This window comes from Stegostoma tigrinum, chromosome 47 (genome assembly GCF_030684315.1).
Source record: "Stegostoma tigrinum isolate sSteTig4 chromosome 47, sSteTig4.hap1, whole genome shotgun sequence".
Lineage (NCBI taxonomy): Eukaryota > Metazoa > Chordata > Chondrichthyes > Orectolobiformes > Stegostomatidae > Stegostoma > Stegostoma tigrinum.
In genome coordinates this window covers 3858417-3991446 of record NC_081400.1, presented here as the reverse complement: position 1 = coordinate 3991446, position 133030 = coordinate 3858417, and the positions used below count along the sequence as shown (strand labels likewise).

General features: G+C 47.4%; 2 protein-coding genes, 1 non-coding gene and 1 pseudogene across 5 annotated transcripts; all 4 read left to right on the top strand.

The window, feature by feature from the left end:
• Positions 1 to 16781: 16781 nt before the first annotated feature.
• On the top strand, positions 16782 to 29342 carry mllt11 (MLLT11 transcription factor 7 cofactor). The gene is made up of 2 exons (XM_048525656.2): positions 16782 to 16960; positions 28991 to 29342. The coding sequence occupies exon 2, from the start codon at positions 28998 to 29000 to the stop codon at positions 29256 to 29258; it is 261 nt and encodes an 86-aa protein (XP_048381613.1). The 5' UTR covers positions 16782 to 16960; positions 28991 to 28997; the 3' UTR covers positions 29259 to 29342.
• A 20537-nt stretch (positions 29343 to 49879) lies between these two features.
• Positions 49880 to 103394, top strand: LOC125449798 (GA-binding protein subunit beta-1). 3 transcript variants are annotated; one of them, XM_059642955.1, is made up of 9 exons: positions 49880 to 49988; positions 69319 to 69426; positions 74228 to 74395; positions 77114 to 77308; positions 80360 to 80501; positions 83199 to 83312; positions 86081 to 86260; positions 87581 to 87693; positions 96543 to 103394. In XM_059642955.1, exons 2-9 carry the CDS (start codon positions 69319 to 69321, stop codon positions 96843 to 96845), a joined length of 1323 nt encoding a protein of 440 aa, XP_059498938.1. In that variant the 5' UTR covers positions 49880 to 49988; the 3' UTR covers positions 96846 to 103394. The 3 variants fall into 3 exon arrangements, with proteins under 3 accessions (XP_059498938.1, XP_059498939.1, XP_059498937.1); XM_059642954.1 differs by lacking the exon at positions 49880 to 49988 and adding an exon at positions 50285 to 50374; XM_059642956.1 differs by lacking the exons at positions 49880 to 49988; positions 83199 to 83312 and adding an exon at positions 50055 to 50244.
• On the top strand, positions 52189 to 53033 carry LOC132207443 (uncharacterized; annotated as a pseudogene).
• A 24512-nt stretch (positions 103395 to 127906) lies between the features above and the next one.
• Positions 127907 to 127978, top strand: trnag-ucc (transfer RNA glycine (anticodon UCC)). The gene has a single exon. It is a non-coding gene; the product is annotated as a tRNA-Gly (tRNA).
• Positions 127979 to 133030: the final 5052 nt, after the last annotated feature.

The following is a 133030-nucleotide window of genomic DNA, read 5'->3' as shown; positions in this document are numbered from 1 at the left end:
AAGCTGCAGTATCTTTGGGCCTGTTCCAGGTTCCAGACACATTATTCAACTAAATAAAATGTCTGTGGCAAAAGATCGAACAATCGTGTCCAAAAAACATCAAAGTTTATTACCAGGAAAACCCAAGAGCTTGTCGTTCAATCGGACAAAACAGGGCCGTGCCAACATCGCCTATTTCGGTCCGTCTGTGCCCTGTCACCTTGGCACTGAGTACCCCCCCCCCCCCCCCCCCCATCGTTGACCAGGAAGCAGGGAATGGGGGGGGGGGGGGGTTCCTACCCCACAACAAAAAAAAATTGCCCCAGTAACCCAGATTTTGTTTTTAATTCATTCATCCCATCAGGGCATCGCTGGCCAGGCCAATATTTATTGCCCATCCCTGATTACCCAGAGGGCAGTTAACAGTCAACTACACTGCTGTGGGTCTGGAGTCACGTGTAGGCCAGCGAAGGACGGCAGATTTCCTTCTCTCAAGGGCGTTCGCGAACCAAATGGGTTTTTCCCCTAATGGATTCAAGTCATAATTCAGGATTTTTTAAAACTGAATTCAATTTCCACCATGTGCCGTGGTGGGATTCGAACAATGTTATCTAGATTAACAGATTAGCGAAAATATCACAAGGCCATCGTGTCGCATCGCATTAAGGGGTGTAGATGGAGTTAAGATTCACATCTACCATCTCTCTCCCTCCCACCCTCCCCTCACAGACACACAAAAAACCAATTGCTTTTATATGACACTGAAGTCCATGCACCTCACCCCCCGTACCAAGGGACCAGAACCCACCTCTCGGGTAGCAAGAACTCCAGATGCCGGAGTTAGAGTCAACACAGTGTGGAGCTGGAGAAACACAGCAGGCCAGGCAGCATCAGAGGGGCAGGAAATTCAATGTTTTGGGTTCATCAGGTCCAGGTAAGGATGGCAGATTTCCTTCCCTGAGGGACACTAGTGAACCAGATGGATTTTTCCAACAATGGGTTCAAGGTCATCATTAGACTCATTATTCGGGAGTTTTTGTTTTATTGAATTCACTTTCCACTGTCTGCCGTAGCGGGATTTGAACCCAGGTCCCCGAACGTTATCTGCATTAACCAACCAGGGTTTAAGCCTGCAAAGTCTTGCTCTTCTGATGCTGCCTGACCTGCTGTGTCCCTCCAGCTCTGCACGGTCTTGACCAGAACCTGCCTCACTCACTCACTGGAAAGTCGAATCTTAATGAGGGGAGGGGAACCACAACAACAGGAACCTGTATTCATATAGCACCTGCAGTGTTGACAAAACACCCTGAGATGCTTTGCAGGAACGTTACACAAAACAGTGCATGACACCAAGCCACATCAATATATATGAAGGCAGATTGGGCCAACAGCTTAGACCTGAAGACAAAAGGAGTCCAGTAAGGCCATTCAGCCCATCAAATGTGCTCCACCGCTTCACTTTCCTACCTTTTCTCCCCTTCCTGATTAAAACAACATCTGTCTTCAATGACTCAACCTCGACAGCCCTCTGTGATAAAAAATTCCACGGATTCACTCCCCTCAGACTGGAAATTTCTCATCTGCGTCTTTACTGGGCGACCCCTTATTCTGAAATGTTGCTCTTCTGGTCTCTGGACTCTCCCACACAAGGGAGAAACAACCTCTCCTCATCTCCCCTGTCAATTCCGCACCCTCCCCCCCCCACAAGAATCTTATATGTTTCAATAAAGCCACCTCTCATTCCATTGAGTCCAGGCCCAACCTACTCAACATCTCCTCATAAGACAGGCCCTCTGTATTTGACACTGCCCCAGTGAACCTTCTCTGGACTGTCTTCAGTGCAGGTATATCCTCCCTTTCATTTTTTTTTTTGAGGTGCACCTTAAAAGGAGGAGAGCGAGGCAGAGAGAGAATTAGGGAGGGAATGATGCCAGCTGAGAGGCAGCTATATAAGTGAGGAATTAGCACAAAATTCAGGGAGGGCACAGAGATGGGGTCACAGAAGTAGACCCTCTGGTCCAACCTGTCCATGCTGAACATAATCCCAAGCTAAACAAGTCCCACCTGCCCTCCCCCTGGCCCGTATGCCTCTGAAACTTTCCTATCTATGTACTGATCCTAATGTCTTTTATACGTTGTAACTGTACCCACATCCACCACTTCCTCAGGAAGCTCATTCCACACGCGAACCACCCTCCGCAAGATTTTTTTTTAAAATTACCCCTCGTGTCTTTTTTTAAATCTTTCCCCTCTCACCTGAAAAACTTAAGTCTTGAAATACCCCACTCTAGGGAAAATGCAACTACCCCTCATTATTTTATAGAAACTTCCAAAAGGTCCATATCCCTCCAAAAGTTCCCCTACTCATGTCCTTCTCCAAAATGTCCATTCTAAACGTTATAACTGTACCTACATCTACCACCACATTTGGCAATTCATTGCACACACGAACCACACTGTGTGGAAAGAAAAGCGGTTGGAGGTCATGGTGACAGGGAGGCATCAGGAGGGAGGAATTGGAAAGCACAGATGGGAATCTTAACAGTGATAATGGGAACTGCAGATGCTGGAGAATCCAAGATAATAAAATGTGAGGCTGGATGAACACAGCAGGCCCAGCAGCATCTCAGGGGCACGTTTCGGGCCTAGACCCTTCATCAGAGATGAGATTATTATCTGGGAATCTTAACACCTAGATTGTGAAACTCACCACCCCAAGAGAGTGCAAAATCGAATCAACAATCAAGAAAGAAAGAGATATGGTTCTGTGACGAAAGGTGGGATAACGGGCTATGGGGAAGCAGGCAGACGAGTGGTGTTGAGACCAGGATAAGATCAGATCATGTTAAATGGGGCAGGATCAAAACTGCCCATTCCCGCTCCCAATTTCTACGAGATGATGGCAAATTGGGAGCTGGTGCAGGTCAGCAATTGCGTGGGACTCTCTGCAAGTTTGGACGAGCCCAAATTTGTGGACCCAGCCAGTAGGCAACGCTCCTGTGATCGAGAGGCTTTAAATCAAGGCCCGATCCACACTTTGTCCCAGTGCATTTACAAAAGACACAGCCGGTATTGGAAAAGCAAATGTGGCTGGGTAAGGGAGGGGTGGGGGGGGGGGGGGGTGGTGGTGGTGGTGGGTGTCTCCCTGGTCCATTATTGCCCCTTGCCCAAATTTCACAAGAAACAAACATCGGTTCACCAGCTGGACTGACTGGCTGCCACCAGTCCGCGATTATAATGCTAAACGCCTTATTCGCCCTAAAGCGCACAGAGGTGCTGAGGTTGCAAAAGGCGATACGGAATTTTAATTTCCACCTTTCCAAGGAGAGGTAATGTTTAACAGTGCAGGTGTCTAGGCTGACACTGACAGAGAGAAAAAAAATCTGCCAGCTTGCAGTTTCGTAGGGCGAAGAAAGTGACCCACCCCAGGTCACATTTCCCTCAAATGGTTAGAAACCTCATTGGTAACAGAAACAAGTGCATTCAGAGAAGAGCGAGGACATTGGTCAGAAATCCAGGTTTCTTAGCACCGGAGGCTGGCATAAATATAAAAGCAGGGGAGGGGAGATTGGAATGTCACCTTAAATCAGGGAAAAACAACACGCATTTGTATAACACCCTTCAGGTTTAGGAGGGCGCAGGCCAAAAGCTGGAACACAGCATTGCTTTGCTTTTGATGGGCCGAAGAGGCTCTCCCAGTTCTCAAGACACCCCAAATGTACTTTATAGCCAAACTTTGTTTTAAAAGAAAATAAATTCCGTAAAAATAGTAGGTTATGGAAGGAGGAACAGGCAGTAGGGAGACTGTCGGTGGGGGTGGCGGTGAGATTTTAATGATTTGATGGAAGGTCAAAGGGCAGCCAACCTTCGTTTTCCCCCAGTCGCTGTAATTGACCTTGAGGCTTTGGGGCCTTGCTAGGCCCAACTGGGAGAGGAAGCGAGGGGTCAAAGTTGTCATGTGGCAGGCCAGAGCTGGGAAGGAAAGCAAAATGCCCTCCCTAAGAGATAAATACGTGGGTATTAATGAAGTTGGTGGTATTTTTCCACAAGTGACAATAGGTACTATGGTTCCCCTTGCTTACACTGACTTCCTATTGCTTTTTCCTCCCCTTTTAAAAAAATGAACCAAAATAAGTTGGTGATTAAAACTCAGGTCACTAAATAAACTTGGGGCTACCTCTCGGTTCCCTTCACCATACCCTCCTAGGACTAGGCCGAGTTGGTTCAACGAACAGGAAGAAAGATTCAAAATGAGAAGGGTTTTGCAAAGGGAGAAAAACGAGAGAGAGAGGAAGGAAGTTCTGTAATGAAGTCAGAAGGTCTCACAAAAGGCAGGCCTTATGATATCCAACCAAGCTGATTTGGAGTCTTGGGGTCAAGTTAGCTCATGCAATCTGCAAAAACTAAAAAACAGCCACAGCAAGAAAAGAGGGATACCTAACTCCCCAACACTTGCAAAAAAAAAATTCTGCTTTTCTTTGAAAGAAAGACACTGCAGACTGTGAGCACTCGACGGTCAGTCATGTTAAAGGAGTTTTCTTTCCTCTGCAAAAGTTTTCTAATAAATAAAACCAAACCAAATTTTAAAAAAAAGAGGGTTGCAGCACATTCATGCAAGTGAACAAATACTCAAAAGTTCCCATTCTGTCATGAAATAAAATTCCAAACCCCTCCTTTGAAACTCAACGGGGTAACATGCAACTCAGACTGGGGGCAGCAACTGCTCTCAAACGCTCAAAACAAAAGCCAAATCTATTTTAGTGATTATATCAACATTATCGATTCAATTTATTTAATGCCCCGTTTCTTCACCCCACCCCCATTCTTATTGAAAAAAAGTCCCAGCAAAAACTTTGTCTGTGCTTCAGACCAGTAACTGCAAGCCACAGAGTGACAGAAAGAAAACTAAAAGTTCTGGGATGTTTTTTTCCAGAGCTCTTTCTCCTACAGCCTCCAAAAACTTGGGAGGAATTTCAACATCTGCGAACACACAGCACTGCTTACCTTTTGTCAGGCTCTCTCTCTCTCTCTCTAAGTCAGTCAGGAAGTCGAGATTTCAAAAGTATTTGATCCACCTTTTTTTTAAAGAAAAGACAAAAAGATCTGAACTTTTATCGACAGTCCTTGTGTGCGTGTGTGTATTTTTTTAAATTAGCTAGTCCGAAATGTTGCTTCCTTGTTGGTTTGGCTCTCCCTGTAAGGTGGGGCTCTAACTTTCATTCGCTCACTGAGTCACTAGCCTCGCTTTTTTTTATATAAACTCAAGGGGAACACACTTCTCAATTTCCCATGGCCAGACAGGGGGAGGGTTCTGTTCTTTTCAAAAACACACTCGGAGAACGCCACCTCTGGGTATAACCATTCTGGGCAGCTATATACATTTCAGATCATCTTGTTTTTTGCAAAGTGCCAAGATTCAGGGTGTCTGCCTTATTCATTTTTTTATATCAAAATTGCTCACAGCCCCCTCACAAACTTTGGGGTTGTCTCCCTAAATCTCTCCACTTTAAAGGCGCTCATTAAAAGCCACCAAGCTAATGTCGAGATTCCCTACAGGGTGGGGGCAAGTCATTCGACCCATCGAGTCCACGCCGACCCCCAGTCGCCCCACCCCAAGCATCCAAATAAGATCCGATCCCTGTAACTCTGTATTTCCTATAGCTAACTCACAGAACCTGCACATGCCTGGACACCAAGAGGCAATTTAGCATGGTCAGTTAGCCCTAAGCTGCACATCCCTGGCCACTACGGGGCAATTTAGCATGGCCAACCCACCCTAACCCGCACATTCCTGGGCACTACAGGACAATTTAGCACGGCCAACCCACCGTAACCCGCACATCCCTGGGCACTACAGGACAATTTAGCACGGCCAATCCACCCTAACCCGCACATCCCTGGGCACTACAGGACAATTTCCCACGGCCAATCCACCCTAACCCGCACATCCCTGGACACTACAGGGCCTTTTAGCACGGCCAATCCACCCTAACATGTACATCCCTGGGCACTACGGGACAACTTAGCACGGCCAACCCACCCTAACCCGCACATAGAGACTCACAACATGGAAACAGACCCTTCGGTCCAACCAGTCCATGCCGACCATAGTCCCGATCTAAACTAGTCCCACCTCCCTGCTCCTGGCCCATATCCCTCCAAACCTTTCCCACCCAGGTACTTATCCAAATGTCTTTTAAACATTGTAGCTGCACCCACACTCACCCTTTGCTCTGGATATTCATCCCACACACGAACCATCCTCTGTGGTGGAAAATTGTCCCCCATGTATTTTTTAAAATCTCTCTCTCCTTAAAAATGTGCCCCCTAGTTTTGAAACCCCCCATCCTGGGGGAAAAAGGCAACGAGCATAGACTGTCAAAGGAAAGCAGAGGAAACTCACACATAGGACAGCAAGTGCAAACTGCACACAGAGGCCAGAATGGAACCCAGATCCCTGGCACTTTGAGACAGAGGTGCTAACCACTGAGCCACAGTGCCATCCTCCTTATTCGACTGTTGGGGAATTTCTGTTTCGGAATTGCTGCCTTAAAGTACAGTTTCTTTGCTTGAGAAAGGATGTATTGGCACTGGACAGGGTGAGAGGAGGTTCCCCAAAATAATTCTGAGTTGGGGGGGGGAGGTTTGGCTTACAATGAGAGATTGAGTAGACTGGGGCCTCTACTCAGTGGAATTTAGAAGAATGAGGGGAAATCTTGCAGAAACATATAAAATTATGAAGGGAATAGATAAGACAGAAGTAGGGAGCTTGTTTATGCTGGCAGATGGAACTAGAATTATGGGGTATAGAGATACCAAGGTTTAGAGCTGGATGAACACGGCAGGCCAAGCAGCATCAGAGGAGCAGGAAGGCTGACGTTTCGGGCCGAGATTCTTCATTTTCCTGATGAAGGGTCTAGGCCCGAAACATCAGCCTTCCTGCTCCTCTGAAGCGGCTTGGCCTGCTGAGTTCATCCAGATCTATTTTGGAACAGCAAGGGGATGAAGTGTTTTGGCGAGCAGGCAAATAAGTGGAGCTGAGTCCACGAAAAAATTATCAGCCATGATCTTATTGAATGGCAGAGCAGGCTTGTGGGGGCCAGAGGGCCGACACATGCTCTTCATGTTCTTTATCATGTGATATCAATGCAAGTTGCTCCTGTACAACAGGCACTGACAGCCATTTCACACAAACACACACACTCTAGAAGCTTCCCCTCACCACTGACCCTCTGACAGCGCAGCACTCCCGCACTCATGGAAGATGATAGAATCCTTACAGTGAGGAAGCAGGTCATTCAGCTTCTTGAGTCCTCACTGCCCTTCCAAACACATCCTACCCTGTCCCTGCACACCCTGCATTTCCCATGGCTAACCCACACAACCCTACACAATCAGTCCACCATAAAGTCCACCCTGCACATTCCTGGAAACTCTAGCATGGCCAATCCCACCCTAACCTGCACATCCCTGGGCACTACGGGACAATTTGGCACGATCAACCCACCCTAACCCGCACATCCCTGGGCAGTACGAGACAATTTAGCACGGCCAATCCACCCTAACCCGCACATCCCTGGGCACTACGGGACAATTTAGCACGGTCAACCCACCCTAACCCGCACATCCCTGGGCACTACGGGACAATTTAGCACAGCCAATCCACCCTAACTCGCGCATCCCTGGGCACTACAGGACAATTTATCACGGCCAATCCACCCTAACTGGCACATCCCTGGGCACTACGGGACAATTTAGCACGGCCAATCCACCATAACCCGCACATCCCTGGGCACTATGGGTCAATTTGGCATGATCAACCCACCCTAACCTGCACATCCCTGGGCACTACGGGACAATTTAGCACGGCCAATCCACCATAACCCGCACATCCCTGGGCACTATGGGTCAATTTGGCATGATCAACCCACCCTAACCCGCACATCCCTGGGCACTACGGGGCAATTTAGCACGGCCAATCCACCCTAACCCACACATCCCTGGGCACTACGGGGCAATTTAGCACGGCCAATCCACCCTAACCCACACATCCCTGGGCACTACGGGACAATTTAGCACGGCCAACCCACCCTAACCCGCACATCCCTGGGCACTACGGGACAATTTAGCACGGCCAACCCACCCTAACCCACACATCCCTGGGCACTACGGGACAATTTAGCACGGCCAATCCACCCTAACCTGCACATCCCTGGGCACTACGGGACAATTTAGCACGGCCAATCCACCCTTACCCACACATCCCTGGACGCGAAGTGGCAGTTTAGCACGGCCAATCCACCCTAACCCGCACATATTTGGACTGTGGGAGGAGTCTGGAGCACCCAGAGGAAACCCACGCAGACGCAAAGAATAACATGCAAACTGAACACAGTCTCCCAAAGCTGGGATTGAACTCACAATCCCTGTCACTATGAAGCAACAGTGTTACCCACTGAACCACCGGGCCACTCAGCTTGGTGAAGGCTTCTTTTTGTCTTCTCAACCTGGAGATTTGAGGTCAACTTGAGATCAGAGGAAACACCAAGGCAGGGAACTGGAACAGGGCTGAGTCACGACCAGCCTCACCGAGCTCATCAGGTTAGATGGGAATTTCTAGAAACAGGCCTTTCAGCCCCTCTGCTCCGTCCTAGGATTTCTGCTGCACATTTGGCATGCTTGTCTTCATTGTTCAGAGCACTGAATACAGAAATTGGGATGTTATATTGCATCGGTGGTGCTACTTTTGCAGTATATGTACAGTTCCGGTCACCCTGCTACAGGAAAGACATTATTAAATTGGAAAGGGTGCAGAAAAGATTTACAAAGATGATACCTGGACTGAATGCTTTGAGTTCTAAGGAGACGCCGGGACTTTTATCCTGTGGTGTGTCGGAGGTTGAGGTCTTACAGAGGTTTATAAAGTCATGAGGGGCATAGATGGTGAACAGCCAAGGACTTTCCCTTAGATAGGAGAGTCCAAAACTAGAGGGGCATAGGCTTAAGGTAAGAGGGGAAAGATTTAAAAGAGACCTAAGGGGCAGCATTTTCACACAGAGCGTTGAGCATGTATGGAACAAGCTGCCTGAGGAATTGGTACATGTGGTTACTGTTACAATATTTAAAAGACATTTGGACAGGTACATGAATAGTCGTAGTCATAGAGCTATAGTCATAGAGTTGTACAACACAGAATTAGACCCTTTGGTCCATGCCAGCTACGTATCCTAAATTAATCTGGTGCCACATGCCAGCATTTGGCCCAATCCCTCTAAACCCCTCCTATTCATGGGCCCATCCCGATGCCTCTTAAATGTTGTAGTTATACCTACCTCGACGACTTCCTCTGGCAGCTCATTCCATACACACACACAGCTTGGTGTGAAAACATTGCCCCCTTAGGTCCCTTTTAAATCTTTCCTCCTCACCATTTTTTCTGAAGGAGGGAGAGGACCCTCTGAAGCTGCCTGGCCTGTTGCATCACTCCAGCCCCGCACTGTGTTATGTCAGACTCTAGCATCGGCAGTTCCTACTATCTCCGCAGAGAAATGGGACTAGTTTACATGGTTGGCCTGGACGAGTTGGACCGAAGGCTCCATTTCTGTGCTGCACGATTCTATGACTCCAAGACATGGAAGAGTTGGACTTAAAGGTCTGTGATCTATGATTCAATAGAAACCACCTCTCACACACCCCGTCACCCCACCTACTCCTCGATCCTTCTATTCCTTTCTCCCTCATGAGTTTATCCAGGTTCCATCCCTTCACTGAATCGCTCCTGTTCAACTCACCCAAGGGGACAGGAAACAATGGCAATGCTTAATTCGATAGCTACACCGAGGGGGGCTAGCTCTGTCAAAGTAGGCTGAATGACTTCATTCCGCACTGTTTGCCTCAATTGTACACCCTCCCTGTCAGAGTCAACAGAGGGAAAGCAGGCAGTTGGAGGGAGAAAAGCCAATCACAGGGTTTTGTTTTTAAAATAATATACTAGTTGTTATTACCTGTAAGCTTGCAGCTATATTATTTTGGGTGTGGCGATAAAGGAGGACTGATTATGCGAGATAATGTTTGTTTCTGCAGTGAGATCTGGGACCCAAGAAGCATTCATTGCCTTCCCAGTTTGCTCTATAAGAAATAGTAACAATAGGCCATTCAGCCCCTCAGGCATTCAATAGGATCGTGGCTGATCTGACAGTCCTCAAGCCCACTTTCCTGTCCTTTCCGTGGGTCACGGCCTGATCAAAAATCTATCTATCTCAGCCTTAAATGTACACAAGGACTCTGCTCCCACAACTCTCTGTGGCAATGATCCATAACCCTCTGATGGAAGAAATCCCTCCCGTCTCAGTGTTAAATTGGCACCCCTTTATCCCGAGTCTGTGCCCTCTGGTCCTAGACTTTCCCACGAGAGGATATCCGCTCATCGTTAACCTTGTCAAGCCCCCTAAGAATGTCTCAATGAGGTTGCCTCTCGTTCTTCTAAAGTCAGGACAGCTCAGGAAAGGCCATTTGGCCCATCGAGTCTACACTGACGTAGCTACCACCAAAGATGTGCCAATCCCAATTGCCTTCACTTGTCCGATATCTTTGAATGTTGTCCTCCTACTCACATCACATCAAGCTTTGGCCTTGTGGACTCTCATCCAAGCTCTGAATTGAAAGTTTGTAGGTGCGAGGTCTGCTCCCTGATCCGGACCAACACTCCCTGTGCCAATGCTGAGGGAGCGGGCTATGTCAGAGGGTAAAACGCTGAGGGAGCAGGCACTGTCGGAGGGTCAGTGCTGAGGGAGCAAATAAGGTCAGCGCATCAGAGTTGAAGGAGCAAGCAAGGTTGGAGGGTCAGTGCAGCAGGAATGCCGCAATGTCAGAGGGTCAGCACTGAAGGAGTGCACGCTGTTGGAATGTCAAAGTTGAAGGAGAGAGCAGGGCAGAGTGTCAGTGCTGAGAGACCGCTGCACTGTTGGTGGGTCAGTGCTGAGGAAGTGGGCACTGTTGGAGGGTCAGTACTGAGGGAGCAGGCGCCATCAGAGAGTCAGTGCTGAGGGAGCAGGCGCTGTCAGACAGTCAGTGCTGATGGAGCGGGCACTGTTGGAGGGTCAGTGCTGAGGGAGGGGGCACTGTTGGAGGGTCAGTGCTGAGGGAGCGGGCACTGTTGGAGGGTCAGTGCTGAGGGAGGGGGCACTGTCGGAGGGTCAGTGCTGAGGGAGCAGGCACTGTCGGAGGGTCAGTGCTGAGGGAGCAGGCACTGTCGGAGAGTCAGTGCTGAGGGAGTGGGTGCTGTTGGAGGGTCAGTGCTGAGAGAGTGCACACTGTCGGAGAGTCAGTGCTGAGGGAGCAGGCACTGTTGGAGGGTCAGTGCTGAGGGAGCAGGCGCTGTCAGAGAGTCAGTGCTGAGGGAGCAGGCACTGTCGGAGGGTCAGTGCTGAGGGAGCGGGCACTGTTGGAGGATCAGTGCTGAGGGAGCGGGTACTGTCGGAGGGTCAGTGCTGAGGGAGCGCCGCACTGTTGGAGAGTCAGCGCTGAGGGAGCGGGCACTGTCGGAGGGTCAGTGCTGAGGGAGCAGGCGCTGTCAGAGAGTCAGTGCTGAGGGAGTGGGCGCTGTTGGAGGGTCAGTGCTGAGGGAGTGGGCGCTGTTAGAGGGTCAGTGCTGTGGGAGTGGGTGCTGTTGGAGGGTCAGTGTTGAGGGAGTGGGCACTGTTTCAGAATCAAGGCTGAGGGAGACCTGCACCGTCAGTGGTGCCATCTTTCAGTTGAGTTGTTAAATTGAGGCCTCATCAGTCCTTCTCAGGGTGGATGTGAAAGAAAATACTATTCTCATAAAGAGAGTTGGATTATCCTTCTTGATGGCTTTAACCCAGCAGTATTAATTGGAAAAATCTCTCATTGCTGTTTGTGGAAGCTTGCTGTGTACACACTGGCTGCTATATTATGATGTGGCTTGTTGAATGTGACTCCAAAGGGACACACAAGTCATGACAGGCTGTATAAAAATGTAAGTCTTTCATGTTTCCTACAATGGTTCAGTTAGTCTACTTTCTGAGTCTCAGCCAACCATAACAGGAGCTCCCTTCATAATTTTCGAAAAGCTGGTCCATTCCTATTTGAATATTCACATCCAATGCAGCATGAGATGGTTCTGCAAAGACTCAAGCCAGCCGAGGCTGGGGAAGACAGATATTCTCACATTATACTGGAGCAGCACTTTAGGGAAAAGCAGAATTGGGAGGTCATGGTGACTTGCTCTGCCTGCAAACTGAAGAGGAACTGGGACTGCGGTTCACCTCTGAGCATATGCTGTGTGTATTAGGAGCCTGAACGCTCACATTCCCCATTCGTCATCACAAGTTCAATCATGGTCACGTGATGCAAGTATCATGCGTTCTGTCACTATCACGTGATGCTGACATGATCATCATCAGCATGACGTGAAATGACATCATGCATGTTGCCCTTGTAATTGGTGATGACATCATCGGTGCTGCCACCATTGTGTGATGACATCAGTGTTACCATCAATACGCGCAATGGCATCATCAACATCACCATCATTACGTACAATGACATCATCGACGTTGCCATTGTTACATGCAATGGCATCATAGGTGTCACTTTGTCATCACTACAGCCAATGACGTCATCAGTGTTACCATCGTTACGTGCAATGACATTGTCGATGTTGTCATTGCGATGTACAATGACATCATTTATTCTGTTATCACAGAATGCTGACATCATTGCAACTGACAGTCATCTCGGAAACCTCAAGAGTAAGTCATTTTTGAACGTCAACATTTAAGTACGAGGCAAGTTATATTTATACTTTATGTTGATGGGCCATTAATATTGGATTGTGCAAGGAGCAGGAGTAGGCCATTCAGGCCCTTGAGCCTGTTCCACCAGCAAGTATGTTCACATCAGACTGATCAGGCTATGGTCTCCAAACCAGTTTCTGCTTGCCTCCACTCCCCCCTGTCCTCCCATAACCCACAACTCCCTTGTGGATCTAAACTCTGTCTAACTCAGCCTTGAATATGTTCCCTGAGCTAGCCTGCTTTATTCCCTGAGGGAGAGAATTCCACACAATAATGAAATTTCTCCTCATCTCCAACTTACAGGGAAGAGTATGCTTCTCCCCAATTCTAACTTACCCCACTCAACCCCAGGAGGGGGAAACATCCTCTTAGCATCTACCCTGTCAGAACTCCTCCCCCCACCACCTCCTCCCACCCTCTTAGGGCCTTGCATGTTTCGATGCCATCCAACTGAGTACTTGGGCCAAGTGATGACTGACTATACCTATATCGGGCAATACAGGGCAGTGTGACCATTGGCATTGCATTGTAGTATGATAGAATGAGGAGTAGGGCTGCTATTGACACCTTTCTTTGGAGTAGAAAAGAGATAGATGCCTCATCAGATGACTTTAGATATTTACAAAGCGATTTCCCTCTCTTTGTGCCTGTGATCTACAAATGAATGGAGGTCAACCGCTGTGATGGTTCAACAATTCCACTGTTGGTGGATCTTGAGATGATTGGGATGGCAATTTCTCGCCCAGCCTTACTTACCTCTTCAGGGATGCCTGATCTCAGTGGAAACCAATTCCCTGGGGCCGCCCAAAGGAGCAGCTCTTTCTCATATCAGAGCTGCCCTGATCACCATCTCAAATTGATCTGGGACGTTCTCTAAGCACACTGGACCTCAGTGTGCTTTTTCTCTGAGAGACAAATCATGTCTTACAAACTTGCATGAGTTTTTTGACAAAATAACCAAGGAGATTGACGTGGGCAGAGTGGTAGACATTGTTTATGTGGACCTTAGTAAAGCTTTTGGCAATGTTCCCCATGGTACACTAATTAATAAATTTTTAGACCACATGGGCTTCAGAGCGAGCTTGCCAATTGGATACAAAATTGGTTTAATGGCAGGAGACAGAGGGTGATGGTGGAAGGCTGGTTTTCAGACAAGAGGCCTGTGACCAGTGGTGTTCCTCAGGAATCAGTACTGGGTCCACTTTTGTTTGCTACTTATGTTCATATTTGATGATAATATAGAAGGTGTAGTTAATAAATTTGAAATGACATCAAAATTGGTGGTATAATGGACAGTGAGGAAGGTTTGTCTAAGATTTACAAAGTGACCTTTATTAATTGGGTCAATGAGCTGAGGACTAACAGTTGGAGTTTGCTTTGGATAAATGTGAGCTATTGTATTTTGATAAAACAAACCAGTGCAGGAATGTACAGTTAATGATGGGGCCTTAGGTAGAACAGAGAGACCTAGAGGTTCAGGTACATGATTCTTTGAAGTTTGCCTCACAGACAGGGTGGTTAAGAAGGCGTTTAGCACGCTTGCCTTCATTGCTCAGAGCTCTTGAATATAGGAGTTGGGATGTCATGTTGAGGTTGTACAAGATGTTGGTGAGACCTCTTCTGCATTACTGTGTCCAGTTTTGGATGCTCTGTTACAGGAAGGGTATTATTAAGCTGGAGAGGGCTCAGAAAAGATCTCCTAGAATATTGCTGGGAATGGACAGTTTGAGTTATAAGGAGAGGCTGGAGAGGTTGGGACTTTCTCACTGGAATGTAGGAGGTTTATAAGATCATGAGAGGTATAGAGAAGGTGAATGGCAGGTGTCTTTTCCCTAGATTGGGGGGCTTCAAGACTCGGAAGCATAGTGTTAAGGTGAGAGAAGAAAGATGTATAAAAGACATGAGGGGGCAGCTTAACTACACATTGTTCATGTATGGAACAAACTTCCAGGATATACGAATACAGTTATAACATTTAAAAGATGTTGGGATAAGTACATGAGTGGGAAAGGTTTGGAGAGATATGGGTCAGGAGTGGGCAGGTGGGACTAGTTTAGTTTGGAATTAGGGTTAGCATGGACTGGTTGGACAGAAGGGTCTGTTTCCATGCTGTATGGCTCTGGTAACGTGCCAGGTCCGGTCCCTCAGGTTTCCCTGGCACAGCCAATAGCAAGATGTTCTTGGTCAGCAACCTCCCCCCATTGGCTTTGGACTGAAGCAAGAATCAAAACTGACAGTACCGTATGGGATGGGATCATTTGGCCTTCAGCACTGGGAGGCCGTTGGCATCTGGAAGAATCGGACAATAGAAAGATTTGCATTTGTGCCAGACCTAAGCGCCTCACAGTCAATGAAATGCTTTGTGAGATGTACCATTGTGGTCATGTAAGGCTTTTAAACAGGAAGATCCAAAAGCAGCAGCAAATTCATACTCATGCTGTTCATTTCAATTCAGGGTGAATAGCCATGGCCTTTCCCCCAGGTTAGGGGAGACCAAAACTAGAGGGGCATAGGTTTAGGGTGAGAGGGGAAAGGGACCTGAGGGGCACCTTTTACACACAGAGGGTGGTGCGTGTATGGAAGGAACTGCCAGAGGAAGTGGTGGAGGCTGGTACAGTTACAACATTTAATAGGTATCTGGATGGGGACATGGATGGGAAGGGTTTAGAGGGATAGGGGCCAAATACTGGCAAGTGGGACTAAATTATTGTAAGATACCTGGTTGGCATGGATGAGTTGGATCAAAGGGTCCGTTTCCATGCTGTACAAATTTATGCCCCTATGTGGGTGTCACTGGCCAGGCAGCATTTATTGCTCATCCCTAATTGCCCAGAGGGCAGTTAAGAATCAACCACATTGCTGTGGGTCTGGAGTCACGTGTAGGCCAGACCGGGTAAGGATGGCAGTTTCGTTCTCATTAGTGAACCAGATAGGATTTTCCAACAATCAACAATGGTTTAATGGTCATCATTAGGGTCTTAATCTCAGATTTGTATTGAATTCCAACCCACCATCTGCAGTGGCAGGATTCAGGTCCCCAGAATTTTACCTGAGAATCTGGACTAACAGAATACTACCAGGGGTTAGGATCTGGAATGCACTCCTGGAGATGTAGAGTCAGTCAAGAGAGGCATCAGATGATCATCTGGAGAGAAATAATGTGACGAAAATATGGGGAAGAGGCAGGAGACTAGCATGGAGGTCACAATGCTTGCTTGAAGAGGCAGGGCAAACATGATGGACCAAACGGCCTTCTGCTATACCATAAGAATTTAGTGACACTGCTTTGGCATCTCATCTAGAGGATGGGATAACGATTGAGATGACTGCATCATTTTACTGCTTGGGTCAAATTTGATTTGTTACAAAGACAGAAAAAAAGAACCTTTCCATGCAGTAGCAGATACATTCTATGCCCCTACAGACCAGCAAGAACTGCAGGTGCTGGAGTCTGAGATAACACTGTGTGGAGCTGCAGGAACACAGCATGCCAGGCAGCATCAGGGGAGCAGGAAAGTGGTCATTTCTGAAAAAGGGTCCCCACCCGAATGGTCAACTTTTCTGCTCCTCCAATGCTGCCTGGCCTACTGTGTTCCTCCAGCTCCACACACCGCTATCTCTGCACGCTAATCCTGCTGTGTATTCACCTTGGCCCAAAATTCTGCTCCTCGTACTGGAATCCATCTCCCAGCATCGAAAAGACACTTTCTGCCTCATCTCCCTGTGCAGCTTCTGCATCACATCAAAGTGTGGGGCTGGATGAACACAGCAGGCAAAGCAGCATCTTGTGCTCCACAGTTATCTCGGATTCTCCAGCATCTGCAGTTCCCATTATCTCTGCATCACATCAGTCGGCTGCAATATTCCACTGTCTTCTGGGGCCATCTGAGAGATGTAATGGAAAGGGAGGGAAGGCAGCTGGGACAGAGGTAGACCCGCTGGGAGCTGCTGCTGATCGAAGAGATCATGCGTGACAGTTCCAGCCAATCTCTGCTGCATTGCAGTGGAGAAAGAGAGAGAGACACAGAGCGATAGCTGCCTGAGGGGGTGGGGACAGCATCTCAAAGCTGTCTCTCTGTCTTACACAGACACACCGCTCCTTGCAGGGACATACAAAGAGCTCCGTTCAGCAGTCCAAGGCAGAGCGGAACATTTTCCGGAAAAAGGTCAGTATCTGTCTCATTTTCCGCCCAGGTCATTTATTTCCTCCCCCACCACCACCTCAAATATTTAATATTTACCCGAGCTGTCATTCACACTCAGTTTGCTTCTGTTATAATATCTGGAGATTTGCTTTCATCTCAGAGACGTAAGATGGCATTTTTAAGACATTTTCTTCACGTTTTAAAACCATGTCGATTTATTAGCTGCAGGGGACATTAATCGGAAAATGCTTATTTTGTAAATGCGGTGAAGGCAAATTTTTTTTTGAGCATCGCCTTCAAATTTTCCTGATCTATTTTTGGTTATGTCTATTTCTGGGCCAAGTGGCCTTCAGAGACAGATTAAGGATTTCTCTGTGTATGGGTAATACCAAAATCGGGCATCTCTGGAGGAAGATGCCAGTGGTACAGAGGTCCCAGACACACAGGAGACATACTGCAGAATGGTTCCAGCTGCTTCTCTAGGGTGGGGCACACCTTTCATCATTAAATCAGCAAGACAATGCAAATTCAGTCTCTGGGAGACTGCTGAAGGGCGCAGGGAGGGATAGGGGAGTCACAGGCTGGAGCAAGAAGTGGTGGCCAGGGGTGGGGATTTGCCAAATTATTTTCAACGCTGTCTATTGTTTAATCAGAGAACTGGAAGTGTCCACAACCAAGGGTCAGCTGAGAAGGTAGTGGTCATTTCTGCTGGTCACTGGGTTATTCCAGATTCTGGGCAAATGCTTTGTTCAAATCCTACCAAATGCACAATCCGGCCACCTCAGAGATGAATTCAGGATTTGTGTCGGGATCTAAACTGAGCATCCCTCATGGAGAGTATGCAGCTCAGAGGATGAATTAAATGCAATCTGTTAATTAATCGACTTGGAAGAATCATAGAGATGTACAGCACGAAAACAGACCTTTTTGGTCCCACTCGTCCATGCCGACCTGATATCCTAAATTAATCCCATCTTATTTGCCAGCATTTGGTCCATATCCTTCTAAACCCTTCCTATTCATGTACCCCTCCAGATGCCTTTTAAATGCTGTAACTGCCACTTCCTCTGGCAGCTCGTTCCATCCACCCTCTGCGTGAAAAAGTTCCCCTGTAGGTCCCTTTTAGATCTTTCCCCTCTCACCTTAAACCTATGCCCTCTTGGTTTCGATTCCCCAACCCTGGGGGCAAAGATCTTGGCCTATCCATGTCCCTCATAATTTTATAAACCTCTATAAGGTCACCCCCCCGCCCCCAGCCTCCGATGCTCCAGGGAAAATAGCTCCAGCCTCTCCCTGTAGCTCAAACCCAATGTTGGCACACACGTTTGTAAATCTTTTCTGACCCCTTTAAAGTTTCACAACATCTTTCCTATAGCAAGGTATTCCAATCGTCATGAAGGGTAATTGAATACCCAAAAAATTTGCATGTGAATGGATAGATTTTATTAGCAGATGGGTGCACGTCTGCTGACAATTTGAAACTCAATTATCTCATGCAGCTAGAACCAGATTTGATTTCTTTTCTTTGCTGTAGTCGTATGCACGTCCTGTTTAGAATCTTCCCGTTGTGCGTTCGGTCGCACGCTCCTGATCTTTGGGCATCTAGTTCGGAGTGCTGAGGGCAAATGAGAGAAGGTCTGGCCAGACTGGCGACAAACAGCTGGCTGCTGACCATCTGCCCCTACCCCATGACTATATTCATGCCCGGGTGTCCCTGGGAGAAGGTACATCAGTCCAGTCAAGACCACTAGAGAGAAAGGGTGACAGACTGCTTTATTTCACCCTCCAGCTCCATTTTGACATAGTCCTTTCCTGCTCTCCCTAACCACCATCCACCCCCCTCCCCCCCCCCGCCTCCTGAGTCACGGTGGGAAGGTCACTCACTTCTGGATGGAAGAGGCAAAAAAAAGCTAATCTTTGACTGCAGTGACGCACTGGCAGTGTTCGTACCTCTGACCCAAGAGGCCTCAGTTCAAGTCCCCTCTGTTCTAGATGTGTGTCTGCACAGGCTGATTAGAGAAAATAAAACATAAAGCTAAGCTTTAGGCCTCCTGTGGCGCTGTGGTAGTGACCCTACCTCTGGTCCAAGAGACCCAGGTTCAAATCCTGCTTTGCTCCAGAAAGTAATAATTGGAAAATATCTATGAAACTAGCCTTGGTAATGACAATCATCAGCGATTGTGGTAAAAATTCCATCAGGTGCGCTAACTGGGGAAGGAAATCTGTGGTCCTTACCCTTGTCAGAGCCTACACGTGACTCCAGACCCCACACAGCGATGGGGGGAGGGGGGGGTCATCTCTTAACTGCCGTTCAGACTTGGCCAACCATTCGGTTCGTGGTCAATTAAAACGAGGCCTTGCCCGCAGCCCATCCGAGGATTGGAGAATAAAAAAGATGGCGGGAGGCTCCTTGTTGGTCATGGCTAGGCCCAGGCTGCCTGTGTCAAGCTGCCGTTCTGGCAGAGGCTGTTGGTGGGAGTTCCTGTGATGTGGATCCTCTGCGATCACATCCAACTGGACTGTGCAGCCTCTCAAGGGCAGCCATGTTGAATGTTCCTCCTTTCCAGTTCCCATCGATCAATAGCGCAGCACATCATAATCGTACCACCATTACTATTGGCGACAACGCTCTGTGGGATGTTTGCCCAACCCCCATGCCTCGCCATCTACATCCACCATCTTGGGGAAAGAAATGGAAAGATCTCCATCATCTAGTTTAGCAGCCCATCGTTCCTGGCCAGTCGGAAGTCCTCTCACTTGGGCAACATCAAGGGGAGCTCACACCAGGATCAGGGATAGTGAGTGGACCACAAATTCTCTATCTCTGTGTTAAGGGCTTAACATGATACCCAAAAGATGGCTCCTCTGACAGTATGGCGCTCCCTGAGCACTGACTTCCTGACAGTGCCCACTTCCCCAGCACCGATCCTCCGACATTGCCCTGTCCCTCGGCGCTGACCCTCCGACAGTGCTCGCTCCCTCAGCACTGACCCTCCGACAGTGCCCACTTCCCCAGCACTGACCCTCTGACAGTGCCCGCTCCCTCAGCACTGACCCTCCGACAGTGCCTACTCCCTCAGCACTGACCCTCCGACAGTGCCCGCTACCACAGTACTGATCCTCCGATAACACACGCTCCCTGACGCTGACACTCCAACAGTGCCCACTCCCCTGGCACTGGCCCTCCAACAGCGCCCACTTCCCCAACACTGACCCTCCGACAGTGCCCACTCCCCCAGTGCTGACCCTCTGACAGTGCTTGCTCCCTCAGCACTGGTCCACTGACAGTGCCCACTCCCTCAGTGCTGAATCACCGACAATGCCTGCTCCCTCAGCCCTGACCCTCCAACAGTGCCCTGTCCCTCGGTGCTGACCCTCTGATTGTGCCCGCTCCCTCAACAGTGACCCTCCAGCAGTACCCGCTCCCTCAGTGCTGACTTTCTGACAGTGCCCACTTCCTCGGTACTGACCCTCCAACGGCACTCGCTCCCTCAGCACAGGTGTGGAGGACGATATAAATTAAATCTAGTCTGCAAGAAAGTGAGTGATTAATCTTTAGAACATTCATCCTGGGGCATGATTCCATCCTAATTGAAAATGAGATTTGGGGAATAATTTTGGGAATGACAGCTGGTTAGATCGATCGCACCCTAGAGACATTTGGGCCTTCTGTTTACCAATCTCCCGCTTACCGCAACGGCCTTCCCTCACTTCCCGACCTTGTACTGTTGGCGCAAAGTCATTATGGCATGGGTGGAGGCCATTCTGCCTATTGAGGCCATGCTAGCTCTCTGTCATGCAGTCCGTTTGGCCCCACCCCTGCGTTGTCTCCCTGAGTCTCCATTTCTTTTTTAACTCATTCATTGTCTCCATTTCTTCCCCTGCAACCCTTCAATGGCAAGGAGGACCAGTTTAGTACTGCTCACTGCTCGACCATTAGTTTTCTCTCATATTCCCCTGACCTGTAACTCTCGCCCCAAGCTTCGAACCTGTGCCTCCAGCCTGACTGGCAGAGACTAATTGCTACAATCAATTTATCAACTGCGAGTATGGCTGAGTATGTGGCCCGAGCGATAGAGCTGCATTCCTGAAACGACTTGCGCACAAAACACAGAAAGCTAGCACACAGGTAAAGCAGGTAAGCAGGAATGGCTAATGGAGTGTTGGCCCTGATTTCAGAGGGTTTGGAGTCGTAGGGAGGCATGACTCCAGCTGTACCACATCTGGAGAACTGTGGGCAGTCATGTGTCCCCTTATTTAAGGAAAGGTATCCTTTCATTGGAGGCAGTTCAGAGAAGTCTCATTAGGATGATCCCCAGTGGAGGAACAGTCTTATGAGCAAAGACTAATGGACTGGAAGAATGAGAGGCGATTCTGTCAGACACAGAGTCATAGAGCACAGAAACAGACCCTTCGGTCCAACTCGTCCATGCCAACCAGATATCCCAATCTGACCTAGTCCCATTTTCCTGCTTTTGGCCCATATTCCCTATTCATGCACATGTCCAAATGCCCTTTAAATGCTGTAACTGTACCAGCCTCCACCACTTCCTCTGGCAGCTCATTCCATACACACACCACCCTCTGAGCTAAAAAGTTACCTCTCAGGTCCTTTTTAAATCTTTCCTCTCTCACCTTAAACCTATGGAGTTCTGAGGAAAGGTCGCTTGACTTGAAAAGTTAACTGTGATTTCTCTGCACAGATGCTACTAGACCTGCTGAGCTTTTCCAGCAATTTCTGGTTTTTCTTCCTGATTTCCAGCATCTGCAGTTGATTTTGTTTTTATTAAACGCGTGCCCTCGAGTTTTGGACTCCCAGACTCTAGGAAAAAGACCCTATCCATATCCCTCATGATTTCATAAACTTCTATAAAGTTACCTATCTGACTCTGAAGGAAAAATAACCCCAGACTATTCGGTTCTCCCGACAGTTCAAACCCTCCAGTCCTGGCAACATTATTGTAAATCTTTTCTGCACCTTTTCAAGTTTAACAACATCTTTCCTATAGCAGAGAGATCAGAATAGTACGCAGTATTCCAGAAGTGGCCTCACCAAATGTCCTGTACAGCTGCAACGTGACCTCCCAACTCCCACAGTTAATGCACTGACCAATAAAGGCAAATCATTGTCAAATAGATGCTTTGGTCCAACCATCCCATGCTGACCCAGTTTCCCAAACTGAACCAGTCCCACCTGCTTGTGTTTGGCCTATATCCCTCCCAATGTTTCCTATTTAAGTTCCTATCCAAATTTCTTCTTAAATAATGGAGAGGTGCCTTGTAATTTTCCAATCCATTTACACAGTTCTTGAATCTAGGCTGTTTTGGAAAGAGATGATTACTCCTGGATAGGCCATAATGTGGATAAGAATACAAATGCATTTCGGAAATACCTCCCCCCCCGCCTCCACAACTACACCATAAGGCACAATTTGTGTTCCACAATTTTATTCATTGCAACTTACAACTGAAACAAATTTTGGAGTTAGCTGGCCAGGCAAACTTGTGACTATTAACTTTTGAACAGGCAATAGTTGCTTTGGTTTAAATCAATATTTTGTAATTTCACAGAAGCGATCAGAATGCCCTTTATCAGAGGGACATATTGGATTCTGAAGGGGCTTGACAGGGTCAGTGCTGACAGGGTGTTTCCCTTCATGGCAAACAGAGGGCACAGAATAAACAGACATCAATTTAAGACTGAGATGAGGAGGAATTTCTTCCCTCAGTCTTTGGAACTCCTTCCCACAGAGAGCTCGTGGTGGGGGGCGGGCGGGAGCAGCGTCCTTGTGTATATTTAATGCTGATTCAGAAGGATTCTTAATCAGTCGGGGAACCGGGCATAGAGGGCAGGAAGGGACACAATCATATTAAATGTTGGAACAGGCTCGAGGGGCCGAATGGCCTTGTCCAGTTCCTATTTCTCATGGTCCTATTTGCACCTTGTAAAACTCAGACCCTTGGGAGACAGATGCTGCTTCCCCGAATGTAATGAGGGCACCGTCTGGTGCTGCCTCAGCAGAGATGCCAAATCCAGGCCTGAGCAGTGACTGAGTCATGAATGTATTCCTGGGGCTGACAACTGCTGGCTGCAAATACAGATGGCTGACCATCCACATTTTTATCTTCTTTCATCAGAATATCTCCTCCCAGTACAGATCTGCAACCATATATAAAGCACTCTGCCTCATTTTCACCATCGGAGTATATTCGAAGGAGGAGGAGGAAGGAAGATCAAACCTGCTCAGCCATTTAATGAGATCAAAGCAAACTTACTCCTATTTATCTGCACCATCCCTTCATACTTCTCGTGCCTAGCGATCCATCCATCACTGTCTTGAATGTATTCAGTGGGGGAGAATGGGGGCTCATTCCCATGAGAAATGGGGGTGAAACAATACAATTTGCTTCCTGGGGAGTGTGGGAGAATGAGGAAGTAGGGAAGAACGGGGGCCTTGCTGCCACAGCTGGCAGGTTTACTTGAAGTGGAAAAGCTGGATAAACACACAGAGGGGAAGGGGACAGAAGGATTGTGTGACAGGGAGCTAATGATGATGGTGTTGGGAGGCAGGCTGGTGCACAGGAGAGGGGCCGAATAGCCTGTTTCTGCCTGGTATGCTGCTAGATAAGCAGGGGTAACAATGGTGAAGCAGGATTGTCCGTGCTGCCCCGTTCCAGAACTGACCCCTGGACTGTGGCCAGTTCATACAATGTGCATTGTTTCTGCTTTACATACGAAATAAATAATTCCTTACCAAAGGAATTGCGCTCAACTGCCATTCTTCCTGAACAATCCCCAAGGTAGGAGCTGTGCAGAGGAAAATGATTTAAAAACAGAGAAAAAAAACGCAATGACTGAAAAATATGCAAAGATCTGCAGGGAACAAAGGCAATAAGTATTCAATTGGAATGAGTGAGTCATGGTTATTTGTCATTCCTGCTTGTTGCTAGGTCTCAGAGGTTGATCCTGGTGATAGAAAAATAGTCAACAAGAGTAGGGCGGATACTATCATAGCCAATCAGCCAACTCAAATCCCTGTTCCCGCTTTCTCCCCCACAGGGTTACTCCAGAAGAACTTAGCTGTTGGGGAACCGGGGTTTCAAGGCAACATAACTGGTGTACGAATCCAAAGAGCTCAGGGCAGGGCGAGACATAGTACCGAATCCCACACCGACCCTTCGAGCAGCATCCCACCCAGCTCAATTCACTGTTCCTGTCACCCTGCACTTCCCACGGCCAATCCACCCTAACCCGCACATCCCTGGGCACTACGGGACAATTTAGCACGGCCAATCCACCCTAACCTGCACATCCCTGGGCACTAGGGGACAATTTAGCATGGCCACTCCACCATAACCTGCACATCCCTGGGCACTACGGGACAATTTAGCACAGCCAACCCACCCTAACCTGCACATCCCTGGGAACTACGGGACAATTTAGCATGGCCAATCCACCCTAACCCGCACATCCCTGGGCACTACGGGACAATTTAGCATGGCCAATCCACCATAACCTGCACATCCCTGGGCATTATGGGACAATTTAGCACAGCCAACCCACCCTAACCTGCACATCCCTGGACATTACTGGACAATTTAGCACGGCCAATCCACCCTAACCTGCACATCCCTGGGTACTACGGGACAATTTAGCATGGCCAATCCACCCTAACCCGCACATCCCTGGGCACTACGGGACAATTTAGCACAGCCAACCCACCCTAACCTGCACATCCCTGGACATTACTGGACAATTTAGCACGGCCAATCCACCCTAACCTGCACATCCCTGGGTACTACGGGACAATTTAGCATGGCCAATCCACCCTAACCCGCACATCCCTGGGCACTACGGGACAATTTAGCATGGCCAATCCACCATAACCTGCACATCCCTGGGCATTATGGGACAATTTAGCACAGCCAACCCACCCTAACCTGCACATCCCTGGACATTACTGGACAATTTAGCACGGCCAATCCACCCTAACCTGCACATCCCTGGGTACTACGGGACAATTTAGCACGGCCAACCCACCCTAACCCGCACACCCCTGGGCACTACGGGACAATTTAGCATGGCCAATCCACCCTAACCTGCACATCCCTGCGCACTACGGGGCAATTTAGCACGGCCAATCCACCCTAACCCACACATCCCTTGGCACCATGGGACAATTTAGCATGGCCAATCCACCCTAACCCGCACATCCCTGGGCACCATGGGACAGTTTAGCACGGCCAATCCACCCTAACCTGCACATCCCTGGGCAATACGGGACAATTTAGCATGGCCAATCCACCCTAACCCGCACATCCCTGGGCACCATGGGACAATTTAGCACGGCCAATCCACCCTAACCTGCACATCCCTGGGTACTACAGGACAATTTGGCACGGCCAATCCACCCTAACCCACACACCCTTGGGCACTACGGGACAATTTAGCACGGCCAATCCACCCTAACCCGCACATCCCTGGGCACCATGGGACAATTTAGCATGGCCAATCCACCCTAACCCGCACATCCCTGGGTACTACGGGACAATTTAGCACGGCCAACCCACCCTAACCTGCACATCCCTGGACACTACGGGACAATTTAGCATGGCCAATCCACCCTAACCCGCACATCCCTGGGTACTACGGGACAATTTGGCACGGCCAATCCACCCTAACTCGCACACCCTTGGGCACTACGGGACAACTTAGCATGGCCAATCCACCCTAACCCGCACATCCCTGGGTACTACGGGACAATTTGGCATGGCCAATCCCACCCTAACCTGCACATCTTCAGAATGTTGGAGGATACCCACACAGACACAGGGAAAATGTGCAAGCTTCTCACAGATCAAGAGTGGGATTGAACCCAGGCCCCTGGCATTGTGAGGCAGCAGTGCTAACTCTGGCTAGCCAGAGACTTTTCCCTAGGGGGAAGTAGCTATTACGCGGGGTCATAGTTTTAAAGCGAGCGGAGGTAGACACAGGGGAGACGTCAGAGGTAGGTTCTTTACTCAGACAGTGGCAGGGGCATGGAATGCATTGTCGGAGAGGATAGTGGAGTTGGCCTCAATAGGGGCATTTAAGTGGCTATTAGATAGGCATATGAATGATAGTATAAGGTAGAGGGTGGAGATTTGATAGACCTTAGGTTTAGGGTAAAAGTTCGGCACTACATTGTGGGCCGAAGGGCCTGTATTATGCCGCACTGTTCTCTGTCCTAACTACTGAGCCACTGTGCTCTTTACCAGCCTTACCTGACTTAGAATCATAGAGCCATACGGAATGGAAATAGAATCTTTAGAGGCAGACAGGTGAACTGATAGAAGTTTGTAAAATCATGTAGATAGGGTTAATGATAGTTAAGTTTTTCCTAGAACGGGGAGTTTCAAGATCAGGGGCACATATTTAAGGTGAGAGGAGAGAGACTTTAAAAAGACATGGGGGCAATTTGTTTGCACAGATAGCAGTTCGTGTGTGGAATGAACTTCCTGAGGAAGTGGTGGGATGTGGGCACAATTACAACATTGAACAGACACTTAGATAAGTACATGAATGAGAAAGGTTTGGAGGGATATGGGCCAGGAGCAGGCAGCTGGGACTAGCTTAGCTTGGCATGGCCTGGCTGGACTCAAGGGTCTGTTTCTGTGCTGTTTCACTCCATGACCTGGGCCTACACATGACTCCAGACCCACTGAAAGGGCTCAAGCAAGACGCTTGGTTCAGGGGGCAATTATAAAACCGCACATGCCAGCTTCACCAGCAGCGCCCACTTCCATGAAGGAAATTGAGGCCGAAGTCCTAGTTGGTGCCCCAGGAGTGGGTGGAGGGTGTTACGTTGTCCTCGGTATCACCTTTACAGTGAGACACTTCATTCCAAACCTCCTACACCACACCCCCACAATTCAAAGATCCCCCTCACACCCACCAACAGCCCTGTGAGACTCGCCTCGCGTGTTCCCTGGGTTTGGAAAACCCCCTGACCAGAAGGGGAGGGGGGGGGGTGCGCAAAGCAGGTTTCCCTGCCATCACTGCTCCCGCAACAGGTTGATCTTCTCTGCTCCTTGATAGGATCTTGCTGGACTGCATAAGCTTCGGCCTAAGAGTCCTAAGAATCCTAAGAGCTTCAGGATAGTCCTTTGGATTACTAAAGAAGAATGTTGGAATTTTGGTTGCACCTTTTGCTGCCTCACAGCCAAAAAAATCCTTCTGAAGTGTGGTCAATGCTGTAACAGAGGAAATTTGCACATAGCAAGCTCCCATTGTACAGCACCTCGTAACTGAGCTTCAGGGAGAGGCTGAATAGGCCGGCGCTATTTCCCTGGAGCGTCAGAGGCTGAGGGGTTGACCTTATAGAGGTTTATAAAACCATGAGGGACTTGGTTAGGGTGAACAGTCCCCCCAGGGTAGGGGAGTCTAAAACTAGAGGTGCATAGATTTATGGTGAGACAACATTTAAAAGACACTTTGATAGAGGGGAAAGATTTAAAAGGGACCTGAGGGGCAACACTTTCACGCAGACAGTGGTGTGGGTAAGGAACGAGCTGCCAGAGGAAGTGGTGGAGGCTGGTTTAGTTACAACATTTAAAATGGTACCTGGATGGGGACATGAATAGAAAGGGTTTGGGGAATGGGCCAAATGGGACTGGATTATTTTAGGATATCTGGTCAGCATGGATGAGTTGGAGCGAAGGGTCTGTTTCTGTGGTGTACGTCTGTATGATCCTGTTTGTGCCTTTGCTTTAGAGATGTCGGGTGAGGGATAACTATAAGCTCCAGGACCTACGGGGTGAGCTAGTCATCTCCTCACACACACACACACACACACACACTTCAATAGTCGTAATTTCTTTTGCATCCAGCCAAGAGGGCAAATAGGCCATTCAGCCCATCAGTGTCCTCCACCATTCAATGAGACCGTGGCTGACTTGATCATCCTTAATTCCATTTACCCGCCTTTTCCCAATAACCCTCATAACAGCATCTCTGGCGTTACAGGACCACCTCAGCGCTGTATTGCATGCGCTAGCCTCACTTATCCACAGAATGAGCCCACGGGTCTCTGGCATGTAAGCGAAGTTGTTATCATGATACAAAAACAGAAGTCTCTGGAATAGCTCAGCAGGTCTGGCAGCATCTGTGAAGAAAAATCCTACTTAACGTTTCAGGTCCTTCTTCAGAACTGTCGCCAGGATAGATCGAGTGCTTTATATATATCTATATAAATGCAAGTCTTTTCTTGAGAATTTAATACTCCCTTAGTGCCTGTTTGCATCTCCCCAACCATTCTGGTGCCCTGATCTAAGGGAGGATAGATTGGCATTGGGCACAGTCCAGAGATGTTTCACTTGGTCATTTGAGGTTTGGTTGTGTAGGTTAGAGCAGGTGCTCATTGAAGTTTAGAAAAATGAGAGGTGACCCACAAGATTCATATGAGGAAATTGACAGAGGTGATGTAGACATCTCGCAATGGAATCTCGCCAAAAATTGAAGGTATTGTACTAGGCCAGTGTTCCGTCCTCCTCCTCCTCCATGTCCTGTGAATTGCGAGGTGCGCCCACAGAGGTCTGTAGCCCAGTGCCAGATGTAGACAGGTTATTTCGCCTTGTGTGGGAGAGTCTCGGGCCAGGGGGCACCATCTCAGAATAAGGGGTCGCCCATTGAGGACAGAGATGAAGAGGTCATTTCTTCTCCCTCCGAGGGGAACGAATCAGTGGAATTCCTTACCACACAGGGTCTGAGGCATTGAGTATATTCAAGGCTGAGATTTTTAATCAGGAATGGGAATTTAGGGTTATTGGGAAAAGGCGGGTAAATGGAATTGAGGATGATCAGGTCAGCCACAGTCTCATTGAATGGTGGAGGACACTGATGGGCTGAATGGCCTACTTCTGCTCCTACATCCTAGGGTCTAGGAGCACTGCTTCTGTAAGGTTGTCATTTGGTCTGAATGCATTGACTGAACCCATCGACTGTGACCGAATTCCACCCCTCTCCCCTCAATTCCCTGCTCTCCCCTCAACTTTCTGTGTTTTTTTTTCCAGTTCAAAGATGCTGGACCTCCTGAACAGCCAGTTTGACTCCTTTCTTTTCTGGAGGACCCCCATCCCCATGGTGGACATCTCGGAGATTGAGGTGCTGGGTCTCGATGTGCCCAAGTCTGGCGCTGGGCTACAGACCTCTGTGGGCACACCTCGCAATTCACAGGACACGGAGGAGGAGGACGACGGAACGCTGGCCCAGTACAATACCTTCAATTTCTGGCGAGATCCCATTGCGAGTTTCAGCGGCCTCGACTTGGAACTGCTCTGAGTTGGTTCTCCCACAAGCGTCGCATTGAATGAGCTGTTAATGTATTGTTCATAACCCATAAAGTTTTACCATTTATGTGTGAAAGACTTGCTTGCTTTGCTGCCAGCTTGTCCCTGTCGTCTACAATTGCCCCTTCAAAATGTGTGTAATGTCCTCCGTAGCTCATTTCTTTAGCTTCCTGTCAAGATGATGCAACGCAGGAGGCGGCCGTTCGGCCCTCTGTCCGTGTGCTGACTCTTTTCAAGGACCATGCCGTTGCACCTGCCCAATGCCAGGGGCAGGCATGGTGGCTCAGCAGGTTAGCAATGCTTGCCTCACGGTGCCAGGGATCCAGGTTTGATTCCACCCTTGGGTGACTGTCTGTGTGGAGTTTGCACATTCTCGCCCGTGTCTATGTGGATTTCCTCCCATGGTCTGAAGATGTGCAGGTTACGGTGGACTGGCTGTGTTAAATTGCGCCAAAGCTTATAGGTTAGGTGGATTTGTAAAGGGAAATGCAATGTCATAGGATAGGGGGTGTAAGTCTGAATGGGATGCTCTTTAGAAGATTGTGCGGACTTGATGGACTGAACAGCCTACTCCCACACTGGAGGGATTCTGTGCTTCTACGCACTGCATCATGACCCCGTTGCTAATATAGGGGCCCATTTCCCTGCCTCATGTCACACTGACAATGTCACCAGTCTCTGAAGAGATCATTTGGCTGATTGCAATGGATCCATTTCCAAATTCCCATCGACGAGTCTTCGTGCCCTCCCAATCGCCTCTTCATCTCCATTAAAGACCTATCTATCTCAGTTCCTGCACTCCGCCCCTGACATACCCCAAAATTTTGCAGAGGGGAGGTTGGTGACAGGGAATCATTTCCCCTGAATGGCTTGGTTTAGATGTTCCAGGTTCCACCCCCTGGTTCCGGACTGCCTCCACTCTCCTTCGCCCCATGTGGATATTGTTACTTTCCATCCACCTTTAACACACAGACACACACACACACGGTTCAAATCCCACCATGTCAGGTTGTGAAATTTGAGTTCAATAAAGCTCTAAAGGTTTTTAAAAAAACTAGTCTAACGACAACCCTGATCTGGTTCGCTAATGTCCTTCAGGGAAGGAAATCCACTTTTCTTACCTGGTTTGGGCCTACATGTGGCTCCAGACCCACAGCAATTCGGTTGACTCTAATCTGCCCTCTGGGCGAATTACAGACAGGCACTAAATGCTGTCTTAGCACATCTAGCAAACAGAATGTTTTTAAAAAAATCTTAATTAGACCACCCCTTTAGTGATTTGGAAGAAAAGGAAGAGGGAAAAAGGGACAATTGAGGCATTAACCTCTCAGAGAGAATAACCTTCTAATTTATTCACAGGATGTGGGCATTGCTAGATAGAGGCCCAGCATTTCTTGTCCATCACTAAGTGCCGACTACTTTGCTGTGGGTCTGGAGTCATGTGTAGACCCAACCAAGTGAGGATAACCGTTCCCTAAAGGATATGAGTGAACCAGAATGGGATACCCCCCCACCGACATCATTAGTTCCGGATTCTTCTTCATTGAATTCAAATTTCCAACCATCTGCCACAGCAGGATGCAAACCCACATCCCCTGAACATTATTGGGGCTTCTGGAATAACAGTCTAGGGATAATACCTCTAGGCCCAACAGATATTGTTCATGGACTGGTGGTTACACAGTAGCTCGCCGAGCTGCCTCCTCTGTGCAGCTTAATTGGCCAACAGGAGGTTGAGGGTGCAACCAGCCCCTCCATACCCCGCATGTTGTGCAAAATGGCCGACAGCAACTGATCCGCCCTCTCCAGCAGGCACTGTCGTGGCCCCCGGCTTGACCAGTTATGCTAGCCACAGCATGAATGTCTCAGTTTGAGTCCATTTGAGTACGTGTGACAATAAAGCTAATTCAAGTCAACTCAATTCTCGCTTGACGCTAGCATTCCTTCCCATCTGATTCTTGGGATGATGGGAAGGTTGGACAGGAGGGGCCCACGAGTTAGGGAAAATGAGAGGTGATCTCACTGGGCACTGAAAGGATGGTTCCTCTGCTAGTGGTGGGTATCTAAAAACCAGGAGAGGGAGCACAGTTTTGGAATGAGGCGTCTCCCATTTGAAAATGTGGAGGGAAATTCTTCCATCAGGGGATTGGCAGCATGTGAAATTCTCTCCCTGAGAGAGCTCTGGAGGTTGATTCACTGAATACATTCGAGGTGAAGATGGACAGGGCTTTGAGGCCTAAATCAGATCAGCCGCCACCAAACGATGAGGTAGGGTTGAGGGGTTGATTGGCCTTCCCCATCTCCTAATTCCCATGTCCTGCTGCTTTAAGATGATGTTTTGCAGTGAAAATCCCCATCTCACAGGCTAGAATTAACTACATATGGAATAATGCATGCAATTCTGGTTGCCCTGCTAGAGGAAGGATGTTACTAAAGTGGAAAAGATGCAATAAAATAGATTTACAAGGATGCTACTGAGACTGGAAGGTTTGAGTTATAAGAAGAGGCTGGGGCTATTTTCCCTAGAGCGTTGGAGGCTGAGGATGACCTTATAGCTGTTTATAAAATCATGTGGGGCATGGACAGAGTGATAGCCTTTTCCCCAGGATAGGCGAGTCCAAAACTAGAGGGGCATAGGTTTTAGGTGGGAGGGGAAAGATATAAAAGGGACCTGAGGGGCAACTTTTTCATGCAGAGGGTGGCGTGTGTATGGAATGAGCTGCCAGAGGAAGTAGTGGAGGCTGGTACAGTTACAGCATTTAAAAGGTATTTGGACAGCTACATGGATAGGAAATGTCTAGAGGAATGTGGGTCAAATGCAAGCAGATGGGACCAGATTAATTTTGGAAATCTGGTCAGCATGGATGAGTTGGACAGAAAGGTCTGTTTCCATGCTATATGAGTCTGGAAAAAGGCAGTCACCCTATCTCGCCCTTAAATAAACGAGCTCTTATATTTTAAACAGCAAGCCATTTACCGTTAAGGCAAAAGGCCTGTTGCCGCACTATGTGACTCTGTGTGCTGAAGTGAAAATAAAGCTGTTCTCAACACTGTCCCCATCTGTTTGGGAAACCTGGTCAGCAGGGATGAGTTGGGCTGAAGGGCCTGTTTCTGTGCTGGATGATTCTTAATGCCAGGGTGGGGACTGGGGGAGTTTCTGTGACAAGGTGGCCTGGTCACTGTGTATCAGAGGACAAGGCTAACAAAGGAGGCTTGGCGCTTTATTCTGCTTTTAAATTAAAGCGGTGCTGTGTTAGCCTTTGCATTATCACCCTGTTGCGTTCTTTTGTAGAAGTATTTTGCTTCGAAAACACTGTGATTGGCAAGTGGGTGCCCTGTATCACCGCCAAGCTTAGATGACCACCTTCCCCTCCCCTCCTCCAAGTGAGACGCAAAGCAGATGTACAGATACAATGCTCCACTCCACAATTTCTGTTCTTAATTTATCGCACTCAACCACATGGTATGTACAACCCAAAACTGACAAAAGGGGGCCACACCTCCTTGAAGAGAAGGGAGCCAACTTGGCACCTTGCCGAGGAATGTGCTTGGGAACAAAATTAAGTCACGTTTAGCATGTCAGAAATGATCGTTTGCGTCTCTTGTTCGTGAGAATTATTTGTTAGATGCCTTTGGTGCCTTAAATGTATTAGACACCGGGTTCGTTTGTCCCAGGGAGGACCTTGTGGCGAGTACCCAGGGGCTGGCAAGTCTCCCATTCTCTCCCACTGCCCATGGGACCAAACTCCCCCATTCGTCCACACTCATTGTGGGAGCGAGTCATTCATTCTCCCCTCTGGGAGCGAGTTCCCCATTCTCCCCCACTCCCTTTGGGAGTCAGTCCCATCAATACCCCCTACTTCCAACAGGGAGCGAGTCCCCCATTCTCTCCCACTCCCTCTGGGAGCGAGTCGCCCATTCTCCCTGACTCCCTCTGGGAGCGGGTTTCCCCATTCTCCCCGACTCCCCAGGGGAGCAAGTATCCCGTTCTCCCCCAGTCCCTCTGGGAGTCAGTCCCATCAATAATCCCTACTTCCAACTGGGAGCGAGTCCCCCATTCTCTCCCACTCCCTCTGGGAGTGAGTCCCCCATTCTCCCCCACTCCCCATGGGAGCAAGTATCCCGTTCTCCCCCAATGCTAACAGAGAGACAGGTGGGGGTGGGGCTAGGGAAGGTAGACAGGATGGTGATAGATGAGTGCAGATAGGCTATAGTGGGGATTGGTCTTCTCTCCCACCTATCAGCTCCTCCCACCTCACTGATCAACCTGACCACTGCCTCTCTGATGAAGGGTCTAGGCCCGAAACGTCAGCTTTTGTACTCCTGAGATGCTGCTTGGCCTGCTGTGTTCATCCAGCTCCACACTTTGTTATCTTGGATTCTCCAGCATCTGCAGTTCCCATTATCACTGGCTACCTGCCCTCACCTATAACCAGCTACCTACCTTCTCCAGCCACCACCCCTCCTTTCTATTTATTTCAGAGCTCCCGTCCCTGTCCTCCATTTCTGAAGAAAGGTCCTGATGTTAACTTTCCTGTTCCTCTGATGCTGCCTGGCCTGCTGTGTTCCTTCAGCTCCACACTGTGTTGTCTCTGTTTTCTGAGTAGATTTGCTATTGTCATATGTACCAAGATACAGTGAAAAGTATTGTTTTGTGAGCTAACCCAGACATATCATATGTAAGTACATTGGGGTAATAGAATGGAATGCAGAAAATAGTGTTCGAGCTACAGAGAAGGTGTAGAGAAAGGTCGATGTTAATATGAGAGGTCTATTCTTAACAGTGGGGAAGAAATTGTCTTAAATCTGTTGGTATGTGTTTTCAAACTTTTGTATCTTCTGCTCAAGTGGGAGAGTATAACTGTAGTGGGAGAGGTCTTTGATTATGTTGGCTACTTTCCTGAGGCAGTAGGATGTGTAGCTAGAGTCAACGAATGGAAGGCTGCATCCAAAGCTCTCCATAATTTCTTGTAGTCTTGGACAGAGCAGTTGCCATCCAAGCTGTGAAGCATCTGGATAAGGTTGCTTTCTATGGCGCATCTATAAAAATTGGTAAGAGTTGTTGCGGACCTGTTGAATTTCCTTAGCCTGCTGAGGAAGTAGAGGTGTCGGCTTGCTTGCTTGACTATAGCATCGATGTGGATGACCCAGGACGGACTGTTGGTGATATTTACTCCTAGGAAGTTGCAACTCCCAATTATCTCTGGATTTAATCCTGCTCCTAACAGCTTCCACCATTAGCTGGCTACCAAACTCTAATCTATAAGCTGTGATCAAACTAATATCCCTCAACTTCTCTGTTCCTTCGAGTCTTCCCCCAATCCCACATTCGGGTTTCTGAAATTCTTACCTACCCCTCTTTCTGTCTGTCCTGGGGTTTTCCCCGGAGCATTGGGGGCTGAGGGGTGACCTTTATGCAGGTCTGTAAAATCATGAGGGGCCTGGATAGGGTGAATGTTCAAGGTCTTTTCTCAGGGTTGGGAAGCCCAAAGCTAGAGGGGCATAGGTTTAAAGTGAGAAGGGGAAAGATTTAAAAGGGACCTGAGGGGCAACTCTTTCTTACAGGGGGACAATTATAACACTTAAAAAGCATCTGGAGGAGTATGTGAATAGGAAAGGTTTAGAGGGATATGAGCCTAATGAAGGTCAATTTGGCTGGGTGAGCTGCTCTTGGGAGGGTCAGTGTGGACTCGATGGGCTGAATGGCCTGCTTCCACATTGTAGGAAATCTATGATCAGGTCAGTTTTAGGGTATCCGGTCAGCATTGACACGTTGGACTGAAGGGTCTGTTTCCGTGCTGTACGACTCTATTGTAGGGCCATCTTTCCAAACTGCTTTTCAGGGACTTCAGGGATTATTTACAGGCACGCAGCTACACAATTGATGATCTCAGTGCTTTCAAAGAAGAGTTTGTGGCTCATGTGGTACAGTGGCAGTGTTCCTGCCTCTGAACCAGGAGGCCTGGGGTCAAGTCCCACCTGTTCCAGAGGAGTGCATCATACCATCTCTGTCCAAGTTGATTGGAAACCATCTCCCAGAGCTGTTAATCTCCCCATTTCCCTTCATCACCACTGAGCATGGAATCATTGCTAGTGAATCACATGCACAGGTTCCTGTATGTAAATTGTGTTTTGGAGGTGAAAGTACTGGAGAGTAATCAGCCAGAGGCCTGGGCTAATGCTTTTGAAGATGCACATTGAAATCCCTTGCAATTCGAATTTGATTGATAAATCCACCATAGATAAAGCTGGTCTGTGTGTGGCTGTGAAATAGCTGTTGGTTATTGTAAAAAATCCATCGGCGAGGAGTTCACTGACTGGGAGGGAAATCTGCCACACTTGCTTCCAAACGACTGTGGGCCCAGAGCGATGGGGTTAACTCTTAAATGCCCTTCAAAACAGCCCCCCAACTCAGGTCAAGGGTGACGCAGAAAGGCTAAGAGATATTGGTTTAGCATTCCTGGTTGGCAGAGACGTGCTGTATTACTCAATAACAAATGCCAGCCACATCCCATGAAAGACATACTTGGGGGGGTGGGGGGGAGGAATGAGAGGAAAAGTAAGTGGACCTGCCACTCAAATAAAATTGGCAAATGGTGACTGGGGAATTAATTTAGGTATAAGATTGCGTATCCATCCCCAAAGGTGGGTGGGTGAGAGACCACACTTTTCTTTCGGGGCTAAGTCAACGCCACGCAAGTGGGGTGTACGTTTGTAACGTCCAGATCGTGTCCATACAGTCGTAGGCTCTCGTGTTGTCTTTGACGCCATCTCTCTGCTCTCGCTTGGCAGACCTCACTCCCAAGTGGCGTGAGTTGGCATCGACCTCCAGTTGTAGAGGGTTGGGTGAAGTCTCACACGAGCAAGGAATTGTGGCAATGGTACAGCAGGAAGGCTGCAAGGAGTCCTTAAAAACATTTAACACCCACAGTGTGCACTGTAAGACGTAGAGGCATTTAGGCCCGACCTGTGGTTTGAAGGTAATCTGTGAAGACTCGAAGCCCTTGTGTTTGTTTGGTTGATGCTCCATGGTGGTCATTTCTGCTTTGGACCACGTGACCCCAAGATGGCGGCTTGTGACCACAACATAACTCCCTGCCCTCACCAATCACAAGGTGGTGCTTATGATCTCTTCCTGTTTTAATAAATTTCTGAAACATGGCACCCAGGAATAGCAGGGGAAAAATAATTTCACAGAATAGCATATGTACGCTTCAGCCATTGTGTGTTTTTTATTTGAACTGACTGATAAAATTGAACACTTTCAATAAAAGAAAGATGAGTTGCTGATATTTCGTGTGCTGTTCTGTAGTAACTGCACTGCTAGTCACTGTGCCACCCCTTGGAAAATCTTAATGTGGTCTTAACTCCATATTCCTGACTAATCAATGCCCCTTGATTCCCTTGTTGGTCAAGAATCTGCCCAATTTAGGCTTAATTCAATCTCCAGCCTCCACTACTCACTGGGAAGAAGGAACTACGCAGACTCTTGAGACAAAAAAAAATCTTGAGCATTGCTGCCAGAAAAAACGATTAATACATTAAATGGGACACCCCATAACTTTAAACCATGTCTCCTAGTTCTAATCTCTCAAGGGGACACATTCTGTCTGCAGTCACCATGTCCAAGTTCCCCCTTATGATTTCACTTGGTCACAACAGCACGGAAACAGACTCTTCCGCCCAGCTTGTTGATGCTGACCAGGTTTCCCGAACTAAACTAGTCCTACTTACCTATGTTTGGCCCATATCCCACAACTTTTCCTATTTGTGTATCTATCAAATGTCTTCTAAATGTTGCAATTGTATCTTCATCTATCACTTTCTCTGGCAGTTTACTTCAACATAAGAGCCGTCCTCTAGGTGGGGAAAAAGTTGCCCCTTGGGTCCGTTTTAAATCTTTCTCCTCTCACCTTAAAATGATGCCCCATTGTTTTGAACTCCCTTACTCTAGGGAAAAGACCTTTGCAATTTACGTTATCCATGCCCTTCAGAATTTTATAAACCTTTACAAGGTCAACCCCTCAACCTTTGATGCTCCAGGGAAATATGTCCCAGCCTCTTCACATAACTCCGACCGTCCGGTCCTGATAACATCCTTGTAAAACTTTTCTGCGCCCTCTCCAATTTAATATTATCCTTCCTATAGCAGGGTGACCAAAAGTGTCTCAATAATCCTATTTCACATAAAGAGACCAAAACTGTATGCAGCAGTGTGGTTCTGGGCACATCTATCACTTGTAAGGCTGCCTTCGGGAGAGACCACTCTCTTGCCCCCACACCTCCCCCCTCACCCCCATCCCAGGCCCCAAGATGACTTTCCACATCAAGCAGATGTTCACCTGCACATCTGCCAGTGTGGTATACTGTATCCATTGTACCCGGTGTGGCTTCCTCTACATTGGGGAAACCAAGCGGAGACTTGGGGAACGCTTTGCAGAACATCTACACTCGGTTTGCAATAAACAACTGCACCTCCCAGTCGCGAACCATTTCCACACCCCCTCCCATTCTTTAGATGACATGTCCATCAAGGGCCTCCTGCAGTGCCACAATGATGCCACCCGAACGTTGCAGGAACAGCAACTCATATTCCGCATGGGAATCCTGCAGCCCAATGGTATCAATGTGGATTTCACAAGCTTCAAAATCTCCCCTCCCCCTACTGCATCCCAAAACCAGCCCAGCTCGTCCCCGCCTCCCTAACCTGTTCTTTCTCTTACCTATTCCCTCCTCCCACCTCAAGCCGCACCTCCATTTCCTCATAACCTCAGCCGCCCCCTTGACCTGTCCATCCTCCCTAGACAGACCTATTCCCTCCCTCCTCCCCACCTATCTTCTCCTCTATCCATCTTTGGTCCACCTCCCCCTCTCTCCCTATTTATTTCAGAACCCTCTCCCCATCCCCCTCTCTGATGAAGGGTCTAGGCCCGAAACGTCAGCTTTTGTGCTCCTAAGATGCTGCTTGGCCTGCTGCGTTCATCCAGCTCCACACTTTGTTATCTCGGATTCTCCCGCATCTGCAGTTCCCATTATCTCTAAATAGAAAACACATTCCTACATTTATATTCCAGTCCCTTTGTAATGAATTATAACTTTGCATGTGACTTTTCTTAATTAGAAATGCTTTCTGAGTCTCTGCTGCCTGCACCCTATACATTGCAGCAGTTCAAAAAGGCTGCTCATCACTAGGGGAAATTAGGGATGGGCAATAAACGCTGGACCCAGACAGAAACTGATAACCACTTCCCATTAAAGAATAAAGATAAATGTTCTAACCCACAACCCTTTATTAACTCAAGAACTGATACAGACTATAAGAAGTAGGCCATTCAGCCCATCGCGTCTGTTCTGCTATTCAGTGAGATCATGGCTGATTTAATCATTCTCAACACTTATCTTTCTCCTTCTTTACCCGTGATCTAACTCTAACTATAAATTTGCTGACAACATCGCCATAGTGGGCCAGATCTCAAACAATGACAAGACAGAGTACAGGAAAGAGACAGACAGCTTAGTGGCATGGAAGAGTATAACCAGGGTGGGAGGGGTCTTTGATTATGTTGGCTGCTTTCCCGAGGAAGTGGGAAGTGTAAAGACAACAGCCTCTCCTTCAACATCAGCAAAAAGAAGGAGCTGCTCATCAACTTCAGGAAGTGGCGTGGAAAGGATGCTCCTGTCTGTATTGATGGTGCTGAGGTGGAGATTGTCAAGAGCTTCAAGCTCCTAAGAGTAAATATCACCATTGATCTATCCCAGTCCATCCATGTTGACACTACAGTCAAGAAAGCATACCACCACCTCTGCTTCGTCAGGAGGCTAAGGAAATTAGGCATGTCCACAATGACTCTCACCAATTTTTATCGATGCACCATAGAAAGCATCCTATCTGGATGCATCACAGCTTGGTACAGCAACTGCTCTATTCAAGAATGCAAGAAATTACAGAGAGTTGTGAGCGTTGCCAGTCTATCGCACTAACCAGCTTTGCTTCCATTGACTCCATCTACACTTGCCGCTGCCTTGGGAAAGCAGCCAACATCAAAGATCCCTCTCACTCTGGCTATACTCTCCTCCACCCTCTTCCATTGAGCAGATAATACAAAAGTTTTAAAATACGTACAATTTAAGAACAGTTTCTTCCCAGCTGTTATCAGTCTCATGAACAGTCCTCTCATACATTAGAGTTGATCTTTATCCACACCTTCTCCATAGCTGTAACAGCCTGTTATGGACCAGACCAAACCCCCTTAAGATATATTAAGAAGATTGTCTACACCCTCACTTTTCCTTATTTTTGAGGTAAGTATAAGGTATTGCATTCCAGATGCAATTTAATTGGTCAAACTACTTGGCATTAGGCAAAACACACTTTATTTTTACACTATAATTAAAATATAGACCAAATAAAAATAAAAAGAATTTGCTTAATTGCAACTCTATCAAAATGCTTAACAAAATAATAGATATATTAGCTACTACTAATTAACTAGCCCAATATTGGAACATCCCATAAACACACCCTTGGCAGAGGCAAATTCAGTAAAATAGGTAGTCTCACGTGCAATTCTGGCAGTCGGAAGAGAATCTCAGCTTTTAGTTATAACAGAGAGGAATAAGAAATTCCATATCGAGCTTCAAGATCCCAGCAGCAACTGCTATTGAAGGCTAAAACTATTTTTAAAAATCCTGGCTCTGTGAGAACTTGACCCCATCCATTCAGGCTGCTTCTATTGTTCCAAATTTTAAAAAACCAAGGCCAAACAAGCTGTTAACTTTATTCGATTTGGAGTGGACTGCTCATCACCTCTGTCTCAACCTCTCCTCATAAAAAGAAAAACCAGGACAAAATACACCTCCCAAAGCCATAGCATTGTCAAACGTTCCCACTTAAAAAAAAACTCAACAATATACAAAGATTGCTTCATTTTTAAAAACTTTCAGTCTTATGCTATTAGTGCAGTACAATATACATACACATTACATTGACTGTAAGCATGCAAATGTTCACAACGATAGTCCATGTTAGATAATAAGGTGCAGAGCTGGATGAAAGCCGCAGGCTAAGAAATTTCTGAAGAAGGGTCTAGGCCCGAAACGTCAGCCTTCCTGCTCCTCTGATGCTGCTTGGCCTGCTGTGTTCATCCAGCTCTGCACCTTGTTATCTTAGATTCTCCAGCATCTGCAGTTCCTGCTATTGTCCATTTTCGTCTGTTTTCCCCACCAATGAACACCCCTCTCTTTCTTCATCAATGTTGCGACAATACATTGGTTAATTATGTTCTCTCGTCTTGCCACATGTATTATTTTCAAATTGAATGGCTGCAGTAATAAGCTCTGTCTAAACAGTCTGGAAGTTTTTATTCTTAATACATTCCAAAAATGTTTAAGGGTTACAATCAGTATATACAATTGTCTGAAACACATGACTGGCAATATAAATTTCAAAATGTTACGCCAACACTAAGCTCAAGATCCCCTTCTCAACTGTGGAATATTTTCACTGATGATTATTCAATTTTCTGGAAAAATACCTACTTGGTCTTTCTATCTTCTTGTTGTCTTCTTTTAAGAGCACAGCGCCAACGCCCACCTTACTCGCATTGATAGCCACCTCGAATGGTTTTGTGTAATTAGGTGGGGTTAACACTGGGGCAGTGGTTAACAAAGCTTTTAGGTGTTCAAATGTCTTCTGCAGCCCACTGAAATTTTCTGCACTTCTGCAACAAGTCAGTCAGTGGAGCAACCACACGGCTAAAATTCAGTAGAAACTTGCAATGAAAAAACACTCACTCCCAGGAACTTGTCATATTTCCCTCCTTTTGGTATGGGAAACTCCCCAGTAACCTCAGTTTTCACATCCCAAGGGCCCATCTGTCCATGTCTGATAACATGGCCCAGGAACGTGACTTGGACTTTTGCAACTCACCCTTAGCCGGACTTATCACCAAGCCTGCTTCCAAATCAAACAATTCCCATAGATGTTCCAAATGTTCCTTCCATACGTGACTAAAAACCACCAGATGGTTGATGTACACCACGCAATTGGGGAATTCTGAAACGACTTTATTGAATAATCTTTAAAATGTGGCTGGCACATTTTTCATACCAAATGGCGTGACTTTAAATTGGTATAGTGCATTTGTCATCACAAACGTCGAGGTTTCCTACACTCTTTCAAATAAAGGTATTGGCCAGTATCCTTTGAGTAAGGCCAACTTAGAATTATAAATTGCTTGTTGTCCCATTTTCTCAATACAGTCTTCCAAATGAGGAATAGGATATGGATCAGATTTCATAGCATCATCGAATTTGTAATAGACTATGTATCCACATAGCTGTTGGGTACCATTTGGTTTTGGCACCATTACTGTGGGTGAGTTTCATTTGCTGCAACTAACTTTGATTACATTGTATTTGAGCATGCATTCAATCTCTTTCTAAACCTGTACAAACTTTAGAGGGTTAAGTCTGTAAGGATGGTGCTTAATTGGAACAGCATTTCCTATATCTACATCATGCATAATCACATTGGCACTTGCCAGCTTATTCCCATGTCATTTTAATTTTCCTCTGCAAGGTAACTCCATAATCTGTCCGAATTTTTGAGAAATGCTCTCATCATCCAATTTGATTTGAGGAATGTCCAATTCAGTATCCTCTGAACTTGGTTCTTCACTCTGCGTTGTAATCAGTAACACGTTCTCCTTTTGCTTTTCTTCCTTACCAAAATATGTTTTGAGCATATTCACTTGACACATTCTGTGAGATTTCTTCCTGTCTGGAGTTCTTACTAAATAATTCATCTCATTTAATTTCTTTTTGATTTGACCTTTTTCTTTTGATTTGGCCCACTAAACCTTTCCATTAAAGGTTCTCTTATCACTGGAAGTAACCCTAACACTTTACCTCCATTAGCAAAATTGCAAATTTTTGATATTTTTTGTCTGTTTCCTGTTTTACCACACACTGTGCTACTTTCATAGACTTTCAAGCCAACTCACCCAACTTTATTTGATCTTTCCCTAAATTTGATACATTGTCCAAATATGTAGTCCCTGAACTGTAACTTTGCAAATTCTCCTTAATTAATTTCAAGGGTTCACTCACCTCATGTCCAAAAACTAATTCAAATGGACTGAATTTAGTTGATTCATTTGGTGCATCCCTAATTGCAAAAATTACAAATGGGATTCCTTTATCCCAATCCTCTGGGTAGTCTTGACTAAAACCCTCAAACTTGTCTTTAAAGTTTGATGCCACGTTACTAATGTTCCCTGTGATTCTGGATGGTATACAATGAATTTGAATTGTTTTATTCCCAAATTATCCACAACTTCTTTTAATGACTGTAATGTAACATTTGATCCTTGGCCCAATTGTATTTTTGTGAGTAGTCTGTATCAAATCAAAAATTTGGGACCTCTTCCACAATCCTTTTAGCAGTGACACTGCGTAATGGAATGGCCTCTGGAAATCTGGTAGACGCATCCATTATGGTCAAGAAATACCGATTTCCATTTTGAGTCTTAGTATTGTCACACACTATATTCTGTATTCTGTTCTATTGGCCTGTTGTACTTATGTAAAGTATGACTTGACTGGTTAGCAAGCAAAACAATACTTTTCATTGCATCTTGGTATATGTGACAACAATAAATGAAATAAAATCAAGATTTCTCTGAGATACAATGCTATTTCACAGCTCAGTGAGAATTGCAAGATGGGAGCTTTCATCTATACATGTGCTCAATGGAGCTTCATGCCCATAGTGTAGAGTCATAGGGCTTTACAGCAGGGGAACCTTTTGGTCCAACTTGTCCATGCCAATCAGATATCCTAAATTAATCTAGACCTATTTGCCAGCATTTGGCCCATATCCCTCCAAACCCTTCCGATTCATATACCCATTGAGATGTCTTTTAAATGTTGTAATTGTACCAGCCTCCACCAACTCCTTTAGCAGCACATTCCATACATGCACCATGAAAATGTTGCCTCTTAGGTCCCTATTAAATATTTCCCCTGTCACCTTAAACCTATACTGTCTAGTTAAGGACTTCCCACCCCAGGAAAAGACCATAGCTCTTCACCATATCCATGCCCCTCATGATTTTACAAACCTCTATAAGGTCACTCCTCAGCCTCTGACACACCAGGAAAAATAGCCCCAGCCTATTCAGCCTTTCCCTATAGCTCCAACCCCAGCAACATCTTTGTAAATCTTTTCTGAATTGTTTCAAGTTTCACAACATCTTTCCTGGAGCAGGAAAACTAGAATTGAACACAGTTTTCCAAAGGTGGCCTAACCAATGTCCTGTTATAGGCTCAACATGGCCATCCCAACTCCTATTCTCAATGCACTGACCAATAAAGGCAAGCATACCAAACGCCTTCTTCACTATCCTGTCTACCTGTGACTCCACTCTCAAGGAACTATGAACCTGCACTCCAAGGGCTCTTTGTTCTGCAACTCTCTAAAACCTTACCATTAAGTGTATAAGTCCGGCCCTGATTTTCCATTCCAAAATGCAGCAGCTCACATTTATCTAAATTAAACTCCATCTGCCACTCCTAAGCACATTTGCCCATCTGACCAAGATCCCATTGTACTCTGAGGCAACCTTCTTTGCTGTCCGCCCCACTACCAATGTTGGTGTCATCTGCAAACTTACTAACCATGCCTTCTAAATTCATAACCAAATCATTTATATAAATTCTGAAAAGCAGTGGGCCCCCAATAACTATCCTTGTGGTACAGGATTCCAGTGTGAAAAGCAACCCATCACCATCACCCGCGGTCTCCTACCTTCAAGCCAATTTTGTAGTTTTAAAAGGCTTAAATCTCTCCATGGCTACACGTCATCCAATTAACATTTTAAAAATCCATTTTCAGACATTTCAACAAACCCATCAAGGAAAGGGGTATCACTCGCTCCATTTTAAGGGTAAATCTGAATGCAGGTTAGAGATTATTCAGCTATGTAAAGAAATTCTATGAAATATTGCAAATGTGTTCCATAATGTGCACATGCCAGATCTGTCAGCATCATTGATATTTGCTTGGCTTGTGATGAGATCACTGGGGAGTTTGAACTCATCAAAAGCCTCTTCCTGATTAGTGAGAGACTCCTACATTTGAACAACCAACAACAGCTACCAAACTCTGCCGTATTAGAATCTCAAGCAATGGCGAGACGGAATACGGGGAAGAGAGAGAGTGCTTGCTGGCGTGGCGTAAAGATAACATACTCTCCCTCAACATCAGCAAAACGAAACAGCTGGTCATTGGCATCAGGAAGCAAGGTAACGTTTGTACCAATGGAGCGGAGTGGAGATTGTGGAGAACGTCAGTTACCTTGCAGTGACAATCACCAGCAATCTGTCCTGGTCCATATTTGTCGATGCAATGGTCAAGAAAGCGCAATAACGCCTGTACTTCCTCAGGAGGCTAAGGAAATTCAGCATATCTGTAAAGACTCTTAGCAATTTTTATAGACATGCCATATAAAGCATTCTGTCTGGATGCATCACAGCTTGTTATGGCAATTACTCTGCCCAGGACCATAAGAAACTACAGAGAGTTGTGAAAACAGTCCAGTCCATCGCACAAGCCAACCTTCCATCCATTGACTTCTTCTGCACTTTTCACTGTCTCAGGAAGGCAGCCAACATAATCAAAGACCCCTCCTATCCCAGTTATAATCTCTTCCAATGACTTCCGTCAGGCAGAAGACAAAAGTTTAAATACATGTACCAACATTCAAGAACAGCTTCTTCCCTGCTGCTATTAGACTTCTGAACGGGCCTTTCAAATTTAATGTTGATCTCGCTGTTTGTGCATGCTCTCTGCAGCCATAACATTGTATTCCTCAATCTGTTCTATTACCCTAATGCACATCATACGGTACGATCTGCCTGTACTGCAGGCAAAACAAAATCTTTCATTGTACCTAGGTACACATGACAATAATAAATCAAATCATCTGGCCAAGAATTAAAATTGATAGTTCTTGCTGGAAGGGAGTGTGGAATGTCGGAAGCCTTGCATTTGAATTGATGTGAATGTAATGACGTCAGCCAGATGGATCCACAGAATATGAGTTCCCTGATTGGGGCTGTTAATCTGGTCCAATCAGGAGCTATGGCTAATGGATAAAAACAGGAGTGTCAGACATCCTGATACTGCGGTAGTCGGCTCTGAGGGAGCTGGGTCAGTGTTAAGGACTCTCCACATGTAAATAACGGGTGACTTGATGACAGGATATCAGCCTCGTGGACTTATTTCAGGAATAATCAAACCAAGCTGCAACAATGAAGACTTCAGCAACAGAGGAGCCAAGAATGATGCCAAAGTTATGGAGGTAGATGAGGTTGTTGACTTGCTCGCCGAGCTGGCTTGTTTTTGTTCAGATGTTTTATCACCATGCTAGGTGACATCATCAGTGAAGCCTCCTTTAAAGCGATGTTATTCTACTCCACTTGGAATTTATTCTGTCCGGTTTGTTATGGTGGGTACCGTCATTTCCAGTTTTGATCTGTACAAGTTTGCATATAGGGTCCAATTCTATATGTTTGTTGATTACAGTAAAAGTGGAGAACCATGTCTCAAGGAATTCCTGTGTGTGTCCATGTTTGTCTTGGGCTACTATGGTTACTCAGTCCCAGTTAAATTGATGGCCTTCATTGTCTAATTGTACCGATATTAGGGAGAGGTCGTTGTGCCGTTTTGCTGCTAGCTGAACTTTGCCAAAACTTTATTGAGGTAGAACCAGACATGTAGTGGTTGTGTGAATATGTAGCCAGAAGCTAATTTCAGGGGTCAAGCAGAATATTAACACTGCAGGTTTAGTGTCAGACAGCTGCCAGGGAGAGGGATTGAGCGGATGGGTGAATGGAATCTGGAACAGGGACCAAAAACAACAGCCTCAGTCATCCTGAGTGATAATGGGAACTGAAGATGCTGGAGAATCCAAGATAATAAAGTGTGAAGCTGGATGAACACAGCAGGCCAAGCAGCATCTCAGGAGCACAAAAGCTGACGTTTCGGGCCTAGACCCTTCATCAGAGAGGGGGATGGGGAGAGGGAACTGGAATAAATAGGGAGAGAGGGGGAGGCGGACCGAAGATGGAGAGTAAAGAAGATAGGTGGAGAGAGTATAGGTGGGGAGGTAGGGAGGGGATAGGTCAGTCCAGGGAAGACGGACAGGTCAAGGAGGTGGGATGATGTTAGTAGGTAGGAAATGGGGGTGCGGCTTGGGGTGGGGGGAAGGGATGGGTGAGAGGGAGAACAGGTTAGAGAGGCAGAGACAGGCTGGGCTGGTTTTGGGATGCAGTGGGTGGAGGGGAAGAGCTGGGCTGGTTGTGTGGTGCAGTGGGGGGAGGGGACGAACTGGGCTGGTTTCGGGATGCGGTGGGGGAAGGGGAGATTTTGAAACTGGTGAAGTCCACATTGATACCATTGGGCTGCAGGGTTCCCAAGCGGAATATGAGTTGCTGTTCCTGCAACCTTCGGGTGGCATCATTATGGCACTGCAGGAGGCCCATGATGGACACGTCATCTAAAGAATGGGACGGGGAGTTGAAATGGTTCGCGACTGGGAGGTGCGGTTGTTTGTTGCGAACCGAGCGGAGGTGTTCTGCAAAGTGGTCCCCAAGCCTCCGCTTGGTTTCCCCAATGTAGAGGACCCCCCCCACCACCAACCTCCGGAGACAACGCATCATCCTCCGACACTTCCGCCATCTACAATCCGACCCCACCACCCAAGACATTTTTCCATCCCCACCCTTGTCTGCTTTCCGGAGAGACCACTCTCTCCGTGATTCCCTTGTTCGCTCCACACTGCCCTCCAACCCCACCACACCCGGCACCTTCCCCTGCAACCGCAGGAAATGCTACACTTGCCCCCACACCTCCTCCCTCACCCCTATCGCAGGCCCCAAGATGACATTCCACATTAAGCAGAGGTTCACCTGCACATCTGCCAATGTGGTATACTGCATCCACTGTACCCGGTGTGGCTTCCTCTACATTGCAGAAACCAAGCGGAGGCTTGGGGACCGCTTTGCAGAACACCTCCGCTCGGTTCGCAATAAACAACTGCACCTCCCAGTCGCAAACCATTTCCACTCCCCCTCCCATTCTTTAGATGACACGTCCATCATGGGCCTCCTGCAGTGCCACAATGACGCCACCCGAAGATTGCAGGAACAGCAACTCATATTCCGCTTGGGAACTCTGCAGCCCAATGGTATCAATGTGGACTTCACCAGCTTCAAAATCTCCCCTCCCCCCACTGCATCACAAAGCCAGCCCAGCCTGTCTCTGCCTCCCTAACCTGTTCCTCCTCTTACCTCAAGTCGCACCTCTATTTCCTACCTACTAACCTCATCCCACCTCCTTGACCTGTCCGTCTTCCCTGGACTGACCTATCCCCTCCCTATCTCCCCACCTATACTCTCCTCTCCACCTATCTTCTTTTCTCTCCATCTTCGGTCCGCCTCCCCCTCTCTCCCTATTTATTCCAGAACCCTCACCCCATCCCCCTCTCTGATGAAGGGTCTAGCCCCGAAACGTCAGCTCTTGTGCTCCTGAGATGCTGCTTGGCCTGCTGTGTTCATCCAGCTTCACACTTTATTATCTTAGCCTCAGTCATCCTGATAGTTAATCAGAGGAATTCTTAGCTCATCCAGTCCTGGGTGCTGCATGAGCAATCTGATTAATTTAGCAACAGAGTAGGAGTTGTCAATGAGAAATGGGTGCTGTCAACTTACATGTTGCAAATGAACATTCAGTCAAACCCAAACCTATTCTCAAAATCTCTTCCCCGCTCTATCCACATGAACTGAAACCACACTGGTAAATCTTTCTCTAAAAGACTCCATATCCCTGGTGCCCAGATTAAATTGGATCAATAATATGCCAACCATAGAAGATGCAGGAGCAGAAGCAGGCCATTCAGTCTATTGCACCTGCTTTGCCATTCAATGGGATCAAACGGCTAAGTCAACAAAATATACCTCAGTGACAAAAATAACTAACAACCAAGTCTCCGCAGACCTGTGCGGTAAAGAATTCCACAGACTCCACAACTTCTGAGAGGACGGATGTTGACAGATAAAAAGTTGGCAAATGTGAGGTTGTTTATTTCGAAGGGGAGAACGAAAGAACTGAATATTATTTAAATGGGGGATAGCTTCAAAGCAAAAGGATTGAGGGACCACTTGTGCAGGAAACACAGAAAGCTACCAAAAAGATGCAGCAGGTAATCCAGAACACAAATGGAGGTTCTGAAGAAGGGGCACTGGACACACAATGTTAACTTTGCTTTCTCTCCACAGATACTACCAGACCTGCTGAGTTTCTCCGCAATTTCTGGCTTTGTTTCAGATCTTCAGCACCATTGGTTCTTTGTTTTGCTTTAGTCAAATTTTGGCCGTTTGTCAAGGGGGTTAGAGTACAAGCGCAGGGAAATCAGGCTGAGAGAGATGAATTCTTGAGCAGTAGGTGAACCCGAGAAAGGACAGGAAAGTGGACCTGAGAGATGTTGTCAGATCCAGGGAGGCAAAGGCCTAGTGGTAGTATCACAAGACTACTAATCCAGAAACTCAGCTAATGTTCTTGGGTCTTGGTTTTGAATCCTGCCACAGCAGATGGTATAATTTGAAGTCAATAATAATCTGGCATTAAGAATCTCCTTAAGACCATGAAACCATCGTCAGTTGCCAGAAAAACCTATCTGGTTCACTCATGTCCTTTAGGGAAGGAAATCTGCCATCCTCACCTAGTCTGGCCTACATGTGACTTCAGATCCACATTGATGTGGTTGACTCTCAACTGCCCTCTGAAATGGCCTCGCAAGCCACTCAGTTTTAAGGCACTATGGACGGGCAATAAATCGCAATCAATGCCCATTTCCCAAAGGTGAATAAACGAAAGATCGGCCATGATCTGAGGGGCCCTATTTCATGTGGTTTCAGAAAAAAAATTCCTTAATTTTGTCTTAAATAGGCGACTCCTTCCTCTGAGACGCTGCTCTCCGGTCCTAGACTTTCCCATACGGGGAAACAACCTCTCCCTATCAACTTTCCCACTAAGAAACTGGTTTGTAGAGGACAGTCTCAATAGATGGATTCTTGGTCAGTAGGGGAACCACGGGTTACAGGGAGAGAGGACATGATGCTCAGCCATGATCCAAGGAGCTAAAAGGCTTACTCGTGTCCCTATTAATAGTCTCAGAAAACATTTTTTGTTTTAAATACGCGACTCCTAACTCTGAGATTTTGCTCTCTGATCCCAGACTTTCCAACGAGGGGGAACAACTTCACCCTGCCATCCCCATAGGAAACTTGACTGTCTTAAGAAAGGTGGGGGTGGCTAAAAAAAAAAAGTGGTTTGACTCTGATCTCCAAGAAAGTGTGAAAATTTATTTCGCAGAAAAAATATATCCTCCCCGCACCATTTTGAGTCGTCTTTTCACAACATTTAAGGCGGGAAAGAGTTGGCATCAAAAGAAACGCGCCAAACCAAACACGTGCCCGAGACTACTTTCGCCCCCTCCCTACCCCGAAGCCGCGAACCGTAGCGCGTGAGCCTCCGCCGGGGAAGGCAATAGTGCGGGGCGCCGGCGGGCGACCGGAGGGAAGCCCCAGCCGAGCCGGGGACCGTCCGAGCGAAACGGAGCCGTCTGAGCATTTGGACGGTGTCGTCGACTCGTCTAAGGTAGGGGGTGTTGTCTCATTAGGGAGGGAGGGAGCGTATCCTTCCGCGCAGGAGACCTTCCACTTCCGGAGACGAGCGGCCGCCATTTTGTTGGCCCCCCGTTTTTAAAAAAAATAGAAAACAAAAAAAATTAAAACGCGATTTTTTTTCTGGTTTCTTGAACGAAAAATCAGGACGGGAGAGGGTCGATTCTCCTCAGGAAATCGATCGTTTTTTTTCCCACATCGACGGGCGGTGTGGTGAGGGGTGGGGGAAGGTAAGGCGTCCGCTTCAAACCCTAAAACCCTCCCCTTTCTCAACATCCCCCCCCCCCCTTCAACCGGGAGCTTCATCTTCTTTATTTTCGCGAAAACAGAAAAGAGACAAGTTAAATCGTTCAGCTCGAGGTAAATGATGGGGAACGAAGGGGAGGGAGGGAGGAAGGAAGGAAGGGGGGAAGATAAAAAAACGGATGAAGTTTTTAATTCCAGGTTTCTCCACCGGATGTGGAAGTCGACTTTAGAAGAAATTCATCGACTTCCCCCGGAAAAGGCGCCACTCTCTCTCTTTCTTTCTTTCTCGGGTTTCCTGTGCTCCTCTTCATTCTTATTTCCCCCCTTTTAAATGTTGTTTAGACCTCCCGTCCATCTCTATGGGTATTCGCGCCCCCCCCCCCCCCCCCCCCCCCCCCCCCGCCGCCATTGTCTCTGTGCGTGTGATGGTGTGTTTTCATTTACCTCCGTCTCTCTCTCTGTCTCTCTGTGCTGGAGATTGATGGCGGCGGCTCGGTTCTTCTCCGGGACACGGAGCTGGCCCAGGGGCTGTAGCTGGGTGGCTCTTAGCCCCCCCCCCCCCCCCGCAATGTCGCTTCGCCCCACTCCGCCCTCCATCGGACCTCTTCTCCCCCCCCCCGCCATCATTCGCCTCCACCCCCCCGTGCCCCCCCCCCCCCCCGTGGCCGGCCGGCCTTCCCCCCCCCCACCCCCGTGGCCGGCCTCCCTCCCCCCTCCCCCGTGGCCGGCCTCCCCCCCCCCCCCCCCCGTGGCCGGCCTCCCCCCCCCCCCCCCGTGGCCGGCCTCCCCCCCCCCCCCCCCCGTGGCCGGCCTCCCTCCCTCCCCCCCCCCCCCCGTGGCCGGCCTCCTCCCCCCCCCCCCCGTGGCCGGCCTCCTCCCCCCCCCCCCGTGGCCGGCCTCCTCCCCCCCCCCCCGTGGCCGGCCTCCCCCCCCCCCCCCCCCCCGGCCGGCCTCCCCCCCCCCCCCGTGGCCGGCCTCCCCCCCCCCCCCCCCCCCCGTGGCCGGCCTCCCCCTCCCCCCCGGTGGCTGGCCTCCTCCCCCTCCCCCCGCCCGTGCCCCCCCCCGTGCCCCCCCGTGCCCCCCCCCGTGCCCCCCCTCGCCCCCCCCGTGCCCCCCCTCGCCCCCCCTCGCCCCCCCCCGTGCCCCCCTCCCCCCCCGTGCCTCCCCTCTCCCCCCCGTGCCTCCCCTCTCCCCCTCCCCCCCGTGCCTCCCCTCTCCCCCTCCCCCCCGTGCCTCCCCTCTCCCCCTCCCCCCCGTGCCTCCCCTCTCCCCCCCCCCGTGCCTCCCCTCTCCCCCCCCCCGTGCCTCCCCTCTCCCCCCCCCCGTGCCTCCCCTCTCCCCCCCCCGTGCCTCCCCTCTCCCCCCCCCGTGCCTCCCCTCTCCCCCCCGTGCCTCCCCTCTCCCCCCCCCGTGCCTCCCCTCTCCCCCCCCCGTGCCTCCCCTCTCCCCCCCCCGTGCCTCCCCTCTCCCGTGCCCCCCCTCTCCCCTCCCCCCCGTGCCCCCCCTCCCCTCCCCCCCGTGCCCCCCTCCCCCCCCGTGCCCCCCTCCCCCCCCGTGCCCCCCTCCCCCCCCGTGCCACCCCTCCCCCCGTGCCACCCCTCCCCCCGTGCCACCCCTCCCCCCGTGCCACCCCTCCCCCCCGTGCCACCCCTCCCCCCCGTGCCACCCCTCCCCCCCGTGCCACCCCTCCCCCCGTGCCACCCCTCCCCCCGTGCCACCCCTCCCCCCGTGCCACCCCTCCCCCCGTGCCACCCCTCCCCCCGTGCCACCGTGCCACCCCGCCCCCCGTGCCACCCCGCCCCCCGTGCCACCCCGCCCCCCGTGCCACCCCGCCCCCCGTGCCACCCCGCCCCCGTGCCACCCCGCCCCCGTGCCACCCCTCCCCCCGTGCCACCCCTCCCCTCCCCCCGTGCCACCCCTCCCCTCCCCCCGTGCCCCCCTCCCCTCCCCCCGTGCCCCCCTCCCCTCCCCCCGTGCCCCCCCTCCCCTCCCCCCGTGCCCCCCCTCCCCTCCCCCCGTGCCCCCCTCCCCTCCCCCCGTGCCCCCCCTCCCCTCCCCCCGTGCCCCCCCTCCCCTCCCCCGTGCCCCCCTCCCCTCCCCCCCTCCCCTCCCCCCCTCCCCTCCCCCCCCGTGCCTCCCCTCCCCTCCCCCCCGTGCCTCCCCTCCCCTCCCCCCCGTGCCCCCCCTCCCCCCCGTGCCCCCCCTCCCCCCCGTGCCCCCCCTCCCCCCGTGCCCCCCCTCCCCCCCGTGCCCCCCCTCCCCCCGTGCCTCCCCTCCCCCCCCCGTGCCTCCCCCCCCCGTGCCTCCCCCCCCCGTGCCCCCCTCCCCTCCCCCCCGTGCCCCCCCTCCCCTCCCCTCCCCGTGCCCCCCCCCCTCCCCTCCCCTCCCCGTGCCCCCCTCCCCTCCCCGTGCCCCCCTCCCCTCCCCCCCGTGCCCCCCTCCCCCCCCCGTGCCCCCTCCCCTCCCCCCCGTGCCCCCTCCCCTCCCCCCCCGTGCCCCCTCCCCTCCCCCCCCGTGCCCCCTCCCCTCCCCCCCGTGCCCCCTCCCCTCCCCCCCCCGTGCCCCCTCCCCTCCCCCCCCCGTGCCCCCTCCCCTCCCCCCCCCGTGCCCCCTCCCCTCCCCCCCCCGTGCCCCCTCCCCTCCCCCCCCCGTGCCCCCTCCCCTCCCCCCCCCGTGCCCCCTCCCCTCCCCCCCCCGTGCCCCCTCCCCTCCCCCCCCCGTGCCCCCCCCCGTGCCCCCCCCCGTGCCCCCCCCCGTGCCCCCCCCCGTGCCCCCTCCCCGTGCCCCCTCCCCGTGCCCCCTCCCCGTGCCCCCTCCCCGTGCCCCCTCCCCGTGCCCCCTCCCCGTGCCCCCTCCCCGTGCCCCCTCCCCGTGCCCCCTCCCCGTGCCCCCTCCCCGTGCCCCCTCCCCTCCCCGTGCCCCCTCCCCTCCCCTCCCCGTGCCCCCTCCCCTCCCCTCCCCGTGCCCCCTCCCCTCCCCTCCCCGTGCCCCCTCCCCTCCCCTCCCCGTGCCCCCTCCCCTCCCCTCCCCGTGCCCCCTCCCCTCCCCTCCCCGTGCCCCCTCCCCTCCCCTCCCCCTCCCCTCCCCCCCCGTGCCCCCTCCCCTCCCCCCCCGTGCCCCCTCCCCTCCCCCCCCGTGCCCCCTCCCCTCCCCCCCCGTGCCCCCTCCCCTCCCCTCCCCTCCCCCTCCCCTCCCCCCCGTGCCCCCTCCCCTCCCCCCCCGTGCCCCCTCCCCTCCCCCCCCGTGCCCCCTCCCCTCCCCCCCCGTGCCCCCTCCCCTCCCCCCCGTGCCCCCTCCCCTCCCCCCCGTGCCCCCTCCCCCCCCCGGTGCCCCCCTCCCCTCCCCTCCCCCCCCGGTGCCCCCCTCCCCTCCCCTCCCCCCCCCCCGGTGCCCCCCTCCCCTCCCCCCCCCCGGTGCCCCCCTCCCCTCCCCCCCCGTGCCCCCTCCCTTCCCCCCCGTGCCCCCCCCTCCCCTCCACCGCGCGACCCCCCTCCACCGCGTGTCACGTCGTCGCCCCACATTGCCCCCCCACCCCACCCCTAGTCGTGCGTCGCGCCCCCACCCCCACCCCGCCGCGCGTGACTGGGGACTAGACTCATTCAACATTTTTTTTCAAAAATAAGCACCAGTGAAATAGGGTGAGGTGGTGGCATCTTGATAATGTCAGAAGCCCACGCTGATGGATCTGTGGGTTTGAATGCTTTCGTGGCAAATGATACTTTATTCAAGATCATTTCAAATAAAAAAGTAGCCTAATGGTAACAATACAATCGTTGTTGATTGTTGTTAAAATGCTGACAACAAAGTGTGGAGCCGGAGGAACGCAGCAGAGGAGCAGGAAAGTTGATGTTTCGGGTCAGGACTCTTCAGAAAATAAAGAAGGATCCCGATTCAAAAAGTCAACTTTCAATGCTGCCTGGCCTGCTGTGTGTTCCTCCAGCACCACAATTCGTCTCTGACTCCAGCATCTGCATGCTATCTCTGATTCACTGTCCTTTGGGGAAGAACATTTATTAGGCCAAGGGCCGTTCAGATCCAGAACAATGAGGGATAGGCAATAAATATTGGTTTAGCCAGAGATTCCCATGTGCTGTGAATGAAGTTTTTAAAAATAGGACCAGAAAGAAGGGTCTAGGCCGGAAATGTCATCTTTCCTGCTCCTCTGCTGCTTGGCCTGCTGTGTTCATCCAACTCTACACCTTGTTATCTCAGCTGCCTCTTATTCTGTCTTATTCATTCTATCAAACTTCCTTGACTCAGGATAACATCGGTAGTTATTTGAGTGTTGCTGAACAGTGGCTTGTGCTGTGATTTTACTGGCAATGTATGGATTGGGGATAGGTTCCAGGTTTACCTCAACCCAGAATGGAGATTGAGTCCTGCTTTGTTGCCATCATTTTTAAGCAAATACTAGCCACGGGCCTCTTCAGTAAGATCCACTAAATCTGATCATTCTTTCTGTTTGCAGCACACTTTGATTCTGTTGAAATATTACAACTCAACGATATATATGATTTGAATTGACAAGTATTTGAGCTGTTATAGATGACTTCAGTATTGCTGAGAAAATTTAAGGATCAGTTGTCTAGGGCTAGTCTGTTGAAAGAAAGCAGGTTTCTTTGCAGTTTTCTCCTAGAGATGGATTGATGGTTGGAGGGGGAGTGTAACTTGTGAAGGTCTTATCATTTTCTCAAATCCCACCAAGAATCTGTTCTTAATGTGCGAGCCAGTGGATGCTGCAGATTCTGCCTTTAAGAAAAAAAATTATGCCTGTTTATCTTAGAATTCTATCTTCTTCCATTTTTGGCAAAAGTAAAAGATGGATATCTAACACAGCTCACTGTCATACACTGTTTCCTGGTCAAGTAATTCTTTTTGGATTTGGAATTCCTTTCCTTGCTTTGAAATCCTTCCACGGGCACCACCCTCCCTCCTTCAGCCCATAGCCCTTTCTATGTTCCTGTTAGATTCCTTTGCCTCACGATTGGCCGTGTCTTCAGGACCTGGGCTCCAAGCTCTGGAACTCCCTGCCTAAACCTGTCTACCTCTCTCCACCTATCTGGACTCCATTTTCTCCCCTTCGGTCCAGGAACTCCCCACCTACGTCCATGACTCCACCCATGCCCTCCACCTCCTCCAGAACTTCCAATTCCCTGGCCCCCAACACCTCATTTTCACCATGGACGTCCAGTCCCTATACACCTGTATTCCTCATGCAGATGGCCTCGAGGCCCTCCGCTTCTTCCTGTCCCACAGGCCCAACCAATCCCCCTCCATCGACACCCTCATCCGCCTAGCCGAACTCGTCCTCAGCCTCAACAACTTTGCTTTCGATTCCTCCCACTTCCTACAGACAAAGGGGGTGGCTGTGGGTACCCCACATGGCCCCAAGCTATGCCTGCCTGCCTCTTTGTGGGTTACGTGGAACAGTTCCTCTTCCGCACCTACATAGGCCCCAAACCCCACCTCTTCCTTTGTTACATTGATGAGTGTATCAGCACCGCCTCTTGCTCCCCAGAGGAGCTTGAACAGTTCATCCACTTCACCAAAACCTTCCACCCCAACCTCAAGTTCACCTGGGCCATCTCCAGCACATCCCTCACCTTCCTGCACCTCTCAGGTAACCAGCTAGAAACTGATGTCCATTTCAAGCCCACTGACTCCCACAGCTACCTGGAAAACATCTCCTCCCACCCACCCACCCTCCTGCAAAAATTCCATCCCCTGTTCCCAATTTCTCCGCCTCTGCCGCATCTGCTCCCAGGATGAGGCATTCCACTCCCGCGCATCCCAGATGTCCACGTTCTTCAAGGACCGCAACCCCCCCCCCCCACAGTGGTCGAGAATGCCCTTGCCCGCGTTTCCCGCAACGCATCCCTCACACCCCGCCCCCGCCACAACCGCCCCAAGAGGACCCCCCTCGTTCTCACATGCCACACCACCAACCTCCGGATACAATGCAGCATCCTCCGACACTTCCGCCATCTACAATCTGACCCCACCACCCAAGCCGTTTTTCCATCCCCACCCTTGTCTATCTTCCGGAGAGACCACTCTCTCCACGACTCCCTTGTCCGCTCCACACTCCCCTCCAACCCCACCACACCTGGCACCTTCCCCTGCAACCGCAGGAAGTGCTACACTTCCCTCCACACCTCCTCCCAGGCCCCAAGATGACTTCCCATATTAAGCAGAGGTTCACCTGCACATCTGCCAATGTGGTATACTGTATCCGTTGTACCTGGTGTGGCTTCCTCTACATTGGGGAAACCAAGCGGAGGCTTGGGGACCGCTTTGCAGAACACCTCCGCTCGGTTCGCAATAAACAACTGCACCTCCCAGTCGCAAACCATTTCAACTCCCCATCCCATTCCTTAGATGTCGTGTCCATCATGGGCCTCCTGCAGTGCCACAATGATGCCACCCGAAGGTTGCAAGAACAGCAACTCGTATTCCGCTTGGGAACCCTGCAGCCTAATGGTATCAATGTGGACTTCACCAGTTTCAAAATCTCCCCTTCCCCAACTGCATCCCCAAACCAGCCCAGTTCGTCCCCTCCCCCCACTGCATCACAAAACCAGCCCAGCCTGTCTCCGCTTCCCTAACCTGTTCTTCCTCTCACCCATCCCTTCCTCCCACCTCAAGCCGCACCTCCATTCCCTACCTACTATCTCATCCTGCCTCCTTGACCTGTCTGTCTTCCCTGAACTGACCTATCCCCTCCCTACCTCCCCACCTATACTCTCCTCTCCACCTATCTTCTTTTCTCTCCATCTTTGGTCCGCCTCCCCCTCCCCCTCTCCCTATTTATTCCAGAACCCTCTACCCATCCCCCTCTCTGATGAAGGGTCTAGGCCCGAAACGTCAGCTTTTGTGCTCCTGAGATGCTGCTTGGCCTGCTGTGTTCATCCAGCTTCACACTTTGTTACCTCTCTCCTGAAAACCTGTTTCTTTGTCCAAGCTTTTTGTTGTCTATTCTAGTACCGCCTTATCTAACTTTGCTTTATGAGGCATCTGTGAAGTGCTTTGGGAGGTTTTGACATGTTGAGGGCATTGTTGAAATGTAGGTTGTGTGAAAATGAGGGACATACAAGGCATGATAAAAATCAGACACTTTATACAGAGCAATTTGGAATTTTTAAATCTGACAGACTTGAGGCTGTTTTCTTTAGAGAGAAGAAGGTTGAGAGGTGACTTAATTGAGACATATAAAATAATCAGAGAGTTGGATAGGGAGAGCCTTTTTCCTAGGATGGTAACGGTGAGCACGAGGGGCCATAGCTTTAAATTGAGGGGTGAAAGATATAGGACAGATGTCAGAGGTAGTTTCTTTACTCAGAAACTTTGCCTGCAACAGTAGTAGATTCGCCAACTTTGGGTACATTTAAGGTGTCATTGGACAAGCATATGGACGTACATGGAATAGTGTAGGTTAGATGGGCTTCAGATCGGTATGACAGGTCGGCACAACATTGAGGGCCAAAGGGCCTGTACTGTGCTGTAATGTTCTATGTGCTATGTTCTGTGTCCTATGAAAGAAGCAAGTGGGGAAAGTATGTGGGAGGTTTGTAGAAGTAGAGAAATGGGGTTATGGAAATAAGTATGAGCATAAAGACACTTTTTTCCATGGTAATCAGGAAATAAACTTGTGCTAGTTACACAAACTGCAACTACACAAGTACAGAGTTAGAAAAGCTTTACCAAGCTAGACAGGAATAGAATTCTGAATTTTTTTTCCTTCCCCTAGTTTGATTAGCTCCTCTAATCAGTGGCAGAGCTTTTTTTGGATTTTTTACAATATTATCAGGTTACATGCAGTGGTGTTAGGGGAAGTCCGTTTAACTCTGGCTTTGCAGCCTTGGAGAGCAGGGACAGCTCGGGGAATTTGTAAACGTAAAGAGGACAATAATTGATTATAGAAATGACCAGTTCAGAACATGGTTGAAACTGAACAGTTAGACAAAAGGGTGCAGGTTCAACTAGGAATGTACTACTAAGTCATGGAGCTTTAAAGCCACGGGTGAGTTCAGAAAGCTGACTAATCATTTTGATTACTGGTTGTGCAACTTGCAAAAGACATTAATTAACAGCTAAATTTGATTTTTTTTTGCTGTAAGCAGGTATCCGTGGATTAGGGACCTAAGATGGACTTGAAAACTTTGATTATGTACAAGACTGTTATTTTAATTCATACATTACAGACATAGATCCTTCGGTCCAACCAGTCCATCCCGACCATAATCCCAAACTAAACTAGCAGCACCCCCCCCCCCCCAACCCCCGGCTTGCACATATTTAGGATACATTGATAGCAACTAAAATGTGAGGAATACTTGTCACAAAGATTTGAGACCATTCAATCAGCTGCTGTGCTTTCCATGCATCCTTAACCCATCCGGTGAAACGTCTGGCAACATTTTCTGTTTTCTGATCCTTGATCACCTTTCCCCAGTTTCTTCCACCCCTACTCCATGCACTGTTCAAGCTCCTCCTATTCATGCGACTCACCAGCTACTTTGATCCACCTCGCACCAAACTGTTGATAGTTTGAGTTTTCCTTCCTGGTTTTCTTGTTAGCTGGTTATGTTCTTGGTTCTTTCTCCTCCGATTAAGTGCCCTCTCCTTCAAATCAACTGTTATCAACCCTATCGTCAATAAATCAGTCCTCAACCCCATCTCCCCATTGTACTTTCCTCACCAAAGTTCTCTCTCAAATCCCTTCGATCGCCCCCTTGTGGCTGTGACCACTGTAAGCTATCGCACCTTGACCTACCTGATCTGCCCAGCAGCCTTGGGTATGGTAAACCATGGCAGCATTTCCAGTCATTATTCAGCTCTGGAATTTTCTCTCTAGACCTCCCAGCACACCAGTTCAGCAGGTAATCAGGAAGTATAATGGCATGTTGGCCCTTATTTTGAGGGGATTGGAGTATATGAGTAGGGAAATCTTCTTGCAACTGTACAAGGTGCTGGTGAGACTACATCTGGAGTACTGAAAGCAGTTTTGGCCTACCATTAGAAGAATCATAGAATCCTTGCAATGAGGAAACAGGCCATTCAGCCCATGTCCACACCAACTCTCCCAACAGCATCCTAGCCGTGCATTTCCTACCCTAGACACTGGGCAATTTAGCATGGCCAGTCGCCTAACATGCATATCTTTTGGACTGGGGAGGAAACTGGAGCATCCGGCGGAAACCCATACAGACACTGGGGGAGAATGTGCAAACTGCACTCAGGCAGTCGCCCAAGGCTGGAATTGACCCCAGGTCCCTGGGTGCTGTGAAGAAGCAGTGCTAACCACCATTCAAGACAGTTCAGAGAAGGTTTACTAGTGTGATCCCTGATATGGAGTGATTTATGAGCGAAGACTAAACAAGTTGGGACTCCGCTCACTGGAATTGAGAAGAATGAGAGGTGATCTCACTGTAACATAGGATTCTTAAGGGGCTTGACGAGGTATATGCCGAGAATGTTTCCCTCTTGGGAGATTCCAGGACTGGAGGGGATAGTCTCAGCATTAAGGGGTGCTAATTTATGACTGAGATGAGGAAGAATTTCTTGAGGATTGAGAGTTGTTGGAACTCTTTGGCCAGAGCCCAAGTGGTCAGTCTGAGGTAGACAGATTCCCGATCAATCGGGGAATCAAGGGTTACTAGAAAAGGACAGGAAAACGGATGTGAGGATTATTGGATCAGCCAACGATTCTATTGGATGGCAGGGCAGGCTTGAGGTGTTGAACAGCCCACTCCTGGTCCTATTTCTTGTGGTTGAATTCTTGTTTTGGTTTCTCCTCCTTTTCAAGACCATTCATAAAATCTCCCTTAACCAAGCTTTTGGTCACTTCCTATGTTGCATAGTGTCAAGTTTTGATTTGTAATACTCTAGCTTTAAGGTATTTTCATAATTATAAGTGTTTTGTAATTAAGTTGTTGAGAGGCTTTATTATTTAATTGTACACTTGAAAGACCTGGGAAGATATTAATTAGAAAAAGCAAAATTGATTATTTCCCCTAACTTTCCTCAGCTTTGCAGTTTCTCTGATCTACTGTCAGTTATTGCTTTTTTTTATTGTTAACCTATCACTGAAGTTACCAAATAACTTCACTCAGTTGACTGATTTGCTGAGGCCCTGCATTCATTTTAATGTTTGGCCCTTGGGGTTATGGATGTTAGCTTCTGATTGGCTGAAAGTTGACCCTGAAAACTGAATTTTCCAGCACATTGAGGGCTAGAAATGTAAGCTTTGTGGCAAAATATTCAGGGAACATTGCTGACTGAGTCATTCTAGCACTGACCCAAGATCCTGATATACTCTCCTGTTTCCAATGGTTCAGATGTGTTAAATGGAGATGTGGGAACCTATGTATTTGATGGATCTTAAGCAATGCTCCAATGAAAATTGGAGGCATTAAATGGAGTTACGCCATGTTGAATGATACAAATTATAAACATTTGACTTGCCTGATGTATTCACCTGAAAGAGAAAAGTTTGCCAAATTAATTATGCTGCACATTACATGTATATGTTGTGTTGAGTAGGTTGAATGAGACATACCCTTGTGCTCCTACTCGAATTGCACAGGAAATTAATTGATATACATGAAGAGCCCATTTGGACATATAAAAGCCAAGTACTACAGATGCTGGAGATCTGAAATAAAGCAAAGCACAAGAGAACCTCTCAGTGGGTCTGGAAGCACTTTACGTATTACCAAATTTTCTAAAAGTAAACTAGAATTTGGAAGTTTTTAATCTTGCACTCATTAGAACTGGACATAAGAAACAGATTGATAAAGACACCATCTTATACAGAATGTGAAGCGGGGTGCTGATTGATTGGACCATAATTATAATAGAAGTGCACCAGGCAGGTACATTCTGATTGCTTGTGGTGTTGCCTTGGGGATGCAACAGAATTTGACTGTCATTTAACTTCCTTTCCTTTTTGTTGGAAAAGGTGCAACGAATGTACATATTTCTTTTGACTGCGTAAACAGGGTCCTGTATATTTATGTATGTAGCTTCTAGCATGCACAAATCCATTACACTGTGGGCTCAACTGAAGATGTTAAATTAGTTTCCGGTGTACCTCTTAGTGAATATTTCCAACAGTGGAGTCACATCTAATGGTGGATGTACTTTTCTGAGGCTTGCAAGCACGAGCTAATTGAGTGGCCTGCTGCCAGCTGCAGAAGTTCAACAAGGCACGTTATTTATTCTCGCCATCAGTATGTTTGTATATGTAGGGTGGGGTGGAGGCTGTGGTGGTGGTGGGCTGGAGGTGGAACGATGACATGGCCACGGACACAAGATGCATTAATCAAATCCAACAAAGACAGTCGCTTGAGCATTCTGATATAAAAATACTGGATTTTAGAAACTGAGCAGACCACCACCACCTTCCACCCTCCCGGGGGCCAAAAATTTCTGAAGAAGTGTCTAGGCCTGAAACATTAGCTTTCCTGCTCAGATGCTGCTTGACCTGCTGTGTTCATCCAGCTCTATACCTTCTTATCTCAGATTCTCCAACATCTGCAGTTCCTACTGTCGCTGATACTCACTTAGTACTTCTGTTTCTAGATAGGTCTATCTCAGGTGCAGAAGGAAGGATCATGTGGCTCATTAGTAGCATCGTAACATTTGCTTTAGAAAGTTGATTTCAAATTCCACCTCAGGATGTGATGGCCACTGTGATGTGCTACAACATGTCTGTCCACATTGATTGACTTTCCTCCTTTTCTTCTCAAAAAAAAAAGCCTTCACTAGAACTTCCTTGAGATGGAGGAGTTAAAAGCATGGATTTTATTCAAGATCCACTGAGTTTCTTTGCTTTATGGACCATTAAACATAGATTTACAATCTATCCGAGGCATGCAGAAATCTTAAAAATTACCAACAGGCATCTTTGGGTGGATATTAATCATTTCATGCATTCAACTGCTTTGTCCCTAAGCTCTTGACATTCAATTCCTTGACTTCTCCACCCCTAAATCCTTTTAAAGTACCTCTTAAAGTCTACTTTATCTTTACAAATACCTCCTAATGCAGCTGTGTCAAAATTTAACATATCTGTGAAATGCCTTGAGTCTTAGTGTGTTAAAAGGTTTTTAGAAATTCAAGTTTTCAGTAACTCTGGCTATAGTATGCCTTGTAAGGAAAGTGTGATTCCTTGTCTTCAGAGCCCAGCACAGATCACTTTTTCATTTTGACATATTTCTCTTCTCTAAGTTTTTACCTTGATTTTCCTTATTGCTTTGTTTGGTTGTTATTTCTGGTTCTGCCCTTGGCATAGAAGTCATGCTGCTGTATTTTTGCTTTGGAAATAGTGCCTCAACCAGATGTCATACATGTTGCTGCAAGCCAGAAATACAAAATGTGGTAACACTTCTCTTTTCTCTTCCCTGTGAAGAAGGGTTATCTCTAGAATTTTGGTAAATGGTAAAATGCTGCACTGTTGTAGCAGCCCTGCTGGTTATTTATGTACCTCAATCTCGGTTGTTTTACAGGCCTATGTTATGATGATGAAATGGGAATATTGTGTCTCGCAAGAATATGAAAGTATTGTTTATATCTCCTTTTGAGTCTGTGGTAAATTTGCCTCAACACTATTGACTAATATTCATAACGCAATTGGGCTACAAGTTTAAAGCACATTTCATTGTAGAACTGGTTGGGGATGTTCAGGACCATGGAGGTGGGTACATATCAGTCAGCATTGTCTAAATAATGGCATGGTCTCACGGCTCAATGGCCTATTTTAACAATAGTCCCTTGTTAGCTACCAGATCAGAAGCAAATGACTTACATGATTGGTCTGCTAGTTTGAGGCATTTTACAGCAGATACTAAATGAAATGACCCATGTGAGATTGGTAATATCAGCAGCTGAAGCTTATATGCTGGTGATGCCCAGCTCCTCTTCACCACCATATTTCTCAACTCTTACTGCCTGTTTCGATAAATTGCTGGAGATTTCTCCAGTTAAACAATGGAACAACAGAAACAAAATCTTCGATTCAACACCCCCATTTCAAAGGTCCTGCCCATGCCAATGTATTCAGACAACTTACAGCCACTAAACAAGGTTTTTTTTTGACATTCTGCTCAACTATAAGCTGAGCTCCTGATTCCCTAACACCAATTGCCTCTGTCTCTTTTTGATCCATCTGCTGTTGAAATTCTTATTTGTGCATTTGTCACCTCCCAGAGTTGATGTTCAAAGTTCTTCTGGATGGCTTCCTATCCTGCATGCTTTGTAAATTTGAGTTTGCAGGTTTGAGAAGTTTGCACAGGGATATAGAACTTACAAAAGTTAAATGAATGGCCAGAAATTTAACTAGTGGCATTCAATTGAAAAAAAGAGGTTCCCTACTTTGGGAAGAACAGAAAGCAGAATATTATTTAAATGGAGACTGCAGAACACTGTTGAACAGTGGGCCCTCTGTGTCATATGTAAATCATAAAATGTTAGCTTGTAGGTACAGCAGGTAATTAGAGACTAAAGCAGAATCATACAATTCCCTACAGTGTGGAAGGGGGCTATCGAGTCTGCACCTTGCCCTAAAGAACATCCCACCAGATTCAATGCCCCTGATCGTTTCCCAGTAACCCTGCATTTACCAGGGCTGATATACCTAGCCTGTTTATTCCTGGACACTACGGGGTAATTTAGTATGGCCGGTCCGCCTGACATCTTTGGACTGTGGGAGGAAACTGGAGCACCTAATGGAAACCCATGTAGACATGAGGAGAATGTGCAAACTCCACACACAGTCACCTGAGACCGGAATTGAACCTAGGTCCCTGGTGCTGTGAGGCAGCAGTACTAACCACTGAGCCACTGTGTTGCCCAAAACGTTAGTCTTTATTTTAAGGAGGATGGAATATAAAAGCAGGGAAGTCTTGGTTTTACTAGACAGAATTTTTTGTGAGACTGAGCCACTGTGTTGCCCAAAACGTTAGTCTTTATTTTAAGGAGGATGGAATATAAAAGCAGGGAAGTCTTGGTTTTACTAGACAGAATTTTTTGTGAGACTGCACAGTACATACTCCACGTGGTTTTGACTTCCCTACTTAGGGAAGGGCATAGTTGCATTGGAGTAAGTTTGGCAAAGGTTCATTTGGTTGATTCCTGGGGTGAAGGAGTTGCCTATGAGAAGAGATTAAGTGGATGTGGTCTATAGTCACTGGAGTTTAGAAGAAAGAAGTGATTCTCACAGAATCTTGGTTTTGGCGCAGCAGGAGGCCGTTCAGCCCATAACTCCTACACCAGCTCTTCAAATGAGCATCATGACTTGTTGAAGCATATAAAAGAAAAACCTTGACCAGCTTGCTACTAAGAAGGAGCGCCCTCTTATGCAGAAGTGTAGAGCTTTGGGGTACAATTTCAATGTAAAGGGTCTCCCATTTAAGACTGAGATGATGAATTTCCTCTCAAGTGGCTGTTAATCTTTGGGAATTCCCATTCCCAGCAAGCAATGGAGACTGGATTATTGAATATATTTGAGATTATTGGATTTGTTTGGAACCAATCTCATGATGGCCTTTTGGGATTAATTTGGTGTGCTATGTAATCTGATAATCTGACTTTAAGACATAGGAGCGGAAAGAGACCGTTCAGCCCATTGAGTCTCCTCTGCCATTCAATGAAATCATGGCTGATCTGATAATCCTCACTCCACTCTCCTGCCTTCTCCCCATGAACGCTTGTTTACCTCACTGTTTAAAAATCTGTCAAGATCAGCCTTGACTATAAACAAGTGACATAGGGCTGTTGAAGTTTCGTGGTAAAGAATTCTATAGATTCACAGTCCTCAGAAGAAATTCTTCCTTTCTAAATGGGTGATCCCATTTTCTGAGATTGTGCGCTCTAGTCCTAGACTCTCCCACAAGGGAAACAAACTTTCCACATTTGCCTTGTCAAGTCCTTTAAGATTCTTGTATATTTCAGTAGGATCACCTCATTCTCCTTTATTCAGCTGCAAACTTGGCTATAGTACTTTCTTTTTTTCATTTTTCATCCAAGTCATTAATATATATTGTGTACATTATAATGGCCTCAGCATGGATTCCGGTAGTACTAGTTAGCTTGCCACTTCAAAATGCCCCCCACCATCCCAAATCTCTGTCACCTATTAGTTAACCAGTCCTCAGCCTATACTAATTCACTACTACCTATATCATGGGCTCTTGTCATTAGTGGCCAAAGGTGTGGAATAAATGCCATCTGAAAATCCATTATATTACAATCACTGCTTTTCCTTTATTGCTTTTGTTTGTCACCTCCTCACTATCTATAGTAAATTTGTCAGGCATGATTCCCCCTTCATGAAGCCACGCTGACTCTGCTTGATTATACAATGCATTTCTAACTTCTCCATTATTGCATCCTTTATGATAGACTGTAACATTTTCCCAATAACAGACACTAATGTAATTGGGCTATAGTTACTTTACCTTTTGTTTTAATCCTTCCCTCCTTAAATAAAGGTGTTACATTGGTGGTTTTCCTGTTTTCTGAAATTTTTACGGAATCTAAAGATTCTCAAAAGATTTTAATTCAAAACGTTGACTTCTGTGGAGATTCTAATGGTCTTTGTAAACCACCACCATCAAAGTTTTTTTTTAAGAAGTAAATTTGCTTAATGAAAGAAGAAAATCATATGCTCTTTATAAGACTACTGTATTTATTTTTCACTTTGCTTTGGTGTTACATAGGGTAGTGATCTTACGTCAGCCTTTTACAATGGTTAGGAATAGGCTGTCTGCCTGTTTTCTCTTTGTGAAAGGCCATCTGAAGTTTTAGGCCTTAAAGGTACGATATAAATGCAGCTTGATATTGAATGTCACACAGTCGCACCTTTTTTTTTCTGTTTTGAAAATTTCCCCAGAAACAGTGAATCAGTTTCATGTTAGCTGTCATCCATGTCACTCATATATTTGGTTGAAGCACAAAAGAAGTTCCTAGACTGAAGTGCTTTTGCATGCAATTGCTGAAGATTGCAGTGGTATTTTTTCCTCAAATTGCCCAAGTGCATTCAAAATATTTGAAAAATAAGCCTTAGATTTTGCAAAAACTGTATCTCATTACTCCAGTTTTCTCATCGTGTTATAATTACTCTTGGAACAGGTTCCTAAACCATGCTCGCTGGAAGTTCTAAGGACTGTTTCTGGTTCTAATTACATTTGCGCTATATTTTTGTTTGATGGCAGCTGATTTAAAACTGAACTTGTTCAATAGGCCAGCAGAGTTCTTTCACATCACCACTCTGAAGATTCAAATTACATTTTGTTGTCTAATCACATGCTAATTCTGTGTAGCTGATCTGCTCCGACATTTGCAATCTACAGACGGTAATTGTGGTTGATCTTCTATGCCACTCCACTTCCTTGCATCATCCCTGTATCTCCCAACTCACTTAATGAGTAAAAATCCAGCTGTCTGCCTTGAATAAAGATTGCCTGTGTATCCATACTGTTTTGAATGAAGAAATTCCAATTTATAATGCTGAATGGCTGATTCCTCTTTTATTCTAAGACTGTTGGTGCAAGGGTTCAGGTTCCACCAGGGTAGCTGGTGGAATTTAAAATTAAATGAAATCTGGAATTGAAAGCTAGTCTCAGCTAGGGTGACCAACCATCATTGTCATTAAAAACGAACTGGTTCACCAACTGATTTGGAAGTCTGTCCTCATTCAGCAGGATACGTACCATGGTTCCACACCCATAGCCTTGTGGTTGACCTTGACTGTCCCTGAAATGGCCTAGCAAGTCACTTAGTTCAGGATCAGAGATTGAGATCAAATGTGGCCTAGCTAGTAGCTCCCACATTCTGTGAAAGAATAAAGGAAGACTTCATGGTCAAAGAAATACTCTTGAGTTGTCTGGACCACCCACTTTATGTGCAGCATATGATTCCTCTACCTGACAGATCTCTCCATGTCTTCAAATTGACTGACAGAAGCTGGTAGAGTTATGCTGGTGTTTATGTAGAGACAGGAATAAAAGATCTCCATCTTTACCTGAGAGAAGAGACCTCTGGTTAACTATTTAATCTCAAAATTAATGCCAATGCAGTCATGCGCTGAAATGTCAGCATATGTTATGCTTCCAAGTCTGTTTGAGGTAGAGCTGAAGTTAAAGGCTTGGTAGGCTGGGACTTTTTCCACTGGCGCATAGGAGGTTGAGAGGTGACCTTGTAGAAGTTTAAAAAGTCGTGAGGGGTATAGATAGGGTTAATGGTAGGTGCCCTTTCCCTAGGGTGGGGGAGTTCAATACCAGGGGGCAGATTTTTAAGGTGTGGAGAGGGATTTTTTAAAAAAGACAATTAGGGGCAAGAGATAGTAGGAACTGCAGATGCTGGAGAATCTGAGATAACAAGGATGAACACAGCAGGCCAAACAGCATCATAGGAGCAGGAGACCTGATGCATATGCAGTCACACAATGGTTAATATATTTTGATTCAGTCATGGTATTACACATTGTACAGCAATGACACAACAGCCTCTGGAGTATACGGTGAATAGTAATGTTTGGACATTAGTTACCTTTTGGGTAAAATGTAATTGGGTCGTGAAGAATGAGTGATGCTCGTTCTTTATTTTCCCTCCTTCCTACACTACCCTGCCTCCCCTATCTTCTGGTGCCAGGTTTTCTGTGATGTTGCTCGTTGAAAGTATAAATTGCAGTGTGGATGGAAATTGGGAAGGCAGCCAGCAAAAGAAAGCCAGTCCCTTCCATTGATCCAATTTAGATCATATTGCAGACCAGGCCGGCTAACGTTTTCCATACAAATGGAATCAAAACCTCGTCTTCACTCAGCGCAGCTCTTCTTCCTGCATTTTCCTACTGTCTGTTAAAACCCAGATGTGGAAGTGTGTCCACAGACCATGGTGGGAGGTGGATGTGGCCTGTTCCCTCCCTAACCACACAGCTGCATGTTGTAGTAAAATTCTCTAAGTGAAGTAGGGATAGGTCCTGAACTTTCTTCTCTTTCGACCTGTTCTATTGAGATCAAATGGGTCCCAATTCTATCCTTCTCCCCTCTTTTCACCCCTCCCATCCCCATCCCTTCCAAAATCCCAAGTTCTGAAGCAGCGGAGACCAATTAATTCAATATGTTCCATTTGCTGTAGTTGGCTTCAACAGCAAGCAGCACTGTTAGTTGTTATGAGGCTAGTGCGGCTTAGTAAGTTAGTTTCTTTTATGGGTATTATAGAACATTCCAACAAACTCTCAGCAATGGTGTTGCAATATGAGCCGACTCTAGACCCTGTGAAGAGGCCTGTTGTCACTGATATGAGTTTTCTCCCTTTCCCACCTGTCTCTTCAGAAGGCTGTTATCTCTGCAGGGTTAAAGATCCAGAGATGCTGGTGCCTCTGCATTTGCCTTACCCAAATGATTATTCTAACGTATTAGTTGACATTTTGAGAGTGAGAAACTGTTCGACTACGTGCTCAGTGAAGGCCTAAAAATCGAAAGAACTAAAAATGCTATCAAAAACAGAAATTGCTGGAAAAACTGAGCAGGTCTACCAGCATCTGAAGAGAAATCACTTAATATTTTGGGTCAAGTGACCCTTCTTTAGAATGCAGTGAAGGCATGTTGTTATTGCCTGTATATGCACTTTTATGCCCACTTGGGTGATGGGCAAGATTCCTTGGTAAACTATTAGCAGTGGGAAACCAAAATTTAATTCTTGTTTCCATAGCCCAATGGCAGCATTTTGACTCCCAATCCAGCCTGTCAGGTAATTCAGAACAGGCTGTGAATCAAACTGGTGACCCTCCCAAATTATGTGGTATGTTACATATCATCAGGTGCTTTTCCACCGCCTTGCTGGACCATGGATAATTCTTGAAGCTCTGAGTTGTGATCAAGACAAAACTTGCTGAAGCAGGCAATACTGCTCGTGTATGTTCTGATTTTCACTTCTTATCCTTGGTATTTCTTGGCGAGCAATAAGTTTTCAATCCCTCAGGCTCTGGTGGTTCAGTTACAGTCTGACCTGTTTTGTTTTCCCCCCCCTCCCTTTGTCCTTTTTGAATTCGCCAGATGTCCCTGGTGGATTTGGGGAAGAGGCTGTTGGAGGCAGCTCGAAAAGGGCAGGACGATGAGGTGCGAACACTAATGGCAAATGGCGCTCCCTTCACCACAGATTGGGTAAGTGAGCCATTTTGGGGGTGAACATCAGGCAGTAGTTTTTAAAGATATGATGTATTTTAAGCAGGAGCTGTGCATTCTGAAAGTGGCCCATCCACAAGATGCACCACACCACAGGAGTCTGGAAGAACACAGCAATACAGGCAGCCTCTGGAGGAAAGGAGAAGTCAAAGTTTTGGGTATTACCGTTCTTCAGGACTGGAAGTGGACGTAGGGGGAGCAGCAGATAAAGGAAGGGGTAGTGAAATAGTGGTGATAGGTGAACACTGGAAGTAGGTATAACCTGATTGGGAGGGAGGCGAAAGGAATGATCGTTGCGGAGGGCAGAGAGGAGTGGGGAGCAGAAGATATTCCAGGTGGTGTGTCTAATTGCAGTTGGTGGATGTGTTTAAGGATAATCCGTTGGATGCGGAGGCTGATGGGGTGGAAGGTGAGGACAAGGGGGAAGTCTATCTTTATAATGTTTGGAGGAGGGGCTGTGCGCAAGACCTGTGGAGTGGGGAATGAAGGACGGCTCCCTGGATAACAGTTGCGGGGCGGGAAGTATTTTTTGGAAAAAGTGGACTTCTGGGGTGTTTGGAAGTGAAACTGGTCCTTGTTGGAGCAGATGTGACAGAGGAATTGGGGAAAACAAATTGTGTTTTTGCAGAATACAGGATGGGAGGAGGTGTAGTCTAGGTAGTTATGGGAGTCTGTGGTTTTATAGTAAATGTTGGCCAGTAACCTGTTGCCAGGAATGGAAAAATGGGAGACAGGTGTCTTGAGATAGACCAAGTGAATTTGAGGGCGGAGTGGATGTTGTTAGCGAAGTCACTGAACTACTCCAGTTCAGGCTAGGTGCAGTTTGCAGCACTGATGCACTCATCAATATAGTGACAGGAGAGTTGGGGAACAGTACCGGTGTACCTACTGAAGAAGGACTGTCCCGCATAACCAACAAACGGGTAGATGTAGCTAGGGCTTACGCGAGTGCCCATGGCAACCCTCTAGATTTGGAGAAAGTGGGAAGAATTGAGGGTGCGGTCTAGTTTGGTGAGGTGAAGGAGGTTATTGGTGGAGAGGGACTAGCTGGGTCTGTTGGAAAAGAACAAACTGAGGGCCTATAGGCAAACTTTGTGAGTTATAGACATGTATGGGGCTTGAATGTCCGTAGTAAAAATTAAGTGGTGGGGGCCAGGGAATTGGAAGTTTCCAAAGGGGTGGAGGGCATGGTAGTGTCCTGGATGTAGGTAGGGAGTGTCTGGACCAAGGGAGAGAGAATGAAGTCAGGGTAGGAAGAGATGAGTTCAGTGGGGCAGGAGCCTGTAGAGATGATGAGTCGGCCAGGGTAGATGTACTTGTGGATCTTGGCAAGCAGGTAGAACTGGGCAGCGCAGGGCTGGGGGAGTCTATACGTGGTGGAGGGGAAGAGACCAGAATCGATGAGGTCGTGGACACTGTGGGAGATGGTGGGTTGATGGGCCATGGTAGGGTTGTGGGAGGTAGGGAGTGGTGTCAGAGAGTTGGTCTGTGTGACAGAGGCCCATCCTCCAGACTTCCACTGCCCTGCCTTTGACAGGGGGCTTGATAGCGAAACAGGAATGGGTGAGGAGAGAGTGGAGCGCTGCTGTCCCCACCTACATCCAGGCTACAAACCATGCCTTCCACCTCTTTAGAAACTTCCAATCATCCAGACTGCCCTCCAACGTGCCTCTTCCATTCGCAGTTTCACAGCTCTTAACCACCCCCCTCCCCAAACGTAATAAAGATAGGGTCCCCCTTGACCTCACTTTCACCCCACCAGCGTCTGCATCCAATGTATCATCGTCAAGCATTTCTGCCAACTTCAATTAGACCCTACCACCTAGAACATCTCACGTCTTCCGCAAGGACCATTCCCTTTGCCACTCCTTAGTTTGCGCCAGACGCCCCACCAATCACTTCAGCCAGCCCAATACCTTCCCCTATTACTGTTAAAAGATGCAACAACCGTCCACACACCACCTCTCTCACTTCTATTCAGGGCCCTAAACAGTCCTTCCAATTGAGACAGAACTTCACCTGCACCTCTGTCAATCTAGTCGATTGAATCCGGTGCTCCCAATGCGGTCTTCTCGTCCAAACAAAGACCGGGTAACTGTTTCACTGAGCATCTTTGCCTGACCCATAATGCTAACCTAACCTCACAGTCACCTGCCTGTTTCAACGCCTCCCCCCACCCCCAACGTGTTCATCCTTGGCCTCCTCCAGTTTTGCAGCGAATCGAAATGCAAATTTGAAGAATAGCACCTTAGCTTCCTCCCTGCGAGCTCTACAGCCCAGTGGACTCAATATTGAGTTCTCCAATTTCAAATAACCTTCCCACCCACCCCCTGACTCCTGTTCCAGTCCCACCTCCTCCTTTCCATTCTACCTTCTGATTCTCCCTTCCAGCCACCAACCGGATTCAATCCTCCCATTGACCAACCAGTACCTACTACCAGTGTCCACCTATTACTACCATTCCATTATTCCCGCCCACCCAACAACTTTATCTGAAGTTTCCCTGCACCCCCACATCCAGCCCTGAACAAGGGTAATACCCAAAAAATTGATTGCTCCTCTCTTTCAGATGCTGCATGGCTTGCTGTTTTCTTCCAGCCTCCTGTTTGTCTACCTTGGATTCCAGCATCTGCAGTTTTTTTGTCCCTAACACAGCTATCTGGCCATAGACCAGTAATACAGCAAGAAATATGTTTACGCCTAGAGAATACTCTGGGAGCCCCTGGATATCAGTGACTGGGGCTTTGGATTCTAGTAGTTAGGAAGGAGCTGTGGTTTAACGGGAGCTGGACACTAAACAAATCGGATGGATCACAAGCAATGGTGAACCTGAAGCAGATGGAAGTAGTGTGGACAGCAAATCTGCTTCTTGAGCATGAGTGTAGGAAAGAAAAAGGTGGAGTGTAGGAAAGAAAAAGGTGGTGTGGCACTATCTGTCAGGGAACATTAGTACGTTGATGGGAGAGAAGAATGGGAATTGTAGTAGAGTCATCTTCGTGAATCTGGAAGAGAGCTAAAGGTAACAACAGCATTGCATTCCAGGGCAATGGCCTGGGAGAACAAGTAAAGACTCAGTACTAAGGCCTTTGTTGTAATCACTGGGAGGGATTTAATCTACCTGATTCAGGTCGAAACTTGAAGATGGGATGGTCTGAGATAATTGTTCTTTCAGAATCTCCTCTTAAACAGTCTGCAAGGGAAGCTGCAAGAAACTACAGTATTGGATTTGTTCTGGACTTATAATAATGCTTCCTTGTGCTGGGTTGCAAGAGGAGGGATGTGGCATCCAGCAGTAAAGTAATAGTTAATTTAAGTATGAAATATAGCAAAGCACTAGCAAAAACTAGTATGTTAAGAAATTGAATTTTAACTAAATTCCACCAGTTGCCACGGTAGAATTTGAACATTCACCTCGGTGTCTGGATTGCCAGTTCAGTGTTTCACAAATACGCCACTGTCTGCCTGTGTTTCGCACTCCTGTAGCTGCTACATTTGCCAAGTGTACGTGTGAGCCATAGGTAGTGTAGGTTTGGGCCTGGTCTTGAATTCCTGAGATTTGCTTTATTTCTGTCGAAAGTCCTTGAATAGTTTACCCCAGCTCCCACTTTTATGTTATAACAGAAACAGAGAGTTATAATCTGGAGTCGGGTATCAACCAGAGCAAGCAGATGCAGCAAATTTTCTTCCTTACCTGCAGGAACATGAATGGACCTTTTGAAGTTTCACAAAATAAGTCTGCTCGCTTTCAAAGGGGGTTCATCAGGTACCAGCCCACAAAACAGAGCAAATTAATTCACAGTGGGTTCTGAACTGCTATTCTTACCTTACATGTGACTCCAGATCCACAGAAATGTGATTGACTCTTCACGACTCTGAGTGGCTTGCCAGACCATTTCAGTTTGAATGTAAGCAGAGATGGTGTTATGTTTAGGTCAGTTTATAAACTATAAAAGACCATGGGGTAGGCCTGTAGAACTTGAACCGGGAGCAATTTATAACATGTCTTTACAACTCACTGACTAAGCCACAGCTCCTGCTCTGGGTCACTAGACCCACTATCTTAGAAGCAGAATGCATGCCCAACTACATACATAACACCACTCATCCTTTAGTCCAATAATTCCCTTTCATGAATGTATATACAACAATTGTACAGCCATTGTAGCTAATATAGTCAGGAATATTTACAAAAACATGGAAAGCATGTGCGAGTGACCATGCCCTCCATCTATGCAAACACTGGCTCGTGCAGCCACCTTTGTATCATTAACAAATATAGATACCTTATTCTCTGTCTCTTCATCTAAATCATTTTATAATAATCATAAATAGCTGAAGTCTAATCACTAATTTTTATGGGACTGCACTAATCACAGCTTGCCAGGTCGAAAAATGTTCCCTTTTAAAGATGGTAAGTAAATTTCGTCCTGCCAGCAATGTCTATGTCCTAACCAGAAATTCTATCTGGTGAGATTAAGGCCATGTATTACTGTGGTATCGTCCACAGCTGAGCAACCTATTGATGGTCATCGAAGAACGGCCACTGTTAAGGGTTATCCTTGAAAAATGATAGGTTGAATGAGTGCTTGTTAACTGCTTCCCAGCAACAGCTGAAAGATCAGAAGGGACAAAGTATAGCTTTTAAGCATGAGAATTGTCTGTAGCAAAGTATTTTCATCAGTTCAATCCTGCATCTTTCTGAGGCAGATGCTACCAAGTTGCACCATTTAGGCAAGTCTTACTGTAATAGAATTTGATGTATCATTCTCCTTCTCCCTAGCTGGGCACATCTCCTCTTCATCTTGCAGCACAGTATGGTCATTACTCAACAGCAGAAGTCCTCCTCCGGGCTGGAGTTAGTCGGGATGCCCGAACCAAAGTTGACAGGACGCCACTACACATGGCAGCAGCTGAGGGCCATGCAAACATTGTGGAACTCTTGATCAGGGTAAGGTTTCAGTAAAGGTTTGTCCATTGGGAACCACATTTTTTTTCTCTTCACCCCCCCCCCCACCTTTAATATTTTAAATAAAAACTAAGATCAAAGTTTTTGACTAAAAGCTGCAAATGTGAGCATTGCACTGCCGGTCAGTCAGTATACGACAGACCTACATGCTCCTCCACACTGTTTGATTCTCAGCATGTACCAATTTTCCTTTCTCCAATCCAAACTGGATGCTTCCATGCAGGATAGAGGATCACCAAGGCAAAGTCAAGAGAAGAGAGACGTTAAAGATACTCACAAAGAAGCAATGTTGGGCCATTGTCCAGCAGGTTTTGTCTGGAGTACTCTATATTACTACAAAATAGCAAGTTAATGAGGTTATTAACAGAAAGCTGAATGAATGTGTTCAATTCTAGAGGCATGGAATTGAAAAATAGAAATGTTGCCATAAATGTGTGTTGAGTCATGGGTGGATCAGACTTCTAGTTAGCTAAACAGTTTTAGAAATGCTGAAGAAGATGCAAGAAAAGGTTTACTGGAATATAGTAATTCTACAACTGAGAAGTTATGCCTATCAGGGAAGATTAAACATGTGTAAACATTTCCCTTCGTTAGGAAGAAGAGAGATCGACAGACTCAATTGAGGTCTTTAAAAATATGAAAGAACTTGATAGAATTGATGCAAAGGTGGGGTGGAAACCAAAGGTGTGGGTCAGAAGACCCTAGACTGGGCGACCTGTGTTCAGTTCCCATCTGCTCCAGAGATGTATAATAATATCTCTGAACAAGTTGATTTTAAAAAATTAGGTTAAGCTTTTTAAAAGCGCAGGTCAGCAGTAGAAGACAGTTTCTGAACAATCCAATTAGGAACTGGGCACAAACCTCCTCACCCAGGGAGTTGGAGGAGAAACGGGATTTCCTCCCGTCGGGAGTGGATGATGATGGGATAGTGTAGGGGGAGGGGCTTAGATTAGTTCGCAGGTCGGCGCAACATCGAGGTCCGAAGGGCCTGTTCTGCACTGTATTGTTCTATGTTCTATGAATAAGAGTTACGTTGAGAGAGGAAGCTGATGAAGTTAAATGAGGAAAATCAACAGGAGGCTGGTGTGGAGCAGCAAAACCAGCGTTAATCTTTTTCGGCTAATTGAATTTTTCTGTGCTGTTTGCAGGAATGAAGAAGCATCAGAGAAGCTCAGAAGTCTTATTGATGGATACGTGGAAAAGCAGTAGTGATAGTCACTTTTGTAGCCCATCCTGTCCCTCTTCAGTATGGAAATGTGCTGTACTGTCACAACCTTAAATTTGAAAGATGCTGTTTATGTGTGTTGGTCTGAAGCTCAGCACTGGGTAGTGTGGGCATCAAGAATTTTGGATCTGAGAAAGATAAATGTGAGCATGAGTTTACAGGTGGGAGAGTAGGATGAGGAAAAGAGCAGAATGTGAGAAACTAATGGATTGGTGCAGAAAGTCATGGAAAAGGCGAATAGGTTGATGGTTATTACGTGGATCGCACATGTTGACATGTAGGTGTGAGTAAGTTATGTGGAGGTTTGTTTGGACAGTACTTAGCTTTGGGCACTGAATCTCAGGAAAAATGTCTCATGCATTCTTAGCAACTTTTCACGGATGCAGCATAGAATGCATTTTATCTGGATGCATCACACCTTGGTATGATGACTGCTGTGCCCAAGATTGCAAGAAATTACAGAGAGTTGTGAACTCAGCCCAGTCCATCACACAAACCAGCCTTCCAGCCATTGACTCTGGGTATACTTCCCACTGCCTCGGAATAGCAACCAACATAAGCAAAGACCCCGCCTAACCTGGTTATACTTTTTTCACCCACCACCATTGGGTAGAAGATACAAATGTTTGAAAATGCTTTTCAACAGATTTGAGAACGGCTTCTTCTCTGGCATTTAAATGGTCATTGGATAAACATTATGGATAATAATGGAATAGTGTAGGTTAGAAGGGCTTCAGTTTGGTTTCACAGGTCAGCGCAACATCGAGGGCTGAAGGGCCTGTACTGTGCTGTTATGTTCTATGCTGTTATTAGACTTATGAACTGACCTCTCATCTGATCTTTTCTCTGCACCTTCTCTGTAGCTGTAACATCATATTCTGCGTTCTATCCTGATGTAGTTACATAAGATATGATTTGCCTGGATAACATGCAAAACAATACTTTTCACTGTACCTGTGGCAATCATAAATTAAATCAAATAAAGGATTACATTCTGAAATCTGGTTCTGCAAACATGGCCTGTATTCAGTTTAGGAGTTTTAAGGTGATTTAATTGAGATATTTAAAAGTTGAAAGGGTAGATACCAGAAAAACACTCCTTTGGTGGGCAAAACAAGAGGGCGATCTTAAGAACTAGAGCTAAGCCATTTGGTGTGAAATCAGAGAGCATGTTTGTATACAAAACGTGGTGAACGTGAATCTGGAACTTGTGGCCTCAGAAGCTGTGGATGCTGAGGGAGTTTTAATTCCCTTGGTTTGAGATGGGTGGATTTTGTTAAATATTAAACAAAGGTGAGTAGACGGAATTTAGATGCCGATAGACCATGATCTAAGTGAATGGCAGAACAGATTTGAGAGGATGAATAGCTGCCTCCTGTCTCTCTCACCAGTGGTCACTTTGTCTCAGATGTGTGTGAATGTAGGCTGGCTCAACAACTCCTATAAAAATACCTTTTTTTTTCTTCCCAATGTAGAACAATGCAGATATAAATGCTAAAGACATGCTGAAGATGACTGCTCTGCATTGGGCAGTGGAGCATGACCATCGTGAGGTCGTGGAGATTTTGTTAAAATATGGAGCAGACGTTCATGCTTTGAGCAAATTTGACAAAAATGCATTTGACATCGCCCTTGACAAGCACAACCCTGAATTGGTGGGAATATTGCAGGTATGTAAGAGAAATTTGGAAGGCCCAGGTTTAAGTATGATGTGAGTGAGTTTTGGTCAATTTGGAAAGCATTGCTTCAGCTTACTGGAAGAGTTTGCAGATGGAAGAGAAAGAAAGAGAATGCAGCATCTTTGGCATGTAATTATTTGGTCAAAGCGGGGAAAAAAAACTTACTTTCTTATAGCACCTTTCACACCCTTGAGACCCTCTGAGGCATTTTAGAGTGCATGATAAACAGATAAAAAGTAACGTGCTCTGCAAGAGTGGTGATTTGAGTACCATAATGGCTTCACCTATGTTGGCTGTGAAGAAAATTAGCCTCAGCCCTTGCACCTAATTTTATCATATAGCTATACCAGGAGGTGATACTAACTGGGAAGTGACGATCGGCTTAGATATCTTTGGGACAGGTAATGTGGCTGCTCTTTCTGAATAATATAGCCAGGAAGAATGGGTGAGCCTCCTTCAGTAATGGCAGTGGTATGGGATCTGCTGATGCCCCAAAGAATTGACCCTCAGAAAGAGTTGGTCCCTAAAATCCATGCTTGTATGCCTTTATAAAAGATTGGAAATTGTGGCTATTTGAGGCAGGCCCAATTATCAATAGTATGGACTTCATAATAAATGTAAACAACCTTTTATACTTATAACAAATTAATCTTAATATTACCCATGACCCATTGATGTCCGTGTGTTATGCAGTTATAATACATCCAACACAGGTGAGATAGAGGTTCTGAAACCCATTCGACCCAGGGAACAGAGCCTGCAACTAAATTGTGACAGACTCTCGTTCATGTGCCCGGTTTCCTTTTGAATCATTTTCATAATTAGGTAATGCCATTGTTTAATGTTGACTTGCGAATACAACTGGATGTTTGACCACAGGAGGTTGGATGAGAACATTCACAAAAATTTTTAATAATCCTGTTGGTTGGGTACAGGGTAGGTATTAATCAATGTCCACTTGTACTACTTTACTGTTACTGTGACAGTTTCCTGCTGGTACTCTCCTGCGTATTCGCCCAACTGGCTTCTGCCGTGCAGCTTTGCTTTACCATATCGGTTCTGAATTATCCATGAACACTGGCAAGAATCAGATCTGTCAAAATTTGTTTGCAGGTAACCTTGTTTGACATGACTCTGGGAGCTTAATGAAGCTCATTAGAAAGACTGCAGTTTTCAGACTGTCCGTTACTTTAAACAGTGAACATCATCTGCCAGGAGCTTCTCCGTAAACCCAGCTAACTGAAATGTTGTGATTGGGCTTGCTGAGCACTTTTTCCTGAAGTAACTCTAAGTGAATCCGGTCGCCTCTCGTTGCCACAGCATTATGTCTACTTGCTGAGATGCAGTGCCGTAACATCTGTTGTCCATCTTTGCACTTGCTAACATCATCCAGATTTCTATGCCAAACCAGTTAACTTTGGCAGCTTGTTAATAACTTGAGGGATTCAGTGAAAAATTACCCTAAGAGTGCATGTCAATGCTAAAGTGTCTTGAAGTTCAGCTGTTACAAAATTATTCTTACCTATTGAGGAAAATCTGTACAGGCTGGGGCTCTTTTCCCTAGAAAAGAGAAAACTGACTAACTTGATAGAGATCTATATCAAAAGTCTCTGTTGTTGAGATGAAGAGAAGCTGTCTCCACTTGGGTGGAGACCAGAATGAGAGGGCCATCAACACTGCTTTTATCAGTGGTTATCTTATAAAGATTTGGGGTTGTACCACCTGCCAGTGCTCACTATGTTTGTACCTAAGCTGCCTAGAAAGGCTCACCCACATTTCTGAAACTCAACCCAGCCCATGAACACTTGGAACAGGTTGTCAAGAGTAAGGCTAAGGCCAGGATGTACAAATTGTTTAAGCAGTGTTAGGATTTGGTGTTAGAGTTGGAAGATGTTTGGGTGTGTTGATCTGGATGACCCCATGGACTTTGAAACATGTTCATGATTGCAGATTACTAAGCATCATGAAGTAATCAAAGAATTTGTACAGTGTGGGAGCAGACCATTCGACCCTCTTCGAGTCCACTCTGACCTTCTGAAGAGCATCCCACCCAGACCCAACCCGCACCCTATGCCTGTAATCCTGCACTTTCAATGGCTAATCCATCTAGCCTGCCTACCCCTGGAGAGAATGGGCCATGGTCAATCCACCCTAACCTGCACATCTTTTGGACTGTGGGAGAAGCTGGAGAAAACCCACACAGGCCTGGTGGGGGGCGGGGGGGGAGAACGTGCAGACTCCACACAGATGGTCACCCGAGGCTGAAATTGAACCCAGGTTCCTAGTGCTGAGAGGCAGGATTACTAATCACTGAGCCACAGTGCCACTCTCAAGTCCTTTTAGAGAGCTGAGGGGTGATCTCATCGAGGGACAATGGAAGACCAAAGCTGGGAGTTCAAATATGAAATTTGGAGAAAAACCCTTTTTTCAAGATTTTGCTGAGAATCTTGAAATCACAAGCTTGGAGGAATAGTGTAGCTGTTTCTAAGGGAAGGCTAAGTAAAGGGAAAGGGAGTAGAGGATATGCTGATGCAGTGACTGAGAAAGGCCAGTAGGAGGCTTATGTGGGGTATCGATACTGTAATGAACGAGATGGGCTGATAGCCTCTTTGTGTTGCAAATAGTATGTCACCTTCACAATAAGGTGAAAGATGTTGACCCTGAGAATCGATAGATCCCATGTCAGTGTACAGCATTTCCAGGATCTTGGCATATCAAGCTTTCTCTGCTCTGCTCTTGTAAGTTCTCAAAGGTGGACCAAATGATATCCATCCGAGGCACTCTGTGAAACTCTTTGCCTCGCGAAGGGCATGGACTAATGCTTCCCTGAGATATTGTAGATTCCTGACACTTGCCACAGTGTGGAGCTGCCTGCCAGCTGCTGTTGTTTGACATTGAAGCAATCTGCGCTCCAGCCTCCTAAGATGCTGCTTGTTACCTGAATCCTGGATTTCTAGCTCCTCAATTTGCCACCCTGAAGTTGTTAATTCTGAACACACCGTATCATACCCCACGTAACCGGTTCGCTCATGTTCTTCACAGGAAGCTATGCAGAATCAAGTGAATACGAATCCAGAGAGGACAAATTCGGTCACTGTCGCCACGCCACAGTTCATCATTGCGCCAGCAGGAGTAATGAACCTCACGGGACTGGTTTCTTCAACGTCTACCAAAACAACCTCAGGTATGTAAAGTGCAAGTTATGGCCTGCCCCTTTAAAAAGGGCTAAATTCCAGAATGAGACAATAATGGGTTATTAATACTATCATGGGTGGGCTCTTATATAACCTTTTCTTTGTAATTAATATGGCTTGGTAGGTTTGTCATGGCTATGCTGAGTTGATATAGGCGATGTTACTTTGTGTTAATTGTAGGGTCAGGGTTCTAATTAGGGGTTAAACCCTGCAAAACCCCTTGCTGATCTATTTGCTACTCCTGCCCACAAGTAGGTTCTTGGACCTTGCCAGGAGCTCCATTTGTACAACCTCTCCCCACACTTACTTCTTGTCTGGCTGTTAGCAAGGTAACCCTTTGAAATCAAACACTATCAGGGCAAGGGCACGCTAGTTGGATGCAGAGCAAATGGTATCCCCTCGTCACCGCCACCACCACCTATACACGTGCCCTTTGTTGCATCATGCACTTTCAGCATGTATCATATATAGAATAAAGCTCCCTTTTTACACTACCCCAATAAACACACACCAAGAAAGTCGACTTGATATGGCCATGTTATACTCTCCTGCCTAACCTATAGCTGGCCACTCAAACCAGTGGCAGTTGTGCAGCCCATCACCACCAATTCAGATTGTCCTCCCTACCAGTATGTTTGTCTGTGATGCCCGCTGATACGGTCAGCAGATTGTTGTTTTGTGTGAAGCTAAACAATAAACATACACTCTGGATGGACAGCAATGGTTGAACCCAGTGCTATCTAAACGCACTGACATTTTTTAATTGCAATCCAACAATTTCTGTGTTTACGGGCTCACCTAACCATTTTTATCCAACCCCCAACTGGGGTACCCCCTTTGCTACACTGAATAAGGTCATCTAGTTGAGAAGGATGAGGGTGCAGGAGTGCCTCCTATAATTTTGTAAGCCATCACAGTTCACTCAGAAGAAGTGTACTTTTCACTGCACTCTGGTGAGTACATGTGACAGTAAAGTAATTCTAGTTCTGAAGGAGTAACTTTGGATTTCCATAACTGTGGGGGGTGGGGGTGCAACATGGTTCCCTTCAATTAGGAGTGTTTACATTCTTTCACTTGCGGCAATTAATAATTCTCTTCTGTGGAACATTGCTTTTAACAAGGTGAAAGAAGGACATTTTCATGTCATCCTGACGTTTCATCCATGCTTTCCCTTGAACTAAGTGGCTTGTTCAGTCATTTCCAAGGGCAGTTAAGAATGAAACACATTGCTGTGGATCTGGAGTCTCATGTAGTCACAAGCTTGTTAAGGACAGCATATTTCCCCCAGTGGGTATACATGAACCAGATGGAGTTTAACAACAATTCATAACAGACTCTTGGTCACCATTACTGGTAAATTTGCTGTTATGTTGGAATTTTAAACCCATGTCTTCTATGCATTAATGCTGGGCTTCTGGATCACCAGTCAGTGACTTCACCTGTTCACCACTGATTTCCCTCAAATCTAGGTCATCAGATTTAGTGGTCCTCTGTGATATTATTATTATTTGACTTTTATTGTTGCCACCCTGGTAATGCATTGTGAGTGAGAGTGTCTGCGTGTATTTGTGACAATGAAGCCATACCCGCTTAATGGTCGATGTCACATCACTGTCTTTAATCTTGCTGATTTTATATGGGCACCAAGAAACAAAAGCACTCTGCAGTTAAGCAGCGTCTGTGGAGAATGTGTGAAAGAAAAAGGAAGTTGATGCTTCAGAACCCATTCAAAGTGGTCAGAGAATTTCGGGAGATTTCTATGGTGTACCTTGTGACTTAAGGTGCTGCTTACAATGGATTTCTTTAGGAGTTGGTATTTCTTATTGTGTAAGTTAGAGACTGGTGAGTCAGGTGAAGTGCAGAACAATTAATTGTTGAAAACTAATGGGACCATGGCACGAGCATAAGAATGTGTAAACAGTCATGTATAAAATAAGCTTTTTTAACCTTTTAATTGTTTCAAAACATTGGAGGCAAAGTCTACCAGGCAGCTCCTTCACGAGTGAGAAGTCAAGATGAATGTTTTGCTTTTTAAGAGAGAAACTGCTGTCCCTTCCTTTGTGATGACAATTCTTGCTGACATGAAGTTTCAAGTGTGCTTCATCTAACTTGCTGTTCATCTCCTGGAAGACTTAGTAGGATGTTAATTAGAAATGTACCTATGTGGAGGTGCATGGAGAAAGAAGAGTGAGGGTAATACCTAGAGATCTAGGTTAATCGTTTAGACTTCTTTTTTAACATGCCCCCCTGAGTGCTACAGCTAATGGCTGCTCTAATCAAGCTGAGAGCTTAGTTCAGACCAGCAATGAAACCTGTAGCCTTCCTTGTCTGAGTGGCTCGGTACAGCACTGTCTTTTTAAGTTATCCTAAAGAACTCACGGAGCTCAAAAAGAAATTTTCTCAGAATTATTAAAAAGGATGCTGTCTCCAGAATTGGCGATAACAGGCATTGAGCCAACGTAGGAATAGTCTGTTAACTTTGACGTAATGTTGAAATATGGCAAACAAAAGGCAATCGAGTGAATCAGCACCCTGTGCTGTTTTTGTAATACAGCATTGAATTTGCTGCACTTTGTCCATTTACATATTTAAGCTTTTTTCAAAATCCAAATCTCCATGATTTTTCCATCCTTAGTTGCTCATGTCTTTCTTTTGGTGCTGAGTCTAACCCCTCGTTACCTCTGCAGGTGAATCTGGTGTATCCACAGTGCAGTATGGTAACTCCACAACCTCAGTACTGGCTACGTTGGCTGCTTTAGCTGAAGCTTCAGGGCCACTCTCAAATTCACCCAGAAGTGCAGGTAATTTCCACAAATATATTGTAAAGTGTGCCAGTTTTTTAAGACTCCCTTTTTAAATATACATAAATATTCCATACTTTTTTAACCTACTTGGTTCCCTTTTAATGGTTGCAAGTGCATAGTTCAAATGTGGATGTGGCACCCGTAGAGTTAGGGTAAAACTAAAGTCACCCTTGCAATTAAAACAAAAAACAGACGAAGCAACCATAATAAATGGGCAGCTTAGAACTAATGTGACTGGAGGTTCCTGGGCCAAACACAGGCAAATGGATTTAATTTAGTTTCGGAAACTTTGGTCAGACATGTTGGACCCCAAAGGGTCCGTTTCCGTGCTTTACAACTCTTCGACTGTATAAATGATCATAACAGAAATTGCAGTGTTCAGAGTGTTTTTACTGGTTGTCTTCGTTAGCAAGAAATTCTTGGCCTTTGCTGTGCCTCTTTCTTCAGTCAGACCCCAGAATGAGTCACTGCAGCTTGTGTTAATATATTTTCTGTCACAGCGGGAGGGAAAACTATTTTCTGTACATAGTATGACCAAAAACAAAGGAGTGAAACTCATTATTACAAAATAAGACTGGCTCAAAGGCAAGTAATGTTGTACCAGAACACACTCAGCACTTTCTTTTGTGGCTTTGTTTGCCTGGAGGATAATGTCCCAGTGATAACGTTTCTCGATGCTTGAGTAAGTGTTATTTACTGTACCTGTTGATAGCTATTTTATCTTTGCAGTGTGTGAGCTGAGTGGAGGCAATGTAGGTTAGCCTATAAAGATGAGGGTTTCCCTGACACTGCCACCAGGGGGTTGGATGAAGATTTTCGCTGTGAAGACTATTTTAAGATACCAATCAACCATGATCTAATTACGATTAAGCAGGCCCTAAGGAGCTGAATGGCCCGCACCTCCTGTTCCCATGTTTCTCTGATGGGTTGATATAATTTGATGAATAAAACCAGATTGTCAGTAGTGAACATGAGCAAAATAAACTGGACAGGGTGTAATTTTAAAGATCCAATATGCAGACATTTCTGTACTTATGAACTGATATTTTACAATGTCCTGCATTATGTTCTGACTGGCGTACGAATCAACTTCTGAACTCACTTGAGAATGGAACATGTTTGCAACCTAGGGACTGCCTATATTCTTCCTAATTGTAACGCTGTTTGGCTGAAGACTGCACTTGAGATACTCGTTGTGCATTGGTGATTGAGTTTATTCAATAAAGAGTACCTTGGGGACGCCTAGTGGCAGTGGCGAGAGTGGAACTTAAAGCTTTTTCAATCAGGGAAATCTCTGTCCAGTGCTGGTGTGTTTTTTTTTGTTTATTCACAATATAACTGGTTGTGAAAATGTGAATGCTTGCATGTGTAAATGGATGGAATAATTGGTGTAAATTTTGAGAAACTTTTTAGGTTAGATTAGATTCCCTACAGTGTGGAAACAGGCCCTTTGTCACAACAAATCCACACTGCCCCTTGGAGCATCCCACCCAGACCCGTCCCCCATAACCCACACACCCCTGAACACTACGGGCAATTTAGCATGGCTGATCCACCTAGCCTGCACATCTGTGGGAGGAAATCGGAGCACCCGGAGGAAACCCACGCAGACACAATAGCCATGACTACTGCAACAGTAGTAGACTTGCCAACTTTAAGAGCATTTAAATGGTTGTTGGATAAACGTATGGATGATAATGGAATAGTGTAGGTTACATGGGCTTCAGATTGGTTTCACAAGTCAGCGCGACATCGAGAGCCAAAGGGCCTGTACTGCGCTTTTATGTTCTGTGTTCTTTGATGACTGAAGCAATAGGAGCCCTTTGAGACTTTTCTTACCTTTTCTTTTAAGCTTACTGCGGATCCTTTACATTATTTCCCTCCATCCTACCATATCCCATGATTTTTAGCTTCTAAAGATCCATCAGTCTTAGCTTTGAATATACTCAGTACAGGAATAGAGAAATCGAAAAATTCTTCTACGTAAAGAAATTTTTGTACGAAAGGGCCAGATTTCTTCCTGAGCTTGTAACCCTTGATTCTGGACTCTTGTGTCAGAGTGAAACAGCCTCTTCGCATCTACCTGTTCAAATGTCTCATCACACCTCTGATTCTTAAGTGCAGACACTATACTGCATTACAATCCATTTGTCTTTCTAGGACAGCCCCTTTACCCCAGGTATCAGCTGAATGTTTGTTTGTTTTTTTTGCGTCAATTTTGGATAATTATTCACAGCTTTCCTGGCTGTTAACTTTTAATTTCTGCAAAACGTCCTTCCCCCTAGATTCTTTTCCCAGAATGTTGGAAGCAGCCAAAAGTGCCTAAAAGGAGAGATTATTTAAGGATTCAGATGGAGCCTTTTCTTTCACTTCTCTTTCAGATCCTGACCAACTATTTTCAGCAACTTCTGTCTTCAACTAAAAGAGAAATTGCTGGAAAAGCTCAGCAGGTCTGGCAGCATCTGCGGTGAAAGTAAAGTTAATGTTTTGGTTGAGTGACCCTTACTCTGAGGAAGCAATTTCTGCTTTTGTTTCTGATTTGCAGCATTTGCAATTCGTTCAGTGTTTACTTCTGTCTTTAATCGTAGTTTATTGTATTTAGCAATCTTTTCTTGCTCAACTTGTAGCGAGCTTTACCAACTGGTGCAGATGAGCTCTCAGCCCACTCTAGTAAACGAAGAGTGCACTGTGCTGCATCCTTTGGGACCGTACTACTGTAATTCTGCCTCTTGACTGAGTGAGCTTTTTATTTTCTTTGTTTCCAGCTGCAACAGAGGAAGTGGTAACCGCAGACTCAGTTGACTCAGCAATTCAGCAGGTCGTGGGGAGCGGAGGTCAGAGGGTTATCACCATTGTGACGGATGGTGGGGTGCAGCTGGGTAACCTTCCAGCGGGCATTAACACTGGCCAGCCATTTATTGTGACCATGCAGGATGGGCAACAAGGTAGGCAAAGAATTGTTCAAACAGGCCAGCATTGGGCTTCATGGGTTCCCATAAATACTGAAATAAACTTGTTCTCCTCCCATCCACTCTTGAGTTCATTTTCCTAACCACTCCCCAGCATCTGCAGGGCCTACTGTTGGAAGACACCAGCTTCTGATATGTGCCCTTTCCAGTAATAGTCTCTGGATCACAATAAAGCCGTTGGCTCCAGATTTTATTTTCTGCTCCATGCCCTTTTTCTGTAGGAGTTGAGGGTGCCTGCTGCCTCAGTTAGGATCTTCCCACTCAGTGCAGATTGAGAACCATATAACTGTTACAATGCAAAAAGAAGCTATTTGGCCCAGTGCTGGCTGGCTGACTGAATAAGCACCTAACTAGTGCCATTCTCCTGTCTCCTGTCTGTAACCCTGCATATTCTTCCTTTCCAAATAACCATTCCATTCCCTTGAGGATGCCTCTGCTGCCACCAAATTCTCAGGCAGTGCATTCGAGGCCCAAGTCACCTGGTTGCATGCAAAAAGAGTTTGTTCAATATCGCGTTGTTATTTGGAAAGCCTTACGTACTTTGTCTTTAGTCCTCAAAGGATCAAGAACTTCAAATGTTTCGTGGTCTGCAGGGCACTGGTGCCACAACATGTCCAGCATGTACTTGCTGAGCTGTTGAGGGGGAAGGAAAAAAATCCCTGTTGTGTGACTGCACAGAGTCAAACGCACTGAAATTATATTCACTTGCCTCACCAGGTCTTGTGATTCATAGGGAAATCTGTTGGCTGCCTAGCTGACCCGTTTCCAAATCAAACTTTTTTTTTGCATAGTCACCTGGTGTCTGCGTTTTACAATGGGGGCGAATCACTGATGCGCACAATCACAGTCCAGTTCTGTGATGTCCCTTTTGGTTAGCATTCTGCGGATTGTAGCCGTATCGTCAGGGTGTAAAATAAATCTGTTTTCCCTGAGTTACAGCATCCATTATTGGGTATGCTGAACCAGTTGGATCAGGCTTGCTGGAAAATACAAGTCCAGTAAGGGGGATTGGGTTAACCTCAGCTGTGCTGCCTCTGTAGTCAAATAGTATGCATGGCAAGCTATCAGAACTCACTTAGGACAAACACTCGGATGAGATGCAGGAACAATCACGGGTTTTCACCCCTTGGGTCGGTTTTCAGGAGAGGTGGAAGAGAGCTGTTTGGCAAATATCATCGGTGACATGGTTGAGAGGAGCAGATAGGGTGGAGTGAGACAGAATATGGGCAAGATTGAGTAGAGTGTGCTGCTCGCCAACACAATATTTCTCACTGGAATCCTGTTCCTACCTTTTAGTTTTGACAGTCCCGACCACCCATGTGGAGGAGGAGACCATCATCACGGAAGAAATGCCAGCAAAGAAACAGTGTCTGGAAGAAGTCCTTAATCACTCTGAATCAATAGAGAAGGTAGAGTGTAAAATATTATTTTATTTTGACTCAATCTTGCATTGAGGTTCTTGAGCTACCAAAAATGAATATGCCCATGTAACCGACCAAATGTAATGTTGTTGAACCTGTGAAATAACCTAAAATGGTGGTCCTGCTTCCTCCGGGTAGCAGTGCAGTTTATTAAGGTAATTTTCATTAATTTTGTTTTTTGGAAAAGCAAAACACCGTGCCCATGTCCAGAGGGATATAACTGATAAGCCAAAAGATTTATACTAAGCTTGCACTGTTGCTTGGTTTGACCACATTTGTACATGCTCTTTTGTAATGAATATGTAACAAATTGAACAATAAAGATCAAAAGGCGTTGGACAAAATGCAAATTGAATTCCTGGAAGGATAGCAGAAATGCAGTGTTGTACTCTGTGTCAAAAGATTGAACAGGCTTGCTACCTGTCTCCCGACGCGTGAAGGTTGACCTAATAGAAGTCTTTGTAATGGAGTTAATTTGGTTCTTCCCTGGGAAAGGTGTATTGTCCAATGATGAGAGCCTGAGTAAATCAGGTCAATGTTCTCTGACTCTCACTCTCCTAAACACCAATCTCATTGAGGCAGACAAGATTCCGAAGGAGTTGACAGGAGAGGCTGGTTCCGTTGGTTGGAGAATCCAGGACATTGGGCACAGTCTCAGGACAAGAGGCCAATCATTTAAGACTGAGATGAGAAATTTCTTCCAAAAGGATTGTGAACTTTTGGAATTCTCTTCCCTCAGAATGTTGTGGATGTTTCATTGTACAACATGTTTAAGGCTGGCACAGACAGTTTTCTTGTGCCTCAGGGATTCGAGACGTGCAGAGCAGGCAGGAGAGTTGAACATAGAACATTACAGCACAGTACAGGCCCTTCGGCCCTCAATGTTGTACCGATCTTAAGCCCATCTAACCTACACTGTTCCATGTACGTCCATATGCTTGTCCAATGATGACTTAAATGTACCTAAAGTTGGCGAATCTACTACTGTTGCAGGCAAAGCGTTCCATTCCCTTACTACTCTGAGTAAAGAAACTACCTCTGACATCTGTCCTGTATCTTTCACCCCTCAATTTAAAGCTGTGCCCCCTCGTGCTCGCCGTCACCATCCTAGGAAAAAGGCTCTCCCTATCCACCCTATCTAACCCTCTGATTGTTTGTTTGTATTTTTTTTTGATTATTTTCTATGTTTCAGTTGAGTTGAAGCCCAAGGTCAGCTGTGTTATATTGAATGGTAGGGCAGGTTTGGTAGGCCAAATGGTCTACTCCCGCTCCTACTTCATCTGTTCTTTGGTAGGGTAAATGTGGAGAACCAGGTGTGGGTGAGATCAGACCGAGGTAGCCAGTGATATTAGACAGTCATTAATGCATCCAGTTAGCTATTCAAAAGAAAACAGTTAAGTCAGAAAGTGGGAAAATTGTAGAACCTGCTGCCACAGGGAATGGTTGAAGCCAATAGCAGAGATGCATTTAAGGGGAAACTGGATAAATTCCATGAGGGGGGAGAAAAGAATGGAAGGTTGAGGTGAAGAGGGTTTGAGAAGAAGCTTGTTTGAAACATAGACAATGACACAAAGTAGCCATGAGGCTCCCTGAAACAATGGTGGGTGTTAACTAAGCTGCTATATTAGAGGGCATATTTTTAAGGTGAGAGGGGCAAAAGGAAAAAGAATTGAGAGACCTGAGGGGCAACCCTTTCACACAGAATTTGATTTGTGTGTGAAATGAACTTCTGGAGGAAGTGGTAGGTGCAGGTAAAGTTACATTTTAAAAGACGTTCGGACAGGTACATGAATACCAAAGATTTGGAGGGATGTGGGCCAAACGCAGAAAAATCAGGCTAGTTTAATTTGGTCAGTATAAACCAGTTGGACCTAAGGGTCTGTTTCTGTGCTTTGACACTATGCATCTATGGCCTGTGGTGGGTGCACGGTATAAATGTCCTGCTGTATTATAGCATCAGGTGAAGCGTTGTAATACCCACGTGAGATTGAGTTACCTGACTGAAATTCCTTCAGTTCCTGATGAGGTATATGTACAGGAATACTGTGGTGAGCATGTTGTTTGTGTTGCTTTCGCTTGCCTTCAAAGCATACTGTATTTCTGGAGAGGGTAATGAGGAGGCAATGAATAAATGGTAATGCACCATTATTGTTATATTCCTAAAGCAGTTGCCATGATAGTGAACTATAGACTTGTGACAAGGTTTCAAGTCTGTTCCCCGGTCCCTTTCACATCGCATCAGTTCAGCAGGGTAAGACAATATGATGTGAGTGTTGATTAAGCACTGACATAGGCCATTCAGGGTATATTTTTTGATTATTGGGCCGCTTCATTTGCTGATTTCACCATTCACTTGTGTTTTATTCAACAATTGCTTTGCACCTGCAGCCTCTTGAGCTAGCTGTGTAATTTCTACATATGCACAATTCTTAATATCTGTGGCCCTCAATCTCCTTTTTTTTCCCCCCATGAGCCTGACCATTCTGATCATGCAGTCCTTTGCAACAGCAAAGTTACAGGGTAATAGTATTCTTAATTTCTGTTGTCCACAGGAAGCCCATGCCTTGAACCCCCATGTTGTCAAGGATTTGGTATATGCTGTGGAGAAAATAAGTTTTTTTTCTGAAAAACAGTGCACTATACATTCGCAAACACTCTGATCAGAATCCGTAACCGTTGCATTCTGCTGTGACTGAAAAATGCAGTTGGAAATAGCAGCTGGCCCACAATTTTAAAGTTTAGTTTTCAGTTATGGAAAAGAGAGGTACTATTTGTCGAATGGTTATACATTACTTTTGTGAAAAAGCACGACAGGTACTGAAAACCTGACATCTCCGCGACTCCCTTGTTCGCTTCACACTGCCCTCCAACCCCAACACACCTGGCACCTTCCCCTGCATCCGCAGGAAATGCTACACTTGCCCCCACACCTCCCCCCTCACCCCTATCCCAGGCCCCAAGATGACATTCCATATTAAGCAGAGGTTCACCTGCACATCTGCCAATGTGGTATACTGCATCCATTGTACCCGGTGTGGCTCCCTCTACATTGGGGAAACCAAGCAGAGGCTTGGGGACCGCTTTGCAGAACACCTCCGCTCGGTTCGCGATAAACAACTGCACCTCCCAGTCGCGAACCACTTCAACTCACCCTCCCATTCTTTAGATGACGTGTCCATCATGGGCCTCCTACAGTGCCACAATGATGCCACCCGAAGGTTGCAGGAACAGCAACTCCTATTCCGCTTGGGAACCCTGCAGCCCAATGATATCAATGTGGACTTCAGAGATAATGGGAACTGCAGATGCTGGAGAATCCAAGACAACAAAATGTGAGGCTGGATGAACACAGCAGGCCAAGCAGCATCTCAGGAGCACAAAAGCTGACGTTTCGGGCCGAGACCCTTCATCAGAGGGGGGGATGGGGTGAGGGTTCTGGAATAAATAGGGAGAGAGGGGGAGGCGGACCGAAGATGGAGAGAAAAGAAGATAGGTGGAGAGAGTATAGGTGGGGAGGTAGGGAGGGGATAGGTCAGTCCAGGGAAGACGGACAGGTCAAGGAGGTGGGATGAGGTTAGTAGGTAGATGGGGGTGCGGCTTGGGGTGGGAGGAAGGGATGGGTGAGAGGAAGAACAGGTTAGGGAGGCAGAGACAGGTTGGACTGGTTTTGGGATGCAGTGGGTGGAGGGGAAGAGCTGGGCTGGTTGTGTGGTGCAGTGGGGGGAGGGGTCGAATTGGGCTGGTTTAGGGATGCAGTTGGGGAAGGGGAGATTTTGAAACTGGTGAAGTCCACATTGATACCATTAGGCTGCAGGGTTCCCAGGCGGAATATGAGTTGCTGTTCCTGCAACCTTCGGGTGGCATCATTGTGGCACTGCAGGAGGCCCATGATGGACATGTCATCTAAAGAATGGGGGGAGTGGAAATGGTTTGCGACTGGGAGGTGCAGTAGTTTGTTGCGAACCGAGCGGAGATGTTCTGCAAAGCGGTCTCCAAGCCTCCGCTTGGTTTCCCCAATGTAGAGGAAGCCACACCGGGTACAGTGGATGCAGTATACCACATTGGCAGATGTGCAGGTGAACCTCTGCTTAATGTGGAATGTCATCTTGGGGCCTGGGATAGGGGTGAGGGGGGGAGGTGTGGGGGCAAGTGTAGCATTTCCTGCGGTTGCAGGGGAAGGTGCCGGGTGTGGTGGGGTTGGAGGGCAGTGTGGAGCGAACAAGGGAGTCACGGAGAGAGTGGTCTCTCCGGAAAGCAGACAGGGGTGGGGATGGAAAAATGTCTTGGGTGGTGGGGTCGGATTGTAGATGGCGGAAGTGTCGGAGGATGATGCGTTGTATCCGGAGGTTGGTGGGGTGGTGTGTGAGAACGAGGGGGATCCTCTTTGGGCGGTTGTGGCAGGGGCGGGGTGTGAGGGACATGTTGCGGGACATGTTTCTCCACCTATCTGGACTCCATCTTCTCCCCTTTGGTCCAGGAACTCCCTACCTACGTCCGTGACACCACCCACGCCCTCCACCTCCTCCAGGACTTCCAATTCCCTGGCCCCCAACACCTCATCTTCACCATGGACGTCCAGTCCCTATACACCTGCATTCCGCATGCAGATGGCCTCAAGGCCCTCCGCTTCTTCTTGTCCCGCAGGCCTGACCAGTCCCCCTCCACCGACACCCTCATCCGCCTAGCCGAACTCGTCCTCACCCTCAATAACTTCTCTTTTGACTCCTCCCACTTCCTGCAGACTAAGTGGGTGGCCATGGGCACCCGCATGGGCCCCAGCTATGCCTGCCTCTTTGTAGGTTACGTGGAACAGTCCCTCTTCGGCACCTACACAGGCCCCAAACCCCACCTCTTCCTCCGGTACATTGATGACTGTATCGGCGCCGCCTCTTGCTCCCCAGAGGAGCTCGAACAGTTCATCCACTTCACCAACACCTTCCACCCCAACCTTCAGTTCTCCTGGGCCATCTCCAGCATATCCCTCACCTTCCTGGACCTCTCAGTCTCCATCTCAGGCAACCAGCTTGTAACTGATAATAAAATGTGAGGCTGGATGAACACAGCAGGCCAGGCAGCATCTCAGGAGCACAAAAGCTGACGTTTCGGGCCTGGACCCTTCATCAGAGAGGGGGATGGGGAGAGGGAACTGGAATAAATAGGGAGAGAGGGGGAGGCGGACCGAAGATGGAGAGTAAAGAAGATAGGTGGGGAGGTAGGGAGGGGATAGGTCAGTCCAGGGAAGACGGACAGGTCAAGGAGGTGGGATGAGGTTAGTAGGTAGATGGGTGTGCGGCTTGGGGTGGGAGGAAGGGATGGGTGAGAGGAAGAACTGGTTAGGGAGGCAGAGACAGATTGGACTGGTTGTGGGACACTTCCGCCATCTACAATCCGACCCCACCACCCAAGACATTTTTCCATCCCCACCCCTGTCTGCTTTCCGGAGAGACCACTCTCTCCGTGACTCCCTTGTTCGCTCCACACTGCCCTCCAACCCCACCACACCCGGCACCTTCCCCTGCAACCGCAGGAAATGCTACACTTGCCCCCACACCTCCCCCCTCACCCCTATCCCAGGCCCCAAGATGACATTCCACATTAAGCAGAGGTTCACCTGCACATCTGCCAATGTGGTATACTGCATCCACTGTACCCGGTGCGGCTCACTCTACATTGGGGAAACCAAGCGGAGGCTTGGGGACCGCTTTGCAGAACACCTCCGCTCAGTTCGCAACAAACAACTGCACCTCCCAGTCGCAAACCATTTCCACTCCCCCTCCCATTCTCTAGATGACATGTCCATCATGGGCCTCCTGCAGTGCCACAATGATGCCACCCGAAGGTTGCAGGAACAGCAACTCATATTCCGCCTGGGAACCCTGCAGCCTAATGGTATCAATGTGGACTTCACCAGTTTCAAAACCTCCCCTTCCCCTACTGCATTCCTAAACCAGCCCAATTCGACCCCTCCCCCAACTGCACCACACAACGAGCCCAGCTCTCTTCTCCCCACCTCCCCCCCCCCCACTGCATCCCGAAACCAGTCCAACCTGTCTCTGCCTCCCTAACCGGTTCTTCCTCTCACCCATCCCTTCCTCCCACCCCAAGCCGCACCCCCATCTACCGACTAACCTCATCCCACCTCCTTGACCAGTCCATCTTCCCTGGACTGACCTATCCCCTCCCTACCTATACTCTCTCCACCTATCTTCTTTACTCTCCATCTTCGGTCCGCCTCCCCCTCTCTCCCTATTTATTCCAGAACCCTCTCCCCATCCCCCTCTCTGATGAAGGGTCCAGGCCCGAAACGTCAGCTTTTGTGCTCCTGAGATGCTGCTTGGCCTGCTGTGTTCATCCAGCCTCTCATTTTATTATCTTGGAATTCTCCAGCATCTGCAGTTCCCATTATCTCTGATACTAGCTTGTAACTGATGTCCATTTCAAGCCCACCGACTCCCACAGCTACCTAGAATACACCTCCTCCCACCCACCCTCCTGCAAAAATTCCATCCCCTATTCCCAATTCCTCCGCCTCCGCCATATCTGCTCCCACGTTAAGACATTCCACTCCCGCACATCCCAGATGTCCAAGTTCTTCCAGGACCGCAACTTGCCCCCCACAGTGATCGAGAACGCCCTCGACCGCGTCTCCCGTATTTCCCGCAACATGTCCCTCACACCCCGCCCCCACCACAACCGCCCAAAGAGGATCTCCCTTGTTCTCACACACCACCCCACCAAGCTCCGGATACAACGCATCATCCTCCGACACTTCCGCCATCTACAATCCGACCCCACCACCCAAGACATTTTTCCATCCCCACCCCTGCCTGCTTTCCGGAGAGACCACTCGCTCTGTGACTCCCTTGTTCGCTCCACACTGCCCTCCAACCCCACCACACCCGGCACCTTCCCCTGCAACCGCAGGAAATGCTACACTTGCCCCCACACCTCCCCCCTCACCCCTATCCCAGGCCCCAAGATGACATTCCACATTGGCAGATGTGCAGGTGAACCTCTGCTTAATGTGGTATACTGCATCCACTGTACCCGGTGTGGCTCCCTCTACATTGGGGAAACCAAGCGGAGGCTTGGAGACCGCTTTGCAGAACACCTCCGCTCGGTTCGCAACAAACTACTGCACCTCCCAGTCGCAAACCATTTCCACTCCCCCTCCCATTCTTTAGATGACATGTCCATCATGGGCCTCTTGCAGTGCCACAATGATGCCACCCGAAGGTTGCAGGAACAGCAACTCATATTCCGCCTGGGAACCCTGCAGCCTAATGGTATCAATGTGGACTTCACCAGTTTCAAAATCTCCCCTTCCCCAACTGCATCCCTAAACCAGCCCAGTTCGTCCCCTCTCCCCACTGCATCCCAAAACCAGTCCAACCTGTCTCTGCCTCCCTAACCTGTTCTTCCTCTCACCCATCCCTTCCACCCACCCCAAGCCGCACCCCCATCTACCTACTAACCTCATCCCACCTCCTTGACTTGTCCGTCTTCCCTGGACTGACCTATCCCCTCCCTACCTCCCCACCTATACTCTCTCCACCTATCTTCTTTACTCTCCATCTTCGGTCCGCCTCCCCCTCTCTCCCTATTTATTCCAGAACCCTCACCCCATCCCCCTCTCTGATGAAGGGTCTCGGCCCGAAACGTCAGCTTTTGTGCTCCTGAGATGCTGCTTGGCCTGCTGTGTTCATCCAGCCTCACGTTTTGTTGTCAATGTGGACTTCACCAACTTCAAAATCTCCCCTTCCCCCACCGCATCCCAAAACCAGCCCAGTTCGTCCCCTCCCCCCACTGCACCACACAACCAGCCCAGCTCTTTCCCTCCCCCCACTGCATCCCAAAACCAGCCCAGCCTGTCTCTGCCTCCCTAACCTGTTCTTCCTCCCACCCCAAGCCGCACCTCCATTTCCTACCTACTAACCTCATCTCACCTCCTTGACCTGTCCGTCTTCCCTGGACTGACCTATCCCCTCCCTACCTCCCCACCTATACTCTCCTCTCCACCTATCTTCTTTTCTCTCCATCTTCGGTCTGCCTCCCCCTCTCTCCCTATTTATTCCACAGGAAGACTTTGTGCTGTTTGTTTCTTTCTCCATTTTCAAGGCAAAGACTCTTATACATTTTTGTTGAAATTGTTTATTCCACCCTCACCCCATCCCCCTCTCTGATGAAGGGTCTAGGCCTGAAATGTCAACTTTTGTGCTCCTGAGATGCTGCTTCATCTGCTGTGTTCATCCAGCCTCACACTTTATTATATTAAAAGCAGCAGGTGCAGGTCAGGAAGCCTCTATGGGGGGGAGGGGTGGGTGGGGGCATGAAACCAAGTCTTAATGCTTCACTGCTAAAATCCTGTGGGCATGTCCCAATCTTTTTTTCAGAAGATAGTTTGTGGAAGACATTCACTTGTGTTTCTTTCAAGTCCAGCATTTATTGCCCATCCATATTTGCCTCTTTTTACGGTAGTGGTCAGCTACTTTCTTGAATTGCTATAGTCCATGTAATGCAAGTCTCCCCCCACCCTTTGGTGCAGTCAGGGAGGGAGTTCCAGGATTTTGACCCAGTGACAGTTAAGGAGTGGCTAGTTTTCAGTTCTGAGTGAAGGTAATGAGTAGTTCAGAGGGGAACTTGCAGTAATGGTCTTGCATGCATCTATTACCTTTTGATCTTCCATGTGATGGAGGTCATGCGTTTGGAAGGTGCTGATGAAGCACCCTTGGTGAGTTGCCACTGTGCATCTTGTAGTGGGTGCAAATTGCTGCCACTGTGTGTCAGTGGTTGAGGGATTGAAGGCTGCTGGTACTATTGATGGTTTCTTGTTTCAGGACACGAATGATTGCTTGGAGAGAGAACTACTTCAAAAGCAGCTCCATGAAGCAAACCGAAAAGCTCAGGAGTACCGGCAACAGCTGATGAAGAAGGAACAAGAAGCAGAGGAGTACCGCATGAGACTGGAGGCGATTGCAAGGCTCCACACCACGGCTGAGGAGATCACTGTTGTAGAGGAGGTCACAGATGATGGCACTGGTACGGTGATCACCATGGCAGCAGAGCTGGAAGGTCCTGAGACCACAGTGGAAACAATGGAGCAGCCTACCGACATGGCGACAGAGACAGTGACTTCATAAAATCTCCCCCTCAGTGTCCCCTCCCCATAACACCAACCTGCAAAACTTTCTCCCTGATGCATTTTGTTTATCAAATTCAGTGCGCCTGTGCTCGTGCACACAAACCAAGAACAGCTTGGGGACAAGCTGTTGGTCACTGCCACACCAGACACGCAGACAGTCACTATCTGATTGCAGAAGAACTCCTCTTGGAACTCAACACCAGGAAACCTCTGAACACTAGCAGGTACAGTTTTTCCTCGGATCTTCAGAAATTGGGGAGCAAGGGGAGAATGTTGTGTGTTGCTAAGTCTGTTGTTAGAATCCAGGTTCTCCAATTCGCAGGAGAATATCCAGGAGCTTGAACTCAGTTGGGGTTATGGTTTTGACTGCAGGGGTTTGGTGGGAAGTGAAAAGAGGGAAGGATGAAAATTAAACCGCTTCGATGTCAACATTATTTTGTTTCTGCTACAAAAGCATTGGAAAGCAAGGCTGACGAAATGGCACTGGTCCTGCAACTAATATATCCATGCACCATGTTCTCTCGGTGTCCACCTTCTCTGGGCCATTGATGTTACGTCTACATTTTAACGATTTCAACAAAAATGTATAAGAGTCTTTGCCTTGAAAATGGAGAAAGAAACAAACAGCACAAAATCTTCCTGTGGGTAATTGTAAATTATTTTAAACTAAGAATTTCCCACGCTGCAATTTGCAATCAGTTATTCATCTGGTGGGGGCAAAAAAAGTCCATTATTAGAGACTTTTAAAAATGGCTTTGGTAATATAGTTTGGTATTTTTATGTACCAATTCCTTTATCCGTATTCCTGCAGAGGTGTCTTTCTGACAGGTGTAATTTCTCCCTCTGAACTTTTGCCAGTAGGTAGATGGGGAGTTTGCTACTGACCTTCAGAGTCTGTGAAGATCTGCATTCATTTAGCACCTTCTCACATTGCTCAGAAATGCCTCAAAGCATTTCACCTGCAGTGAAGTACAGTAACTTGTTATGGAGGCAATGTTTCACAGTAAAGGTGCTGACTGCTACTTGATACTCCCTGTGAGAACAGTATCCTTAGCTGTCAGCACCTGGAGTTTTCAACCATTTCAGAGATTTCATTTCAGAAGAGACAGAGACAAAGTCTAGAATTGAAATGTCACCTCTCTCCATAGCCCCCATTCTAAATTTAATGCTCTATTTATTTTGAAGCTTCAGAAGGTTCTGATTCTGGCAGTGGAGGGTTCCATCCACAAGGAGAGTGAATAATTGGCATGGGAGTTGGCATCTTCCAAAAGGTTTTCTCTTCCTGCTTATAACATCCTTTGTTTTACCTCCCATATCCAAGATTTTGTATGATTAATGAGCAATGATGCTCAAAGGTAGTGAAATACATGCATCATTTTTATTTTGAATCCATGTGATTCTTCTTCTTGCTGTTGCTGCAGCGGCGTCCAGGAAAATAATCCTTACTTTTTTCCCCCTGATCACTCTGGAACAGTCCAAAGGGCTGGTGAACCCTCACTGAGAAAACAGCTGATTTATCTGCCTTGAGCATTTTGTCTTCCTTGATCCCAATCCAAACGAGACCTGTTGTATCTGTACTTGATCCATGGGCAACTACTGCCACCACATTACCATGGAGTCCAAGGACCCAAAACTCCAGGTTTAAAGACCTGAGGTTTAGATCGGTTTTGTTAGTATTCCTTTGTACTTTTATATAAATCAAGTTGTTTTATTGCTGAAGTAAGTCCCCTGTGTGGACAGACATTGGAATTTATAAGTAACCTTCCCCTTTACTCTTCTGGAGCATAGACTTGAAGTTACCTGATAATTTGAAGGTAATTACCAAGTCTGGTATTGGTCTTGGATCCAGTTAGATGCCTGAAAGTTCGGGGACAGGATCCAGCTTTTCTGTGCCAGTTCTGCTAAGTGGAAGTGCCTGCCAAAGATTCATAGCCTGGGCCCTGCACAGATGTGGCCTTTTTGATCATGAGGCAATTCGACATGAGTGATGCCCACAGGGCAATTCCCGTTGCATAAATGAATGGCAGTGGGAGCAATAGCAGGGGAAATCTCTGCTGGCCACTCTGCTCCCCAGTGTCTGCTTCAGCTGAAGCTGGCCTGAAGTGAAATCTGAAGAGCATCAAGCAACTTGAAATTATTGAATGACACAACTTGGTGAAGAAAAGATAGTAATTTATACAGCGTTTAATCATGTCTGAGACATGGCCGAAAGCACTTCTATACAATACTTTGCCTACATAACAACTGCACTTCAAACATCTTTGCTTTGTTGTCCTCTCATTTAAATTACAGAAGGTGGTTACATTTTTAATAGATTTATTTTCTAATGAACCTTCCTGTGGACAGGTTTGCTTTTCTCATTTACAGCTGCATTGTGCATTAGCTGTACAGCCAGGGTCTCTCATAATTTCTTTGACCCAATTTTATATTTAAAGAAGAAATTTGTATTTTTTAAATCATTTTTACTGTTGTCTAGGGTTGTGCCTCATAGTTATTTTACAACTGAATATTCAGTTTACACAATTGGTTATATTAAAGCACCGTTTAAAAAGGTGTCTTCTCTTTGGATATGTATTTAGGGTCGTCTTGTGATTTAATTTTCAGCTGAGATCTGGGAATCTGGTCACGTGGAAGTTGTAATGTCCCATTGAAGAGCACAGTGGGTCATTTCAAAACGGCCATCAGGGTTTTCACTATGTCTGTCTGGCCCATCAGTAAACTCAAATGGCTGCAGTGTTGTTCAGAATGGCTTTAAGGTTGCTTAAAATGGCTGTCTATGCAAGTCACTGGTCAAAGTAAAAAATGCCAGCACAATTGCTTTATCCGGTCCATTGCTGCTGCTTCAGTGTTGATCCAGTATTTGAACTTACAGACAGGCATCTCCACTTGAAGGTGTCACCCAGTTCCCCAAAAACCAGGTGTGAAGCTAGCCCTAACTCTGTATGTACTTTTTTTATCCTCTTTACTTTGCACCAAATGTTGGATTTTTCTACTCAGATTTTTGAGCAGCTGGCCTTTGGCAAAATCAGGCTGTGTCTGTCTGTCTGAGTTGTGGTAGTCTAATTTCCCCACTCGTCCAATTCAAGCAGCCTCCTTTTTCATTGCCCGACTAAAATGAAACCTAAACTGTCTGGCTCAATGTCACATGGACCACTGCACCTCGCACTTCTCCCTCTCTTGCTCATTGGGACTGTGATACTTGCAGTAAAGTGGGGTTCCTACTTGCTCACTTGTATAATTATGCATTCCATTTTTTGGCTATTAGTGCTTACTAATCAATGATGTAACATAAATTGTTTAAACATTTTCTGTTACTCTTTTTTTTAAAATGTGTTGTCTCTGGAAAATGCAGCAATTTTTCTTTTTGCCTTGTTCCTCCCTCGCTTCCCCAGCAAATTGGTCTTAAAATTTCTTCACACCCTTCAGTGAAACCAAAACAAAGACCAGTTTAAATATTAATGAGCTTGGACACCGGGCATGGAGTTGATCTGTATAAAGTTGTGAATAATGGATCAGTGCAATGGGTTTCGATCTCGCTCTGGACAGCCTGCTGGGAAAAGGGAGATGAATCCATGTTCTGTGACTGCTTTGTGGCTTCAGAGAATTTAAGCTATTACTGCCACATTGTGTGACATGGAAATACAGAGGAGTTTGGTGAGTGGGATGAGTTGGAGACTTATTGAAAAGTTATTCTGAAGTAGTGGCAGAGGCACAGACAGATTTCTGATCAACTACAGAGGCAGACAGAAAAGTGAGGTTCAGGAGATGATCGGTCAGTCTTGATCTTGAATGGAGGGGCTGAATAGCTTGTTCCTATTTCTTATGTAGATAAAATGTTGAAGGAATTTCTCCAACCCATTTGTTTCCAGCTGTGTACTGGCTGGGAGCTAGCTTTGTGTGTATTGGTCCTGATAAAGCTAGTATCTCACAACTGTGAGAAGAGAGAGAGGTAGGCTTGTAGCTGTCGCCTTTTCTCTTCCCCTCGCACTCCAACTTTAGGAGCCAGCTGAGATAGCAATGGGGTAGCAGTGTGGAATTCTAGAACACTGCACAGACTATTCAAGAGCAGAGTTGATGGTTATGAACATGTGGCCAGTGTTGCTATTTGGACACTACAGTTAGCTTTGGGAGGATACCAGTCAGCTCCTTGAGCCTGTTCCACAGTTTAGTTTGTATGGTCTTAATCAGGTTTGGGTGCGATGGTCTTGCAGCCAATGATCTATAACCCCTCCATCAAAACCAGAAACAAAGAAACTAGGAGCAGGAGTAGGCCATTTAGCCCTTCAAGCCCGCTCCATCATTCAGTATATTCGTGGCTGATCATCCAACTCAGTAGCCTGTTCGTGCTTCTCCCCCCACATCCTTTGATTCCTTTAGTGCCAAGTGCTTCGTCCTCCTTGAAATCATACTATGTTTTGGCCTTAACTGTTTTCTGTCATAGTGAATTCTGCAAGCTCGCTTCTCTGGGTGAATTAAAAACCTCCTCAAATCCATCCTAAAAGCTTTACCTTGAATGCTTAAACTGTGACCCCTGGTTCTGGACTGACTGACTATTGGAAATATCTATCCTGCATCTACCCTGTCTAGTCCTGTTAGAATTTTATAGGGTTCTATGAGATCCCCACCTTATTCTTCTGAACTCCAGTAAATGTAATCCTAAGTGGTTCAATTTCTCCTTATGCATCAGTCCTGCCATCCTCCGAGTTAGTCTGCTGAATTTTTGCTGCACTCTCTATATAGCAAAATCATCCTTTCTCAGATGTGGAGATCAAAACTGCACACAGTGCTCCAGCTATGGTCTCACCAAGGCTCCTTACAATTGCAGCAAGACATCCTTGCAGCGGTATTCGAATCCTCTTGCGACGAAGGCCAATGTACCATTTGCATGCTTCACCTGCATACGACTGGTATACTTCATCGCAAATTTCCCTCTCTCAATGTATTGCCATTCAGATTGTCTGCCTTCCTGTTTTCTGCTGCCAAAGTGGGAAACCACACATTTATTCACATTATATTGTATCTGTCTGCTCCCTCAGCTTGACATAATTTGGCGCAAAAGCAGTAAAGCAGGTGCATTCCACTAAATTTATTCCCTATAGAATGCCATTGTCATCTTCAGTTTGTTCACTGGCCCAGTATCAGGTTGGGAGGTGCAACATCCTCTGAGGAAGGGAAGAGCTAAGGGTCAAGGTAGGGTTGTGTTAAAACGCATGCTAGGGAGTGGCCACTAAAGGGTTTGAAGAAATTGAAGATGCCTGAGAGACAATACTGTAGGAGAGCAGAATGGGAGCAGTTTACCTAACTGGCAATCTCTAACAATCTAACTGCAATCATGTTTGACTCGGAAATTTTGTTTTTAATTGCAGTAGCAGGATTGTGTTGGGTCGAGGAAGAGGGCTATGGGGGTGGACCTGCTGTATGAGGAGCTTCAACGTTGAACAAAATGTTGCCACCTGGTTCTGTTTTCCTTTTTAGTTGAATAGATTGGCTCACAGTGGGGTGTCCCAATTTGGGCAGCAGGGAGCTTTGAGGAGTTTGTGCAAGAGGAATGGACCAGTTTCGAAACGTCATCTCTGCCCCTTGCAGGGTTGTATATTGTTTATAAATCCATCCTCTCCCCATCCTCCTGCTACATAATTTACCTTTTTAAGTAAAACAAAGAACTGCGAATGTTGAAGATCTGAAATTTCTGGAGAAGCTCAGTAGGTCTGGCAGCATCTGTGGAGAGAGAAAGCAAACTGAACGTTTGGAGTCCAGTGACCAATTCCGAAGCAGAGCCAATAGACCTGAAATATTCACTGGACTCCACACGTTCGCTCTGCTTTTTCTGTCCACAGATGCTGCTGGGCTGACTGAATTTCTCCAGCAATTTTTCTGTTACCTTTTCTCATTTCTCTCAAAGATTGAATACTTTCTAATCATCTGTGTTGAGCAAAAATGACTGCTGTTTTATTTTTAGGATTCAAGTGACAGATCACTGAGTTGCAATGTCCTAATCCCAGGAATAAAGCGTTCTTTCAGGTCCCCACTATTTTTTTCTCATATTAACCCCTCGCCACACACTGTCCCAGCAGTCAGTGTTAGCATCTCAAGTGACAGATTTACCCTGTGATGGTGTGTCTAGATGAATTGTCTGGCATCATTGGTCCTGCATACTCAACACTGTAGTCCCAGAAAAGTATGTGTGTATTTTGTTTCTCTTAATTACTGTTACTATTATCACCCCAAACTTTCAACCTGGCTTTGTTTATGAATTGGACAATTTGCATTTAGTGTTGACGAACTTTTGTTCCAACAAAAAGATCATTGGTGACCTGTTTGGGAAATGAATCCTCATTGCCCTCAGTTATGGGGAAGCCTCAAGTTGTACCTGGTGCGCCTTTAGTACAATGTACTGTAATTATCTTGTGTACAGGATTCCTTTAGAACTAGCCATGTTCTTTTTAGAACCTGTACAAAGTGATACAGATTGTTAAATAAATCTTGTATATACATTTTTGTACCATTATTAAGGGCAGACCTTTGCTAATAAAATGCAGAAAATGAATTGCTTTATTGGACATGTGCGCTTTTTATTCCTGCAAAGGGTTGAATGTAAACTCACTGAGCTACACTCCTGCAAGCACTTTGCACATAATGGCATCTCTACTAGGGTCAAGAACAAAGACTGATCTGGTAGTCCTTCCAGTCAACTCGCCTGGAGGGCATCCTGCTGTAAATGATTGTGATTTATTTCTATTTTAATACTTGCAAAATACCTGCAGCCTTCCTGCCTTGCGCAGTGACGCTCACTCCCAACAACTGATCGAAGCATCTCTCTGCTCTTAAGCAATTGGGTTGGACACTCCCAGTGAGGCACTGTTCCAAAACAAATCAGTCAACAGAAACTTACGCAATGGAAACTTGGCAAATTCAAATCAAAATATCATTATCCAGGGGTGATGGACTGCTCTGGCCCCTGTAGTGACCACTGGTGAATAGAGAGCTTCACTGGTGGACACCGTATGCTCCCTATCCATGGATGCCAGAGCACAGATGTAACTGCGAGAGAGAGGCAGTCTGTTTGATACCAGTACTACCACCGCCACTGCCCACTGTCTAGGCCAGGAGCAGACCCACAAGGAGACTTTGTTTTGTCTGCTCCACTCTACATAGGGTGTCAACAGACCGGGAGCATGGGTTAAGCATACCTGTCTGATGAACTCGCTAACCTGACCGCATCCCACTTTCAGATCACTGGCTGCCTTTTCTTCTCCTTGACCTGGGAACCTAGCAGAGTTGACAATCCTAGGCTTCGAGGTATTCTGAGATAATTTGTTCCTAGGCATCATCTGATTGCCCACAGATTGCCAAAGCCAAACAAATAGTTAATATTGCTTACCTGTATTCGTAATGCAGGAAATACAGCTGCCAGTTTACGCACAGCAAACTCCCAAAGATATCAGTGATAATGGGAACTGCAGATGCTGGAGAATCCAAGATAATAAAATGTGAGGCTGGATGAACACAGCAGGCCAAGCAGCATCTCAGGAGCACAAAAGCTGACGTTTCGGGCCTAGACCCTTCATCAGAGGGGGGATGGGGTGAGGGAATAAATAGGGAGAGAGGGGGAGGCGGAGAGTAGGTGGGGAGGTAGGGAGGGGATAGGTCAGTCCAGGGAAGACGGACAGGTCAAGGAGGTGGGATGAGGTTAGTAGGTAGGAAATGGAGGTGCGGCTTGAGGTGAGAGGAAGAACAGGTTAGGGAGGCAGAGACAGGCTGGGCTGATTTTGGGATGCAGTGGGTGGAGGGGAAGAGCTGGGCTGGTTGTGTGGTGCAGTTGGGGGAGGGGACGAACTGGGCTGGTTTCGGGATGCGGTGGGGGAAGGGGAGATTTTGAAGCTGGTGAAGTCCACATTGATACCATTGGGCTGCAGGGTTCCCATGCGGAATATAAGTTGCTGTTCCTGCAACCTTCGGGTGGCATCATTGCGGCACTGCAGGAGGCCCACGATGGACATGTCATCTAAAGAATGGAAGGGGGAGAGGAAATGGTTTGTGACTGGGATGTGCAGTTGTTTATTGCGAACCGAGTGAAGGTGTTCTGCAAAGCGGTCCCCAAGCCTCCGCTTGGTTTCCCCAATGTAGAGGAAGTCACACAATGGATACAGTATACGACATCGGCAGATGTGCAGGTGAACCTCCGCTTAATGTGGAAAGTTATCTTGGGGCCTGGGATAGGGGTGAGGGAGGAGGTGTGGGGGCAAGTGTAGCATTTCCTGCGGTTGCAGGGGAAGGTGCCGGGTGTGGTGGGGTTGGAGGGCAGTGTGGAGCGAACAAGGGAGTCAGGGAGAGAGTGGTCTCTCCGGAAAGCAGACAAGGGTGGGGATGGAAAAATGTCTTGGGTGGTGGGGTCGGATTGTAGATGGCAGAAGTGTTGGAGGATGATGCGTTGTATCCGGAGGTTGGTGGGGTGGTGTGTGAGAACGAGGGGGATCCTCTGGGAGGCGGTTGTGGCGGGGGTGGGGAGTGAGGGATGTGTTGCGGGAGACGCGGTCAAGGGCGTTCTCAACCACTGCAGGGGGAAGGTTGCGGTCCTTGAAGAACTTGGACATCTGGGATGTGCAGGAGTGGAATGCCTCATTGTGGGAGCAGATGCGGCGGAGGTGGAGGAATTGGGAATGGGGATGGAATTTTTGCAGGAGGGTTGGTGGGAGGAGGTGTATTCTAGGTAGCTGTGGGAGTCGGTGGGCTTGAAATGGACATCAGTTACAAGCTGGTTGCCTGAAATGGAGACTGAGGTGTCCAGGAAGGTGAGGGATGTGCTGGAAATGGCCTAGGTGAACTGAAGGTTAGGGTGGAAGGTGTTGGTGAAGTGGATGAACTGTTCGAGTTCCTCTGGGGAGCAAGAGGTGGCGCCGATACAGTCATCAATGTAACGGAGGAAGAGGTGCGGAAGAGGGACTGTTCCACGTGACCCACAAAGAGGCAGGCATAGCTGGGGCCCATGCGGGTGCCCATGGCCACCCCCTTAGTCTGTAGGAAGTGGGAGGAATCGAAAGAGTTGTTGTTGAGGGTGAGGACAAGTTCGGCTAGGCGGATGAGGGTGTCGGTGGAGGGTGACTGGTCGGGCCTGCGGGACAGGAAGAAGTGGAGGGCCTTGAGGCCATCTGCATGCAGAATACAGGTGTATATGTACTGGACGTCCATGGTGAAAATGAGGTGTTGGGGGCCAGGGAATTGGAGGTTCTGGAGGAGGTGGAGGGCGTCACAGACGTGGGTAGGGAGTTCCTGGACCAAAGGGGAGAAAATGGAGTCCAGATAGGTGGAGATGAGTTCGGTGGGGCAGGAACAGGCTGAGACAATGGGTCGACCAGGGCAGGTAGGTTTGTGGATTTTGGGAAGTAGATAGAAACGGGCCGTGGGGGGTTGGGGAATAATAAGGTTGGAGGCTGTGGTTGGGAGGTCCCCTGAGGTGATGAGGTCATGGATGGTGTTGGAGATGATGATTTGGTGCTCGGGGGTAGGGTCATGATCAAGGGGGCGGTAGGAGGAGGTGTCAGAGAGTTGGCGTTTGGCCTTGGCGATGTAGAGGTCAGTGCACCATACTGCCACTGCGCCACCCTTGTCTGCGGGTTTGATGGTGAGGTTGGGGTTGGAGCGGAGGAATGCCTGTTCTGCGGGGGAGAGGTTGCAGCGGTTAATGTCTCGACAGCAGTTGGAGATGAAGAGGTCGAGGCAGGGTAGGAGGCCTGGGGGTGGTGTCCAGGAGGAGGACGACTTGTGTTGGGAGCGGGTGAAGGGGTCATCGGAGGGAGGGTTAGGTTCCTGGTTGAAGAAGTAGGGTGGAGGCGAAGGCGGCGGAAAAACTGTTCTAAGTCCAAACGTGCCTGGTATTCGTTGATGTGTGGGTGGAGGGGGACAAAGGTGAGCCCCTTACTAAGGACTGACCGTTCGTCCTCAGTCAGTGGGAGGTCTGGGGGATGGTGAAGATGCGGCGGGGCTCAGTGTGGCCGTGCCCTCTGGGGTTGCTGGCTGTGGAGGGTGTGGGCGGAGCGATGAGGTTGCGGGCCGTGGGCGGGGCTGCGTCGGCCGTGGGCGGGGCTGCGTCGGCGTCGGCCGTGGGCGGGGCTGCGTCGGCGTCGGCCGTGGGCGGGGCTGCGTCGGCGTCGGCCGTGGGCGGGGCTGCCTCGGCGTCGGCCGTGGGCGGGGCTGCCTCGGCGTCGGCCGTGGGCGGGGCTGCCTCGGCGTCGGCCGTGGGCGGGGCTGCCTCGGCGTCTGCAGCGGTGAGGGTGGTGTGTGAGGTGTTGTAACTGGAAGTGGAGGCGTTGACTGCAGCAGCGGTCCCGGAAGTGGTGTGCCCGGCGGTGGCGGATGTGACGTCATCGGTGGGGTCTCCGGTCGTGTCCTCGTGGTCAATGGCGGCGGGTTCATGGTGGGGGAGGGGCAGGGACAGAGTCGGGATTTGGGAGGCGCAGGAATCCTCTGGTGGGTGGCAGGGGCCCGTGAGTTGGTTGTACTTACGATTTTTGGTGTCCAGTAAAGCTGAGTGGAACTGGGTGTTCAGTCTGTGGATCCTGCGGAGGATAAAAAATAGCAGGGGTCCTTAGCAGGTCTGGGAGAGGGAGGCTGTGAGCTGGGGCAGGTTGGATTGCAGTGCCTGGAGGTGCCGGCGCATGGCTGCGAGTGTCTGTTTCAGGACTCGCAGGGAGAAACACTTCTGGAGGGTCTGAATGCTCTGGGTGTAGAGGTGGTCACGGTTGGGGCCAAATTGGGAAGGCTGAAATGGAGACTGTAGTCCAGTGGGGATGATCCGGTTCCGTAGGCAGGTGCTGTGGAAGGTGATGTGGCTGTGGTACCTGGTTTGCTTCAGGACATGGTCGAGCAGTTCCAAGGCTGAAGAGATTGCAAGAGAGTTGCAATGGGAGAGAGATTCCCTGAGGTTGGTCCGGAGGGAGGAGGGTAACTTCTTCAGGTTAGGCATCCCTGGAAGAGGCTTCGCAGTGAGGTTAAAATTGTGATTAGAAATAATGGGAACTGCAGATGCTGGAGAATCCAAGATAACAAAGTGTGGAGCTGGATGAACACAGCAGGCCAAGCAGCATCTCAGGAGCACAAAAGCTGATGTTTCGGGCCTAGACCCTTCATCAGAGAGGGGGATGGGGTGAGGGTTCTGGAATAAATAGGGAGAGAGGGGGAGGCGGACCGAAGATGGAGAGAAAAGAAGATAGGTGGAGAGGAGAGTATAGGTGGGGAGGTAGGGAGGGGATAGGTCAGTCCAGGGAAGACGGACAGGTCAAGGAGGTGGGATGAGGTTAGTAGGTAGGAAATGGAGGTGCGGCTTGTGGTGGGAGGAAGGGATGGGAGGGAGGAAGAACAGGTTAGGGAGGCAGAGACAGGCTGGGCTGGTTTTGGAATGCAGTGGGGGGAGGCGAAGAGCTGGGCTGGTTGTGTGGTGCAGTGGGGGGAGGGGACGAACTGGGCTGGTTTTGGGATGCGGTGGGGGATGGGGAGATTTTGAAGTTGGTGAAGTCCACATTGATACCATTGGGCTGCAGCGTTCCCAAGTGGAATATGAGTTGCTGTTCCTGCAACGTTCGGGTGGCATCATTGTGGCACTGTAGGAGGCCCATGATGGACATGTCATCTAAAGAATGGGAGGGTGAGTTGAAATGGTTCGCGACTGGGAGGTGCAGTTGTTTACTGCGAGCCGAGCGGAGGTGTTCTGCAAAGTGGTCCCCAAGCCTCCGCTTGGTTTCCCCAATGTAGAGGAAGCCACACTGGGTACAATGGATACAGTATACCACATCGGCAGATGTGCAGGTGAACCTCTGCTTAATGTGGAAAGTCATCTTGGGGCCTGGGATAGGGGTGAGGGAGGAGGTGTGGGAGCAAGTGTAGCATTTCCTGTGGTTGCAGGGGAAGGTGCTGGGTGTGGTGGGGTTGGAGGGCAGTGTGGAGCGAACAAGGGAGTCAGGGAGCGAGTGGTCTCTCCGGAAAGCAGACGGGTGGGGATGGAAAAATGTCTTGGGTGGTGGGGTCAGATTGTAGATGGCGGAAGTGTCGGAGGATGATGCGCTGATCCCAAAGATATCAATTTGTTAGTAACCAAATTTAGTTTCAGTTAGTGATGACTCCAGGGCACATTGGATCTTTTACACCTGTCTGAGATGGATGTCTGGAGATCTTAAGCCGTTAATTTAAGTGAAAAAAACACTTCCAAAATCATAGAGTCATACAGCATGGAAACAGACCCCTCCTTCCACCCAGTCCATGTCGACCATAACTCCAAGCTAAGTACCCTATATAATCTCAACGTGACTTCTTAGCTCCTAAACTCAAGGTACTGAGTGATGAAGGCAAGTGTGCTAAATGTCTTTTCAACCACCTTGTCTATATGTGAAACAGACTTAGGCGTTCAGGTACATACTAGGTCCCTCTGTTCTGCTACATTGCCTAAGGCCCTGACAACCAAGGTAAAATGTTGGATGGAATGTTTTCAAAAGCGAAACATTGCCTTCACAGAGTAATGTAAGTGGAATGTCCCACAGTGGGGTGGGGGTGGGGGTGCAAGAGAAGACAAAAATAGATGGCCACTAGAGAAAATTTGGTGCCGTGTTATTTATTTAGTGTCAAAAAAAGGCTTTTGGAGTGGAAATATTTATTTTGAGAATCTCGGAGAAGAGGACACTGCTGCAAACAAAGTTCATGGCTCACCTCAGAAATATTGTTTCATTCTCGTGACAAGTGTGGAGAAGCAGTAATCTGTGGTCTTCATTTTGACATTTCCAACAGTTTTGTTACTGTCACGTCAGATTGGAAATCGCAGCTTTGTTTCAAACTCTCCGGTGGCTTGCCTCTCTTGTATCTTCGTCTTGGAAGCCTGTTCTTTTCTCTATAATCCTGCCCCTACTGTGAACCTGCACCCTCGCCATGATCAATGGCACAAATCTCTTCGACCCACTTTTCATTGTCCATCTCAGGTTGCCTTGAGCAATTGAAATGGACAGGTCTTCAATTGCTCTTCGCTTCCTACTTGTTAAAGTTGCTTTCAAATATAACTGCTACGATAATCAACTTGAAATTGTCACACTAATCTCAGGGGCTGTCACATTGGACCTGTGATTTTGCTTGCAGGATAATTGGGAGGAATTTGGTATGTAGGTGGACTCTACAATTCAACAGAAGCGCCCTGGCAGGGAAAGAGTTTGAGGAAGGCAATCTTTCGTGAAGAGTCCTCTTCCTCAGGCCTACCTAATTTGATGCCATCCTGTAGTCGAGCAGTTCTTTCTCCATGTAGTTTGTCCATGTCGAGAAGGACATGCTGTGGTATGGATCCAACAAGATCCGGAAGCAGTGGATGATGAGAAGGCCCAGAAAGGTGAAAAGGAAGATGATTAAGACTAAGGTGGTCTTCTGCTCCAGAGTTGCATTGGTGAAAGATGAGCTGGCAGCTGGCATAGGTAAGGTGGTGCTTAGAAGATCTCGGGCCATGTTGACCCCTTAGGGTTCATTCCCAGGCAGCTATCCAAATCTACGTTCTGGTCAGCTTCAGAGCATCTGCAATGAAAATTGAAGTAAATTAAAGTCTCATGGTGATGTTTATCCATGAGTAGTTATGACAGAATAAGGATCTTATGACCACATGTAATTCCACTGTGAGAAATGGACTTTGCATGACCACGCACTGGTGAGCCGAGGATTCCTAGAAAATGGGTGCAGGCATAGGCCATTTGGTCCTTCGAGCCTGCTGCACCATTCAATAATGATCATGGCTGATCCTGCAAACTCAGTATCCCACTCCAGCTTCCCTCTGTACTCCTTGCTCCCTTTAGCTGCAAGGGCCATATTAAAAATTTGAACGAACTGGTCCCAGCAGCTTTCTGTGGGAGAGAATTCCACAGGTTCACAACTGAGTGAAAAAATCCTCCCTCAACTCAGTCTTAAGTGGTTTACCCCTTATATTTAGACTGTGACCCCCTAGTCCTAGTCTTCCCCAACGTCAAGAGCATTTTCCCCACATCTAACCTGTGCAGTCCCATCAAGATTTTGTGTTTCTGTGAGACCCCCCCCCCTCCCCACCAAGCCATTCTTCTAAATTCCAGTGAATACAAACACAGTAGATCCACCCTTTTCTCATATGTCAGTTCTACCATCCCGGGAATCAGTCTGATGAACCTTCGCTGGACTCCGTCAATAGCAAAAATGTCCCTCCTCAGACTAGGAGACTAGAACTGCACATGATACAGAAGGTGTGGCCTCGCAAAGGCCCTGTATAACTGCAGTGAGACATTCCCACTTCTATACTCAACTCCTCTCGGCATTAGCTTACCTCACCACCTGCGTGCCAACAACTGTTTCACCATGACACCCAGGTCTTGTTGCACCTCACTTTTTTCTAGTTCCTGCTGTTTAATGACACCCTGATCATTAGGGGAGGTGAGGGCCTAGTGGCATTATCACTGGACTGTTAATCCCCAGTTAATGTTCTGGGGACCAGGGTTCAAATCCCTGCCCTGACAGCTGGTGAAGTTTGAAGTCAATAAATATCTGGAATTAAGAGTCTAACGATGACCATGAATCTGTTGTCATCTGGTTCACTAATGCCTTTTCGGGAAGGAAACTGTCATCCTTACCTGGTCTGGCCTCCATGTGACTCCAGACCCACAGCAATGTGGTTCACTCTTAACTGCCCTCTAGGCAATTAGGGATGGGCAATAAATGCCGTCTGGCCAGCAATGCCCTCATCTCAAGAATGAATAAAGAAGGGGAAAAAATCTGCTTAGACCCCAACTGAACATGTGTGGTTGCACCAGAGAGGACATGGAATTGCAAGACTGGAGGAGGCCATTCCTGTGCCAGATCTTTGGGAGAGCTCTGAGGTTCACCTCAACCTCACCATTTCCCTGCTCTCATGCTCTCTCTCCCTCCCCTACAAGTTCTCCTTTTGAAGCAAGCACCCAGCTCCCTCTTTCCAAACCAGTGGCCAATCAGCCCAATCACACTATGTACTGAGTGAACCCTTTGAACCAATGAGGAGGTCAAGATAGCAAACCTTATAGAGAAGGCATGGCCGTAGGAATGCAAAAAAACATAAATTGCTGGAAAATCTCAGTAGGTCTGGGGAACATCTGCAGAGAGAAATCACAGTTAACATTTTGAGTGGGTGACACTTACTCAGAACTAATGGGAGCTAGGAAAAAGTTTTTTACGCAGAAGATAGGGTGGGGGAAATGGGTAAGGATTAAACAACAGACCCCAAAGAGAGAGAGAGAGAGAAACTGTTGGACAGATAATGATCAGTCTGAGAGAATGAATGGGGACTGTTGGTGGCCTACAATGGGTTGTGTGTATTAGCAGACTCTGATAACAAGTCCTGGCGTGTTTGGGATTGGAGTAAGGACATGGGAGAAGATGCCTCCAGCCCTAAAACTGTTGGACCCGAAACTGAGTCCAGAAGGCTGTAGAGTTCCCAAGTGCAAAGTGAGGTGCTGTTATTCCAGCTTCGCTGGAGCACTGAGACAGAGATATTGGCCAGGCAGCAAGGTGGTGTGTTGAAGTGGCAGGTGACTGGAAGCTCAGGATCTCTGCAGATAGAACGGAGATGTTCTGCTATGCGGTCACCCAGTCTACACTTTGTTTCCCCAATGTAGAGGCGACCACATTGTGAGCAGCAAATGCAGTAGCCCACACTGAGTGAACCTTAAAGGTGGACACCCAGAGTAGGTTTCCTCTTAACAGGGGCGACTTGAACTGGAAGGGCACAGTTAAAGGAAAGATCCTCCCCTTCAAGATGGAGGTGAGAGAGATTTTTCTGTGTGTATTGTTAGCATATGCAGTTATCTTCAGAACCTTGTATGCTTCAACTAGATTGTCTCTCATTATTCTAAACTCCAGGGAATAAAGGCACAATTTATTGTCTGGATTGCCTCCCTTATCCCAAGAAACCAATTCATCATTTCTTTGCTATGCTGACTCCACGCACTGGGAAGTCACCTTGAGGCTGTATGGGACATTGGTAAGGCCTCTTTTGGAGTACCGTGTCCAGTGATGGTCACCTTGTTATAGGAAGGATATTATTAAGGTGGAGGGGGTTTGGAAGAAATTTACCAGGATGTTGCTGGGAGTAGAAAGTTTGAGTTCTAGAGAAAGGCTGGGACTCCTTTCACAGGAGCATAGGAGGTTGAGAGGTGAACTTATAGATGTTTGTGAAATCATGAGGTGTATAGATGGGGTTAATGGTGGGCGGGCCTTTTCCCTCGGATAGGGGATTCCAAGACGAGGGTAATTTTTTTAAGGTGAGAGGAGGGAGATTTAAAAAAGACATGGGGAGTTTTTTTTACGGGGGGGGTGGAAATGAACTTCCTGAGGACGTGGTGGATGCGGGCACACAGTCCCAATGTTTAAAGGCATTTGGATAAGTACACAAACAGGAAAAGTATATGGGAACAGGAGCAGGCAGATGGGACTAGTTTAGTTTGGGATTATGTGCAGCATAGACTGGTTGGATTGAAGGCTCTTGTTTCCATTTTGTATGACTCCATACCCTCCTGAGCATCCCTCCAAGATGTGGCCTCGTCAAACCACTGTACAATTGTAACAAGCTTTCTTTATTTCTGCCATCCAAGCCCCTTCCGATGCAACAGGAGCTGGTGGAACTTATGTTCATTTAATAAGCCTAGAACTGACTGCACAGATTCCCAGCCCAACCATTTACAGTGCTATGGCTGGGCAATTTACGTCCCTTTTTCAGTTATTTGGAAAATCTTTTATTGTGCTTCAGTTTGCACTTCAGCCCCACATTTCCTGATTTTTGGGCACCCAGTGCGGAAGGGTGTGGGCAGACCAGAGGACCTCCTCGTGGACCTGGCTGCGTTGGCCACTAACAGGTCTAGGAAGTAGGCTGTGGAGGGGGTTATAGACACCAACTGTCTGTCCTCCTTCTACCTTCATGCCCGGGTGTCCTTGTAGAGGGAGATTGTGTTGTCCACTAAGACTCAGAGTCATACAGCACCGAAACAGACCCTTCACTAAACAAGTCCCACCTGCCTCCTCCTGGCCCATTTCACTCCAAACGTTTCCTAATCACGAGCTCATCTGAATGTCTTTTAAACATTGTAATTGTACCCACATCCACCACTTCCTCAGGTTGTTCATGCTACACACCACCCACTCTGGGCAAATAAATTGCCCCCCATGCTTTTTTTCTTAAATCTTTCCCCTTAAAATATGTCTCCAGAGTCTTGAAATTCCCCTCCCTAGGGAAAAGGCACCTGCTATTGGAAAGATGTTGTGGAACTTGTTCAGAATAGATATCCAAGGATGTTGCCAGGGCTGGAGGGTTTGAGCTATAAGGAGAGGCTGAATGGGCTGGGGTTATTTTCCCTGGAATGTTGGAAGCTGAGGGGGTGACCTTATAGAGGTTTATAAAATCATGAGGGGCGTGGATAGGGTAAAAAAGTCGATATCTTTCCCCCAAGGTAGGGCATTCCAAAACTCAAGGACATAGGTTGAAGGTGAGGTTAAGGTTTCACAGAGGGTGGTGCATGTATGGAATGAGCTGCCAGACAAAGTGGTGGAGGCTGGTACAGTTACAACATTTAAAAAGCATCTGGATGGGTATGTGAATAGGAAGGGTTTAGAAGGATATAGGGCCAGGACGAAGCAGGTGAGACCAGTTTAGTTTGGGAAAATGGTAGTCATGACTGGTTGAGCTGAAGGGTCTGTTTCTGTGCTGTATGACTCCAAATGGGGCTAGATTACTTTAGGATATCTTATCAGCATAGACAAGATAGACCAAAGGGTTTGTTTCCATGCTGGACATCTCTATGACTCATTCACCTTATCTGTACCCTTCATGATTTTTTAAAGCTCTATAATGTCACCCCTCAGCCTCCTGTACTCCAATGAAAAACTTCCCAACATAGACTATTTCCCAGGGCAGAAATGGCTAGCACGAGGGGTCATAGTTTTAAGTTGGTTGGTGGAAAGTATAGAGGGGATGTCAGAGGCAGGTTCTTTACGCAGAGAGTTGTGAGAGCATGGAATGCGTTGCCAGCAGCAGTTGTGGAAGCAAGGTCATTGGGGTCATTTAAGAGACTGCTGGACATGTATATGGTCACAGAAATTTGAGGGTGCATACATGGGGATCAATGGTCGGCACAACATTGTGGGCTGAAGGGCCTGTTCTGTGCTGTACTGTTCTATGTTCTATGTATCCAACTTCTCCTTATAACTCAAACCTTCCATTCCTCGTAACATCCTGGTAAATCTCTTATGAGCCCTCTGCAGCTTAATAATATCCTTCCTGTTACGAAGTTGTGTACAATACTCATGATCTGGAAGGCAGGAAGCTTGGATTTGTTTGTAAAAACGATGGTGGGGAAGAAAAAGCAGTGTGCGGTCCTTTGTCTGTGCTTGAAAATTTGCAAGTATTGTACAGAGAGCCCCAAATTAAATCAAGTGTATCAAAAGGCCTTACAGTTGACAGGCAAATCGGCAGTCTTATTTTGATACTTTGGCAAGGATTTGGACTCAGCCAATGAATTGAAACCAAGCACTCAGTGACTGAAAGCCAATTGAATTAAAACTGATGGCTTTGACAACCTGAAACCAACCATATTATAAGACATTGATGTGCCATGGTGGGTATATAAGAAGGGTCTTTTTTATCAGTATGAGAGCCAACTGACATCTGAAAAGAAAGCATATCCATCCTCTGAGAAATAAACCCAGCTCTCACACAAAATCATTACACTGTCTTAAAACAAAAAGCATCATCAAAGGTAACGTGATACTTCTAGCTAAGATTCCTCACAGAGGAAATTACAGAGAAAACGTCCCTGGCAGCAAGATCAGCAGAAGAAAGGCTGGAGAGACAGTGGAGAAGGAAGACCATTCCAGAAGACACATTCAGTGTGAACTTTGAAAGACGTAAGTTTTAACTTTTTGTTTTCTTGTCACTTGGATTTATATAAGTCGTACTCGTGTTTGTTGGAACAGCATACAACTAGAACCTTGTTTTATTAGGAAATAGTGAGCAAATTGCTGGACTGTTAATCCAGTGACCCGGATAACATTCTGGGGACCTGGGTTCGAATCCTGTTGCAGCAGATGGTGGAATTTGAATTCAATAAAATATCTGGAATTAAGAATCTTAATGATGACTGTGAATCCATTGTCGATTGTCAGGAAAAGCCCATGTGGTTCCTTTAGGGAAGGAAACTGCCATCCTTACCTGGTCTGGCCTATATGTGACTCCAGATCCACAGCAATGTGGTTGACTCTCAACTGCCCCTCTGGGCAATTAGGGATGGGCAATAAATGCTGCCTGGTCAGCGATGCCCTCATCCCGTGAATGAATAAAAAAAGACTAGTTGATGCTAAAACATTGAATGTATTCAAGAGGGGACTAGATATAGCACTCAGGGTGAATGGGATCAAAGGTTATGGGGATAAAACAGGATGAGGCTGTTGAGTTGGACAATCAGCCTTGATCATGATGAATGGTACAGCAAGCTTAAAGGGCCTCCCCCGCTCCTATCTTCTACATTTCTATGAATTGTTTGGTTTGTTAGCAATTCTTTTAATTTGTTCACTGCTACGGTTAAATAAATAAATAGTTACTTGTTGTTTATAAAGTGAGTATCAGGGGATTTTTTTCATTTAACTTCTCTTTCAACAGATTATGAGGGGCAAGGCAAGCTTCACTGGGTGTTAATTAGTAGAGGAGATCCTCTGCTCCCGCCATAATAGATTGGGGCTCATTTTCGGGTTAATTATCAGAGGGTTTTGATCTTCCCCCTCTCCGGACACTTCCCATGGCTCGAGAACCAAAACTGGACACAGTACTCCAGAAGAGGCCTCACCAATGTCCTATACAACATCAACAATGACATCCCAGCTCCTATGCTCAAAGGTCTGAAGGCAAGCACGCTAAACTATTGATGACTTTATTGAGTCATAGAGTCGCACAAGATAGAGTCGGGCACCGCCAGGGGATAGAGGGCTTAATCTCCCCTTCTATCCCCTCCCTTTACCGCTCACTTTCTCTCACCTTTGCATAACCCATAATGGGTTTTGCTTGACCAATTGTAAACATGGGTTATTTATCAGGGGTGGTTAACAGATATTTAAAGAAAGACCACAGGGTGATTTGGTAATGGGGATACAAAGATATGTTCAGCTGTGTTGTAAGAGCATATATGCCTATAAAACAAACCTAGAAATGAAAACTGCTCTCAATGCCATAATGGTATGGCGAGACTCGCCCTGGTCATTGCATTAATCTGGATCATTAATGTCCTCAAGGGATAGAAATCTGCCATCCTTGCCCAGTACAGTTCACATATGACTCCAGGTCCACTGCAATGGATTGCTGCCCCCTGAAATGGCACCACACTCAGTTCAAAGGGCAACTAGGTGTAGGTACTGTGCCAACGATGCTCACATCCTGTGAAAGGGAAAAAAAGGAGATTTGAAGATAGTGGAGTGGATACAATGGCTACTCCTTAATTCTGTACAATGGCTTATTTTTAAGTGGTCAGAGGTGCGGATGGAGCCAGTAAAGGTGAGTGTAGATGGGGAGGTAGGGAGGGGATAAGTCAGTATAGGGAGGATGGACAGGTCAAGGGGTCGGGAAGAGGTTAGTAGGTAGGAAATGGAGATGCAGCTTGACTGGTCTGTCTCCTCTCCACTTATCATCTCCTCTATCCATCTTCTGTCCACCTCCCCCTCTCTCCCTATTTATTTCAGATCCCCCTTCCCCTCCCCCATTTCTGATGAAGGGTCTAGGCCCGAAACGTCAGCCTGCCTGCTCCTCTGATGCTGCTTGGCCTGCTGTGCCCATCCAGCTCTAAACCTTCTTATCTCAGATTCTCCAGCATCTGCAATTCCTACTGTCTCTACCACATAAAATGTGTCAGGTCTGTAGATGGAAGTGATTGTTTCTGAGTGTGTGGGCTCCCTAAGGATTCAGTTGTTAAAGGAACGAAGGGGGATGGAGCTGATTCGAGCCTAACACTCTACTCAGGAAGTCAGCCTACAGTCCCACTCTGATTAAAAAAGGGCCAGGCAATCTGATGAAGGGTCTAGGCCCGAAACGTCAGCTTTTGTGCTCCTGGGATGCTGCTTGGTCTGCTGTGTTCATCCAGCCTCACATTTTATTACAATGCATTACAGAGGCATCATTATATAGACGCCCCAAGGATTAAGAAGGCAAGTTACAAAGGGAATGGAGTATAAAGGTAGGGATTTTTGCTAAATAAAAGCCAGAAGAACTGCAGCTGCTGTAAATCGGGAACAAAAACAGAAGTTGCTGGAAAAGCTCAGCAGGTCTGGCAGCATCTGTGAAGAAAAAAATCAGAGTTAACTTTTCTGGTCCAGTGGCCATTCCTCAGAACATATTTTTGCTAGTTCTGCATGTATGTTCCTGGGATTTGGATCAGTTGAGTTTGCACATTCTCCCCTTGTCTGCATGGGTTTCGTCCCACAGTCCAAAGATGTGCAGGTTAGGGTGGATTGGCCCTGCTAAATTGCCCCATAGTGCCCAGCAATGTGCGGGTTAGGGTGGGTTGGCCATGTTACATTACCCATAGTGTTCAGGGATTTGTAGGTTGGGTGGGTTACAAGGGGATGGGTCTGGGTGAGATGTTCTGAGAGTCAGTGTGGACTTGGACCTGTTTCCACACTGGAGGGATTGTATGATCTTTATGGGTTCATTTTTAATATTCATGGAATGGGGCATTGCTGGCTGGGCCAGAATTTATTGCCTGTCAATTATTTGCCCCTGCAGTAGATAGGAGACAGCTGCCTTCTTGAACTGCTGCAGGTCTATGGACTTGGGCCACAGATCATGCCATGATTTAGTTGAATGCCTGTATAGACCCGAGAGGCTGAATGGCCTCGATATTATCTAATGAGGAAAGGCTGATCCTGTATCTATAGGTAAATTAGAGAAGATCCTATTGAAATGTTTGGTGGCACGGTGGCTCGGTGGTTAGCCCTGCAGCCTCACAGCTCCAGGGACCCGGGTTCGATTCCAGCCTCGGGTAACTGTCTGTGCGGAGTTTGCACATTCTTCCCGTGTCTGCGTGGGTTTCCTCCAGGTGCTCCGGTTTCCTCCCACAGTCCAAAGATGTGCAGGCTAGGTGGATCGGCCATGCTAAATTGCCCGTAGTGTTCAGGGGTGTGTGGGTTGTAGGGGGATGGGTCTGGCTGGGATACTTCAAGGGGCGGTGTGGACTTGTTGTTCTGAAGGGCCTGTTTCCACACTGTAGGGAATCTAATCTAATTTAAATGTGTAAGATCCTGAGGTGATTTGGCTGTGAGGTGGTATTTCCCTGTGTGGGATGGACTAGAATGACACAATTGATTTACAAATAAGAGGACGCACAAAGATGGAGAGAATTTCCTTCTCTTGTGAGCATGTGGAATTCTCAGAGCGCTGTGTATTTTTTGAAAGGAAGAGTTAAACAGACACCTGGCTAATAGGAAAGTCAAAGGTTGTGGGGGTTAGGGAAAGTAGAGCCAGGGCCATAATCAGATAGAATCATGGAGTCCTACAGCACAGAAACAGACCAGCTCATCCATGCCGACCAGTTTCCCAAACTAAACTCGCCCCATTTGCCAGCATTTGGCCCATATCCCTCTAAGCCGTTCCTGTCCATGTCCCTATCCAAATGTTTTTTAAATGCTGTAACTGTACCAGCCCCCACCCACTTCCTCTGGCAGCTCATTCCACACACACACCACCCTCTGTGTGAGAAAGGTGCCCCTCAGGTCCCTTTCCCCTCTCACCTTAAACCTATGCCCCTCTAGTTTTGAACTCCCCACCCTGGCCAAAATACCATGATTTTTCACCCTGTCCATGCCCCTTGTGATTTTATAAACCTCTATAATGTCACCCCTCAGACTCCAACACTCCAGGGAAAATAGCCCCAGTCTATCCAGCCTCTCCCTCTAACTCAAACCCTCCAGTCCAGGTAACATCCTGGTAAATCGTTTCCACGCCCTTTCCAATGTAATAATATCCTTCCTATAGCAGAACAACCAGAATTGTACACTGAAATAACTACACAGAGGCCAGTATCCCATCATCAAGTCATGCTTTATTTACACATGGAGAGTCCTTAACACTGATCCAGCTCCCTCATAGCCAGCTCTCAGAGTGAAGAGAACCTCTGACACTCCTGTTGATATCTGTCAGCCAGGGCTCCCTGATCGGACCAGGTTAACAGCCCCAATTAGGGAACTCAAATTCTATAAAGTCCATATTGCGGACTTTGCCTCAATCAGTACACATGCACAGGATGCCAAAGTGGTCTCACCAATGTCCTGTACAGCCACCACATGACATTCCAACTCCTGGACTCAATGCTCTGAGCAATGAAGGCAACTGTACCAAGGACCTTCTTCGCCGCCCTGTCTACCTGTCTACTCACTACCTCCGACAGTGCCCGCTCCCTCAGCACTGACTCTCCTGCAGTGCCCGCCCCCTCAGCTCTATCTCTAACAGCGCCCGCTCCCTCAGCGCTGACCCTCCAACAGTGCCCGCTCCCTCAGCACTGACTCTCCAACAGTGCCCGCTCTCTCAGCTCTATCTCTAACAGCGCCCGTTCCCTCAGCACTGACTCTCCGACAATGCCCGCTCCCTTAGCACTGACTCTCCAACAGTGCCCGCTCCCTCAGCTCTAACTCTGACAGTGCCCGCTCCCTCAGCACTGACTCTCTGACAGTGCCTGCTCCCTCAGCACTGACTCTCCGACAGTGCCTGCTCTCTCAGCTCTATCTCTAACAGCGCCCGCTCCCTCAGCACTGACCCTCCGACAGTACCTGCTCCCTCAGCTCTAACTCTGACAGTGCCCGCTCCCTCAGCACTGACTCTCTGACAGTGCCTGCTCCCTCAGCACTGACTCTCCGACAGTGCCCGCCCTCTCAGCTCTATCTCTAATAGTGCCCGCTCCCTCAGTACTGACCCTCCGACAGTGTCCGCTCCCTCAGCACTGACCCTCCAACAGTGCCTGCTTCCTCAGCACTGACCCTCCAACAGCGCCTGCTCCCTCAGCGCTAACCCTCCGACAGTGCCTGCTCCCTCAGCACTGACCCTCCTACAGTGCCTGCTCCCTCAGCACTGACGCTCCAACAATATCCGCTCCCTCAGCACTGACCCTCCGACAGTGCCTGCTCCATCAGCACTGACCCTCCAACAGTGCCCACTCCCTCAGCACTGACCCTCCAACAGTATCCACTCCCTCAATGCTAACCCTCTGTCAGCGCCCGGTCTCTCAGCTCTGACGTCCGACAGTGCCCGCTCCCTCTTAACCCATGATACTGTTGGAGGTGCGGAGGGGAGGGTCTTGCCAAGGGGCATGAGGATAAATACACAGGCTGATGCCTCCTCCCTTCAGCCCAGACTCTACCATCCTTCTGCCTCAGCTTCGGAGGAGTTTAAAATGCCCAAAGTCCTGCTCAGCCGATCTGTCATGCCCTCTCCTCTTGGAGCGGGTCTAATTCCGTCAGAGCCTTAGTTGCAAAAGTGATGAAGCGAGAGAAATGTGGTAGGGGGTCGTTAGAATATACATTGGAGTGAAACATGAGAAATGACAATTACAGTAAGAATTCGCCAGAACCTTTTCATTTCAGGATTTCAGGTCATTGCTAATGAAAAAAAAATTAAATAAGAAAGGGGAATGTTTTAATACTAAAGTGGGAAACGATTGATCATTATTGCATCAATGTCTGATGGATTGAATGATATGAAGAGACCTACCTCATCATATGGTACGAACCAATTCTCAAATTGCCAAAGAGATTTCCACTTGTTATTTTTATTTCAATACGAAACGAACGTCCATTACCTGCCTGGTTTTGTGTCTTAACATTTGCCTCCAGTTCGTTGTGTCAGTAAACAGTGCCTTGCTTTCTCCCTGCTGTTATAGTGGTAGCTGTGATTTTCTTCCTGTTCTGCAGGTATTGAAATCAACAAGGACAAAAAACATGCCTCCACTTCCCACAGACACACAAAGGCAGCAAGTATAGCTCCACCTCACTGTTCTAGCATTGCGTTCACTGATTGCGGAGCAAGGTTTCACAAAGAGACTGCAAGAAACTTGGAAGAACGTTCATTTAGGCCGCTCAGCCCTTTGGGTCTGCTCTGCCATTAGATCACAGCTTGGTATGTTTCTCAACCTCACTCTCGTGCCTTCTGCCCGTAACCCTCCATCCCCTTATCAATCCCGTCGGTGACAGTTTTGGCTCAGCAGTTAGCACCGCTGCCTCACGGCGCCAGGTGACTATCCATGTGGAACTTGCCTGTTCTACCCCACTCGTGTCAGCACGGGTTTTCCTCTGGGTGCTCTGCTTTCCTCCCACCGTCCAAAGATTTCTTTTTTCCACTTCCCTCTGGAACCCTTCCAAGGGAGAGTCAAAGGCACTCCTAAACTTACAACAATGAAGCTGCAGCCAACAACCTGCATTCCTGTAGCACCTTTTACAGCCCTGAAGGTGCCTGAAGGGTCCCGGCCTGAAACATCAACTTTCCTGCTCCTCCGATGCTGCCTGGCCTGCTGTGTTCCTCCAGCTTCACACTGTGTTGTTCTCTGACTCCAGCTTTTGCAGTTCTTGCTAACTTTGACTTAGTGGGGTCCTCGCAGTGAAGCAGTGAATGCACTGGACTGTCTCGCGCACAGCAATCTCCAATAAACTGGACAAGACTCCTTCAACAATGCCTTCCAAGCCCACCATCGCAAATATTTTCACAGAGACGGTGACGAAGACACAGGTATGAGAACCTTCCATCTGGAAGGTCAAGGGGCAATAGATACATAGGAACGCCACCCTCTGAAAGTTCCCCTCTGAGCAACTCACCATCCTGACTTGGAAATATATCGGTCGTTCGGAGCTCCGTCCCTAACAGCACTGTCCGGGGTGTCCCTACCCCACAAAGGGACTGCAGTGGTTCATGGAGGCAGCTCACCAACCCCGACTTCCCCAGGGGCACCTAGGGATGGGCAATAAATGCTGGGCCCAGCCAGCTATGCCCACATCCAAGACACTAAAGAAGCAACATTATGAGTGGCCAGGTGACTTGTGTGTAGTGGTTGAGGGCATCGATACTGGTTCTGGGACACTTGGGAGAACACTTCATACCAGCTCATAGAGTTTTGCAGCATGGAAGTAGACCCTTCAGTCCAACTCGTCCATGCCAACCAGGCTTCCAAAACTGAACTAGCCTACGTTTGGCCCATATCCCTCTAAAGCGTTCCTATTCATGTACCCGCTCAGATGCCTTCTAAATGTTTTAATTGTACCAGCCCCCACCCACTTCCTCTGGCAGCTCATTCCACACACGCATCTATGTGAAAAAGTTACCCCTCAGGTCCCTTTTAAATCATTCCTCTCTCACCGTAAACCTGTGTCCTCTCGTTTCGGACTCCCTTGACCTGGGGAAAATACCTTTGCTATTCACCTTATCTTTGCCCCTCCTGATTTTAGGAACCTCTATAAGCTTACTCTATGGAAAACAGCACCAGCCTCTCCCTATAACTCAAACCCTCCAGTCTCAGTAATGTCCTTGTAAATCCTTTCCTCTCCAGTTTAATAACATCCTTCCTATAGCAGGGCAACCAGAATTGTTTGCAGCTCTCCAAATGTCGCACACAACTGTAACTCAATTCTCTGACTGTGAAGGCAAGCGTGCCCAAAGCCTTTTTCACTGCTCTATCTATCTGTGATGCCATTTTCAAGGAACTATACCCCTAGGTCTCTTTGTTAGACCGCATTCTCCAGAGCCCTGTCATTAACTGCTCCAGCTTGCCTTACCAAAACGCAACACCTCACATTTATCAAAATTAAACTCCATCTGCCACTGCTCAGCCTATTGTCCTAATCAATTACAATCCCTTAGACATCTCAGATAACCTTCTTCACTGTCAACTATACCACCAATTTTGGTGTAATCTGCAAACCTACTAAACAGGCCTCTGAAATTCTCATCCAAATCGTTTACATGAAGGACAGACAACAGTGGACCCAGCAACCATCTCTGTGGAAACGGTCACAGACCTCCAGCCCGAAAAACAACACCCTACCACCAACCTGTGTCTCCTACTACTAAGCCAATTTTGTATCCAATTGGCAAGCTCTCCCCGATTCCCATGTGATCTAACTTTACTTATTAGCCTACCATGCAGAACCTTGTCAAAGGCTTTTTTTAGATTTGATTACCTACAGTGTGGAAACAGGCCCTTTGGCCCAACAAGTCCACAATCGCCTCTTGGAGCATCCCACCCAGACCCATCCCCCTATAGCCCACACACCCCTGAACACTACGGGCAATTTAGCATGGCCAATCCACCTAGCCTGAACATCTTTGGACTGTGGGAGGAAACCCACACAGACAAAGGGAGAACGTGCAAACCCCACACACAGTTGCCCGAGGCTAGAATTGAACCCGGTTCCCTGGTGCTGTGAGGCTGCAGTCCTAACCACTGAGCCACCATGCCGCCCTAAAGCCCGTATACAGAATGGCTTACTGCTCTGTCCATTCTATATGGTAATGTTTACAAAAAATTCAATCAAGTTTGTGAGGCACAATTTCCCATGGGCAAAGCGGTGTAGGCCATCTCTAACCAGTCCATGCTTTCCCAAATGCATGTAGGAGCTGTCTCTCAGAATCCCCTCTAACAATTCACCCACCGCTAACATCAGACTCACCACTCTGTTGTGCATGGTTTTTCTTCAGCCTTTCCTAAATAATAGCCACCATCCAGTCTTCTGGCACCTCACCTGCGGCTGTCAGCGATACAAGTATCTCTGCTAGGGGTTTCCCACAATGTCCTGGGATACACCTGCTCAGGTCCCAGGGCTTTATCCACTTTCATGCATTTTAAGACCTCTTTTGTAATGGGGAGTCTTTTCAAGACATCACTACTTATTCTCCTAGCTTCCATGTCTTTCTCCATGGTAAATACTATTTGTTTAGGACCTCACCCATCTCCTGCGGTTCCACATATGGAGGGCCTCATGGAATCTCTAGAGTGTGGATGCAGGCTATTTGGCCCATCAAGATCACACCGACTCTCCAAACAGCATCTCACTCAGACCCATTCCTTTATGCTATCCCTGTAACTCTGCATTTCCCGTGGATAACCCACCTAACTGACACATCCCTGGACACTGTGGACAATTTAGCACAACCAATCCATCCTAACCTGAACATCTTTGGACCATGGGAAGAAACCCATGCAGATATGGGGAGAATGTGCAAACTCCACACACAGATAGTTACCCAAGGGTGGAATCGAACCCAAGTCCCTGGTGTTGTGAGACAGCAGTGCTAACCACTGAGCTGCCTTAGGGGAACAGCCAAGGTTAAAAAGCTAAGTGTTTCATTTACATTAAAGGGTGGGGGAGGTGTCTCGTTGATCTCTAAGTGACCCTATTCTTTTGCCCTGAAGATACCTACCAAAGCTCGTAACCTCACATTTGCCGACACTGCATTCCTTCTGCCAAGTTGCCCCCTCACTTACCCACCTAAATTCCTATGCAGATGCTTTGCTTCATCCTCACAAATTAGCTCCCCATCTACTTTTGGATTATCCATAAACTTGATTAAAAGAAAAATTCACTTTTGTCAACACAGGTCATTAATACTTATTACACATGGTGTGGTCCCAATACTGACTCGTGTGGCACTAGTTTCCATCCTGTTGTACAGACAAGGAGATGGAAAATAAGAGCTAAATATTCAGGTTTAGGTGATGTTTCTAATATCAGCATCTGTGAGGAAATAGTGGGGTAGCATTGTCAAAAAGCCCAATCACTGGTTGGATCCACAAGGAAACATTCAAAGCAAGTGTTCTAAATACAACCGTATGAATTCCTCCTCCCTTTGCTAATTGACTTTCCATTAATGTGCAAATCAAAGTTGCGCATGAGTGATGTACTGCCTTTTTTAAACATGCCCTCACTATCTCCTGATTTATCGTTGTCTGTCAGGGCAGCTGCTCTTCCCATTACTGTTACTTAATCTGCATCCTGTTCGAGCTGTACGGAGAGACCAAATTGGCTGGGGCTGTTATCCCTGGAGCGTGGAAGGCTGAGAGGTGACCTTACAGAGGTTTATAAAATCGTGAGAGGTGTGGAGAGGCTGAATAGCAAAGGTCTTTTTCCTGGGGCTGGGGGAGTCCACAACTAGAGGTTTAAGGTGAGACAGGGAACGATTCAAAGGGGACCTAAGGGGCAACATTTTCACGCAGAGTGTGGTGCGCGTATGGAACAAGCTGCCAGAGGAAGTGGTGGGGCTGGTACAATTACAACATTTAAAAGGCATCTGGATGGAGACATGGATAGGAAGGGTTTAGCAGGATATGGGCTAAATGCTGGCAAATGGGACTAGATTAACATTGGATATCTGGCTGGTTTGGACGAGTTGGACCGAAGGGTGTTTCTGTGCTATGCCCAATGACTCGAAATGGATTCTATACCTCATGATTATTTTGTGCTATCATACTTATTCTGTCTTGCACTGTGATGACAATATTTTAATAATACATGGCTGCAGGTTTGTACATATAGAAAGCACTTATACATACACACGTCCAAGTTGATTAAGCTGTTGGTTTACACACAGACTATTATTGCAAGTGCTTAGTTATTTGGAAATCAATGCAAGTTTTGCTTGCAAAAATTAATCATAATTGTCAGCAGTCCCTTGTCAACAAGGATGACTCTACCGCTCTGAGTCCGTAGGTGGATGTTCAGACCAATGTGACCACTACAGACTCCGTTACACTTGGGCAGAAGGTGGTCATGGGAAAGGATGGGTGTGGCATTGAAGTGGCCGCGCCCTCCTCGTGTTTTCGAGATGCTCTTCGTCCATTTTTGGGCTGTCCTGCTGGTGTAGGTGGGAGTGCTGCACTTCCTCAGTGAGGCCTGGAGAGTATCCCTGAAGCACCGCCTCTGTCCACCTGGGCTATTTCAGAGCTGGGAGCAGAGCACGGGCTTGGGGAGTCTCATGTCGGTCGTGCGGGCGACATGCCCAGCCCGTCGTAGCTGATCAAGGTGGTCAGCGCCTCGACGCTGGGGGTGTTGGCCTGGTCGAGGACGCTCTATCTTCCCTTTGGATTCGCAGGATCTTGTGTATCCAGTGCCTTTAGGTGCCTGCTGTAATAGTCCACGTCTCAGAACCATATCCCACTACACCTCTGTATACCATCATCTTAGTATCGGGTCTGATGTTATCTGGAACACCCTTTTCCTCAGGTGGCTGAAGGGTGTGCTAGCGCACTAGATGCACACATTAATAATAATATTTTTCACAGGAATAAAATGCATAATTAATTTGGAGACATACATTATTGATATCTACAATGATATTTTACATATAAACAGTGCTTAATTAATTTGGAGGTATGAATTATTAATTTGTAGAATAATATTTTGCAGGTAAATTGTTCTAATTGGCAGTGTACACAATAATATTTTGCAATGATAGCACATTAGCAAATTTTGCTTTATTAATATGGAGATGAACATTATTAATTTTTGCTCCAAAAGTAATTTGCAGGTCAATAAAGTGCTTAATTAATCTGGAGCTATGCATTATTAATATTTACAATAATCATTTGCAAGCAAATGATGTGCCTTATCAATTCAAAAGTGCTCATTTTTAATATGTAATTTTGCATGTAAAATTGTGCATTATTAATTTTTAAATGTACTTTATTAATATTTGCAATATTAAACAAATTTATTAATTTGGAATTTTATATGTAATATTTGCAGTAGTAATATTCTGCACAAAAATGAGGTGATTTATCAGTTTGGAGGTGTGCATTCTTAATCTTTGCAGCAGTAATTGCATGTAAATGAAATGATTTATTAATTTGGAGGTGCTCTTCATTATTTTATGGATGGCTGTCATGTAGGCAAACGAGGAGTTTGCAGCCCTCGCGGGGAGGTGATGTCACAATGAAAACCTTGGATACAGCAAGGAGATACATAAGAGAATGTAACAAAATGATGCCACGTGCGACCAAGTGAGATTTATCAAAGCCGCTGCCGAAACATCGCTGCAAAGCGATGGTGGTATAGTGGTGAGCATAGCTGCCTTCCAAGCAGTTGACCCGGGTTCGATTCCCGGCCATCGCAGCTTATTTTGGTTCGTTGTAGTTTTGTCCTTAAACCTTTTACGATCGCCTCCTATATTTGCATTATTTAATCACGAACGGATTACAACTTTAAAATGTCGCCATCATGTTTACGAGAAGTTTTTTTCAGGGTGTGGGTCTGGACGGACCGGGCCAATTTCGGTGTCTGCCCTGAAGGAGGCGCACTGCCAAGTACTTCAGCTTCCGAGCTTGTGAAGGGCACGTGGTCACTGCTCTAATCATCTGCAGTTTCTTTCGTGAACCCAGGCGCGGTTGAAGCTTTACAGTCGTGGATTTGCAAATGTCTCGGCGTATTTTAAACATTGCTGGTTTTGAAATAATGACTGCGTTATTAAATAATTGATTTGTGCAAACTTTTTTTCTAAACTCCCCAAGGTTTAAACCTCGCGTTGGTCCTGAGTGTGCAGTATTTTAACCCTGAGGAAGTGATTTACATTATTTAGATTTCTTAGAAATTGAGGGGGAGGCTAATATTTTAGCAGCATGAGCCAGCTGGACAGAGTAATTGGGGGAGAAACTGTTCCCCGAATGTTGAGATTTAAAGCAATTTGCAAAAGAAACAAATGAGTTTTAAGAGAAAAGACTTGTTGACAATGTGCAGGGACCTGGGTTAAGGTAGGAAAATAAATCTTGATAGAATCGAGGACCATATGGCAATCCAAGATAACAAAGTGTGGAGCTGGATGAACACAGCAGGCCAAGCAGCATCCCAGGAGCACAAAAGCTGACGTTTCGGGCCTAGACCCTTCATCAGAGAGGGGGTTGGGGAGAGGGAATTGGAATAAATAGGGAGGGGGGGGCGGACAGAAGATGGAGAGACCACTCTCTCCGCGACTCCCTTGTCCGCTCCACACTCCCCTCCAACCCCACCACACCCGGCACCTTCCCCTGCAACTGCAGGAAGTGCTACACTCGCCCCCAAACCTCCTCCCTCACCCCTATCCCAGGCTCCAAGATGACCGTCCATATCAAGCAGATGTTCATCTGCCAATGTGGTATACTGTATCCATTGTACCTGATGTGGCTTCCTCGACATTGGGGAAACCAAGCGGAGGCTTGGGGACCACTTTGCAGAACACCTTCGCTCGGTCCGCAATAAACGACTGCACCTCCCAGTCGCAAACCATTTTAACTCCCCCTCCCATTCCTCAGATCACATGTCCATCATGGGCCTCCTGCAGTGCCACAATGATGCCACCCGAAGGTTGCAGGAACAGCAACTCATATTCCGCTTGGGAACCCTGCAGCCCAATGGTATCAATGTGGACTTCACAAGCTTCAAAATCTCCCCTTCCCCCACGGCACCCCAAAACCAGCCCAGCTCTTCCCCTCCCCCCACTGCATCCTAAAACCAGCTCAGCCTGTCTCTGAGATAATAAAATGTGAGGCTGGATGAACACAGCAGGCCCAGCAGCATCTCAGGAGCACAAAAGCTGACGTTTTGGGCCTAGACCCTTCATCAGAGAGGGGGATGGGGTGAGGGTTCTGGAATAAATAGGGAGAGGGGGAGGAGGACCGAAGATGGAGAGTAAAGAAGATAGGTGGAGAGGAGAGTATAGGTGGGGAGGTAGGGAGGGGATAGGTCAGTCTGGGGAGGATGGACAGGTCAAGGAGGCGGGATGAGGTTGGTAGGTAGATGGGGGTGCTTGGGGTGGAAGGAAGGGATGGGTGAGAGGAAGAACAGGTTAGGGAGGCAGAGACAGGTTGGACTGGTTTTGGGATGCAGTGGGTGGAGGGGAAGAGCTGGGCTGGTTGTGTGGTGCAGTGGGGGGAGGGGACGAATTGGGCTGGTTTAGGGATGCAGTTGGGGAAAGGGGAGATTTTGAAACTGGTGAAGTCCACATTGATACCATTAGGCTGCAGGGTTCCCAGGCGGAATATGGGTTGCTGTTCCTGCAACCTTCGGGTGGCATCATTGTGGCACTGCAGGAGGCCCATGATGGACGTCATCTAAAGAATGGGAGGCGGAGTGGAAATGGTTTGCGACTGGGAGGTGCAGTTGTTTATTGCGAACCGAGCGGAGGTGTTCTGCAAAGCCGTCCCCAAGCCTCCGCTTGGTTTCCCCAATGTAGAGGAAGCCACACCGGGTACAATGGATGCAGTGTACCACATTGGCAGATGTGCAGGTGAACCTCTGCTTAATATGAAAAGTCATCTTGGGGCCTGGGATAGGGGTGAGGGAGGAAGTGTGGGGGCAAGTGTAGCATTTCCTGCGGTTGCAGGGGAAGGTGCCGGGTGTGGTGGGGTTGGAGGGCGGTGTGGAGCGAACAAGGGAGTCACGGAGAGAGTGGTCTCTCAGGAAAGCAGACAAGGGTGGGGATGGAAAAATGTCTTGGGTGGTGGGGTCGGATTGTAGATGGCGGAAGTGTCGGAGGATGATGCGTTGTATCCGGAGGTTGGTGGGGTGGTGTGTGAGAACGAGGGGGATCCTCTTTGGGCGGTTGTGGCGGGGGTGGAGTGTGAGGGACGTGTCTGCCTTCCTAACCTGTTCTTCCTCTCACCCATCCCTTCCTCCCACCCCAAGCCGCACCTCCATTTCCTACCTACTACCCTCATCCCACCTCCTTGACTTGTCCGTCTTCCCTGGACTGACCTATCCCCTCCCCACCGAAACTCTCCTCTCCACCTATCTTGTTTCCTCTCCATCATCGGTCCGCCTCCCCCTCTCTCCCTATTTATTCCAGAACCCTCACCCCAACCCCTCTCTGCTGAAGGGTCTAGGCCCGAAACGTCAGCTTTTGTGCTCCTGAGATGCTGCTGGGCCTGCTGTGTTCATCCAGCTCCACACTTTGTTATCTTGGATTCTCCAGCATCTGCAGTTCCCATTATCACCATATGGAAATCAACGGAATTAGAGGAAATTCATGTATGATAACGATCGAGGATTACATGTATCTCGCATGCCAGTTTCAATCAACTGAGCAATTTCACTTCCTCAGATTAAACCATTTTGTTGTTAAATAGTGAGTTTCTTACCAACTCACGTTAAAAATTACGTAAACAGTATAGTTGAGGAAATATTAATATAGAATTACACAGCATGGAAACAGACCCTTGGGTCCAACTATTCAATGCCAACCGTAATCACAAATTAAACTAATCTCACCAGCTTGCTTATATCCCTCCAAGCCTTTGCTATTCATGTACTCATCCAAATGTCTTTTAAACGTTGTAACCATACCTGCATTCACCTCTTCCTCAGGAAGTTCATTCCACACACTAACCACCTTCTGTGTAAACAAATTTGCCCCTCATTTTCTTTTATAGATGTCCCTCCTGTCACCTTAAGAAGGTGCCCGCTAATCTTGAAATCCACCATTTTAGGGAAAAGAGAACTCCCATTAACTCTATCTATAATCCTCATTATTTTATAAACTTCTATAAGGTCGCCCCTCAACCTCCTGGGGCAGCACGGTGACTCAATGGTTAGCACTGCAGCCTCATAGCACCAGGGACCTGGGTTCGATTCCAGCCTCGGGCAACTGTCTGTGTGGAGTTTGCACATTCTCCCCGTGTCTGCGTGGCTTTCCTCCCACAGTCCAAAGATGTGCAGGCTAGGTGGATCGGCCATGCTAAATTGCCCGTAGTGTTCAGGGGTGTGTGGGTTACAGGGGGATAGGTCTGGGTGGGATGCTCCAAGATGCAGTTGTGGACTTGTTGGGCCAAAGGGCCTGTTTCCACACTGTGGGGAATCCAATCTAATCTATCTTTCTTTATACCTAAATACCTTCCATACTCATCAACAATCTGGTAAATCTCTTCTGAACTCCCTCCAGTTTAATAACATCCTTCCCATAACAGGGCAACCAGACCTAATGTTATGAGGATTAATCATATAATGTGAAGATACAGTGGTAAGTAAATTAATGAGTGTTAAGCAAGGAATGCTATAATATAGTGGAATAAATAGTTGTGGAAACGCTGTTGGGAAGTTGGTTGTGCAATGGTATATCAATGCACATGGGCCGTATCATTAATACGGCAGCACCTGGGTTCAGGGAGAAGACCAGGAGTAAGCCATTCAGCCCCTCAAGCCTGTTCCACCATTCAATGAGACCGTGGCTGATATGAAGCCTAATTCTATAGACCTACCTTGGACCCACATCCTTCGCCACCTTAGCTTAACAAAAATGTATCTATCTCAGGTTTAAAACTAACAACCAATCTATAGGTTGAGGCTTTTGTAGAGAGTTTTGAGTTGGGATGTCAAGTTACAGCTGTACAAGACATTCATAAGGATGCATTTGGAGTACTGCGTAAGATTCTGGTTGCGGGAAGGATGTTATTAAACTAGAAAGGGTTCAGAAAAGATTTACAAGGATGTTACGGAGTCTGGGGGCATTTTGAGTTATAAGGAGGCCGGGACATTTTTCCCCTGGAGCATAGGAAGTTGAGGAGTAGACTTATAGAGGTTTATAAAATTCATGAGGGGTATAGATGAGGTGAATAGCCAAAGGTCTTTTTCCCTAGGGCAAGGGAATCCGAAACTAGAGGGGCATAGGTTTAGGTTGAGAAGGGAAAAGACTTAAAATGGACCTGAGGGGCAATTTCTTCATGCAGAGGGTGGTGTGTGCATGAACAAGCTACCAGAGGAAGTGGCAGACGTGGTTACAATTACAACATCTAACATACATTTGGACAGGTACATGGATAGGAAAAGTTTAGAAGAATATGGATCAAACACAGGCAAATGGGTCTAGTTCAGTTTAGGAAGTCTGGCTGGATTGGACAAGTTGGGCCGAAGGATCTGTTCCTATGACTGGGGCTCCCAACAGAGATATTTGTCTCATCTATAACCATGGGTGACATGCCAGAGTACTGGAAGTTGGCTAATGTGGTACCTTTATTTAAGAGAGGCTGTAAGGAGAAGCCTGGAAACTGTAGACGTGCAAGTCTGACATCAGTGGTGGGCAGGTTGTTGGAGAGGATTCTGAAAGATAGGAATTATATGCATTTGGAGAGGCAAGGACTGATTAGGCATAGCCAGCATGACTTTGTGTGTGGGAAATTCTATCTCACAAACTTGGGTGTT

What these genes read in the sequence shown, in the direction of transcription:
- mllt11 (XM_048525656.2), top strand. Translation starts at nt 28,998, where the DNA reads ATGCTGGACCTCCTGAACAGCCAGTTTGACTCCTTTCTTTTCTGGAGG.
- LOC125449798 (XM_059642955.1), top strand. Translation starts at nt 69,319, where the DNA reads ATGTCCCTGGTGGATTTGGGGAAGAGGCTGTTGGAGGCAGCTCGAAAA. An exon ending in GTCTACCAAAACAACCTCAG is followed by an intron (nt 80,502 to 83,198) that starts GTATGTAAAGTG and finishes TTACCTCTGCAG; the next exon opens with GTGAATCTGGTGTATCCACA. An exon ending in AAATTCACCCAGAAGTGCAG is followed by an intron (nt 83,313 to 86,080) that starts GTAATTTCCACA and finishes CTTTGTTTCCAG; the next exon opens with CTGCAACAGAGGAAGTGGTA.